The 121896-nt window shown below is 46.9% G+C and overlaps 37 protein-coding genes across 37 annotated transcripts; 19 read left to right on the top strand and 18 right to left on the bottom strand.

Moving 5' to 3' along the window:
- Positions 1-1745: 1745 nt before the first annotated feature.
- Positions 1746-2156, bottom strand: N7446_010706 (uncharacterized protein; the record flags this gene model as incomplete). Its single annotated transcript, XM_058519449.1, has 1 exon — positions 1746-2156. One exon carries the CDS (start codon positions 2154-2156, stop codon positions 1746-1748), a length of 411 nt encoding a protein of 136 aa, XP_058368287.1.
- A 5706-nt stretch (positions 2157-7862) lies between these two features.
- Positions 7863-8083, bottom strand: N7446_010705 (uncharacterized protein; the record flags this gene model as incomplete). The annotated part of the gene is made up of 2 exons (XM_058519448.1): positions 7863-7990; positions 8011-8083. The coding sequence occupies 2 exons, from the start codon at positions 8081-8083 to the stop codon at positions 7863-7865; spliced, it is 201 nt and encodes a 66-aa protein (XP_058368286.1).
- A 1754-nt stretch (positions 8084-9837) lies between these two features.
- Positions 9838-12671, top strand: N7446_010704 (uncharacterized protein; the record flags this gene model as incomplete). Its single annotated transcript, XM_058519447.1, has 2 exons — positions 9838-12409; positions 12463-12671. The coding sequence occupies 2 exons, from the start codon at positions 9838-9840 to the stop codon at positions 12669-12671; spliced, it is 2781 nt and encodes a 926-aa protein (XP_058368285.1).
- A 39-nt stretch (positions 12672-12710) lies between these two features.
- On the top strand, positions 12711-14191 carry N7446_010703 (DEAD/DEAH box helicase; the record flags this gene model as incomplete). The annotated part of the gene is made up of 2 exons (XM_058519446.1): positions 12711-13515; positions 13617-14191. The coding sequence occupies 2 exons, from the start codon at positions 12711-12713 to the stop codon at positions 14189-14191; spliced, it is 1380 nt and encodes a 459-aa protein (XP_058368284.1).
- Positions 14192-17337: 3146 nt separating this feature from the next.
- Positions 17338-18186, top strand: N7446_010702 (ankyrin repeat domain-containing protein; the record flags this gene model as incomplete). Its single annotated transcript, XM_058519445.1, has 2 exons — positions 17338-17636; positions 17694-18186. The coding sequence occupies 2 exons, from the start codon at positions 17338-17340 to the stop codon at positions 18184-18186; spliced, it is 792 nt and encodes a 263-aa protein (XP_058368283.1).
- Positions 18187-19116: 930 nt separating this feature from the next.
- N7446_010701 (NACHT nucleoside triphosphatase) lies at positions 19117-20112 on the top strand (the record flags this gene model as incomplete). Its single annotated transcript, XM_058519444.1, has 4 exons — positions 19117-19301; positions 19327-19535; positions 19575-19666; positions 19687-20112. 4 exons carry the CDS (start codon positions 19117-19119, stop codon positions 20110-20112), a joined length of 912 nt encoding a protein of 303 aa, XP_058368282.1.
- A 236-nt stretch (positions 20113-20348) lies between these two features.
- On the top strand, positions 20349-20585 carry N7446_010700 (uncharacterized protein; the record flags this gene model as incomplete). Its single annotated transcript, XM_058519443.1, has 1 exon — positions 20349-20585. The coding sequence occupies one exon, from the start codon at positions 20349-20351 to the stop codon at positions 20583-20585; it is 237 nt and encodes a 78-aa protein (XP_058368281.1).
- Positions 20586-20953: 368 nt separating this feature from the next.
- N7446_010699 (uncharacterized protein) lies at positions 20954-22038 on the bottom strand (the record flags this gene model as incomplete). The annotated part of the gene is made up of 3 exons (XM_058519442.1): positions 20954-21265; positions 21335-21674; positions 21740-22038. The coding sequence occupies 3 exons, from the start codon at positions 22036-22038 to the stop codon at positions 20954-20956; spliced, it is 951 nt and encodes a 316-aa protein (XP_058368280.1).
- Positions 22039-22576: 538 nt separating this feature from the next.
- N7446_010698 (uncharacterized protein) lies at positions 22577-23542 on the top strand (the record flags this gene model as incomplete). The annotated part of the gene is made up of 1 exon (XM_058519441.1): positions 22577-23542. One exon carries the CDS (start codon positions 22577-22579, stop codon positions 23540-23542), a length of 966 nt encoding a protein of 321 aa, XP_058368279.1.
- A 1593-nt stretch (positions 23543-25135) lies between these two features.
- N7446_010697 (GNAT family N-acetyltransferase) lies at positions 25136-25594 on the top strand (the record flags this gene model as incomplete). The annotated part of the gene is made up of 1 exon (XM_058519440.1): positions 25136-25594. The coding sequence occupies one exon, from the start codon at positions 25136-25138 to the stop codon at positions 25592-25594; it is 459 nt and encodes a 152-aa protein (XP_058368278.1).
- A 132-nt stretch (positions 25595-25726) lies between these two features.
- Positions 25727-26460, bottom strand: N7446_010696 (uncharacterized protein). The gene is made up of 2 exons (XM_058519439.1): positions 26136-26460; positions 25727-26079 (listed from the first exon to the last, which is right to left on the bottom strand). Exons 1-2 carry the CDS (start codon positions 26428-26430, stop codon positions 25733-25735), a joined length of 642 nt encoding a protein of 213 aa, XP_058368277.1. The 5' UTR covers positions 26431-26460; the 3' UTR covers positions 25727-25732.
- Positions 26461-28366: 1906 nt separating this feature from the next.
- N7446_010695 (hexokinase family protein) lies at positions 28367-28851 on the top strand (the record flags this gene model as incomplete). Its single annotated transcript, XM_058519438.1, has 2 exons — positions 28367-28732; positions 28768-28851. The coding sequence occupies 2 exons, from the start codon at positions 28367-28369 to the stop codon at positions 28849-28851; spliced, it is 450 nt and encodes a 149-aa protein (XP_058368276.1).
- A 1677-nt stretch (positions 28852-30528) lies between these two features.
- N7446_010694 (uncharacterized protein) lies at positions 30529-30720 on the top strand (the record flags this gene model as incomplete). Its single annotated transcript, XM_058519437.1, has 1 exon — positions 30529-30720. One exon carries the CDS (start codon positions 30529-30531, stop codon positions 30718-30720), a length of 192 nt encoding a protein of 63 aa, XP_058368275.1.
- Positions 30721-31441: 721 nt separating this feature from the next.
- On the bottom strand, positions 31442-31964 carry N7446_010693 (uncharacterized protein; the record flags this gene model as incomplete). Its single annotated transcript, XM_058519436.1, has 2 exons — positions 31442-31822; positions 31893-31964. 2 exons carry the CDS (start codon positions 31962-31964, stop codon positions 31442-31444), a joined length of 453 nt encoding a protein of 150 aa, XP_058368274.1.
- Positions 31965-32179: 215 nt separating this feature from the next.
- On the top strand, positions 32180-32497 carry N7446_010692 (uncharacterized protein; the record flags this gene model as incomplete). The annotated part of the gene is made up of 1 exon (XM_058519435.1): positions 32180-32497. One exon carries the CDS (start codon positions 32180-32182, stop codon positions 32495-32497), a length of 318 nt encoding a protein of 105 aa, XP_058368273.1.
- Positions 32498-36555: 4058 nt separating this feature from the next.
- Positions 36556-38383, bottom strand: N7446_010691 (DNA/RNA-binding domain; the record flags this gene model as incomplete). The annotated part of the gene is made up of 2 exons (XM_058519434.1): positions 36556-36714; positions 36776-38383. The coding sequence occupies 2 exons, from the start codon at positions 38381-38383 to the stop codon at positions 36604-36606; spliced, it is 1719 nt and encodes a 572-aa protein (XP_058368272.1). The 3' UTR covers positions 36556-36603.
- Positions 38384-42697: 4314 nt separating this feature from the next.
- On the bottom strand, positions 42698-43107 carry N7446_010690 (uncharacterized protein; the record flags this gene model as incomplete). The annotated part of the gene is made up of 3 exons (XM_058519433.1): positions 42698-42748; positions 42806-42950; positions 43010-43107. The coding sequence occupies 3 exons, from the start codon at positions 43105-43107 to the stop codon at positions 42698-42700; spliced, it is 294 nt and encodes a 97-aa protein (XP_058368271.1).
- A 1533-nt stretch (positions 43108-44640) lies between these two features.
- Positions 44641-45591, top strand: N7446_010689 (uncharacterized protein; the record flags this gene model as incomplete). The annotated part of the gene is made up of 1 exon (XM_058519432.1): positions 44641-45591. The coding sequence occupies one exon, from the start codon at positions 44641-44643 to the stop codon at positions 45589-45591; it is 951 nt and encodes a 316-aa protein (XP_058368270.1).
- Positions 45592-47883: 2292 nt separating this feature from the next.
- On the bottom strand, positions 47884-48156 carry N7446_010688 (uncharacterized protein; the record flags this gene model as incomplete). Its single annotated transcript, XM_058519431.1, has 1 exon — positions 47884-48156. One exon carries the CDS (start codon positions 48154-48156, stop codon positions 47884-47886), a length of 273 nt encoding a protein of 90 aa, XP_058368269.1.
- Positions 48157-50402: 2246 nt separating this feature from the next.
- On the bottom strand, positions 50403-51128 carry N7446_010687 (uncharacterized protein; the record flags this gene model as incomplete). Its single annotated transcript, XM_058519430.1, has 1 exon — positions 50403-51128. The coding sequence occupies one exon, from the start codon at positions 51126-51128 to the stop codon at positions 50403-50405; it is 726 nt and encodes a 241-aa protein (XP_058368268.1).
- Positions 51129-55447: 4319 nt separating this feature from the next.
- On the top strand, positions 55448-56080 carry N7446_010686 (uncharacterized protein; the record flags this gene model as incomplete). Its single annotated transcript, XM_058519429.1, has 1 exon — positions 55448-56080. One exon carries the CDS (start codon positions 55448-55450, stop codon positions 56078-56080), a length of 633 nt encoding a protein of 210 aa, XP_058368267.1.
- A 6998-nt stretch (positions 56081-63078) lies between these two features.
- N7446_010685 (uncharacterized protein) lies at positions 63079-63673 on the top strand (the record flags this gene model as incomplete). Its single annotated transcript, XM_058519428.1, has 2 exons — positions 63079-63083; positions 63145-63673. 2 exons carry the CDS (start codon positions 63079-63081, stop codon positions 63671-63673), a joined length of 534 nt encoding a protein of 177 aa, XP_058368266.1.
- A 1172-nt stretch (positions 63674-64845) lies between these two features.
- Positions 64846-65559, top strand: N7446_010684 (uncharacterized protein; the record flags this gene model as incomplete). The annotated part of the gene is made up of 1 exon (XM_058519427.1): positions 64846-65559. The coding sequence occupies one exon, from the start codon at positions 64846-64848 to the stop codon at positions 65557-65559; it is 714 nt and encodes a 237-aa protein (XP_058368265.1).
- Positions 65560-67181: 1622 nt separating this feature from the next.
- Positions 67182-67649, bottom strand: N7446_010683 (uncharacterized protein; the record flags this gene model as incomplete). Its single annotated transcript, XM_058519426.1, has 2 exons — positions 67182-67252; positions 67313-67649. The coding sequence occupies 2 exons, from the start codon at positions 67647-67649 to the stop codon at positions 67182-67184; spliced, it is 408 nt and encodes a 135-aa protein (XP_058368264.1).
- A 2087-nt stretch (positions 67650-69736) lies between these two features.
- N7446_010682 (Tetratricopeptide-like helical) lies at positions 69737-70321 on the top strand (the record flags this gene model as incomplete). Its single annotated transcript, XM_058519425.1, has 1 exon — positions 69737-70321. One exon carries the CDS (start codon positions 69737-69739, stop codon positions 70319-70321), a length of 585 nt encoding a protein of 194 aa, XP_058368263.1.
- A 2111-nt stretch (positions 70322-72432) lies between these two features.
- Positions 72433-74864, top strand: N7446_010681 (ankyrin repeat domain-containing protein; the record flags this gene model as incomplete). The annotated part of the gene is made up of 6 exons (XM_058519424.1): positions 72433-72894; positions 72983-73069; positions 73117-73160; positions 73411-73963; positions 74022-74131; positions 74189-74864. The coding sequence occupies 6 exons, from the start codon at positions 72433-72435 to the stop codon at positions 74862-74864; spliced, it is 1932 nt and encodes a 643-aa protein (XP_058368262.1).
- A 3124-nt stretch (positions 74865-77988) lies between these two features.
- Positions 77989-79124, bottom strand: N7446_010680 (uncharacterized protein; the record flags this gene model as incomplete). Its single annotated transcript, XM_058519423.1, has 3 exons — positions 77989-78446; positions 78542-78719; positions 78825-79124. The coding sequence occupies 3 exons, from the start codon at positions 79122-79124 to the stop codon at positions 77989-77991; spliced, it is 936 nt and encodes a 311-aa protein (XP_058368261.1).
- Positions 79125-79315: 191 nt separating this feature from the next.
- Positions 79316-79741, bottom strand: N7446_010679 (uncharacterized protein; the record flags this gene model as incomplete). The annotated part of the gene is made up of 1 exon (XM_058519422.1): positions 79316-79741. The coding sequence occupies one exon, from the start codon at positions 79739-79741 to the stop codon at positions 79316-79318; it is 426 nt and encodes a 141-aa protein (XP_058368260.1).
- Positions 79742-82028: 2287 nt separating this feature from the next.
- On the top strand, positions 82029-83706 carry N7446_010678 (protein kinase; the record flags this gene model as incomplete). Its single annotated transcript, XM_058519421.1, has 5 exons — positions 82029-82070; positions 82105-82762; positions 82839-83164; positions 83224-83464; positions 83528-83706. 5 exons carry the CDS (start codon positions 82029-82031, stop codon positions 83704-83706), a joined length of 1446 nt encoding a protein of 481 aa, XP_058368259.1.
- A 1986-nt stretch (positions 83707-85692) lies between these two features.
- N7446_010677 (uncharacterized protein) lies at positions 85693-85914 on the bottom strand (the record flags this gene model as incomplete). Its single annotated transcript, XM_058519420.1, has 1 exon — positions 85693-85914. One exon carries the CDS (start codon positions 85912-85914, stop codon positions 85693-85695), a length of 222 nt encoding a protein of 73 aa, XP_058368258.1.
- A 2669-nt stretch (positions 85915-88583) lies between these two features.
- On the bottom strand, positions 88584-88784 carry N7446_010676 (uncharacterized protein; the record flags this gene model as incomplete). The annotated part of the gene is made up of 1 exon (XM_058519419.1): positions 88584-88784. The coding sequence occupies one exon, from the start codon at positions 88782-88784 to the stop codon at positions 88584-88586; it is 201 nt and encodes a 66-aa protein (XP_058368257.1).
- Positions 88785-89425: 641 nt separating this feature from the next.
- N7446_010675 (uncharacterized protein) lies at positions 89426-91109 on the top strand (the record flags this gene model as incomplete). The annotated part of the gene is made up of 4 exons (XM_058519418.1): positions 89426-89486; positions 89566-90552; positions 90603-90754; positions 90810-91109. The coding sequence occupies 4 exons, from the start codon at positions 89426-89428 to the stop codon at positions 91107-91109; spliced, it is 1500 nt and encodes a 499-aa protein (XP_058368256.1).
- Positions 91110-91719: 610 nt separating this feature from the next.
- Positions 91720-93012, top strand: N7446_010674 (uncharacterized protein; the record flags this gene model as incomplete). Its single annotated transcript, XM_058519417.1, has 2 exons — positions 91720-91824; positions 91900-93012. The coding sequence occupies 2 exons, from the start codon at positions 91720-91722 to the stop codon at positions 93010-93012; spliced, it is 1218 nt and encodes a 405-aa protein (XP_058368255.1).
- A 1158-nt stretch (positions 93013-94170) lies between these two features.
- N7446_010673 (uncharacterized protein) lies at positions 94171-95296 on the bottom strand (the record flags this gene model as incomplete). Its single annotated transcript, XM_058519416.1, has 3 exons — positions 94171-94323; positions 94388-94771; positions 95123-95296. The coding sequence occupies 3 exons, from the start codon at positions 95294-95296 to the stop codon at positions 94171-94173; spliced, it is 711 nt and encodes a 236-aa protein (XP_058368254.1).
- Positions 95297-95712: 416 nt separating this feature from the next.
- N7446_010672 (uncharacterized protein) lies at positions 95713-96310 on the bottom strand (the record flags this gene model as incomplete). The annotated part of the gene is made up of 2 exons (XM_058519415.1): positions 95713-95897; positions 96034-96310. 2 exons carry the CDS (start codon positions 96308-96310, stop codon positions 95713-95715), a joined length of 462 nt encoding a protein of 153 aa, XP_058368253.1.
- Positions 96311-96477: 167 nt separating this feature from the next.
- On the bottom strand, positions 96478-97137 carry N7446_010671 (uncharacterized protein; the record flags this gene model as incomplete). Its single annotated transcript, XM_058519414.1, has 1 exon — positions 96478-97137. One exon carries the CDS (start codon positions 97135-97137, stop codon positions 96478-96480), a length of 660 nt encoding a protein of 219 aa, XP_058368252.1.
- Positions 97138-119697: 22560 nt separating this feature from the next.
- On the bottom strand, positions 119698-120371 carry N7446_010670 (uncharacterized protein; the record flags this gene model as incomplete). Its single annotated transcript, XM_058519413.1, has 2 exons — positions 119698-119801; positions 119834-120371. 2 exons carry the CDS (start codon positions 120369-120371, stop codon positions 119698-119700), a joined length of 642 nt encoding a protein of 213 aa, XP_058368251.1.
- Between the last annotated feature and the right edge of the window lie 1525 nt (positions 120372-121896).

The raw sequence follows: 121896 nt of genomic DNA, 5'->3' as shown, positions 1-121896 counted from the left end.
CGGCTGGAGCTCCACCTCGCGCTTCCTCTCATTAGCCGACCACGGGAACGGAGGTGGACATATGTCATCCATCAGAATTTGACCTCGGAATCGCCTCTCGGGGCCACGTTCCTTCTTGCCTGCTACCAGTAGATCTTCATATTCAAAACTAATGCTGTATAGCGGCAGAGTCTATGGGAAAAACCTATCAATATTCGCCCAAATACTAGTGACGCCTGGATAGTAGCAAGCGTGCTACAATAAACCCCCGGCTGAGTATATACTGTCATTCATACGGGAAAGCGAGATAGAAAAGGCAGACACAACGAGAAGTGGATATAAAGGCTGGAGCTATCGGACCCACATTCGCGCTTGAAACAGATCCTACCGTTCGCAAACGCCACCAACAATCGAGATGTCGAGACGGACACTGGCGCGCCCATTTTCACCCCACATGGGGATATACTCATTTAAGGCCGTGCCGGGTGGGAACAACTGCTTATAGAGGCTACTCACAGCAACCTGCGGAAAATAAGGGCTGGGTCACCTCGTTTTGTATTGCAGGAAATTCCACATACCTTTTTCCCAGTAGCGGGTAACAAACAGAGTTCGGCCATGTACGTATAGCATTTCACGACAAAAACCCCCCAACGGGCCAAAAGGTCAGAGCTTCTTAGATTCAGGGGCCCGAGTCACTCGGCTTTATAAGGTCGGAGACCGGTGGCGGCATGGGAAGTTCGTGACTGAGTATGTGGTAGTCGTCACTTTTAACTGCGCCATTTGACTAGATCCACTTTTTTTCGCCCTGAGATGAGGTATTGTACGCGGTATTACCTGTGGTTTAGACGCGTAGAGTGTGTGTCCTCCTCTTTCAGCGGTGAAAAAGGATACAATCTCTGTATGCGCCACGAAAAGTAAATGACTGGTTCATCACGCAAATCCTGGTAAGCTCTTGATCGGATTGGAGGCTTCTTCTCCACTTCCGCTTAAGCCGGCTATGTCCGGGGTGGCTAGAGTTGGTTGGAGCTCAGGCGGGAGATTTGCAGAAGCACAGGGCAGCGTATAGTGGTCTGAGATGTAGATGTAGTTGGTATGTTCGATCTTGAATTGCTAGATGTACAATCTGTACCCGGGATATAAGCGCTCCTTTTCTATGCAGGTCCATTAAGGGAAACAAAAGACCATCTCAGACGCGAATGCAATTGTCCTGGCCTAAAAGTTAGCCCCAGTCGGCTGTCGTGCCTAAGATTGAATTTTTGACAGTGACGGTGTGGGAAAAATTGGAATGATGTTTTTAATAGCCCATTATTTACTACTTTTTTATCCTATGAGTCGACCAATTAACGTATCCGTGAACATCATTTCTGGGTCAGTCATGTGACCATCGAGTCACCATCGAGTCTCTATTCGCATCATAATTGTTTAGGCGATCTTACTTATATACATTTATTGTCTGTGTATATGACATCATGCTCCTTCCAAGGTCCCCTTACAGCGAGGATCCACTTTCAACGATAAAGCTCGACGATTTGGAATCATGCTTATCACACAGAACATCCTTTCCAGCCCCGGGTCTATTCCACTGCAGCCAGTACACAGCATATTATGCTAGATCACTGGCGCATTGTTATGGTAACTTTCATTGGCCTGGAACTTGGAACTGACTGGCGGCTTGTGATGCACCCACTTTTGTTATAATGCCTCCAGCAATACACTCAACTTGATCCGGCCGAAGCTAGCGCGAGGAGGCATTAGTACAGGTCGTTTCAAATAGGATTATGACATATAAATACATTTTTAACGATGATCGCACCCAATTGCTGTACAAACGGTGTGCTGGGCTGCAGGGGGAACGTGGTATGAGACCCAGAGCTACCAAGCATGCTGGCCTGCGGGGGCAACGTGATATGAGACCCAGAGCTACCAAGCATGCTAGCAAACTCCTGGGATTGATGGTATCCGCCAGGCCCAGAGCCATCATAAGACTGCTGTGCAAAATTTTGATACGGAGGTGGTGGCCGGAATTCTTGGCCATGGGGGTGCTGGGGAATGCGTTGATGGCCAGGGACGGTGTAAGTTGTCGGGTTGAAAGTAGGGCTCGTGTGTGCCACATTGGGTGACGTACGGGGAGGGAGCGTGGACTCAAATGAAGCGGTGTTGAGCTCAGGCTGGGTCATAATGATGGCAACAGGAGGATGTCACGCTCAGTACTTTTAGAAGATATACGACCAATATCGACCCTGCTGGAACACCGGGCCTTTTAAACCATTGCTCGGCCGAGAATGTCTTCTGTTCGCACACGGTCTATACCCGTAGACTCAATACTAAAGTTTGTGGACGTGTGCCCGTGTGCCCGTGCGTTAGCGTCGTGGGAATGCAAATGAATACTCTACCAATCATTACGCATCTACAATTGTTGGTCGGTTTCACCCGAATAACACTTGGCGCTCAAATTTTCTTTGTTTCCACATACAGTCGATCTATCTGTACATCTGCTGTACTAAATAGGATACTACACCGAGAAAGACCGTTGCTTAGTGTTAGGTCTAGACTGCCTATAGGCGGCTTTGTGGATGCCATATCCTACCCTACCCAATAGGTCCCTATGACTGCTGTCGGTACGAGCTAATTATGTTCCAACGTTACGTGATGGGGTGATCGATCCCGTTCCCGCTCTTGTAGCCCGGGGGTAATACGAGACATACTATGCGTCCGCAACCTGGATCTCCATCAAAATCCAATCTCTAGGCCACATGGAATATCAGGAGTTGGGGCTTATGAATGATTTAGATTTTATCTTCTGTTGATTTCAGATCATATAGATTGGCATAGTGTGTATCTAACGAGACAGTCATCCAAAATGTATCTTGGTGGTACAGTATAGCATGTTCGGAAGTGCGCGGCCCGTAAAACGGGTCTTTGTGGAGATATGAGTTCCATTAAAGGCTTCTTCCTATTCGCGATTGTATCTGCCAATCCCTTTTACTATCTAGTCATGCTAAATTAAATGAAAGAGCCATGTAAGTCTCACTTTATCAGAATCATCTGCCTCCTAACTAAGTGTAATACAAATAAAACGACGAGTGGGTTCAAGAACGATGTGACTACAATTAAGGATAAAGTGAGAAAGATGCTCACATTCGCTTCAAATATCTTCTAGCTTGCAGTCAATCCGTTCTATATTATGTATGCTAGAGCCTAATGGATTTTAGGTCTCAAATATTTCGTGCGCTAGGACGCTTTTCTCCTCGGCAAATCTCCGAACCCTGATCAAGGTACTAGGAACTGACTCACTTCACAGCTCACACCTAACCAAACATTAATTGTAGATGGACGATCACAACTTTACGGAGTAATAGCCGCTTACAAACATGGTCGCGACGCTGCTGGTTAAAGAATACCCTAGGTGGTCCGTTCTGGTCGTCTCGAAACACTGCGGAGAGATCCGCGATTGGTCAATGCCCCTTCAGTGGTTGGGTTATCTACCAGGCTATTACGGTATAAGGATAATGACACGTTCTCCAGACTACGATCAACGTCGGCCCGTGCACATGAAAGAAGGAACGAATCTTGAAAAGTGGGTTAACCGGCGAGTATGTCTGAAAACAGGACTCCCGCTCTGATCAAACGTTCGCCGATCTCGCCGCCGATCGACGGTTCTCGCCCACTCGATTGCGCTGTTGGAGACGACTATTAACACATCACTGCATCAGTGATGAACTTGAGCTTTAATGTTATAATTTTTTTTTTTTTTTTTTTGCTAGCGTCAAGTGTTCCATATGGCAGTTCGCAGAACTCATGTGGCTAGATCATGTGATCGAATCGGCATGTGGGCTATATAACCGTTGCGCAGTAACCTGCATATATGCCCCACCCCACCTTCTAGAGCTGGATTTGCCGCGGCTGCTGGCACTAGACCTGTCCTCTAATTGCTCTCGTTATGGATCTGCTAGACGTCACAATGCCCTCATATAAATGTACTTCCCGTTGGCTCCGAGAATGTAAGACCTTGCTAAACAAAACTGATGTTGATTGGTACGGGCCGAACAAATTATGGCCGGATGACTAACAAAATAGGGGGTAGGAACGGGGCTCCGCGATGGGTCGGGGGAGCTGGGAGCCGGGGTTCTGGTCCCACTTCGCGCCGCAATGTATTAGCCGCCTGAGTTTGTACGGAAATTAACTAGCTATTTGGAATACAGCACATGTAGATCACCTCATTTCGTCCATGATCTTCATATGTTCTCAATATTGGCTACCGGCCCGGCACCGCCGTCAAGTCCATCGCCGTCAACTGGTGGCGCTTGATTAATATTTTGAGTGGCTGGCTTAACGTGGAATACCGAAAAAGCGTGCTAGCATCAACCCCTAGTCGAGTATTTGCTGTCACAGTCAAGTGAAACCGGAGGTAAATGCTACACCCGATGAGACAGAAGGTGACCTCCACTCTCGGTTTAAAATCCAAGTAGGCACGATCACGTTCAAATCCGATCTAACGTATGCTGTATTTTTAACGTCGAGGGGTCGCAACAGAACCTTAACCCACTCTTCTTGTGAAGTATTACAGCGTGCTATTGGAAGTGAATCGTTTTTTTGATGGGCAAGCCTGCCAAGATAATTTCATTTACAATGATGCTATACTTAGATTGTTATTCCTTATCGATAATCGTACCTTCATTCGTCAGTTGTGGATATTCCATTCGCCTACCCTACCCTTCTCTTCCCTCCGTGCGTTGTACGATTGTATCTCCGTCCCAAAGACTGGATTAATGCTTGGAAGCCGTGGGTGTGGATATGCAGAAGTATCGCTTCGTTGGCCTCGTACTTGACAAGGCGTTACTGCCTCGTTGTCATACATTGGGTTTGCAGACATGCTACCAGCAGTGCTCATTGAACCTGTTCGCACTAGATCCGAGTGCATTGCCCGCACTTGGTGCAGTGGCATACGCATTTCCATCGCTATTCCGTTCCACATTTTCTCAAGGTGTCTAATATAGAAATAGGTTAGTGGCGTATGTCCGAAACTCCGCTAGTTCTGAACGTACCGGTTATAGGATCGAGCAAGGTCTCGCAGCAGGGCCTTCTGATCCTTTGGAGAATATCTAGACCAATATGACGTGTTGTGTCTGGCTGTTTGCTGTGGAGGTTGTGTTGGATTGGGGATATGATAGGCCGCAGCCGGACGGCATGGCCAACGTGACGATGGTGGCTCGGGTCTTTTGACCGTCGGTTGTGTTTGGAATGAATGCGAGGTGGTCTCCCACGATTGGTTTAGGGAATAGCCTTCCTCGAATTGACTTTGGTTTTGGGCCATTCAGAAATTTTCTAGATAAAGAATTGGGGCATTACAAAAGATTGAGCAAGAAGGAAATCGACGGTTCTTATAATTGCGTAGCTGGCTAACATAAATGCCTCCTAGAGGCATGGTCTGGTGGAGACGAGGTTAAATGCAGATGGGAATCGCATTTTCTTACCTCTGCATCATATAGTTGGCCATCTATATGTGGATACAGGCCCTGGTAGTAAGTAAAGAGTTTACGAATTTACCTGGTCCCGATTTGCTTAAGTATACACTGGGGGTTTTTGTATATATAGTTAGGGGGGTATCACGGATTTCCAGGTAGATCACCAAAAAAAAAAAAAAAAAAAAAAAGGAATAGGGCAAAGCAAAGCAAAACAGACAAGAAAAAGAGCCAGACGGTTAATGTTCCAAACTAGTGATGGTGGTTTATGAAAAGACTGTAATGTACAGTGGGAGTATCTATGGGAAGGACGTATTGATCTCCATACTCCGTACACTCGTGGGAAATATCCTGTGGACGGGTAGGAACGTCATTGCTAACTCTGGCGAGGGTAAAGTCCAATCAATTCGGTGTTTGCATCAATATTTTTAGCAAAAATTAAAGCCAAAGACCATTAGTGATTGATGATAGCAGGTGGATCAAGCAATTTCGGTTGGTTTTTTTTTTTTTTTTTTTTTTTTTTTTTCCCCCTTTGTTCTCTCTTGCTTTTCCTTTGATTTTCTTTTGATTTTTTCCTTTTTTTACCTCCACCCCCCTACCCCCACGCAACCCAACCACCTAGACCCCCGAGTGAAATTTTACAGGATTGATCGGCATACATTGATACAGTACGATATTTCACGCTGCTCTTCCATAGATCCTCGTACCCAATTAGAGGGCGAGAAGACGGTCTGGTGGATATACATACCGCTTAATACATGTATAGTACATGTAATGTCATATATCCCCACGAAGGATACCTACCCTTGACACTGTCTAGGCTGGGCTAGGCAACAACTGAATGAGGCCACAATACTACTAATTGTTCGTGGATTTCCAAGGGCTCCTGTTTGAGTAACAGGCCCATTCCCATACCGGAGATGATCGTTAGACCACTGTAGTATTGGCATTTCAATGTGCTTAGTCCATGTACACATATCGCCGTTTGCAGATCTAGGGGCTAGAACGTCGTTCGCAGATACAGGAGGTTAGATCAAGTGATCCACATAAGGTGATCGACTCGGGATTCAGGTTACGCAGTCAACTTGCATAATAGATGTACTGCGTGCTCCACCTTCCGTTCGACCCGGCTTCGCTTGCGTCTTTAGCCTCAAAACGTACTACTGTAATCTCCCAGATCTGCCCTTCGGATGGCGGCTAACGGAATCAACTTCAAAGCGCGAAGTGGGTCAAACAGCTCGGACCCCTTCCACGAGAGTTCCGCACCGTGCGTACCCCTTTCTCACCTGCCCAATCCATGAAACCCGACGTCCAATGTACGAACCATGATTCTATGTTCCTCTGTTCCGCTTTATGTCTATAGAGTGAACGATCCTCTACTAACTATAGTTGATCCCGATTGTGAGTGATTGTGGTTAGAGTCACGTTCAGATGTACATGTAGACCTTAAGTGGAGAAAGAGCTAGGAAGTGTGCCACGATGAACCCCTGGATATCTTAGGTAATTGCCCGAAGTCTAGAATATGGTGATAGATTGAGGGATACGATAATTCATTGTTCTGCAGCTAGCCCTTCCTTCCTCCGGCGTCGTAGTACGAAGACGTGATTTTTAGGTATCATATGACTAGCAGTTGAAGAAGCGGAATGGGAAGAAAGTTTCCCATATTAACGTCGGTCTTTCATTTAGTCGTAGTCCTCGATCTAGTTGCGCTCAAGGGCTTAGGGCATATCTCAACAGGAAAGGAGCAAAGACCGATCATCTGCTTTCATTCCATGCTAAGGAAGGCGGACGCGGAGAGAGACAGGGGGCTATTTAATCCTGTGGACAGCCAACATATGTACCCCCCATAGGACAGCCTCTATCCTATCCTTCCAGTCTGGCTCGTCCCAACAATTGTGTCCATTCTATCCTTTAATCAGTGCTATAGTTCCTCAAATCCATGTTTCCTCCTTGATTTCAATGCTCAGGGTGTCCGGCTAATACCCTACAAGGCCCTCGGTTTCGACTGAGCCGGTAGTCCTTCGACGCCCACAGCATTTGCCCATAGCCGTCATTGCTTATATTCTCCGCTGAGTTGGCCGGTATTTCGGGGCTTCCTGCGAAGTGCGGCGTTCATACTCTCTTGGCGAATGCATGGCACCCATTCAAACCGTATCGGCATGCACTCGTAGGTGCCTGACCAACAGGGTGCATGCAGTGCCTAGCAGGGTTAAGCCTCGACCACAGAAGCCGCAATCACCGTCGACGTTCGCTCGTCGGCCTGACGGCATCCCTTCGCGTATTGGTGGATCTCCTTGCCTTTTGATGGCTTTCGTCGCCGTGTCTTGTATCGTCTCCTCTTCCTAATCAGGCTTGCAACTCGCTTTGTGAGTGTCTGCTTTGATCATCTTTGCAGCTCCTCGACGGCCATTGCCACACCAATCATTTCCATGGCTGGTATCTCGGCCATAGCTGGCGGGCCTTCTTGTCGGATTGAGCACTTGAGACGTTCTTATTAACGTAGTCAGCGATCTTGGCGTTCAAGGGAGGGTCTTGCGCAATTGGTCGTACTGCTCGTGAGTTATCTTACCGGGGGTCAGCTCGCCTAGCTTCTCTTCAGCATATCTGACCTTCAAAATGTCCTGACGGAGCTGGTCGATCATTGTGATAAGCGAGCTGAAAATGACGACTGTGCTTCCGTAAGATATTGCATTGACTCCGATAACGTTGAAATACGGAGGTTTAGTCCTTTGGCCCTAACATATTCTCGAGAACAATGTTCTCGGCTCGATTGTTCCCGAGTACGCTGGACATCATCGCCTGGTAGGGGGCTTCAGCTGACCGAGGAGAATGTGAATACCGTCATCAAGGCTGGTCCACAGAAAGGCACCGACCGAGATAGCCAAAGGTCCATTATTCGTAGTTCGGGTTGTCTGCGGCTAGTCAGGGGAGATCGCTCCAGGTCTTCCAGTCGATTGAGGCCAACGTTGACAGGTTCGTTTCCTGTTCCCACAGTGATCGGTTAAAGTGATAGCTTAGCGGTTCGGGAAGTTTTTTACCGTAACGGCTGGACCCAAAGTGCCTGTGTTTGTGCTCATGTTGTTTGGGACGAAGGAATCAGGGCCCACGGGTCCACGGGTCCACGGGTCCCCAGGTGTTCCTTTACCTTCACGGGTCAGGTGACCTGCGGGTCAAGCTTCCTTTCTTTCTTGTACTGTATTCATAGCTTCCGTTCTCCGTGCAGCCACCTCCCCCAACAGTTAAATCTTTGAATTCATTCCAAGGTTTACATGTGTTTCTATCCAGTACCCAGACGAGTTACTGGACCAATTTTCGGTTGTTTTAATGGATTCGTGAGATGATTGGTGATGATGGCCTGGCTCACCAGCAGCCGAGGCCGAGTCGTAGGTCCGTTAAGGATGAAGGGTCGATCAGTCAATCTGACGATTTAGCGGGATCTCGGCAGTGCGGGCCCAGTGAGTGAGCGGCAGGAAGGCGACGATAGGAACCTCCAGAAGCTGAAGGGCTCATAACCTCTCGAATTATGCTAAAGGGGGCCCGGACGGACAGAGACGGGAGGGAATTATGTAATCTTACAAAGCCAGGCGGTGAGCGGGCTCGCCAACAGCTTTGGTATATCCCGCATATATGGATGCAACTTTTTGGCCTAAGAGGATTTTGCTCGAGTTTCTACTTGTGATTAATAGAGTTATAGAACAGCGCGTACCGGGCCGGGGTTATGAGAGGTGAGTGATTGGCCCAATAATCAAAATGAATTCTACAGTATGCGATCGCTTCCTAAGTGTACACGCTTCTGTAGCAGCTCAAGGTGATGCTGACCTGAAGATAATGAGATTGGCTAGGCAGAAAAGATAGAACTGGGCATTTCTTTGTATCAGCAAATCAGCCGTAACTTGGTAGCCTGCCCAACATGCGTTTCAATTGTCGGCAGATAACAACGGCCGTCGTAAGACACATCTATAGATTGTTTCGCACCACGTGATACCGGTTTTCCGTGCTCTCACGTGCTCCGTCGTGCCTTGCACCGGTGCCCTGCGGTACATAGGGTTCCCTGCTCTGGTGTTCTCCGCCTGCTCGCCGCCTGTAGGGTTAACCCATGTAACTATGCTGCCCAATATCTCATGCGTGTGTTTGCGCGTCTGGCCCGTCGCCTTCCCTCCTCTTTCTCCAGAGTCTGTGCACCGACGTGCCGCCACGTCCCTCTCGCTGTGGTGTGGGAGATGTCCACCATGCCTCCCTTCTACCATCACTCTGGCCTTCGATGGCGTCCGTGTCGGAGGATCGCGTGTTGTGCTCTCAATGCGCCCGTCCTTGGCAGTCCAGTCGATATAGAACCTGCTCTCGCTGCCGGGTCCTGGCACGTAACCGCCTTGCCAGATCCAGATTGCTTCCTACCATGGTGCCGCCGTCCCTGCCTGCTGCCCCCGCCCGTTCTTCATCTCTGCCGTTCGCGGGCCTGTCTGGACAGCGTGTGCTCTGTTCACGCTGTGCACGAGCTTGGCAGTCGCCTCGGTACAGGGTCTGTGATGACTGCCGCCATAAGGCTCGCATGATGCGGCGGCGACGGCGTCCGGTACCTGTAGCTGCTTCTGTGGACCCGGCCGCGCAAGTGCTGCCCGTTCTTCCTTACATCCGTGGACCGTCTATTATTCCAGTGCAACCTCTATGGTGGACACGCCTTACCCAGGCCGCAGTCCGGCCCTTCTCTCAGGACTGGTCAAAGGACTGCTCCTTCTGCGGTATTCCCCTTCTTTCTACTGAGGCTGATGGCTGGTGCTGTCGGCGAGGCCGCAGACGCTTACCTCACCTACCACCATTCACGCCAGCTGTGCAGTCTCTCCTGCACCGGTATCAAGGCCGTGTATCTGCCATGAGCCGTCGGCTCAATAACCTGTTTGCCTTTTCCGCCATCGGCACCACTGGCCAATTCGTTCGATTCCAAGGTCAGGCGAACGTGGTCCTAGAAGGCCATATCTACCACCGTTTGCTGGATGTCGCGGATACGGGTCACAGCATGCACTGGTTTCTTTATGACGAGTCCGAACGAGGTCTACGGGCAAGGGATCATGACATCCCTAATGACATTCTACATGGAATTCGCGATTTTCTCAGCCTGGTTAATCCCTATGTGCGGACCTTGCGGCACGCCGTCAGTCAGGTCCCGGACCAAACAGTCGCCCTCGCTGTTGAGCTCTCTATCCCGCCTGCGGGTGGTGAGCTCGCTGCAGTTATCACTACAGAAAATCTCCGCCGCGTGGCCCCGCGACAGGTCGTCTTTTACAGAAAAGGTGGCCAGCAGCCACGGTTCGTTCCGATCCTGTCTTGCCAGTACGAGCCGCTGCAATATCCACTTCTCTTTCCACATGGCACGCGAGGTTGGGGCTTTCTCGACGAGTCCCGGAAAAACATACCCTGCACGCAGATCCAATGGTACCGCCACCTGTTCCTGGGCAAGCCACGCATGCGGATCTATGGCCGTTTGGCGTGTGAATATGCTGTGGACATGGTCTCGCGGACGGAGGAGGAGCGCTTGCACTATCTCAAACGGGGCCGACGCATGCAAGCTGCTGCCATGGATGAGGCTCCAAATCCTGACATCCCCGATCTCGTCGAGAACAGAATCCCTGCCGGTTTCATGGGGTCCCGGGCCTGGGCTTCGGACCAGGTGGCTGACTCCCTCGCGATCGCGCGACAGCTGGCCAAGCCGTCACTGTTCCTCACCATGACGACCAACCCTAACTGGCCCGAGATTCAGTCCCAGTTGCTCCCACGCCAACATTTCACAGACATCCCTGCGGTGGTGTGCCGTGCATTCCACGGACGACTCTGTGGGCTGAAGGCCTTTATGAGGGAGAAATTTGGAGGCCTCCTGTACGAGATATGCGTTACAGAGTTCCAGAAACGGGGTCTACCACACGCGCATCTGGTCGTTAAGCTCCAACATGAATTACCTTTGAGCAAACTAGATGGCTTCATCTGCGCCGAGTTACCAGATCCGGACGAGGTCCCTGCCCTACATGCAGCGATCGGCAGATTCCACATGCACTCACAGAACCACTTGGACCGGTCCACGTCACGCTGCAACCGAGACGGCCGCTGCATTTACGAGTACCCTCAACCTATTAATAACCAGACTTACATGGATGATCTTGGTCGTGCCCATTACCGCCGACGCAAGCAGGAAGATCGATGGGTGACTCCTCATGTACCCGCCCTAATGCACCTGCTCGACTGCCATATCTATGCGGACGTGTGCTCTACAGCGACGATCTTCCTTTACCTGTTTAAGTACCTCTTCAAAGGACCCGATCGGGCGCGCTTTGGTATTCGGGCCCTCCACGATGCCCGGGCAGACGGTGAGGGCGACCAAATAGATGAGTTCAGAGACTATATGAACGCCCGTTACCTCTCTTCGTCCGAGGCTGTCTACCGCATCCTCAACTTCCATACTGTCTCCAAACGTCCTGGCGTCCGCTGCCTCTCTGTCCATCTGGAAGGCAAGAACTTAGGGAGGATGCACGATCGAAACCAACCGGGTTACTCCGAGATGAGCGACCTGTTGTGGTACTTCAAACGCCCATCCACAGAAACCTTCTCAGGCTTGAAGTATACCGAGTTCTTCAGCCTTTACTACCTAGAGACGGTGCCCCTGGATGTTCCACTACACCGAGGTCAGACCCTCATTGCTACTGTCACCACCGAAAAGGGACCATGCCAAAAGGTGTTGCGCCGTCGAGTCCGCCAGCCTATTGTCACCCGACTTCAGACCGTCCCACTTCGTCTGAAGGAAACGTTTTACCTACGCGCACTGCTCCAGGTGCGGCCTGCGAACAGCTTCGAAGATGTCCGCACTATCCGGGGTCACTGCTATCCCACATACCAGGAGGCTGCCACTGAGTTAGGACTCTTCCAGGATAACCACGAGGCCGTGTACGCGATGAATGAAGCGATCACAGCCTACAGCGCCCGTCCCAGCTCCGCTTTCTCTTTGCCCAGCTTCTGTCTAACCTTCCATTTCCAGCTGTGGAACTATGGTCCCGCTTCCAGGGCGATCTCAATGCTGACTATAGACTACGTCACCCTACAGCCCACGCCACAGACCTTGCCTTGCAGGACCTGGCACGCTATTTCTCAGCACAGGGATCGTCCTTGGCACAGTGTGGCCTACCGGAGCCCGTTCAACGTTGCGCGGAGGTGGATTTGGAACTTGCCTTCTTCCAGACCCAATAGTTATCTATCCGCGGGAGGCATAAGGAGGCCTACTGTAGGATGAACTCGGATCAGAAAGGCATCTTCGATCATCTCCTAGACCAATCGGACATTGGCGGCTGCTACTTCATCGACGGGCGTGCGGGTCGCGTCAAGACTTTTTTGATGAGCGCCATGTGTGATCGCATTAGGGCAGACGAGCGCATCGTATGCGTGACTGGAACCACCGCCCTCAGTGTGATCCATTACGAGCGGGGTCGGACGGCCCACTCGGCCTTTGGCATTCCTGTTCAGGAGTCTGACATGGGCTTGGTGTCTAAGGTCAGTCCCCAGTCAGGTCGTGCAGAGCTCCTACGCCAGGCCTCGCTCCTGATCTGGGAGGAGCTGCCGATGGCGAAGAAGGCGGTCGTGGAGTGTGCAGACCAGCTCCTTCAAGATATCATGAGGAATGACCTGCCATTTGGAGGAAAACTCTTCATTGGACTAGGGGACTTTCGTCAGGTGGCACCAGTCGTCCGCGGAAGTTCTGGGCCTACAGCAACTCTCAACAGCTCTATCCGCACCTCCACTCTCTGGAACCACTTTAAGGTCCTGCGGCTGACTACCCCGGTCCGACAGGCCGGGGATCCGGTATACGCAAGATGGGTGGACCAGGTAGGAGATGGTGTACGCCCCTATGAGACAAGTGTGCCACTGCATCACTTGCAGCATCTTGACGACCTTGACGCTGCGGCAGACTTCCTCTTCCCACAAGATTCCGTCTCTACCTCCGCCGCTGCCGTCCAGCACGCATTCCTTAGCCCGTTTAACGCGCGCGTTGATCTTTTTAATAAGCTCATCTTAGAACGGTTACCGGGGCGTGCAGGTATTCCGATTTTTGCTAATGACTATTCCCTGTAACATGATTCTAATCGCTTGACGCAACTCACCCTTCACGCTCCTCTGGCTAACCTTGCACTGCGCCAGAAACCTATTACAGTCATGATACGATTAAAGAACTAGACGATTCCACCTTCAATCTCCCCACGGGTACAGAGGCGGGTCTTCTCTCGGTATTGAACGAGCCCGGAATACCCCCGCATGAGCTCTCACTCGAAATTGGCGCCGTTGCTAGCGTGATGCGGAATCTCTCCATCGAGAAAAACTTGGTCAAAAACGTGAGGGTCCAGGTGGTTAACCTGCTACCAAATGTCGTGCAGGTACGGTTACTGCAACGAGCATGCACGCCTGACACCGAGTCGCCGACGTTCTACCTGCCACGGATCACATTCGAGTTTCGGCCTCACCGCGCGAATTGGACGGTGCAACGGCGGCAATTTCCGCTGCGTCTAGCTTATGCCACCACTTTCAACAGCTGCCAGGGACTCACGCTGGACCGGGTTGTGCTAGATCTCACCCTGCCCGTCTTCGCCCATGGCCAACTTTACACTAGCTTATCCCGCGTCCGCTCTGCCGTAGACATCCGTATTCTCCGAGACCCAAATGACATAGAGCAAGACACCATTAATGTCGTTTATCACGAATTGCTACTGCCTCTGTGACAGCAGATAATGGGGCGAGATTCGACCTTTATGCAGCCACCATGCCAACGTTCGAGATTCACATATATAGAACCTACGTTGAGAATTTTTATTTGGTCCCATAACATCGATATTTCAAGAATGAAACTCCCTACCATCCTACTCGCCGCGCCCCGTAGCAGCGGCCGAAGGCCGCGGCCAACGCGACTCGTATGGTGTAGTAAATCAAATCGATGGCAACTGCCCTTGTGCAAGATCTCAATATCCCGGGATTTTCCCGTCAAGCTATGTAGAAGAAGAAGATAGGTCGAAAGAGATCTGATAGAGATCTATTTTGGCATTTTCCCTGAGACTTTGACCGTTGACCGACTTGGGTGCCAATCTATTTACTACGCAGAAATATCGACGAGTCCGAATGTGGTTTATGATCAAAATATACTTGTTCAAGGAATGGTGCGATAGATCGACGTTTAGTGATGCAATATGGACAGCTTCGCGACTATCATGGGAACCCCATATGTAAAATATCGATCGGTACTCGCAAATTTTGAGAGGTGCCAAACTGAACAGCGAGCATAGTCTTAATCTACCTTGGCATCTACAATCGCCAGCACCTCATTGGCTAAAATAGTCAGATAAATCATAACGAGCTATCCTTTATATTATCTTTCCCCGTAAGCTGCCGACATAGTCAGCGCTGCAGGCATCTATCATGATGGTGCCACTGAAGTCAAGTCTTGAGCGCCCTCTGCTCAGGCTAAGTCCAGATCATATGAACATATACCACTCCTTTGTCGAAAGACCTTCGAAGTCATCCATCCACGATAGAGCGGCACTTTGTCTTTCACCGGTTACCAAGGAATAGATGATGTATTGTTACCATTCTGTAAGGGTTTAACCACTTGCGGGAATCTTCTTTCTTGAAGGCAACCCGGTGTGCGGTGGAGATATATATTTTCAATGCGCTGTTCTCTACAATCTACTCTACTATATGGTTTATTATAGATCTAATTTTTATAGTTTATTACTAGTTGAATATCCTATAATAATGACCAATATCAAATTGTAAAATTTCACCAATTGCTGAGTTTCATGAGATAGCAGAAACAGCATACATGTATGAAAATGCTTCTGTTGATTTCGATCGCTATCGTTATGGTCGAGTGATACTGTAACGTGTTTAATCGTGTGCATGAGTTGTCATGGGTTCGAATCTGCGTATGCTCCCATTTTTTGAGCTTTACTAAATTTACTAAATGGACCTCCATTTCACAAGTCCGACCCTCTGCTGGAGCTTTTATTAGATTTTACTATACGGCGTTTACGCTGCTCCTGACTAGGAAATGCGTGTAAGTTCTGAGCAAATCTGTATTGGGCTTTAGCACTGTGACCATCTATCAAACCTCGGCGATATGGTGTACCACGATTCTTCATCGGACAACCGAAAGAACGTGAACATGATGATCTGTTTTCGATCTCGCTGTTCTGTACCCTTGATGGTGCCTGTCGGTCCTCCTTCGAATCTACCCGCTATCAGCATCTTCTCGTCTTCTCGAAGATGCCGACCTCTCTAAGAGAAGACGCCAGTGACCGCCGCAGACATCAAAACCAAGTCCAACAACAAAAAGAAATCGGGTAGTGGCATTGCTAATACACCCGCAAAAGAACTCACAAATTCATTACCGAGAGTGAGCGCTGAAGCTACTGTATCCCAGCAGATATGATTTCTTGTTAGATTTTGCGTTCTTACTGAGCTGTTCTTAAACCCTTTGACCATTAAATTTAATTTTGCAATATAGTCAGCTACGTTTGGGGAAGCGTTCATCCATTGTTCCGGCCTGGATCGGTATGCTTCTGTTATTCGCAGCGAATGGTCGAGTACAGCGGCAGCCGCAGCCAGGTAACCTTGTCAACCCGAGGCGTCCGGCCCGAGGCAGCCACTCTGGTCAAGAGCAATACTTCAACGTTGCTGGGAAGGTGGAAAAGTAAGAGTTGCGGTTGCAAATGCTGAGGGGGCTGGTAATCAAAACGTTTATTTACCAGATCGCATGGGAGGGAGGACAGTGGTGACTCATTGGGGTAGTTCGTTCCAGCGGTCAATTATCTTCTAGCCAAACAAACATTTCATCGTACTTGTTCTGTCGGTCTGGCCTGACCGTCGTGCTACCAGTGCCTCCAGAACTTGCCAAGGGTCTTGAGTAACGCAGGGGTCGGTAAGTCTTTCCGAGTTGATAATGGTTTTTGCCCTGCTTTCTAAGGACAACTGTGGTTTAACACTAGAAATTCGCTGGGTTGTAGCCAGTGTTTACGCACACTTACCCAACCGACCGGCAATCAATGCGCGAGCTAATCATTCGCACAATAATAAAGATGTCATCCAATCTTCATCCTTGGAAGCTCACGCTTCTCCACTATATGGATCCTTTCAAATACAAAATGTTTCAAGTTATTGATTGCTTGTAAGGAGCAAGGAGAAATGGAATAATATGACGACCACGACTACCACTACCGCATTTTCGCTCACGCAACATCCCTTCCAGTAAAAGATGATTTGGCCTTCTGACAAGCTGGCTCGCCTATGGCCTGTTGCTATGCACTGTGCCGAGTAGAGTACGTCTCATTCAAAACTGTCATGGCATGCGCATCCTCCAAGTTGAAGTGGTCCTTGTGGAACTCTAGGTCTCCGTTGGTATTGACAAGAGCCCAGAAATTCTGTCCAAATGCCAACTTTATAGAGCAGGACTATGACAGTCAGTAATGTCAGTACTTAATGAAGGGTGGGTAGCCTTACAATGAAGTCAAGCTCATGTCCCTGATTAGGTAGAGGTCTTGCTAACGCAAAGTTGTCACCGCGGTGATGGCCAATGAATTTAAGTTTGTTGCGTTTAGCTCCCCCGCAACATCCAACTAATGGAGGGCCTGTTACACCGCGGAGCCACCAACAGCCAAACAATCCTAGGAGCTATGCATTAGCCCCGAGTCACGTGCAACACCCGTCACCTGGCCTCCCTTTGGGGAAGAGCTCCTTCTCCGCTTATCGAAGAATCATCATCAATCTGTCTTTCTTCTCACTACTTACCACCTGAGGATTCAGCCATGTCTGCTCAAGATATCCTTGAGAAGGAACCTTCTGGCCGGAGTGAAACCCCTCCCCGGTACCAAGACAGATGCTCTCCTTGATTCACCGCTTGGAAGAACTCGACGACGACCAACAGTTGCGACAACTTCTTGATCACTCTTTCTCCGATGATTGGGACATTCGTCATCTCTCCGGGGTGATGATTGATGCTATCAGGTCAAACAAAATCTGGCTTGTTCGGGAGCTACTCCGTCGTAACTTGCCTATGTCACCAATTTATGTCCTCGAAGCAGTCAAGGCCAAGGCGAAAGACATTCTGTCAACCTTCTTCGCAAAAGCCTGGGATATCAACAAGCCAATGGGTAGAATGGACCCGCCCCTCCTTCCGTGAACAAAACTGTTCCCTTTTAGGATTACCACTTAACTGACCTTATTTACTTCTAGCAATGCGCTCGAGGACTGGGAGATGACCATATGGCTCCTTGATCGTGGAGCGGATCCAAATGTACGTTGCGATATTGATTACTCACCTCTTTCTTACGCCGTCAAATACGCCGATCTGCCAACCATTGATCTTCTCCTGCGCCGTGGCGGTGATGTCAGGAAAGGTCAGCTTGTGCATAATGCTATTTACCGAGAGACTGAAACCCTTGAAGTGGTTAAAATCCTCATAGGTAAAGGTGCTCCTTTCAATTCGCTCATGTACCAGGACCATCAAGCTTCTTGGGACATGTTCCCTTTCATGAGGGAAACTCCCTTGCACACGGCATTGGCTCTCAAAAGAGATGACGTTGTTCAATACCTTATCCGCAAAGGAGCGAACGTGAACATTGAAAATTACAAAGGGCAGACAGTTATGCAGTGTGCAGATGAGGACACCAGAAGACGAATTGTGCAAGAGATACAAATTCGCAGCGGGCTGTCCGCGTCTTTGTGACCTTCCTCTCCCCCCTGGGCGACGGGTTCATCCGTGTTGCAATAAAGTATTCATCATCAATTAACTCAAGTCGCCATATTGATAATATTTGCTTGGTCGTGTACTCTTTGCCCTTGTCTCTTGTCACCGTTTACAATGATGTAAGGGTTGGACTAGTGCCAGATATTAAAACCTACAAGCTCTGGAAGAGTCATAATACAATGGACAGCGAAGTCCGGTATTTTCTGTTCAGCAAAGGCCTTGTGTTCCCTTCCGATACATTGTCGTGGTATCAACCTACTTGATGTATTGTACCCCTGAGCTCCAGTTTTCGCCCGCATCCCATCACATATCGCTTTTCCGGGACGCATACCCCAGCGGCCCTTACGTGCGCGGAATTGACTAAACCCATTTTTTTATACATGCATATGGGTGCCAGGCATTGTTCTCCCTATATTCGCATTCGCTAGCCAATACGCTGCGGGCGGGTCATCCGCTCGACAGGTGAGCTGCAGCGCTCCTTCGCGACGACGTCTCGGCCACACCCTCATGCTTCGCCACCTGGCCAAAGCCTCGTCGAGCCTGTGACTCTTCCCTCCTCCTGTTCTGAGACAAGTACCTGCGGGCCCAAAACATGGCCTGGCATTGTGGGAGGCAGTTTCTTGGTCACTCGCAATCATGTCGCCCAGTCAGCTAGAGGCTTCCGCATGCAAGCGCCCATAGCTCATGGCCCCCATGCGTGTCTCACTGGCCAGGACCTGTTGTTGTGGCCTGACCTTGTCCTTTTCAGCTTGCCTCCGTCCTTATACAGTTGGATGCAGTAAATATGAATCTATCTGGGGGTTGTTAGGTAATAGCGCTAGTCCTGTATGGCAACTGACAAGGTTGCGCCCTTTGTCCGACAGTGATACACCCGCCTATCTGGCAGCGTAGTGCGCTTCCCTCCGCATCATGGCATCCCACACTACCCTCGACAGCCCCGACTACTCTGAACTCGCCTTGATCGCTACTCTTCCCATCGAGCGGGCCCTGCAGAAGCGATGCTCGATGAGGAACATGCAGCTCCAACGGGTTTCACTGGACCCCAAACCGACGCGAACGTTTATATGTGGGGTCACGTGGGAGAGCACAACATCGTCATTGCCTCTCTCGCTTCTGGAGTCTACGGGACCACCTCGGCTGCGACCACGGCCTGCTTGCCTCTCTGCCATCCATTCTCGTTGATTTTTTGGTCGGCATAGGCGGCGGCATCGCTCGACCGGACGACGACCACGATATCCGGCTAGGTGACGTTGTCGTGAGCCAGCCCTGTGGGACCACGGGCGGCGTCTCTCAGTACGACTTGATCAAGGCAAAGTCTGGTGACAAGCGTGAGCGCAACGGTCCTCAATGCGCTTAGCAGAATCCAGGCCTACCACGAGCGGAAAGACTCCATGGTTCCCTTCTCATTTCAAAAATTGCTGGAGAAGAACCCGAAGATGGGCAAGAGATCCAAGCAAAAGTCCTGGCTATACTCACTAGGGCTTCGACAACGACCGCCTCTTCAAAGCTCCATGCGACCACATCCCCGGCCCGGACTGTCGGGGCTGTGACACGGCTGATGAGATTCAACGCGATACTCAAGACACCATCGATCCCGATATCCACTATGGGACTATCGTATCCGGCAACATACTCGCCAAAGACGCTGCTGCTCGCGATCGGATTGTTGCTGACCTCGACGAGGATTGCATCTGCTTTGAGATGGAAGCAGCCGGGCTGATGAACCACTTTCCCTGTCTTGTGGTCCGAGGGATCTGCGACTACACCGATTCTCACAAGAACGATCGATGGCAACGCTACGCCTCGGCGACCGCCGCTGCGTATACAAAGGAGCTTCTGACGTACGTGCCGGCTGCAGAGGTCAAAGAGACCAAGAGAGCACTGGAAGTGCTTCAGCTAGGTTAGATCTTGTTTCATTCACTAGCTAGACTAGCAAGTACACGAGACCGCATTACATTGAGATTGGCATACGTCCTGACTGCGAGTAGTTAAACGACATATTAATAGCGTGCAGCAGACGGCAGTTGCAACGAAAGCTGTAACTGATTCCATCAGGTCTGACCTTCGCACCGATGAGATCGGGCGCTGGCTTTGTCAGCCGGATCCGCCTATAAATGCCAACCACGCGAGGACACTCCGCCATGAGGGGACTGGCGCGGTGGATCCTGGAAAAACCCGTCTTCAAGGCGTGGCACTCGCGGTCGCGTCGACATTTATGGCTGCACGGGCTTGCGGAATGTGGAAAGACGGTTCTCAGTTCGACTGTGCTTGATCATGTCGCGAAGGAAACCAATGGTCTAATCATCAGTTTCTTCTTTGACTTTAGCAACTCTGCAAAGCAGACATTGGATAGCATGCTGCGGTCGCTTGCTTTCTAGCTTTACCAAGGCGGGGTCGGCTCTGCTATTCATCTTGACGCATTATTTGTAGCTTATGATCATGTATCGATACGGTGTTGTTGTTCGGTTTGAAAAATTGAGGCGATCATACGCAGCAGTCAGGAAATGGCGACTGGGAATTCAGGCTCTGGATTGATCGCACGCTGGTAACAAGGTGGGTCGTGAACAAACCCCAGTTACCGAACCTGTGAGGTCTTGACGGTGGTTTTCTGGGACATCAATTTTAGTGAGGCAAGGTGGACAGTGCATTTGCGCTGTATCCCGCGGCCGTCCCCCAGCTGCTCACGCAGGCTGCGTAGACATCTCGTCTGCAATAAAATTGGTGACCTTCAATTATGACAAGCCATTCAAGAGGTTCGGGCCCGCTTGCACCCTTCGTCATCTTCATGCTCATGTGCTCGTTTAACGTTTTGGTTGATAATATTATGTCTATTTGGAACATGAGGCGGAATATTTCTAACTGACAGTTCAGCAAAAATTCGTTCCTGGAAGGTCTCGAAGGGTCTGAACGGGATTTGCCTGCGTTCGATGGTAGGGAAATTTGTTTGGATTGTGGCAGCCGCTGGGTTGTCAAGCATTCTTAGAAAGTCGGAGGTGATTTGAGCCTCGTAAAGATGAATAAATTCTCGATCCATCGGGCTTGCTATGAGAAGACGGGACTTGTGTATGTGAGCCAGGGAAACAAAACGGTGAAACCTATGACAATTTCGACGGCAAGGAGCACTAACCGAATGACTTGTTGGCCTCGATGGCTTCAGACGGTGCTCCTGAAGTTGGGCAAGAGATAGCAGGACACACACAAAGTACGGATCTTCTTTCCATTCCTTTGGGGTGACACGAGCAAGCTTCTTCTTGGAAAGTGGCGAAACGGCGTAATCAACGCCTCCGTCATGATGGCGAGGCTGAAATTTGTGCCAACGAGTACCACTGACGTTTGTGTAGTTCAAATAGCCAATCACCGGTAGTGGTTCTTGAGAGACAGATCGGTCGGGTTGGTCGCGGCGATAAAACACGGTGTAATGAGGTCGATGAACAGGATGACCCGCGAAAGTGAAGTAAGGCCCTTTGCTATTCCCGTAATTTGTTAACGATAGATAATAGAAGCTATCCGTGAGCACCAAGTCGTATCTCACCTGCGTTTGTCGAAGATGCTTCCCTTGGATAGCAGAATGTTTGTGAGAGCGTTTAATTTCCCTTGGAGCGAGAAACTCCTGGCAAGTGACCGCGCTTCGGACTCCCCTTCATTAGGTTTCCCCTGGAAGGGCTGTTGGTCGTCGCGAGTGTCCTCCCTCGAAGGGGCATTGTAAACATGTTGAAATCGACATCCCATCAATTCCAAATGGCGGGAGGTCCAGAACAAAGGTTTAACCAAAAGTTCCTGATGACGGTGCATAAGGTCAGCGAGCGATATCACACCGTCGCTGGCTGACATGTTGGAACAAGTCATGGCATGGTGAACGAAAGTAAAGGGGTGGTTTGTAACGCTGACGCCTTATGAGCGTGTCGTGACCGCCCGTCCTGACCGCCTTCCGGTTGTAAATTTGCACGGTTTGTGGGGTTTCTTTGGCACCACATGTCTCCCCATTCGACACTCGCGAACGGGCAATTCATGCTAGTTTGGTTGATTCTACTGGGTCTTTACAGTATTACAAGAGAAACAGAGCACTGTATTCTTAATGTCGGACTAAGGATTCTTTTACTACTGACTCTGCCATCCCAACCTGTCGTGATTTGCCAAACCGCTCTTCACTACCTGTTGCAATAGTGAACTTTATAATTACCGTTTCCTCCACTTCATGCGCTAATTGATCACCGGCACCGAAAAACAAACTATCCCAACTAGGATGAGGCTCTTAGGCACCTACAATAACCAACCCCACCCACTCCTCTCCCTCTCCTTCTTTCCCCCCGCCGAACTTTGTAATCTCACCACTCTTCGACCTCGGAAGAGGTACGCAGGCACCTGCAAAATGACCAGCTCGTACTTTAGCACTATCACCAACGAATCGGCCTTTAAGGCACACTTTCAACAGGATCTTGGGAAAGTTTTTTCCGACGTCAATCTCGTCGCCGCGAGTGAATGGGGGCGTGATCATCTGTTCGCATGTCGTGTAATCCGGCGAGAGACGCAGCGCTCTGTTCTTCCGATTTTGTCTGAGTATACAAGGCCATCAGATTTGAAGTCCTCATCCGAAATCATCAACTTTGTGAACGGTCCACAGGACCCGATGTACATGGCTCAAAGCGAGCACCGACTCGTACGGAAGTTTGACTACGGGATGTCTCTTGGACAGATCTGGGCGGCGTTGGCGATGTTCAAAAGTGGCCAAGGGCGTCGCGGAAAAGAAATCCTCGCCGGCTCTGATGACGAAACGGATGAAGGAGAAGAAAGAGCAAAGCGGCCCAGACGAAGCACCCTCCAAGAAGATTACATGGATTCACGCACAATTCAAGTTGGTTCCAGCAGTCCACAGGAGATAAGCTCCCAAGAGACGTCTTCTGTCGGTTATGTCGACCCCGAATCACACAGGCTCCTGGCCTCACCGGAAGACGAAACCTTACGGCTTGCATCGTGCGTAATTCGACATATCTTGTACTTTGGTGCCCCTCAGGATTCTGTGGATTTGCGAACCGTTGTCGAATTCCGAGATGCGAAAGTGAGAATGGCTGCATATACCCCCATACTGAAGCGGAAGATAGTAGCCATCGATGACGGAGGCCTCTGCTTAAGGAAGGAATTAAACGGTTGTTTTTCACTCTTCAAAAATCACCTGGCGATCTTGGAGGGCAAAAGACAATTTCAATGTCTTGAGAATGGCCGGCCGGTCATATCGGATAACTGTCTCGCCCAGATGACTTGCGAAGCTCTGGTAGTCAGCATCGTCGATCCGTTCAACGAATTGCAGCCAAATGGGTATTACTTTCTTCTCTTATAACATCTAACCCTTTTGGAATCAAGGTAATACGCATACTGACAACATGGCAAAGAGTTATAGTAATTAATGCTACGCAGCACTATATGTGCTTCGTCCACTTCGAGATCAGTGAGGAATATCTTTTGGATCTTGAGTCGCCTTCGCCCAGCGCCTTTCTTTATGTGAATTCCACACCTTGGTTTGACCTTGATTCTCCGTCTGGGAGGAGGCAGGTGGTCTCCAACCTTTGTGGTTTGATGCGCAGGGAGCTCTATGCCTGATTGTTACCTTTTTTGCTCTCTCATTGTGGTTCTCACCTCCATATATCTTTATAGCTCTAACGAAACCCGCCTTTATATATTACTGCACGATTAAACACAAGCACAATGTAGTACGGCTGCTCTGGTCAAGAGCAACAATACAACATGACTGAAAGGTGGAAAGTAAGAGTTGCGGGCAGAAAATGCTGAAGGGCTGGTAGTCAAAAATGTTTATTAAGCAAATTGCATGGGAGGGAGGACGGTGGTGATTCAATTTAGTTTATAGACAAACAAATATTTTTTTCCCTCGGTCCGGCCTGACAATTCGATGTACCTATTCATATTTGAGATGCTATCCTCTTTGGGGTTCAAATTGAGCAATTACAAATAACTGTTTATTTCAAACCCTAATTGAGCAGATTGTTCATTTCGTTCAATCTACCACTCCACTCTCCTCGCCATTACTTGATTGCCTGTTTGCTCCCATTCAATTTTGCAGCCAGTACCTTCAACCATTCGCCCCATCCCCTAGGGTGATACGTTCAAGCTGTTATCAATTTTGCACTTCGAGCGCCTGGGTACACTGAGCAATGCAGTCGATATCATTGATTTGTCGGTTGCCGCCGAAATGGGTGATTGCGTAGCCGCCGATCACGGCATATCTGATGTTGTTGTCGTCGAGAGATAGGTGCAGGAGGATGGCTGCGTCGTTAAGGCGGCCGGTTAGCATGGTGGAGTGGATGAGTGGGGATATTGTAGATTAGATCTTGTTTGCTTGGGTTATCCAATTAGAGATGATGGAGAGTTGATGTTTGAATCAATGACAGGAAACATAATGGTTTTTATACTTGAGCAGCCCACGCTGATCAACACGTCCAGACAATGGCATTGTGTGATTCTTTCAACTCGGAAATTTCTTTCTCTCTTTTAAGTACTATATTTAAACCCAATGTCCGAGAACCAACGGGCCCAATCTTCCAGAAGACGCCTATTTTAACCTGGTTCTTTGAATGATCATTCAAGCAATACCTTTGTTCCCTTTTTTCAAACAGGCCAAATATGGATTGTGGGTATAACTCATGTCCCACATCCATGAATATGTCATCGGATCAATTTAAAGAAACATACGATGTAGATCATGAGAAGAACGATTAATCAGTCTCCTTAGTTATCTCTAGTTAAACATGACATTGGTGACATACAATTCCCTACTAACGCCAAAAGCGGTATGACTCTCCCACTTGCTATCAACCTTAGTTAATCAACTTCGACACACATCATATCAGCAACAACATTATAGCTACATCTCATCCAAGAAATCACCTCAACCCAAGTCTATGCCAACATCATCATCATGCTCATAAAGCTCGACGACCTCTCCTCCCCAGAAATCCACTCCCTTCTATCCCTCCATATCACAGACCTCCAAAGCAAAACCCCCTCCGAATCTTGCTACGTCCTCGACCTCACAGCCCTCAAACACCCCTCCATCTCCATCTACTCAACCTGGGAAGGCAATGAATTACTAGGGTGCGGCGCACTCAAAGATCTCTCGCCAACTACCGGCGAAATCAAATCCATGAATACGGCCACGGCACATCTTCGCAGGGGTGTTGGGCGGGCTATCGTTCAACATATTATTGATGAGGCGAAGAGCAGGGGATATGTTTCTCTGTATTTGGAGACGGGGACTGGTGAGGAGTTTAGAAGGGCGAGGGAGCTTTATGGGGGATTTGGGTTTGGGGACTGTGAGGCTTTTGGGGGGTATGTTGCTGGTGGTGATAATTGTTTTAGGACGTTGGTCTTGGTTTGAAAGGACCAGAGGCTGATTAGAACATTGTGTATAGGTCATACGAGGATGTAGAGGTAGAGGGGAGAAGCTATCAAGAATATCGAGCTACAACCAGGTATACCTACCCGCCTACCTGCCGCCTGCATACTCATTGCGCCACTAGTTCGTCTTGTACTCGTCAGTATGGAAGCCGATGATGTCGCTACCAAGAACACCATCAAGCAACTGCTTTTGAACAGGTAGGCCTCTCCAGAAGTCATCTGCTGGGAAGGGGGTGTGAAGAGAATAGCCTATAGGACACCTTTTGTTTTGCGCGCATAGGCGACCGCGCAGTAATTGTGGTAGCAGGAGTAGGTGATAATCGTGCACCCATATTAAGTCACCATCCGCCGCCTCCTCACTTATTCGATCAGCGAAGATGCTATTAACACGCTGGTACGCGTCCCACGTCTCGTTGTCGAAGGAAACTTCCGATTGATAATGTAGCGTAGGCCATAAAACACCATCTAAATATGCTTGGTCAGCAACTTGGTCGGTAGAGCCTAGAATATAGGAGACGTACTGGAGAATCCATTGTAATGATTCTGAGCCAAACTCTCGTCTAGATATACTGCAGCGGCATTTTCTTTGGCTAAGGCTTCATCGACACTACCTCTGTCCCGCTCATTGATTTCAACCCCTGGCCAGCCTAACCACAGGTAGTCGGCATAACTTAAACCCTTTAAGGCGGTCACCAAGCCCCCGCTTGACGGAATTGCCTCGTAAGTGCCGTTCTTGGGCTTCACGGAAAGTGGAAGGCGGTTTGAGGCAATTATGAGCTTCCGCTGGTTTTGAGCATTGGGCGTCATTGTTTTCATTTTCGATCAAAATATTAGCATACCTTGAATGAAGATTTTTGTTGCCCGGACGCATATGAGGATTTGTATTCAGTGCAAATGTGCAACCCCAAGCCTGCTTTGGAGCCAGCGCTTTGTAAAGCTTGGCATATGTCATAGACAAAGAATCAAATAATTCAAGCATATCTTTTATATGCAGTGAACCAATCTGAACAACCCAGAAACGCCGCCATCGAAACCTGCTCATGCCCACTGATGGCCCTTAGCCCTCTAGATAAGAATATTAGCTGGGTATAGACAGGCCACCTTCAATCTTGGCAAGGAATTATAATTGTGTTCAGTTCCTTGATAGGTTCTTTTGACAATCCCGTTGTTTCGGAAGCCAATATGACGTATGCTATTTGCCGTACATTCCGGTGCTCCGCAGGTGTCCCGCTCCAATGCATCGATGAGTGAGATTGCTTAGAAGGTTCGTCACAACCCGCAGCAAGCCCCTCCATCGCCAAGAATCAAAACAGTGGATCGGCTCAGGTCTTAATGCAGATCAGACAAAAGAGAACCCGATCCCGAAATCCAAACGGGTACTCATATTAGGCTTGCAAGCAACAACGTCTAATGCACATTTGTAATATGATCCCGAATCTAATGTAGGTCCCCACTGCCACACAGCCGCCTACTATGTTTAGCGCAGTTGAGCTCTACAAAGTTTATTCGCTCACCTCGGATAGGCATGAGAGGCTGTCGGCCTTGCTGGCGTGGACAGACTTATCCAATAAGGTTCCGAAAGCGAGATGAGGTTGCAAGATGTTAAGTGCGCTTGTCCTGCTTCCGCCCCACCGTTGTTTTCAACCCAGGTGTCACTAATTTTCGTAAGCCGTTTCTCCTACCGTTCAACACGCCCACAGAAACATCTAGTAGTAGGCACTACATCCAAGGCAGGTGGGGCGATAGTAGCGCATGAGTTTTGAGGCGCCAGAAGTGTTATCGATCAGCTCTTAGCAACTCATCTGGGGTTTGTGATCCATCCGCTAACGGGACAGTAACTGATACCAGGCTGAGGCAGCTTGATGGATACTGACGTATTATCGACTCAGATTGCGATAAGGGTGTTTCGCTAAATAGAGACGTGAGAATCGCATGTTACCCGCGGCCAATTATAGGACACTGATGTGTGAAGCAGGTGGAAGTGGGCGGATGTCCTGACTTGCGCGCTTCAGAATGGGCGGGAGACACGTCATTGTATTGGTAGGTAAATAAAACCTTGTTTTGTAGGAGACGTAATCAGGCATTGCCAGGTTCAATGAAGTGGGACCGTCGTAGAATAAAATGTTGATAACCATATAAGTAATCCTGTCCGCAGAGGGAAGCAAGCAGAAGAAATATAGCTAGTAGGCTCTACAACGCGTCTTGGGCCATTTTCGACTCGCTTGGCTTGATTTAAAGCGCCGCTTCACATCGGAACAGTACATCGCAATTGCGGTTACAACTCTGTCCCTCTATCCGTATACTGTTCGCTTCTGCTCAGCTATGTCGACTTCGGCGACGATTATCTCTACATCTGGTAAGCAGGCTTCTACCAATGACCAAGTGGATTTTCTAATTCAATTTCCTTATTAGCTATCCAACATCCGGGACCCTCAGTCCGTCTCCGAGAAGAATATGCCCGTCTGAAGAGTTTATTTACCATAGGACCTACCATGCTCAAACAGATAACTAAAAGATTTGTTCATGAACTTCACATCGGTATGTGATGGTCACCCTGCAGATGACCGCCTCCCTCATCAAGACCAATGTTGACATAGCATAGGCCTCAGTGACAACGGAAGTGATATAGTAAGCCCGCGTCGCACCACTCTGCCTGCGCCGAGACTAACCATTTGCTGTGCCTCTATAGCCTATGAATCCCACTTGGGTAATGGCCCTTCCGACTGGAAACGAGAGAGGGGTATTCCTCACCATGGACATGGGAGGCACAAATTTTCGAGTTTGCAAGGTTGAGCTTCTAGGCAGTGGTAAATACACCACTACGCAGATGGACGCAAAGATACCCGAGACAATAAAGTCTGGAACTGCTCAACAGTTGTGGCTCTTTATTATTCAATGTTTGCGGAAATTCGTGGATTACCATGAAATTCCGACTGATGAGCTACAGAAGATCCCTCTGGCATTCACATTTTCTTACCCAGTCACACAGACATCGGTCACAAACGGGATCCTCCAAAGATGGACAAAAGGTTTCGACATTAGTGGGGTCGAAGGACATGATGTTGCTGCTGAACTTCAGCGCGCTTTGTACGAAAATGCAAGTCTACCATGCACGTCTGTACAGGACTTACTGCTTACTCAAGTCTTATCTAGGGTTTGCCTCTTGAGATAGTAGCATTGGTTAATGACACAACTGGTACTCTCATGGCATCTTCGTACGTGGATAAGGACACCTAGCTTGGAAGTATTTTTGGGACTGGAAGCAACGCAGCATATATGGAACGGTGTTCGGAGATGCCAAAGCTTGCCGAGCATTGCTTTCCTCGTGGTGCCTGCATGGCTATCAACTGCGAATATGGTGCTTTCGATAACAGTGGCACTGTGCTGCCTTTCACCGAGTATGATGAAATTATTGACTCCTGTTCACCACGACCAAGACAGCAACGCTATGAGAAATTAGTCGCCGGGTTTTACCTTGGGGAAATATTCCGTCAGGTGCTTGTCGATATGAGTACCAAACGGAGAATGATATTTCAGAATCAGGACATCTCCCGACTGAAGGGACCATATACGTTGGATTCTTCCTTTCTTGCAAGGATAGAAACTGACGATAGCGACGACCTGCACGTCTCGAAGGCCTTAATCCAGCATGTACTTTCTATTTCCCCTTCGTCAGACGAATTGTACTTTTGTCGTCTGCTCGCTGAATTGATAGGAAAGCGCGCAGCCAGACTATACGCATGCGGTATAGCTGCAATCATGAAGAAGAGATCCCTGGGGAAATGTCATGTGGCGGTTGACGGCTCGATCTTCAACAAATATCGCGGTTTCCATGAAAGGGTAATGGACGCTCTTGGGGAGCTACTTGATTGGCCATGCAATCCTCATTCCGAAAGTGTCAAAATGATTCCGGCAGTGGATGGCTCGAGCGTGGGTGCTGCTGTTATATGCGCATTAACGTCCAGCTCATCGGGAACAGGGCCCAAATGACTCTATTTCTTTTCATCCTGCTGCGAACTTTCTCATTGTTCGTCGTTTATCTTTTGCTACTTGGCAAAGTATGGCTTTTGCAAAAGACAGCCTATTTCATGTGGCGCCATAGAATGAAGGAGAGCGTTTGTACTGTAGAGTCAAGAGTCACATAGTGGGGGTACCTGTATGGCGGGAGCGGTTACGTGTATCTACCGAAAATAAGAACAAATACAAAGGAAGCTGGCAGAATATGGTAATATGCCCTATGTATCATTCGCCATGGATTTCACATGCAAAGTAGGGAAAATTGGTGCTTACAGTAATACAAAATCCCGGAAAGAGAGCAAAATCAGCAAAAGGCAAGAAATGTCTGTTCTCTGTACTGTAGAGCATTGAGCCATAAGAAATGCTACTACCTCAGGGCTGATTTGAGGTATAAGGAGTGGGCTCCAAAGCGTGATCTCTGGTTCTTCAAATTTGGCACCACAGAATGTACGAAATCGGCGTTTGCTGAGGATAAGAGAGACTAACATAGCGGAGCCCCGGCGCTCCAGACAGTTGCGCAAAACTCCTATGGCGACAGAGCCAGCTATCTCAATGGGTTTTGACGAGTTACAGGGAGGTATTTGGCATTGGGGCCATTGGAATTGACATCCAACCATACTGGAAAAGAGCCATTTCAATGGCCAAAGGAGACCAGGAACCCGCATGAGCGTAGATGTCAGAGTGGCCCCGCATGGCCTTACCGCCCATCTTGTTGGGAAGAGCTTAATGCGTGGTGAGGCCGCAGTTGATTAGCCTGTAGAGACCGCCCTGGGGAGTTCGCGCGGGCTTTACGACACCCCAATGGGGCGGTCTCGACGCACTGTTTCCGATAGCAGATGTAAACACCACTCATGATCCAGGTCGAGGAATCTCGCTGGCCCCGGCCCAGCTGCTCCAATGAAGTTGTGGGGCGAGTTGGGGCCTGCCATGGACGAGGAGCGGCGGAAGGCCATGCGCTTCGCAGGTGAGTTGATCATCCCCCACCCCCGACACCTGAGAAGGGCTGGACAGCCCACCGTAGGACAGCAGGGCTCTCTCGCTGAGATGGCCTCTCCAGCGGAGAATTCAGTCAGGCCAACAGACTCTTGATTCCTACAGCGGGCATGCAATTGATACCTCACCGAGGGAGAGAATGCCGCCTGAGAAGGGGAGATGTGGAGGAGAGAAAGAGAGTGAGAAAGCCAATTGAGCGCTTCAGTGCAATTGAATGAGATAAGAAAGGTAAGCAAGTTGGAACGCTGGCTATAGTATAATGGAGTGGCATTGGCATGGGGCTCAATTCAATAGATGACGGACCGCCGCAATGCTATGTAATGGTAGCACCTCATCAAGTTGTGAAAACATGGACCGTCAACGTCCCGAGAAATTACACCTCCAGTTTTCTCGCCGATGCCGCAACCCATAAGATTGTTCCCAAGCGCTGTGTAGGTGCTTCTGATGGCTACAGGGCCTGTAATCTCCATACCGTCGCTCCGCCTCTCTCCTCTGTGTCTCCATGATCTCGAAACCGGATGAGTCTCATGGGTGGACTGAGACGATGCCTAGGATGCGGCTGGGGCCTTTATCGAGCCTTTGGATGCCCCGGCGTACGTGGCTCTCAGATACGGAGGAGCGGATCGATGGGGGGGTGTTTCCCGAGGGCTGTCGAGATGCCACTGTTGCTGCAAATCGCGGAGAGTGAGCGGCCGACCTTCCTCAATAGCTTGCTGAATGTTATGAATGAAGTACATCAAGGAGGTTCTTAGCTTGAGCATCAAATGAGCAGGTTCGTTGCAAGATATAACTATCTCTCCGAGGTGGAACAAGCGATTCACATAGTAGCGTAAGAAGGTAGTTCTCGTCGGCAAATCGATTTCTTTTCGTTGTAGGAAAGCAGTTCACCAAAGGGAAGCTCGCTGTACGTAAGGCAAGACTGGCAGTTGGTGCGCATCCCTCCGTGCCGGAAAGGTGGGATGAGGCCAGCGAGCCATTTATGGGGATGCGCGGGCCTTGACCGCCCGAACCTAGACGCATCTTCCTGTCGAAGTGGACACCAAGCCACCGTAGAGGCTGGCTGATAGCCTGCCCTCTCTGCTGTGGTGATCGGGTGAATGGTAAGGACGTCGTGGACCACCACAGGTCCGTGGGTTTCGCCCCGTCGGGTGACGTGCATCACCTCGATCGTCTCCGGGGCCCTGTAGTAGTAGTTCGGCTATATAGAGGAGGGCAGAAGCGGGGATAGGGACGATTCCTGGGTGGTACCACAAGTGACCGGGCCGTACCGTGACCCTATGGGTGCCAAGGCCACCGCGATGGTGCAGGCCTCGGCCACCATGGAGACGGTCTGACCCCATGGTAGATGTCCAGTACCTAAGAACCGTGACAGGGGTCATACTACAATCATAGGTCGCGTTATATCTACCTGGGACCGCAGAGTGGAGGGCTTCAGCTTTCTCCATGCTTCTCTCAATAGGGATTTCGTCAACAAGCAGGGGAGGAGCCAGAGACGTGGGGCGAGCTACGCCAGGTGATAATCTTGCAAAGCTCAAGGAAATATTTCACCGCATCAATGGCCGATCTCAACGATGATTCTCCAGGACATGCGCTCGGCAGTGCGCACTTCGGTGAGGAACGACCTCCGGGCCGCCTCCGTAGAAGCCCCTCGCTTATGGCAGCGTACCTTGACGTATTCTTTGGGCGAGGTTTGGCAATGGGGCGGGGCCATCAAGGTGGTGCATTCTTTCGCTTCTGTCTGACCTTCCAGCGGCTTCAATACGCGGCGGAAAACGCTTTCGAGCTTTTCCGCGAGGCATCGATCTGCTCCCCGTCCCGCTTCAAGGCCCCAGGTGTCCGGCAGCGAGGTAATTTCGTGATGAAAGAGGGCTGAAAAATGCGGAAGGGACTCCTCGGGGACTCGGTGGTGAAACTGGTGGAGGGGTTATCGCCTCAAGTCTCCGACGCTGTCCAAATGCGAACCTTCGCGACCTAGACCGCCTGGCGAGCTGCACACCTTCGCTTATACAACCTCATTGGCTGCGTCATGCTGAGCAGTACTGGCATTTCCTGTCTAGAAACCAGCCGAGGATCTAGGGCGAATTCCTGGGGTACATCGCCCAAATTGTCTCACACGGAAAAGAGAAAAAGAAAGGAAAAGCGCATAGGTAGTAAAACAAATAAAGGGAGGAAATATCCGACCAGACGCTACTTATCCACGGGACATTAGCCCTATTTGCACAAAAGAACTTGTACCTGAAGTACGGACCGTAGACGCGGCGATTTCATCCATATAGGTAGGTAGGGAGAGAAGCGTGGCAGAACCACCGTATTTCAAATCGGCTCCACCCCGCACCCATCTCCGAGGACACGTATAGAATACATGCCTACCCGGAAAAAGAAGTCTCCCTAAGTTAGTTCTCGTCTAGCATCATATCGAAGAGCTTCGGGGACTCCGATGCCTATGCCACTTGACCATTCTAGAGGTGTCGAGTCGGCAGGAGAATTCCTCTTGCGTATTATCTCTGGAACCTTGTGCGTGGGAAAATTGAGGCGTGGCCACTGGTTAGATCGAAGTCCGACTGGCAGAACAACCACCAAAATACCAAAATATAGCTAGGTACCTGAGTCGAACCATTGGCGGAGATAAAGCAGAGAGAGGTAGGCTTTAGGAAGTGGACCCCACTACATGGAAATATATGCATGCACCATGGAGAAGCACTGCGCAGTCGCAGTTCCAATCAAGCCAGTTCATTTTGATCGCAGGCGTATTGGCTAATTTCCTAAACAATGTTATGTGCGTACGTGTCTGTGTAAGAAGCCCGTTTGGGAAACGGAGGCCACGATCGGTATCCGGTGTCACGACCTGAGATGTATTCGTCCAATTGGAGATATCATTGCAACACCCCTTTTTCCTGCTATTTAATTACATTTCCGGGTTCCGGCCCTACTGTATTTCCGATGCTTGGCGAGAAGCATCGGATCATCTATAGACCCGGTTTAATGCAGTATTCGTAAGCGCAATGCTTGACATCCAGAGTTGGTCTTAGTTAAATTCGATCTTCGCCTACATCAGTTGGCGCTACCATATCTTTCTGCACATAGATACGCCTAGCACTTCAAATGCGGTCATCTCCGGTAGCTAGATACATGCAGCAGATAAAGGCGCACTTGTAGAAAGTATTCATAGCACGTGGTTGGAGCGTGAACGACAGCTCTGATGTATTCCAAAATTGCGACCTAAGGATCTGGGGTCGCCGCTTGGACAGAAAGCGCCTATGGTAACCTGCATTGGCCCCTTCATTCCCTTTGTCCTGCTCTAGATCACAACCCCACTTTAGGACTACGCCATCACCACACTTCGCCGAACAGATAGTCATGTATTTCGCGTGGATATTTCCTTTCTATATGTCTTCAAACGGCAATTTTTTTGATGAAGTACCCGTTGGCCTTTGTTTCCACATAGGTCCCCTACTTCATCGTTGTTCCCCCGGTCGAAATTTGTTTTCTTTTCTTTCGAAAAGAAAAAAGTACTAAAATGGATGTAAGTCTAGTTATCATCGCATTTGTCTATAGATTGTGGATCTTTTATTTCATATTGAAAGACAAAAGGGGCTTCCAACATTAATGCTCTAATGGGAGGCGCTCTCAGGCTCTTCTCTTTTAGTCCCTGGGTTGCCGAAGAGCGCCGCTACAGTACCGAAGCCCTAAAAGAATTTGAAATACCAAATCCTTCTCCCGAATGCTACGCTTCACGCGTATGCGGTACATATTCACAATGAAGAAGTGCTCTTTGCAGATAAACACCGTAGAATGTCGCAGAAGCTGGACTTAACTCGTAAATATATTGCCAAAGGCTCAGGAACGCGTTATTGTAATATAGGAGGTTCATGGTACCAATACCTAAGGCATCTGATTACTTCACTTGATATACGTTCCCACTATGTTGAAATTACACGATGAATGACGCTACGGAAGCATGTATGTCAAGGCCAACGAGGTGGTTTAGGTCTGATCTCTCTCATGAGAGAGGGATCCTATTTAATGAGAAGCATTTCTCCTGAACTATACTCTACATGGTAGGTCAATGCTGATCATGAGCTTCATGCTTGGCGAAGTAGGCATTTCATGCCTGGAGATGCCTGGAGATGCCATGAATCTCAACACACTATATATAGCTGCAAAAGTACTTCCTTCTTAGGAGTAGAGACATAAATCATCTCGTTTAGAGACCCTCTGTTTACATGTTCATTTCTCTCTCTCTTAAAGTAACGAGTCGACGGACTTCGGGACCGGCTTCGTCTCTATAAGCCGGGCATAGCTTCATTTTACAACCAATTTTCATCTGTCTCACAATTAGCACCCCGACAAGATGTTATGACAGACGCATCGCTCGATACCACCGACCAAAAGCCGAAGCGAGAACCGTGGGGAGAAATCCACCGCCGGGCCCTTCATCACAATCAATGTGACAAATAAAATGAGACGCTCTGAATTCACATCTGAGCATAAGGCATACCTAGCAATCAATCAGGTATAGCTTATATATACCCAGCCATCCATTTCTTTCTTCTTCGTCACCGCTCCCTTCTCTATTCCCCCACAGAGCCTCTAGCCTCACGGAGGCGACTAGGGTGCCAATATCACCACCGTGCCTCGTTAACAGGCACCATGGTACCTCCGACTTCACCGGCAAGAAAATACACTCGGTCGAAGATCAAGCACGAGCCATTACCCTCATGTGACATTTGCATCTATGCTGTCAGGAGGAGCTACGTTTAATAGTAGAAACTACTGAATTTTTGAAGATGTTTATTCGTGGATATTTGTTAGTCTACGTGTATGCCTCCATAGACCTGTTACCACTTGAGGTAAAAAAGTAAGCCTCAATTGACATAAAACAGAGTGAAAGTCGAACCCAACGTGGTAGTACTGTACAAGCACAAGGATACGCGAAGCCATCCGAAGCTCTTGCTATATATATGGCTGATGATGCAACCATGGAGAGAAATATATCCGCCAACATGCCAGCTCGTATACTCGAAGCCTGTATGTCTATGCATAGTTATGCGGTTCAACTCTAAATTCTTTCCACGGGACAGTAGAGGGAAGAGATAACTAAAGCTACGAACAACATCCAAGAATTCCTATAAAAATCTTCCTATTCGCATGTGTTTTCCAAGATCCTTTCTTCTCTTGTGTCTTCTTACTTTTTTTGAAGCTCAATTGTAGAGCTATTTATCCTTGCAATGGCCTCCCATGTCAACGCATCTGTATATCCTCGCAAGAAGCCAAGGACTGATTTCCTTGCGAATGCTCCAGGGTTAACCATTCTGGTCGTTCCGAAAAGAAGGCCTTCCAGGCCTATCACATTCCGCAGTAATCGAACCCCGTTGTGTTATTGATGTAATCCTCGTAATTCCAAGATTACAACCTCAATGTCAGTGCAAGCGCATAGTCCAGCCCATGGGAAGATTTCCGAGGCCTCAATAATCCACAGGCAGACGCAGGTGGCAGTATACAGTAGGGAATCCTTGCATCATAGATCCAAGGCTAAAGAGGGAAAGACATTCACTCCTTGGAGGATGTAGAAGCCTCAAGTGGGGAGTCCATGGAAAAATGGTCCAGGTGATGGCCGTTGTCCAAGAGGAATCTGATATCTGATATCTGTCGTGTAGTCGTGGCCGACTCATGAAGATTCCTGCCTAGTAACGAAAAATGAACAAAACAAAAAAAGAGAAAACCAAGTAAGTCCATTCTCGGACATGTGTACGGAAGCGGCCTAAGGGAAGGATTTGCGTTCAAGGTGGTATCTTGAACACTGATCCAAACAGGGGAAAGAAAACACCAGGGTTCCACCAGCCAATCATCCCCACCAAGTGCATGTTCCATGCCACACACGCTCACACACCTAGGGGAACTCGAAAAAAAGCCGGGTGGCTACCCTGGCCACATTTCAAACTCCCTTCATCTCCTGATCGACGAGCGAGGAACAAGATGCTAAATATTTCCACCGAGGTGATCAGTAGATTGAGAAATTGGTGCAAATTCGTGTGCGAGTCTGGTAGACGTGAACCGTCGAGTCTGGTCGTATGTCATCCAGCGAGAGAACTAGATATTAAGATATGGTTAGCGAAGAGTGCACTTTAAACAATCTCAAGCCAAGACAGACAGTTGCAATCCGCACTCCAAGCCACAAGCATCTGTGTCTCCTAGGGAGCATTGTTGATGGCTCCTCAATCAATGATCTGTCATCCTCTACAGCCGTCTCATCGAAGAATTTCGCAGGGTAATAAAGCCGGCTCCAAGTTTGTCCTCTAATCAAAAAGTCCTCCGGTAGCTGTTGGGAGGTTGTGTCGTCGATTCGGGGGAACGATTCATCTTCAATCGTTGCAATATTAGTGTCGGGCCGGAGTAAAGTGTTTAGGTAGTTTGCGAGTATCGACCATGGAACTAGCGGCTCGAGTCGTTGGATAGCTGCTGGGTGGAGTGTGAGGCACCACACGAACGCCATGGAGGCATGCACGGTTGGAAGCATGTTCTGGTCGCCGGCTTGGCCAAGGATTATTATCAAGGTGTGAAAAGCGAGAGAGCTCGCGCGGAATGCAAATTGGGATGAGAAGTCGATGTATGGGTGGTTATTTGGGCCATTGGGCGCCGTAGTAGCCGCCCACTGCCTCGAGATAGCATAAGCATCTGCTGTGGTGTTTCCATCGTAAGTGAACTCCGTAGCAAAGGCTCCATTTTTATCGCCATACTGAAAGATCGCAGCGATATTACAGGATGTGATAAAGACGCCTTGCTGTCCCTCTCGGCCTAGCCGGCTAACCTCCTGGCGCAGATTGGAAAGGAAGAACTTCGACCGAGCAAGAAACTGCTCAACTGGCATATGCATAAAAAGAGCACCATGAGCAGCCACAAAAGAAGTGATCAGAGTGTGTCTATCAGCCGGTGCACTCAAAATAGGATTGAACAGCCGGACCATGCTCTCCCGCGCACCTGAAAATGGGCGCACATTGATCAATGCTTTCGTGCAGTAGAAGAGCTGCTGCAAAGTATCCGGACGAGACAACACGGCAAGATGGTGCTGAATTCGACCAGTTTCAGGACATTGACCAGTATCCTGATTGTACCAGTACTTCGAGGCCCCTGCCCAAATGTCTCGGTCCGCAACATCGGTATCTTCCACTGCCATACGATACCGCGCTAGGTCACCTAGGCACTCGATCCAGGTCCCACTAAAATGCGGGACGCTCTCTAGAAGGAGTGTCATCATCGAATACGAGAGGTATATAAAGGCTAACATGTGATCTAGCGAGGCAGGCAGTCTTTTGCGCAACAGTTCCAAGCAAGAATGAATCCCATAGCGCCACATGCGAGTAGGCATAGCATACTTCTCAGCAAGGTGCTTCACGACCGGACTGGCTGCTGGATGCTGTGAAGTGAGAAAAAAGTCATGATGTTCGTGGAGCAGCATTCGGTGTAGCGAGATGACCGTTTTCCACTGATCCTGTGACAATTCCGTTATTGGGGCCATTTGCGAGAGATTCCTGATCACTTCGATGCACTTTTTCTCCACTATGACCAGCCCGGCGTAGATTTCTCTCACTTCATGAATGAGATGTTCCTCGGCGATGGGGTTAGTCTCCAACTGTCTAATCATTTGCTGGTTGTCTTCCTGAGGAATAGCCGCAGAGTCCACCTTGCTCATGTCGTGTTCGAGTGATCTCTGGACCTGATACTGTGGGCTATCGTGAGCCCCTTGGAGATCAGCAGCCATTGTGTTGTAACCAGCAGTAGGACCTGAGTGGGATCTGCCCAACTCGGGACGCGGTGCATGGTTGCATGCTGACAATTTTTTCTGTCCGGTATTTTGATCAACCTTTGCTTGTTTCTGTATATCCTGAGGCACAAATTCTCCCGTCGGGGAAGCTGACCCTAACAAGCGCTGTTGCGTTTCCATAATGCCAATTATCAGGCTACTATGGCGGGGAGTCTTCCTTTGAGTGCCGTGGGTTTTGGCTAGTGAAATTCCCCGTGCCCTTGTTCTCCGGTCGGGAGGAATTTCCTGAAGTGCGGCTCTGATATCCGTTGACTCAATCTGGTGCGAATTGAACCTCCTGATAGATTTAAAGCAATGAGTTTGAAGGCAGTGGTAGAGAATAAGACCCCTTACCTGGTGACGTGTAAACAACTTCCAATATTGTAGCCAGTCCTTTTTACTGACAATTTCAATACAACTAAGCTCAGTTTGCGGAATCAAAGTATATAATTGGCCTCCAATAGTACAATGTAAGCTGACGCTTGATTACAGACTTTTTATATGAATAATGTGGGCTTTATAGGGGTCGGAGGCAGTCGGCCGTCTACCACCAGCCCATACACCCGGGTGTGCGATCACTTTAATTACAGTACTTTTTTTCAACTTATCCTTTGTCTCAGTCTATCTGACCCACTCTCTTTATAGGCAGCCTCATTTAACAGGGTGCCTTCGATGATTGGTGTTTCTACATCGGCTTAACAACCAACATTGACGTACACATGTCAACCACGGAAATCACCCATTATTAGCCGTAAAACTCCCGTTCACTCAAGCTACTAGAGCCAATGGCTTTTCAGGTAGCATGTATCCCATAACAGACGCCCGTAGAGATTCATTCAATGGATATTGAAGCGTACAAGCAAAGTAAGCTGAACTGACCAAATCAAGTTAATATAAAAAATACAGCACTACCCACATCACGCATTCACCCGGGTATTTGTTAAAAAGGGCAACTACTAGGCTGTCATGTAAAAAATGGCGGGATAGTGGGTGGAAACTCTCCCTATCACATTTCTAGGAGCGGTGAAGTAATATCAAAACCCGCAGGGCAGACCGGACAAGCGCAAACTTGATCGAGAAACTTGTCAACACAGGCCCCTTGTATAATATTTTTGACAAAGACTGGCTTCCACAATCCTCTAGGCACCCAGTTGTCTAGACAATATACATGAAGTGTGGAAAGCGAAGTAGGAGTTTACGTCAACCTTTGCCCGGGTGAATTTTGAATTTCTTTGTACGGCGTACGTGGGATATCCGCCTTTCCGCCAAGAATAGCCTCAGAAATGATAATCCTACATTGATTCCACATCTACCATGCGGTAGTTGCTGTCTTTTCCTGGCCTTGGGCAGGGACGATGGGAATTGTGACTTCCAGAATTATGAGCTTCGATAGGGTGCTTTAGATGGGCATACTTCTGCTGGTTATTTCCACACACGTCGGATGTGCGAGAGTCGAATGAATAACTGCCACATAAGAGCTTTCTGAAGTTCCCGTGCTCCATAACCCAAGACGCATTACACCTAGGGCTCAAGTCTCAGTACTGTTACTCTGAATTCAATTTCCATCAATGATAATTTACGTTGCTTAGTGCTTTTGCATTGTATTGATAGCTTTTTTTACACCTAAACACTCGCACTTCAGCTAGCTCCGAGGGCTATGAGTGTGAGTTCCCAGGACAACAACTGTCATGAGAGAACGATATTGACCACCGAAAGTTCAGTCACCGGTCCGTTTGCAACAATGGACGAGCAGATACCTGATGTGAATGGATATGCCAGATCTCTTATTAACGCGGTCGTTAGATATACTGGTACTCAAGACAAGCTTACGACTATCGTTTGCATGACCTGTGGGGAAAACTTCACGTCTTCTTTTGCTGATGTGAATGGAACTGTCCAATATGGAAACCTCAGAATGTGGGAGTGGGCTTGTCCTTATGGCAGTGACATTTATATTTACATGAGCTGTTATAAATACTTAAAAGACCATTCGCAGCACATCACGGATCAAAGCATGGTTTTGGAATTGACGACAGCAATGACAGAGAAGTTGTCGAACTTCAATCCTGGGCCGGCACTGAATCCTTATTTTTACAAGACAGTCATTGCAATACGGGGGGTTGACGCGAAGGCCCTTACTGTTCTACGAGACGTGCATGGCTGAACTTGATATTGAGAACATAAAACTAGAAATCCTGTGAACGTGTGGATACAAATATAGAGCCAAGCAATAATTCGAATATACCCTTTTCCTACATCAACGGGATACCGGTCTCCGCAATGGGTTATGGCCTTTCGACTGACATCGAGGATTTCGGAGGTAGCCAAATTCTGTCCCCTGATCTCTTTCGGCCAGCCAAGAAAAATGCAAATAATCCGCCTTGTTTTCCATTGCTTCCACCCATGTCTTGAGGGCAGGACGATCGTTATTGGGCGAGTCGGGGAGAGGGCTGGGACCGTGGAATTGGGGAACCGAAAAGATGCTTTCGAAAGGAGGGTTGTAGGTATTGTAGCCATGACGAAGACCGTGTGTAATGTATTCTGGGACGCTTTAATTTTCTCCCATAGAACCAATTGAAAATATCAGTCATGTTGCAGTCAATAGAAGACGAAAGGGATTGCTCACGACAAAAACAGCGCACGATAAAAATACAGGAAAAGAAACAGACCCGGAATACCAATCATCACGCATTTTAGCAACCATAGTGCTGAGTATGTTCTTTTCCCCTCTCAGTTTCAGCAGCCTAACTGTTCTTGAGGCTGTTGTGCTCGATCGAGTTCCGTTAGGTGAAAGAGGCTTCTGCTGCTGTGTGTATACTGAATGACCAGCCAGATTCAGTCGAGTGGAGGGCTTGACGCGAGGCACCTTGAAGCGTTGATGGGTTGAGCTCTTCGTTTCTTCGGAACGAAGCAATCGACAGGAAAGACAATCAGTTTGGTTGAGATGGCGACTTACCTGAATATATGAAGAGGATGGAGGGCGAAGACTCCCCAAGGTGCTGTCTCTTCTGCAGTGGCTAAAAGCAGCACAGGGCTTTGGTGGGATGGATTGAGTAATCCGAGATCGGGTGCTGAAGGGGGCAGCCTGAGTTAGCCGGAACACCTTTGTCCGTCCCGATCAAGACCTTTACCCACGCAACAAATTGATTGCAAAAATCAGGGCTGACAACCTTGACGATGGATGTGTGATGCAAGCTTTTCATCGCAACCAGTTCACAAAATGGCAAGCTCACGTGTGAGAAGGCGTGAGCAATCAATGCTGTGGACAACATGGCGGCACATGGAGCGTACCAGCTCAACTCATACTTACACTCAGACACAAAGCATTTTTCGCAGAAGTGCTTCTTTCTTTCAGCACAGCTTCCTTTTGCATACTACCCACTTGTCTCTGGCCTTGACTGTGAGATAAAACATGGGGGTCCAGACCCCTCTGGCTTAATCACGACTGCATCATATCAGTTTCAGAGTGAGCTGTGTACCTCTGGTCACTGGAGAAACGTTCACTTTTCTATCATACTGACATCCATCTATACATAGCCCGCAATATCCAACTTCGCGAAAAAGCTCTCCAGTTCGATTCGTTCCATTGATATCGAGAAGCCGTACTCCTCCAAAATAATCTCCCGCTTCAAATCAAGCCCCTTTCACGATACCAAAAGAGGCGTACTTGCCAATAATAGGTGGCCCTCAGCTTTCCTCGAAAAGCGAATTGGTGGCCTCATTGATGTACAGGTGGTTGACCGGCGCAGAATAGCCTATGAGCTTCCTCGGGGAAAGCGCAACAATCGAAAAACATACAATTCAGCAAGTCGGTTTCCGCTTTCTTCGCGATCCCTTTGATACAATGGGCATGCAAATTACCAGCCAGTGAGAACCAGAGGGGCGCATTTCAACCCGTTGATCAAACTTGCAGGGTTGCATTTACACATGATCATTGTGGGGTGAGTTACGGTTACAGTGAGGTGGAATCGTAGCTGTGGGGGAAGATCGTTAGATATAAAGAAAAAGACCACCCTTGACTCTAGTCTTTTCAGCCAAGAGATGGCATAAGGGAGGTTATAGCAACTGTGTTGATATGAAGCGTCTAATCTTTCGTCTTTGACCGAGTTCATAAAACCAACCCCCCACCCGGTCGTCCGAATAGGAGCACCAGTTTGGCAAGTAGTCCATGACACAAGCATAATTGAACGCGAAGAAGTAACATTGTAGAATTGCAAATCAAATTATTTCAGTGTTTCTGTTCCAATCCCCATTTGTCACATTGTAAGCCAGTCATAGATCATTGAAAGGTGTTTCGGACTCTAGGTTAAGATATTGTGTTCCCTGCGTTATTATTCCGAATCAGCCCTGATATTCACAGGAGTGGACGAGTGTACGTACCAATTCCTCCATTTCACGTAGGAGCAGGAGTTTTTCCACCTCAAGGATATCTTGGACCTTGATATCAGAAGACCACAGAACTTTGCGGAGCTTCAAGAACGGAAGCTTTGCGACTTGGCTTCCCTGTAATATCCAATAGAGCGCCCTGTAGGTATCTGGGGCAATCAGTCCCAAGTTCTGGAAATGTATATTGAACTCACATACCATCTCCCTCCGACTCCATTGAATTGAGGCCCGATGACGACATAGTCGGCAGTAGGGGGCCGGCCACCCCCTTCCAGAGTGACACGATATGTGCACATGTCTTTGGATCCAAGTTCCATAGAACATCACAATAAAGATACTCTCGGAATCGAGTGCCTTTCGATCTAAACCTTGTCAGTATCCTCCTCAATTCCTCACATTGTTCCGTCGAAAGTCGACCATTGACCCATGAAAAAGTTATCCCCTCTGATATGTAATTGCTGGAGCTAGGTGACGACAGTCGGTTTCTCTTAATTGGTCGCGCAAAATGAGGGTTCGGCTCGTTGGGCTGGAAGGGAACATAGCTGGTATCTTCCTCATTCCGTTTCCTCCTGTGTAAATCAGGTGTTAGCTATGTCATTATAGAAAAGAAGCAGGTCTCTAACTTATTCTGCTGCGACTGTTCCTCGGTTATCATTCGCGAGGAACTCTGCACATCGCTGGGATTTGCCCTGTAGAATGAAGCTGCAATGGAGAGGTTCGTGGGCATTATGCGGGCATGCCCATCAACCTCCTGAAACATAGAACCCGTGCAACCACAAAGAGATTTTTCAGCCGATCCGACCTGGGAGGAAAAAGGACGTGCTTCAATGCAATTATACATGTATTGTTCAACATTGTACGGAACGATGCTGTGTGGGTTCGACCCAGTGATACATAAATCGGCCTGGGCTGGACACCTGGTGAAGTTCTCGGAAACTACCCATGTAGATGGCCCAGAGACAGGGTAGACCTGATAAAAAGGCCAGTCTTCGTCGTTCGGCATGATCTCAAGGCATCCAAATCCTGAGATCATTCAGAATGGAGTTCAAATCAGGATGGGAAAGCCGGAGAGCAGGTGTGTTAATGTTTTGAAAAGCCAATATGTTCGGATAATCGGACTTGACGCGCACGCTACAAGTCCCGAGGAAGTCGAATCAGAGGTAAGACTCTCCTTTTGAATCCCTTAGCAGATGTTACAACTGCTTTGGGTCAAGGTCTGAACCCTGTGGTGGTCCTCAAAAGAGAAGAAGGGATAGTGGGAAGGCAATGGCTATCCTAGGCCTCTTCACGAATGTAGGTTATAAAATGGCTGAACAAAAATGAGTCGACTCAGGATTCTTTCCAAAGGTTTGCACGCCCGAAAGAAAGGAAGCATGCGAGGTTTGCTCCTCCGATCAGCTGGTGGGAAGAGACGGATTAATACCGCCTGTTTTTCGGTCACGGGACACCGGATACCGCTCCTTTTCCATATACGGAGGGATCTGCCTAGCCTACCATGCGCCGTTGTCACTCTCATTTCATTTGCGCGAGGCTTTTAATTTGGATCCTGCACTAGACGCAAGTGACTAGGCGCGCCATGACCCAAGCTTCAAAGTTACAAGGGCACAGGCAACCCCTGCCTGCATCGTATTACGAGATCAAATATAGTCCCACTTAGCGTCAATCCAAGGTTTTTCAAAACGTTACCGAGCTTTGGAAAGATACCGCGATACTCTGGGCGCTTTGGGGTGACATGTTCGAGGAAGTGGCTTGGTAACCGTTGATGGTGCTTCCTAATACATTACTTAAAGCCTGGCATCTATTTAACGCGAAATATTCATTGACTTCAGATGAAAAATGCCAACTGCCATATTGCCTTCTTCTGCCGCCGCCTTTACGCCACGAGCGCGGCCCATAGTTGTGCTGGGGAAAAAGTCCCCTGGTTGATAGAGACTTTCAAGCGAGTGAAGCAGCCTAGGCGATCTTTGAACAATCTCAAGCAGCAAACCAGCTACCTCATTGAGAAACTGGCATCAAAGAGCGCAACCTGGGCATTGTGCTCGGTGATGGTGGAGAACGCACCTGGGATCCAGCCATGGTGCTCTGCAATGCCAGAAAGCCGGCTCTGGATGATCCATGTCGAGGCATATGTCGTGCATGTCGACATGGTCTCACAGAGAAAAGAGGTGGCTTTTAAGTTAACTGAAGAAACGATCACTAAACTGAGGAGATCCTATGAAGAATTCCAATCACTTGATGCAGCTACATACAGGTTGAAGTGGCCACAGATGCAAACTCAACTGGACAAATTACACGACGAGTTTGTCGAAGCCGTCAACAAGTTCGTTTACCGGACCGATGTCAGAGTTCTGGAAGGACTAGAGGAAGACGGCTCCGGAGAGCTACTAGGTGGTTGCAGCATCGATGTTAAAGCAGCCATTCTCAACCTTTTCGCGCCATTGATGCCTCCCCCGCATGTGGTACATTTCTTGTACCCAGTAGTTCCATGTCTCGATGGGACTGAGCCCGGCGCACAAAGACCTATCCACCCGTTTGAGGAAGACCAGTCGTGGAGTACTCAGCCAAAAGTTCGCACGTCGAACACCGAAAACTATCCAAGCTCGGGTGCTGGTCTAGACATCAGGTATGCCGCAATTTTCCCGGTAGCTTCCGTTGGTAGCCCGCTTTACACTAGCGGACCCATCTCAGCGGTCGAGCCAATTTCTCATACGCCAATGTATAGCTCAATCGCGGCAGCAGACGCGGAGTCATTTGGTGGAAGCCCTTTTTTCTTTTTTTGAGTCTTGGGCTGAAAGTGGTCCCTGCTGCCTGCGTGCCTTGGACGGTCGCATTCGAGGCCGTTTACTATATATCTCCGAATTGAACGGGTCTCCATCGAGGCATGAGCAGGGAGCAGGCTACTGGAATCGGAGGGACCCACAAACAAAACTGTGGAATGAGACATTATTCGGAGATATCGGAGGAGATATCGGAGGAGAAAGAGGAGGAGGGTAATGGGTTCGTGCTTCGTGGTGAGACGGTATCCTGAGTGTATATTTGCAAGATCAGCAACTTCTTTGTGTACTTAGTATGCTTTGCATATATTAAAAGCTCGTGAGGTGACAACGTCTTTCAATCAAACGCAACCAGAAAGGCTGCTCTTGCGGCATGCCTTGTGGTTACTTTGCTTGCGCAGACGAGCAGATGCGAAGCATGATGCCGTTTGCTCAGTGTATGTCGGGAAGCCTATCTTGCTTAGCCTACTATTATGTCGTGGGCTTTCTGGAAGGCAAGTTAGAGGTGAACCCATAGGGTCACGGCAGTAGCAATAAAGGGATGTAGTAGGCGGAAAAGGAGGAAGTTCGATGAGCTGACGGGCAATCTTAGATGCAAGGCGTATTAGCAGTTGGACCTGGTTGATGCTGATTTTTCAAGCACTGACTCACTGTACCTAGTCCTGAATCATGTAATATCCGATAGACTTTAGGTAGGGCATGGCGGCACAACAGACGGCTTCGAGCATAGTCTTCTACACCCATGAGGTTCAATTCTGTCTTCTTCCCTTGGTATTCTCTACCAAGTTTAAAAGCGCCTTTTCAATATCAGGAGCATCTATTCCAAGAACGCAGATACACCCCAGTTACCTCCAGTTCCACTCTGTCTGGTTGCCTTGTTTTGTTCATATAAACATGCCTTTCGCCGGTCTTCGCAGGTAGGCGGCTTAGGCGGTCCTAATTGTGCAGCAGGTGTCTTCTGAGTGCCACAAACCAGGACTAATATTGGGACCGGATCCTGTGAGACGTACGATATGTGGCAGAGCAATCGATATGTCGGGATGGTGGGTTGCAATGGTGGTGGCGTCGAGTAAAGCATTGAGCCATATCGTCGGTAATGGAATACTTTCGTAGGTGGTCAGTGTCGAGACGAATGCGCAGAACTGTCATCTGGTGAAATGTTTCCGAATTTTTGGTTTCTGGTTCTTTTTGGACGACAGTCCTTTGACGAGCACATAGGGGCGTACTGAAGATTGCCAATCTAGTGAAAGATTTTAGCTAGCAGGTAAGGAGAATGTTGTACAGGAGAAGACGGGATGCGAAGCTGTCACAGCAGACAAGACACTTCCGCGAATTGCGTAAAAATCCTTTTTGCTAAGGGCAAGAGCTACTGAGATAGCTGTCCACACGCACTCTATCATAAGACTAACGTGAATTCGGTGGAAGACATTGGGATGAGGGTAGTTTGCTCTTGCCCCATATAGGATAAACCGAAAGTAATGATAAAGAATCCAGTTCCTTGGTAGAAATCCTACTTTTGTCCAAGATCAAATAATCTTGACAGACCATCAATTCGGCCGCCGATGGACATCCCAACATACTATCGTGAATAAGCCGTCTAGAGCAAAGGGGAAATCGACAAGGCATGGTTTCACAGGGGCAATGGGAATGCTACCCTGTACGAAGACTTCGTGCGGTAAACAGGAAGGGTCGATTTATCTCCGATTCTACCCGCTGCCTGATAGCACGACACTATTGAGCGTAATCTATGAGGCTACCCTTGTCTACCCTTGGTACTATTTCATTTGGAATATTTGTGGACCTGACAGAGGCTGTTTCTTCCACGTGGTCCGAGGTAGCCGACAATTTCTTGGCCCAAACCTTCGCTTTGCGTACAATCTTGGTCCCACTGGCCGATTACAGCAACCACTGACTATTACAATGCAAATATTACCTCGTAATTGCCAGGGGGTGGCATCTGCCATGTAACAGGCCGTGTCCCATACACTTCCAGTTCCCGCACCGGAGGCACATATCTTATATTCGCCGCAAGTCTGGCTTCTCAAAATGACCAGAAAAAATCATCCAAACACCTCGGGAAGACAATCGTATATCGTCCTCCACGACCCATCAGTTTTCTGGTGGGAGCACCGAACCGCGTGGGGAGTCTACGGTATATTTTTGCCTATCTCATCATTAACTTCTAACTTCAGGTATTCAGCCGGTATCCTCAATCAAGCCTTGCCCCCGGCGAAAACGAACAGGGGAACGATCGAAGTACTACCACCATTCGCGATACCTTCTGTTCACCGACACGCTTTATAGACACAGAGACTTGAGAATGGTCGAAATCAAACCGGAATATTCGAGAACTGCAATCGCGCCCATCATGGCCCCAGCAGCACACAAATCTATGGTAACTCGCAGGTACTCAGTGGTGACGTTGCCGAAAGCCACGGATCCAGTGCAGAAAAGTTGCATGTTATCAAGTGTATTTCCGTACAATTTTTGGAGCAAATTTGTCAACGGTGATTTGGATCCGGAGGCTTTCCAGGCGTTCTTCTGTAGGGACTCCTGGAATGATCTAGCCATTTCCGGATCTTTGACATGTTCATAAGCCACCACCCGGGGTTTACAACCCTTCTATATCATGAGCTTGTTCTTCTTGGTGATGGGTAATGATGCTCGCGAAAATATGGACATACTGGGAAAATTGCCCAATGGGTATATTGGAGCGTTGGGAAAGATAGACACGGATTGGGAGCCGACATCCTCTGAGGTGGAGGTGGTCCAGTAAGGATGGTGAGATGTAAACCCGGCGGAAGGTGTTAGGTGATGGTTAGTGTCCATGTTTAAGCGGAAGGCCAGCGTGAAAGATTCTCGCACTGGGAATGACGGGATGGTGGCCCGCTTTTAACACCAGTGGGAAGCAGCAGAGTGAGAATTCACTAGCCGTGAATTAGGAAATGGCTACGTGATTGATACGACTACAGGTGGTTTGACGCATATTGTGGTACTCCTGCGACGATTCGACGCCCTAAAAGCAATCGCCATTTGAGGGGGCCTGTAGGGTTGCCTTCCTTGGGCATGTCTGCTCCACTTTCGAAGCTAGGGCTGGCCTATACCCTATGGCCCAAAGCGTGGTTGCTGTTAACTACTTTGGTTATCATTAACTGTTCTTTCTGGTCTTTGTCTTTCCGCATCAAGAAGCGGCTTGCCAACTCTTACATTTCTCTCGCTTTTTAGCCCCGTCCTATGATAATAGTCTGGTCACTTTTGGAAATGCAATTCCATGACATGGGATTACGCCTTTACCAAACATGCATAAAATCAGGGACAAATAGCTCACTGGAGCTCCCAAACAAACAAACAAGCAAGCCAAAATTCGTCGCATTGTTTTTCCTTGAACCCCCAAAGTAGTAGAGAGAAGAAACCGGAACTTAGGAGAAACACAAAATACATATGAAGTAAATTCACCCTAATGCCACAGAGCATTATCTATCAATGGCGGCCTTAAGGTCGCATCCCGAACTGCATTCACAGCATTTCAAGTAAAGTAGCTTCTGCGCTATTTTCCAGCAGGCTCCACTGAAACTCGAAGGATTTTTGCAGTTGCAAAATTATCTCTTCAATCTTCCTTTTAAAAGACACTCTCCCCTCAAATCTCGCCCTTTCAAAGATTGCCGGTGTGTTCAGAAGATAGTCTAGCATTGTCGGGGGAATAGATTGGGATCTCTGGAAATTTTCGAGGAACCTGAAGAGACTGGGAGATAAAGATATCTTAAAATCCTGACCGACAATATCAGGAGGTAAACCAAATTGCGAGTCGAAGTACCATGCAATATGTGCCAGTAAGGTGACTGTTGCAGACGACTGCCGGCCAGCAAGGCTGGTGGCATACCTGGCGAGAAGTTCCCTCCGGGCTATAGCACAATTTATCTTCTCCAGTGGAGTGCTTGTTGAGGCATTGGCAGTTCTCCCAAAGTATTTGTCGTCAACTGAGCGACATTCCGCAGAGTATCCCTATTGGGACACTGGTAACTTTGTCAACCACGCAGCGAAAGCCTTCAATAATCCTTCGGCGGCGGGGAGAAACAAACGAGCTAAAACCGGCTGTGGTCACGAAGACTTGAGATGAGCAAGAGGACTTCTGGCTGAGGAAGAGTGTGATCTTACCTTCTGCGCTGGAAAGGGATCCATCCGTCTTCTTTGCGTACTCATGGTGCTAATAGTAGCAAGGGGTAACTGCGGCTGAAAGGTCGTTATATGCAATCTCGACCATGCCAAGTTACTGGAGCATCGGTTCATGCACATGCATCCATCCTACTAATCCTAGTTCTGTGGCCCGCCCGCCGATGGGCGGGGCCCAGTAGTTTGACCGACCCCTGGCGAGCACTGACGTCGCAACTAGGCGATACAGCTCCCAGGAGCTAGTGCCCGTAATTACAGACTTTTCAATACACCCTATTACAGTGAATTAAAACAACTTCCAGGGAGAGGAGAGAGGGTTTGGGCGTGAAATGTACGCCGCAGAGAAGGGTCAGCGCTTAGGAAAGGAACTTCCAAACAATATCGTTGTTTCTTGTCACATTGACTGACTAGGAAGCACCCTTACAATTGTTCTTCTGACGCTGCCCATCCTTTGCTTTCGCTGAACAGATCCTCATTTACCCTCTACGTTTATGCAGCCTTGCGAAAATCTATGTGTCCATTATTTGCAAATAGAGAAAACTAAAGGTGCCGTGCCACAGATCCCCACCAAGTACCTAATCGTGACTGACGGCACGCTACCCGAGTGAATCAGTCCCAGAGATGACCCATGGCATGGTGCCCGTAAATTAACTCGCAGGCCGCAAATGCTCATTTCCTAACGGAATCCAAATCCCCATATATGAAGCGACGAAGCGCATTTTTGTGAAAGCATTATGTTCCGCGTCTCGGACATTCTTCTCGTGTTCAAGGGCATTGGAAAGCTTGACTTTGGCATGTCGCAGTTTCTTGATATCGAGCCTTCGCTTTTCAGCAAACAGCCCGTCTTTGACTGCATGTATTAGCCGCTTAGTCGAAGAATCCACGCTTTTCTGGAATGGGGGCAGGTTCGCCATGATGATCTCGAGAATGGCGACACTTTGCTTTGTGTGGCGTTTCGCTGCGCATTCTGCGGCGCTGAATTGTGTTTCCAAGGGGCTATGCTGTGCCAGCCACAATACAGCATCTATTCGGTCGAGGTTGACGGCGTGCATGAGTGGAGTGCATCCAAATTGGGCCGAGTCGAAAGAAGGTACTCCGGAATGCTTCAAAAGCCAAGTGAACATGATGTCCGGATTTTGTTGGTGCTCGACCGCTGTGTGCCATGCCGACTCTCCGCGAGGTCCAGCGGCATCACCAATATTGATACCTCGAGCGAAAAGGCTATTGGCAAGGTCGGGCGTCGCGTCCTTCGATATGTCGTGAAGTTCTAACGGGCTCGGCTGGGTCGAAATTCCTGCTGTCCGCTCTGAATGTAGCCTTTTCCAAATGAATAGCAAAATTTCACGTAAAGTTTCGGCATCTCGGAAGAGCATTTGGCTGTTTTTCTCTCTATACAATATAGAAGAAATGCTAGGAAAATGCTTATGAGTGATAAAATGAAGGCTTCCGTGCCTCACTTTCAAGTCAAGGAAGGCACTTGGAGGCACAACTGTAACAGGGCAGGATAAATTAACAACGGGAGAGCGTGGAATGGGGACGCCTGGGATTTTATAGCCGACACCTAGTGCAAGCGCGGCGGTCAGAATTAACGAATCAGAGATGTTGGGAAGCTCATCTCCTTTCACATACACATTATTTATGTCGCCACTCGGGTGAATCACATCTAGAGCACCTTTGACAGGGATGGTTTCACCTGGAATAATTGAGCTCACCAATACCATTGGACTATCTTTGTCGAGCTGACGAGTACAAGTGGATCCTAATGGCATTTCTACTAGCAATCTTAATTGTATTCTTTCTTTTTACACGTGTATTCTCCCATAAAATTAAGAGTTAAACCTCGAGCCATACCGCCGCTGAAATCAACTAATGTGATCTAGCTTTTCCTGCCATACCACTGGCTCAATTTCGAAAGAGCTGAATGGACTTCTGGGAAATCCAGTTTTCTAGCAATGGTAGTCAGATCTTCTGGTCCTTGTCGCATCGTTGGCTAGATATTTTGTTGATATACTATTCAAGGGAGACTGACCACTTTTCCATTTTCTTCACAGCGTAGCCAGTTTTGAAGCATTCGTGGAAGGACCGTGGTCCTTTTCTGTCGAGTCCAAGGGGAGGGTCATCAAATTTACAGCCCATAGCTCTCCAATAACACGGAAGGAAGGTTGAGGTATCTGTCGATATAAGCCCTCTGTGTGTCGGGTCGCCTTTGTATCGACAGTGGGCGTTGAGCGAGCTTGGGGTATCAAAAGAATCGGGGCACAAAGGGCAGATATATTTCATCCCCGATTCCTCAGCTATTTTGATGAGTATAGCGAGCTTCTTTCCATCATCCTTGGGCGTAAGAAATGTCATGTGCTCGATGACCAAGGGCAGTTCAAAGCAGGCGGCTCGACTTGATGGCAGTCGCAAATCTTTGGCATCCATCTTCCACCCAATGGCATCTTTATAAATGCTATGAAATGTGGAAAAGTCATGCGCTGCAAGTCCTTCATGTGCTTTGTCTTTGCCTTCATGTGTTTTTTTCTTCGCTTCCTCCACTTTCGCATGGCAGTGGTTTATAATCTTATCATATCTGGAATAGGATTTGAGACAGGCAGGGCATACATAACATTTGTTCTTTCTTTCCAACATCGTATTCAAGATTTCGTATCTTTTTTGTCGCCAGACATTGTGGTTGGCGATATCTGGTCATCAAAGAAAAGCTGTCCGTAGAAATAGCACAATGAAATGTGAAGAAAACTTTAAGCAAGTATGGGAACTAGATCTCCCTAAATAGCCCGGATTTATGCTTTATGTTTTAGTTTTAAGGCCCAATTGGAGGGACATGGAGGAAATGAGAAAGCCATCTGCATCTACTATATTCCGCCACCGTTGATTTTCCACATGGTGTCCTGTTATCTTAATTGGGACACGACACCTTGCAGCACTGAGAATGAGCGGTGGAGAGGCAACGTAGCAAATCAAGCATACTGCCAGAATCCGGGCTTAGTTGCAGTGATGGGTAGTTCTGGAACTAGTAAAATCTCGATGTTCTCAGTTGTTTGGTCCTGAATACCAAATAGCCACTATTCTGCAGCTGCTATTGCTTCTTCGTATATCTATCTTCCAAGAAACTCCATTCCGCAGACGACAATCTGTATTTTGCCTGGCGGGTTATATTTCGGTCCAGCAAGCGCGTCGATCTGTCACCTTCCAAAATTTGACATGGTTCAATACGCACAGTCTTGCGAGCTCCATCGTCCATCTTAGCATAGAAAAGCAAAAAGGTTTGAGCCATGGGGTGACATTCTAACACCCCTCTGTATTCCTTTAGGATTATTATCCGGGGCGGATTCGCAGGTCTTGTGTGTGGATTGGTGGTATCCATCAATCTGTCCGCTTAGTATTAAATGATGGCGATCGTACAGGTAGAAAACTTACTTTTGTAAAGAAAGGGAAGCCATGACCACGTATTTTCCGCTGGCGGTTCCTCCGGGAGAGGTGGTGTACAGTTGTATGATATCAACTCTGTAGAATCACAAGGTGAAAGATAAGACAGGTTGGCTAGCACAGGTGCTGGAGGGTGTGTGGATCCTGCGAAAGCGTTTACCTCCGCCTCTGTCTCTTTCCCAGGTGTAACGTTCTCATCCCCCAGGAAGGACTCAATGGAAGTATTTCGATGGCAGGTCGAGAATATAGGATTGGTAGAAAAGAGACACCCAGAAAGTGTGGTGAGCAAGCCCATTGAGTCTCGACCTACAGTGTGAATTGGCTTGTTGATGGAGACAGGTAACTTCACTTCGTAGGGTCTCCTCGAAACGGCAGGGTAGCGTAGTGGATTGTCTGCGGCAACGAGGCTGCTATCAATACACCAGACTATATACCCCTGAATCGTACCAATGTCTGGTATGGTATCCCGACCGTCATCATTGGCAAGGGTTCTCCAACTTAGGGCTTGCTGCTGCATGGTTGTTGTTTCCTGCGTGAGGCCGAGGCCGATCAGATAGGTTTGCTTTTTGACGGAGGTCAAAGCGGGATTTTGATACAGACTTTAGCGACGTACTCAGAGTCCAGATTCCGGAGACTAAATCTACATCACGGCGATCCTTGCGCACTTTAGATACAGTGGTCGTCTATCAGGTACCCCGGCTTACCGACAAAGCAACACATAAGTAGCCTCGGGTATCCACTCACAGCACGGGTCATGCATCTAGATAAGTCAAAACCAATTCAAGTGATGAGTACTATAGAGGGTATCAGATAGTGCAGTACATTGAAGACTTCAATTGTGGCCCAGAAAGAGTACAGCGTTTTGATGATCAAAGAGTGCCAGGAAAGTGCCAGGAGAGTGTGCCAGGAAAGTGCCAGGAAAGTGCCAGGAAAGTGCCAGGAGAGTGCCACAGGAGAGTGCCAGGAAAGCGTCAGTATGGTGTCAGTATGGCGTCAGTAAAGCATCAGGAAAGCGTCAGGAAAGCGTCAGGGGAGTGTCAGAAAAAGCAAAGTTTGTATTCAAATATTGTAATCGGGCTTGGGGTACTTTCTACGTTGGGGCCATTTCTGGACGCCACATTCGGATTTACCGCAATCTAGTCTAATAACGGGCTCGCTTTCTGGTGACACCGGTGCTCTTGTCGCATTCGAGCATGCAATTTCACATGTATTAGTTCACAGGCTTTCTCTAGTAATCGCGAACAAGTGGTGCTTTTGTTTTCCCCGCGGGCCTGCTCAAAGCCCTAGACTAATTATACTTGTCCGCAACCATCTTGGGTGCTCTGATAAACAGTACTTACGACTGACTCGTGATAGGCCAACTTATAGTCAAAGCGGACTGTGCACGGTTTGGCAAAACATATAAGACGAACATGTTGGAAGGACCAGGGCATAGAAAAATCGCAAACAATCATCCTCCCAGTGGTACTCAATACCATACGTGTCTCCTCAGCCGAACATTTTTTAATTATCGGGAAGGTTGGACCCCTTTCTATTGACTTTAACGTCCAATAATAACGGCTCTACATGCTGCAGATGTGCAAGTGGAACGAATTGTTGTTCCGATGCGGACATCTCGATCGATATGCTTTGGTTCGAAGTCATACCCCGAATGCGACCTGTCAACCATCTACTCAAAACCCGCCGCAAGAGATCACCCCAGTCATAGGGGATAGCCTCTGCCCTGCGTGTAACTATCCATCTCCATCTAGTACCATGTCCCCTTAGGTGGGTGATATTGCAGATTCTTCCCTATTTCTTCCCGGATCCCCAGCTTACAATGTGAGTGTCTCAGTTGCGGTTATTGGTCCCCTCAGATCTGTACCGAAGTCCGCCTTTGCCGCTGAAAATTCAATTGAAGGTTGATGAAGGAACTGACGGTTCGCGGCACTATCATAACTTTGGGAAGCTTAAGTAAACAAGTTCTCTCGAAGAGGCAAGGCTGTCGGTTATATTCATCTTTCTACTCATTCTCAGTGGGAGCATTATATGCAACCGGATGTGTACCGGCTTTGCAGTCGCACACAGGGGGTTATCGCCGCTCCACGCTCGTTCAATAAACGTCGTTTTATATCTTTAGTCTACTACTGTAGAATGTAGTGTAGTGTAATTTCTTAATTTCAAACAAGGATGTCAAAATGTCGCGAATTGATACACCACACGCTCGCAGGGTAAGAATTCTAAGCTCAATCGATGCATAAATTGTTGCCTTAAAACAGCCAACATGACTAAGCTTCACCGCTTTCGTTGGTCCGTGCACAACGCCCTTGGTTATAAATGCCTTGAGATCTGGCGACACCTGGTTTCCGAGACTCTAGTCAAATATTTCTTCTATCTGCTATCTGAAAGTGAAAGGCCAACTTTATGCTTCATGGAGAAAGTAAATCAGGCTGTGTCCGATGCCCTTGCAACGCATCGTTCAATCCGAATCCTAGGTGACCTGCCTACCGAAAAGCTGAATCGCGAAGACTATCTGGCCTCGACTCGTGAATTAATCGAAAGCCTCGTCGATTTTTGGAAAGAAAAGGCGGACTTGCGGCTTTTGGCAGTGGAGGTTTGGCCGCGACACACCTACTTTGCGCTCGATTTCAACAACGACGAGTACAACTATGACAACGCCCACACTCATGTAGTAGTTATACCTGTCTACCTGTTTCGGCTGTCCAGGAAAAGCCATACCTGGACAATCTTTCGACACAAGCCCCAAGACTCATCGCTCGCCAAAAGAATTGCGGACCTACATGAATTCAATGGGCAGGATCCCATTCCCTTCCTTGAAGACCACATCGAAGGTGTGACACATTATGCCCCTCGGAATAGCAAAAACCCTGTCGTTGCATCTGAGAACCCTACGTGAAAAAAGGTCCACCTCCAAACAATGATTTAGTATTTGAGACCCTCATTATAACTCGTAATGAGATAATCAAAAGAATTGGATTTATGGAGGGTTAGGAGAAAGGTTCAACTACTGTCGCATATACGTGGACGTATTTGCTTTTGCTTCGTTGATGGTTAATTAAGAGACTCGCAAAGGAACTTGAAGGATTCATATAGACGATGTCAGTCAAATGAATATCCCGGCGCGAAATCCTGTGGAGATAAACTCAACAAGTAGCGAGACTCTATCATCGGCTGTTGCGTAATCTAATGTTGTTTTCATTCAATCAGCACAGATCATGAACTGAGCCTTGTACGTAGATGGTAACAGAGGGGAACTTCTGACAATTTCGAATCCACAATTTTTAGGCCATAATGCACGGGAAGGTTGTATTTAATTGAGGATTGATCACTTCTGAATGTGGGGTCCTGTACTACTCGAAACGCAAATACTGAATATCATTACCTTCGACCGAGGCCTTTGTCTTCTGCGTACCTTCGCGTCGAATGGAGTAGATGATTTAATTTGGATGGTGTCATGATGAAGTTGCCTATCGGTTAATTTGTTTCTTAGGTATATGGAAAGAAAGTTAACAGTTGGGACCAATTTGGGGACATCCGCGGTAAGCCCTTTGAGATTTTCAGCGGATATATATTGCTGAGATTCATGGTGCATTTGAAATTAGATACTTGATTCCTCTTAGGCATGAATGAGTAATCAGCATTGATCCTACCAAAAAGGGTGTAGTTCAGGAGAGTCTTTTAAATAGAATCACTCACTCATTGAGAGAAAAATCAGACTTAAATACCTCGCTGGCCTTGACAATATATGCTTCCCAAGTATCGTTTGTACCTATTTACATATAAATTCAACAAAGACCTGGGTTGCAGCACCTATAGCTGATACTCAGCTTACAAAAGCCATTCTTACTGGAATTGCGGTTTGAGCTTTCAACGAAGCATCCGAAACGCGATAGGTGTCCGTGACCTGCCTAATCGTGTAGCATCGAAAGAGTCCGATAAATGAGAGTAGATGGTGCATAGCATATCCACAATACGTACAAGATCGGGGGTACTTGTATTGGCACAGAGACAAAGCGACAGTGACAAGACAACTTCTCGGAATCGCCCCAAAGCTGGATAGCGCTCATGGAACATCCGCGACGCACATATAGCAAATCAATGGTATATAGTCCATGGATCATACCAAAGTCCCGTATCTTACCCAGGTCCGTATCATTGGCTACCATTGTCTGATTTCAGGGCCTGTTAGACCAGTGCTTTTGGTTTAGGTCCAGGCTGATCTCATAGTTTGCTTTTGCGAAAAACGAAGTTCGCAGACTAAAAACTTAATGTACGTAGGAAGTCTACTAGATCTCCTGCCACCACTACGGCGATCCTTGTGCAACTGTGAATTAGAGAAAGAGGAGAACATCAGAAGAGCCTCTGTAAAAGCAAATCTTAGTAAATGTTCCAATGCTGTAAACTAATCTACACAATGGCCAGAGATGACATCAACAAACGCGGACGGGTCTGCTAGACATCGGTCATGATATGTGGTAGGTAAAAATAAGTGTCTTAGTAAAGGAGTGTTAATATCTTATCAGATTGTCATTTACATTTTAGGATGATGAGCCATTTTGAGACCGGCTATTACGATGAGTCTGTCTTGATGGGCTGCATTTGGATGCCCAAAGTTTCTCATTCCGCCCTCACGTGATACAACCCCCACTTTCCCCCCTCCCCTTTGAAGGTCAAAAAATTAGTTACACAAAGCGAACCTCCTGTTCTAATAACCAAGAACGAATATTTGTGTCTTCCTCTAAAACTCATCTGGAATATACAACTTCCCAGGTCCTTTTTAATCTGTTTGTTTTCTTTATCGACTTATTGGAATGTACCTTTGCTTACAAAATGTAGTTTCCGCCCAACCCCTCCTTTCCCCCTCCCCTCTCCTTACTTCGCAAACGCACGTTTTACGAGACCATCTTTTGTCGCTTGGATATCAACGAGTATGACACAGGAAAGCCAAGTCATAAGATTTGACACTGCAGTGGTTCCCGACAAGGAGGATTTGGAAGAGGTAGCGAGTAAATTGGTTCGGTTCGTTTCGATCTTTTCCACAAGAGCCAGGCTGATCGCGGAATTAGGCGTCTGAAGGACTGGCGATCGACATAAAGCTAGAGATTGATGAAGAACCTTCCCATCCAAGATCGTTCACAACAGCTGACGCTTCGGTCCGCTGCGTCCTTGTTTATAAGACGGGAGCGATGGGGGCTGTCAGGATAACTGGTCCTGGGGCCTTTTATAACCTTGTTACTGGGCCGAATGAGACTGGGTGGGAAATTGTTGCAGTGAAGGCAGGGCAGACCTGCATGTTTATTGGCGATCCCACCGTGCGATTCTTTCGGACTTCGCATAAATAATGTTATAGTCTAGTGCTGCCTGTGCTTCATAACATATTGCACAAACGCAGCGGCTAGAGTTTGGGAAAACTCGATTTTTGCATCCGTCTCTCTAGAAAGGTAGATGGATGGCAGTGGGTCCCCCAATACCGGACAGTCCATTTGCAGGTGCTTCTCTGGCCCTTGATACTCATGCAAGAAGTTCATCAAGTCTTTTACTTGGAAATCCAAAGGAACAGATCCGGGGCTGGGCGTCAAGACAGGATGGTAGAGGTTCCCAGGGACTTGAGGTGCAAAAGAACCTGTACAGTAGTTGCTTAGCTCATCAATTTCATCCGATAATTCTGACATACGATTACTACCTGAAGCTGAAGGCCAATTTTGTTCGACTTGAGGGGGTTTTGGGGCGTCCGACTGGGAAAGACCTAGGACAGATGGTAGTTGTTAAAATGGTAAGATCTAATGGGGATCATTGATTGAAACCTTTCAAATGTTCCTCCCCGATCCTTTCTAGTACTGTGGTTGAAAATTTCTCTTTCATGTTTGCGATTGTCCGAGGTAAACTCAATCGAATCTCTTCCTTTGTAGAGCGTATTGCATACTTGCCGAAAGCGACAACACAGAGGACCACCAAAGCATTGCCTTGTTTAGGCCCGGAAAGCTTTCTCACTTTAATAAGGAATTCTTGGAGCTTGTCTGATTGCGATGGCTGAGCAGACAAGAGTGTGAATGCTTCCGACACTTTTCTAGCCTCGTCAGACTTGAGGCGTCCTCGGAGGTCGATTAGAGACGAAAATCTTTGGAGCTTTTCCAAAGCGTCGTCTTCATGCAATCCTGGATACCGAGGGCGTCGCTTCTTTGCTCGCCTCTTTGCGGCAACTCGGGGGGAAGATGGCATCAGGAAGGTGTGAGGAAAGTGTCAGCGGAGTGCCAGGAGAGCGTCAGGAGAGTGCCAGGCGAGTGTCAGGGGAGTGCCGGAGAGTGTCAGGAGAGTGCCAGGAGTGTGTCAGGAGTGTGCCAAAAAAAGTGCCAGGAGAGTGCCAGGGAAGTGCCAGGAGGGTGCCAGGAGGAGTGCCAGGAAAGTGCCAGGGAAGTGCCAAAAAGAGTGCCAGGAGAGTGCCAGGGAAGTGCCAGGAGGGTGCCACAAGAGTGCCAGGGAAGTGCCAGGAGGGTGCCAGAGAAGTGCCAAAAAAAGTGCCAGGAGGGTGCCAGGGACGTGTCAGGAGAGTACCAGGAGAGTGCCACGAAAGTGCCAGGAGGGTGTCAGGAGGGTGTCAGGAGGGTGTCAGGAGGGGTGCCAGGAGAGTGCCAGGAGAGTGCCAAGGAAGTGCCAGGAAAGTGCCAAGGCTACTTACAAATCAAGATTCGTGCGTAGTGCGATGAACCATTGGCCAATCTACCCAGTCTCTCTGGATGATACGAATGCTCCTAGGATAGATCGCAATTCACAGAAGTAGCATTTCTCAGCCTATATTTTGTTTTGATTGGCTGGGTAATGCTAGCTGCCTATTTTTTTCCGGCGTAGAGATAATACCAAAGCTCCCGGGATGCATTTTGCTCTGCCGCGTACTGGTTTGATTGGCTACGAATGACCAGGGGTTGCTGCAGCCCAATTCACAGACTCATGCGATCTCCAAACATCCCACTGCTTCTCAGCGTCTATGTTTCCGTCGATTTGTGGTACTTCTCCTAGTTAAGGAGGGGTCCGTGTTAGGCTGAGAACATCCGCATCTTCCTGATCGTCTATGCATCTGTCGTTGCCGTCACTGGTCGATACAGATATGCAGGAGAAAATCTCGGTGATAGCATGGGCGGAGGGAAGAGTAGTGAGAGCAGCAAAATGGAGGGAAAGAAGGACGCTAACTTACATAAGCTAAGCCGTCGCGCGTAGTGAGGTGCGCCATAGTCCAATCGATGCATTCTCCGAAGACAGATACATCTTCATCCACAGATAGCCGCATTCGTCATGCTGATGTGACGAAGATTTGTTTGATCGGCTATAGTAATGCAGTCAAGGCTCAGGGGCAATGCGAAAGCTCCTAGGATATTGGTCCGCGTTGGCCGCAAAAACAGCGAGGGCGCAAGAATTAGAGTGGACAGAAGAAACAGAGGGGAATGTACGTTTACTACTAGGCGTATCTGTCATTGGTCCCTTCTTGATACCAGCCGCGCATGCAGTCAATCTCAGGATGAATACAGTATCCAAGCTCCTAGGAATCACTTCAGCCCACGGAAGCCCCCATTGTTTATGTTACGAAGTGTAATCGTTTGATTGGCAACAAAAGAGATATATCGATGTAGGTGAGGGATCAAACTCATGAAAACACCTACTTTCCAACTGTTTATCAGAGCCTATGGTTTCGTCGATGTCTTTTCGTTCTACGATCCCGGGCGGTCAATGCTACGCTAGTATCCTACATAATTGGCCGTGTTGTGGGATCAAACAAAAAGCGTGCCTGTAGATACTGCTGTGTTAATTACAATTGTGTTTGCCCGCCATAACCAAGCCTGCGTTCTGGAATTATCAATTAAAATTCATAGACATGTATCATTATACGAGACATAGTTCCCTGATCGACGCCCCTGGTTTTGTTACATGATGAGTCTAGCGTTATAGCCTACCAGCAAGCTTCTGGAATATAGACCAGAGCATTGATCCTGGAAGGATCGAGAATCAGTGCGCAACAGACCGTGGTGTGGCCCGGTCATATGCAAAGTGGCATCGGAAATGAAGTGAAATCTCGAATCCACAGCCCCATCTGAAAATACTGACTTTCTGTTCAAATGTACAGTATGGGGTCTTGTGTATGACTGCAGCATCGAAAACAATTGGATATTGTCGTGAGTCATCAGAAAATGAAACAGAAGATAGGAATATCTTTTTCCCTTGAGTCACTCGCCAGTCAGTTAGGTACATAAAGAGCCCATAACATGTGGAAGTAGTGCAGGACAACCAAAAAGCTTTAAAGCATGTGGCTTAGCTGCTGGAGCAGGCTGGAAGCATCCTTCCCTTGCCATCCGATATTCGATCTCATCGCTGGGCAGTGTTATGAGGCTTACGAAATGGTAAGTTGCTTGGCATCACCAGGTAGTCGGAAACACTGAACACGATTTCTGGCCCAAGGGTAGTGGTTCTGATGCAAGTGCAATATCTAAAACATTCAATAGGCCGTCTCCGGCAGTTATGAGGTGCCCAGTAGACCGCAACATCAGACCGTCGATGTAAAGAAAGGTAAACTCGCTATCTACCCATAAGAAGGACAATTGAATCCTGCAATAAGTTGACAAGTCAGGCAGCTTGCCTTCAGCGTCATTGACGTAACTATGGCATGTAGCTTGCTTCGTATCTTTGCAGCGACAGGGATCACTGTCGCGCGATGTGATACAATATAGGCAAGCCGCTCCTGGGAGCTGAGGCGTCCATGCTGCGAAGCTGCTGCTCTTGGGTCCAAAATTCGTATGGATTTAGGGTTTCCTGATCTGTATTACGAGTCCGATTATACTAACACGCAGTAGGGTATCTATTCCTGGACATCTGAGGTGGACGTTCAGGGGCCCAAGAGCGGTGCTCACGCTATCCCCTTTATCGACTTCGACTTCAGGAATGCGATAGTCATTTATGCCTCATTCTCATTACTACACAACCTGCCCAACAGCTCCATCGGCTGACCAATCGCATTCTTAATGGCTCCACTTATTCTGCCAACAATTGCCCATTCTAGCGCCTTTTGGTGTAGAACCAGATACGGTGGATCTTCCGCGGGAGTAGGTAACCGCGATATTCATGGTTCTTCGCGCCGGAGGCAATATTGCTCATGTGCTCGGGTTTGATGCTCATCAAGATATCTGAGCTCGATTTTGCCATTGTGGAAATGGGCGTGGGTTATCCGAATCAGGGGTATCGGATGATCTCTTTGTGGAATGAGGAAAGCGTAGCAAATGAAAAGCTCAAAGGTTTGGTTTTCAAGGTGCGAAGCGGTGAGGAGTGTCCGAATATTGCAGCAGTAGTTGGTAGTTCTCTGATAGGCGCCCCTTGTTTCATTACATATTCTTTCAATCAGGGGATGTCATAATGCCTTGTGGGGCAGCTTAAGATTCTATCCAATGGCCTTGCTTTGCGCCACCGCTGGACCAATCGAGTACTAAACCCATTTCCCAAAACATAGGGTATATTCGTTTCGGGAATACGTATGAAAACGTAGCATACAATACTCGCATTTGCCTCTTGAGTGTGTGCATGCAAGCCTGAGCTTAGGCGAAGCCTCGGAGGTTTGGCCCCAAATTCCGGACTCCAGGACTATGCAAGATCCTAACATGCTTCAGGATCCAGTACAAGACCAATCAATGCGCTTAGAAAGATACGGCGGCTAGGTTAGGTTTAGGATTCAGTCTGTCCAGAAAACTGTCCATTGATTGAGGCTTTCTCTTGCCCGGTCAGCGTCAGTTACAGCCCGAGGCCGACTGCCAACCCTCAAAGACGTGGATATTGTCGTCGAGCCAGGGACAACAGTTGCACTCGTTGGAAGGACAGGCTCTGGAAAGACAACAATCCACAGGCTCCTTCTCCGACTCTATGACGTGGCCTCTGGCAGGATCGAAATCGACGGCCGAGACATTCGAGACATACTGTAACCCTTAGCTCGTTACGAGAAAGCATCGGCGTCGTCCCGCAAGACCCCGTCCTATTCAACCCTTCCATACTTGAGAATCTGCGGTACGCTCGACCACCAGCTACAGATGAGGAGATCCAAGATACATGTCGCGCTGCAGCTATCCACGAGAAGATCTTGACTTTTGTAGATGCGTACAACACTACGGTTGGAGAAAACGGTGTCAAGCTATCTGGTGGAGAATTGCAGCGAATAGCCATTGCTCGAGTCTTCTTGAAGAAGTCACCAGTTCTTCTCTTGGATGAGGCTACTAGTGCTGTGGATTCGGAGACTGAGTCTGAGATTCAGGCTGCTCTTGACCGCTTGAGAGCAAGACGAACTACCTTTGTTATTGCCCATCGGCTTTCGACTGTTGTTGGCGCGGATATGATTCTTGTTTTACAGGAGGGAGAGATTGTAGAAAGTGGTTCACACCAGGGGCTGGTCAATAAGGGTGGAAGATATCAGACTATTTGGGAAAATCAGATTGGTGGTGGCAAAATCAATAAAGCACTATAGGCAAGAGAAAAGAAATTGAGGGCAAATTCACGGAGGGTGTATCTATACTTGGCTGACAATGGCTAATTAAAATTGGCATATTCTTCAAATGGGATCCATAGATATCAAGAGAAAAGGGACGTAGCGGTATACAACTGTTTGCTTGAGAACAAGCAACGTGTGACATGGTGTTCGCTCCTTTCTGTGCAGCGCTCACCATTAGAACTTGACCTGGATTTTCTTAACCAGATAGCGGAAAGTCGGTCAATACACAAGTCTCATTTTGACCTGAGACCGAGCAAATAAAGGGGCAGAAGAATCTCGCAACATTAGTACGGGTCGGTCTGGCGCTAAGGCAGAAGTATCACTCGCAACCTGCAATTGATCTGCATCAATGAGGCGTCTGCCTGAATCCCCAAGACAAAGTCAAAATGCCTAAACCCTGTCCAGACGAGGGCAGCCGAACGCCGCCTATAGAAAGCTCCACTTGGGCATACCGTGTGACCAGGCTGTGTTTGTAGTGCGGGCCCCAATCCCGTCGTAAATAGCCCTGTAGCTACCACCATCCTGGCAGTGACAGGTCCAAGCAAGCTCAAGTTGGAAAGTAAAACCGAGTTTGCTGATATGAAATAATTGGAGAATCTTGAAAGGTTACTCGGCAATATCATAGCCAGTTGTACCGATATCTATGCAAGGGTCTGAAATTAGTACAATGTCCTCCGGAATGTCTTGTAAGTACGTTACCGATCCTTAGAGTATCCAATTGGCATGGCCACTGAAACCACCTTGTCACACGTAAGAACTAGTTAATGTAGATGGTGGGCTAGGCGAATTACCAAAACTCAATCTAATTGGGCGTTTGCAATGGGCTAGAATACGGGGCTTGAGTCCAGATGACGACTCCTAGGAAAAGCATCCCGGTCAAAGTGGAAATTCTACTCCGTTATCTCGCTTGTGGCACAAATGACTAGGGTGAACAGGTATACTCCCGCGGCGGACTCAATCGTTGCCTAGATGCATTTCTGACACCCGGGCGAAGTGGTGGCGCATCCACGGGAACTATTCACCTAGAGCAGCGGTATATAACCTGCTTCCGGTCTCAGCGAGTTCTAAATTACAGTATTTATAAAGAGTTTCGCTCAATCACTCTCCCAGTCCAACCAAATGTCAGCCAATTCGGGTGATCTCGAATCATGCCGCAGTCAAGAAACACGCTCCACTGCTACCGCCCCCTACGAGCCACCGCAAACTTCCCCCAGCAAAGCCATCTTTCTCCATCAAGCGGACCCGTTTTTGAAGCGTACAAATTCTACAGGGCAGGAAAGGAGGCACCCTGGGCATGCGCAGAGCGAACCGAGCTATACATGAAACAAGAACAGCTCTGCAAACTGACCCATTCGCGTGCAGAAGAATTTGAGGTTGAATGGCAGTACCAAAAACTGAGCCCCAACCAGCGTGCTCAAGTCGACCGGCTCGTCCAAGACCGACGAGCAGAATGTCCCGGGATGATATGGAGCTACGTCTATGCTAAAGAAAATTCTTATGCAAAAGTGACTCGAAACCCTCGTCCAGATGATTCCGAAACAACTTCCATGGTGATTATTCTCATGAGGAGACCCATGGAACCAACAAAGTACCCCATAACGCACATGGGAGTTTATGTGGACATCAGTGAGCTTCGTTACCGCCATGAGGGTTCGAGGAATCATTCTATATCTCCCAGTGTAACGCCCCAGTGGAGGCATTCAGGAATAGGCCCGGCTGGATATTATGGAGCCCAAGGGCCGCATTCTGCCCCAAGGCCAGTGGGACGGTACCCGAGCCGGGGATCGGATTCCGGTCGGGTGGTGGCATCGGTGTGCTCGGCTGGACTTGACTCGGGTCTGCTGCCGGTATATGACGAGTGAGCTGTTCCTTGTACCCTCTTCCTTCAATTGCCATATTTGCTCGCCAGGAGTGGTCGAAGGGACTACTCACAACTAGCTCAGTTCTAAATGCTAATTTTGCGGTTCCCAGTGGGCATTTTAGCAGGGACGGGGTATTGTCATCTGGCCGCCACCATGATCCACCGTTTGCTCAGCCTGGCGGTGCATTACTTGTCACTGGCAGTTTTAAAGCGCCACCACAGCTTCCTGGGCCACACCAGCAGTCGTCCACCAGCCAGAGCTCTCGCCATTCAAACTCACCGCACTATCCACCCGGCTCAAATGGACTAAGCCAGAAGAGAGCGCGGTCCGGAAATCCTGACTTTGAGTTTACTTCCGCATCGTGTGGGCGAAATGGAGAATTTAGAGCACCAATTCCGAAGAGAATGTGCCTGCTCCAAGGGATCTATCAAGACCATGGCATTCAAAGTCAGGAGACGAAGTATCGTACTTCCTGAGCAGCACGATCCTAAGTACCACCCTGGACAATTCAACTTTGGCTCTGTGAAAGCAAGCCGACTTGAATCTCACAGTGCTAGTTGGATTTCTTTTTCTTTGAAGTAGGGTAATTGGAATAGCTGGGCAATGATTGGAATAAGTATTATATTGAGGGACTATAGATAATAGGGAGCGGAAACAATTTCATGTACAGCATTCGAAAGAAAAATGCTTTCAATGGTCACGCATTGATACTATAGTTCCAGTCTTCGTACAAGCTCTCTCTTCCTGCATTGCGCGATAGCTTCATGGAATAGATGCAACTTGTAAGGCAAGTATTGAGGGTTTATCTCACATTCACACCCACAAGGTCCATCGAGAGGTGCCCAATAAACCCTCCGCATTTAGTAGGTGACTCATTTCTGGGTTGCCGAAAAATTTCTGACGACAGTAGAATGAGCCAATCCAAGGTCTTCCTGTCACTTTCCTCTATATAGTCCCTGATTAATTTCCAAAAAAGGCGTGCGTACAATGCGAACAGGGGTAAGACTTCGATTCCCGAGCTATGAGAAATTATTCTTGCCAGTGGCCCTCGACAAACACCGACCTCAATTGACACCTTTGGCCCTGTGCAATAGATTCTGTGCAAGCGAGTATGTGAACAACGAATTAGTTCAAATATCACAAGGTCTTGCCCTTTTGCGGGTTCGTTAGCTTATTGTTCGATAGATCGATCTCACGATCCGTGAGACGGATTGCTAATCACTACGATCTCTCAATTCATTCCTAGTAGTATATTCTGGCGGCTGTGCGACGTACCGTACTGAATTCTCGAGGCTTGAGCATCATAGACCCAATTCCACTGAAGAGCCACTAATAATCAATCATTCCCCCCCCCCCCTCCCCAACCCCAAGCCCACCCACCCCAGTTCCCCCTTTTAATGCGAAGATAGACCATGGATATTTAACGCCGTGTATATCGAGCCACGCCGGATATGGAGGGAGACAAGTCTACAAAGGGGCGGGACCGGGATCTAAACCGCCAAGCCAAGTGCATGCACTGTCTGCGAGTTGGAGATACTTGGAGGCTCTGTTTAAAAGGAAAGCTGCTAATACTTATGACGAAGCTAGAATCAATTCATTTAAGCTCTTCAAGATTCGTCTGTTTACATTTCCTTCTGTTTTAGAAGCGCTTTGCCTTCTCCGTGAGGGGTGTCATTCTCAAACGAGCAGCTTCCTGTTCTTATATATTAGAAAAAAGTTCAAGGACTGTCCAGTTGTTCGATATAGGACTCACCATCGCAGTTTTCAATCCAATGCCAAGACACCATTAAGGTGGTACCATGTTCGATATTCTTACCGATCATTTTCAGAGGCTGGTTAATGCGACCACCCGCTATTATGCCGCGGATTGAACCCAACTGCTCGATATTCGAGATATGAAATCGGTCGACGTTCTTGGAGGCTTCTTCTCGGGTATAGCAAAGCGCCCGCATGAGCCAGGGAAGTCGTAGATCATTGGGTGTCCTTGACAAAGCGTAAGGCCCTTTCATCTGATTCATTGGAATGGCATAGTCTCTGAAGATCAGAGATACTTCTGGAGATGAGTTCCGACGAGATGACACTATGGCCATACTGACAGAAAAGACACAAACAAGGACTGCAAAAATGAGATGCTTGGCAATTTTTTATTAGGCATTAGAGGTGACGGACGTGATTCGGAGAAAGAAGCAGGTGAAACACTTTAAGAACGAACTGTTTCCTCGTTCTTGGATCTCCAAAGACCATGTGTTTGGCCTGTCACTTAAATTTGGAGTCGGATGGCCCTTCCTGGACATGCTCGGTATCATGGGTCTGATCGGTTTGGAGCCGTTGTATTGGTCGGGAAGCAGCAAGCCAATTATAGCACTGCTCCTGAGTTACAAGCACCAAAATCCGACGTCTGGTTGACCCAGTCGGCTTCCAGGAACAGGACGCTAAAGGGCTGTGTTGAGATCCGATCACTGGACATCGACAATTTGGCCGTCTTATGCCTAGCCCCTTGTCCTGCAACGGAACTAAGCACGCTACGCGCTATGATCTGGCGAATGAGACTGAAGGCGAACCATAACAAACATATTCAATGGTCTTGTAAATGCCTACTAGTAACACATTGGCCTGGAGTATCAATTGAGGTTATGATTTGCTTACCTGTCATTGATTCCTGGGAGCGACGGGCTCAAGCAAGTTCGAGTTCGAAGCATACCGTAGAGGGTGATACGAAATAAGTGGTTATTTCAGAAAAGGTACGTCGGGCAATACCATACCTAGCAACCGATGTTATGCAAAGGTCCATGACTAGTACACTTTTTCTTCCGCCCGAATCCCTTGCTAGTCCCCTGCCGATCCTGAGAGTATCCTCTTGGCCTAGCCACTAATTCCACCTTAGGATGTAAGGACTAATTAGATTTGATGTTTGGCTACGCAAAAGTTTATCGATCCTCAATCGAATTGGGCATTTGCTATGGGCTTGAATACAGGCTCGGGTTCAGATGTTGATTTCTAGGGCATAGACCGGTCATAGAAGTTGGGCCTCGTTATCCTGCTTGTGACGCAAAAAACTAGGGTGCACAAGCATGCCTCGCGTGGCGGACTTGATCGCTGCCTAGACGCAGTGAAGCGGTGATGTTCCTGCGAACCGTATTACGCAGCTTGTCGGTGCCGGCGTGGTCAGTTGGATGCACTGGTCGAGATATCGAGCCCCATACAGCCAGGCTTTCAGCCATTTGATTGCCCTGGAGCGCCATTTTCCTCGCACTGGTCTGGAATTCTGGTCACATGCGCTGCAACAAAGTTGACTGGTCTGCCCGTGGGCCACAGAGACTCTCAGTGGCGAGTTGTCCCGCACAATTTCCGCGCGTACCTCAGCTCTAGTGCAGCCACCATGCGGTGAGAGTAGCTCGTTTTGACCAGGAAACAAATAGATCTACAGTGACTAAGAGTCGCCTTCCTACTGGTTGGAAAGCTAGTGCCTTCAGTTCACCAAATTTGGCTAGGTCCTCACGGACGAAAGCTCAACAGCCCCATTTCTTACAGTGCGGGATTAAAGACGCTCGTTCGTCTCTTGTGGAAACATAACCACCCTGAGGTGGATGGCCAGATGCCCAATAAAGGTGCTAATATTATCTTTAACCCGTGAAGTGACAAACAGGTCCGTAAATGCCCTAGCGGTCATCCACAGTGGCGCCCAGTGTCCGAGGATCAGAATCTTAGCTGTGCTGTATACCAACTCGAAGGATGCGAACGGATCCACATTGAGCCGGATCCCTCTGTTTGTCCCCAAGCCTTGGATGTGATCCACCCGCAGCAGCAGTGATAACAACGCCGCTACTAGTCACTAATATGCCGCTGCCTATTCAATCACCACGCCTAATTAAAGTGAACCGTGCACTCACACACAATCGCACAGTACTTGAAAAGATGTTTTCCTTCGGGGGAAGAATGTACTTCCCATCATTTTTTGGCTCACTTGCTGAAATTCATCTTGTTGTTTTCAAACCAGGTCGTGGTTTGCCAAACAATTTGCAGCTTGGAGTGTTCAGGGGCAGTCGAAAGCGGAACGTAAGCAAAGCATTATACTCTCTTTCATATTGCTTCCTGCTAACTGATAAGAGTCGAGGATCCATCCTACACTGAAGTGGCTATAGTGAATTATTCCCTTTTGGAATATCAAATTGAAATCATGGAGCCCGAAACTGAGAGGGACCACTGGCGGGATATGTTAAAGAAGCCGACCAAGACAACAGACAACGCGGAAGAGCACAGACTGATTGTGATATCCATCATATCCAAGTATGGTAAAGAACATTCTTCGAGTCTGCGCGCCATGGACCAGCTTGCAAAGGTGTACTGGGGCGAGGATATGCGAGATGACGCTATTGAGGTTCAACGGGAAGCTCTCGACTGGCGCGAAGAGGTAGATGGGCCTCTGGACACTTTCAATCTTTCCTCCATGGATACCTTAGCCTTCATGTACTTTGAAAAAGGCCAATACCAAGAGGCTGAGAAGGTCCTCCTTCAAAGTATGGAGTTACGAGAACAGGCTGCTCATTGTGACTCTTCTAGGAGGTTCTTGGCCAAAATTCTGCTTCAGAAGACATATGAAAAACAAGACAAGAAAAACGATGCTCTGAGGGCCTTGTGGGAAATCTTGGAGACTCTTTCGAACGCAGCGGGTATGGAAGGCAAGAGAGAGGACGCTCTGGGAAATATTTGGGTACTTTTGAAGTCGCTTTCCAGAGCAACTGGTGCGCAGTTTACACTTTGATTAGCAAAACACGTCTTGTTACTTTGTATATCCTCCGTTTCATTTCGCGATCTGGAAGGAGACCGAATAGCCATTTCAATGTCCCCATACTTCATGGTCCATGTATTGTTTCCGCACAACTCATCAAAGGTTGCTCTAGCTTTTATTTCTCTCCTATCACTATTTTGTTCAGTACTTCATTTGTCGGAACGAAAAATTTCTGTCCCTAGTGATTTTAAGCATTCATGAAGAGGTTTGCCGAGTCTTTTTTTGGGGCCGAAGAATAAACATCCAGTGAGACACTGCCGTGTTGACTGCCAGTTGCAGGTGGTAGAACGACGAAAAAGGGAAAACACAAGATGGCCATTTCATACTTGAAAGGGGACGGAAACGCTTCACCATATTTTCATCAACAAGGCGAACCTCCAAATCGGCGATGTGGACATGCAGGCCGTCAGACAAAATGTGGAAGAGATGAGTTTGATTGCGTTCCTCGGGGATACTGGATTACAAAATATAGAGGTAAAGACTGTGTCCCATATTCATATAATCAAAATTTTCGTGTCCCTTGAAAGGTGTTCGAGTAAATCCTCCGCATTTAGTAGATGACTCATTTCTGAGTTGCCGAAAAATTTCTGACGACAGTAGGAAATGAGCCAATCCAAGTTTTTCCTGTCACCTTCATCTATACGGCCTCTGATTAAATTCCAAAATAGCGTGCGTACAGTGGGAAGAGGGGGAGAAAACATTGACTCCCGAGCTATGAGAAATCATTCTTGCCAGTGGCCCTCGACAAAATGCAAACACAGACCTCCATTGATCTGGACATTTGTCACCTGGTTCCAATTTTGGGCCTTTGACAACGATTCTGTGAAAATAAGTAAGGAGCTTAGCTCATAGATGTGCGGTCTTACACTTTGGCGGGTTCGTCGTCCGGCACTATGCCGCAACTGTTCCATATCAAGTTAGAAATATAGTTGGTAATATTGGAGATCGTTCACCGTACGTACCCTGTTGTGCTAGCTACTAGTAAAATAGAGCCCGGTCTGAGACTCGTGAAGATTGTATGGGATAGAACAACGTTGTGAATTGTGAGGCATCGTTCGACCCTGTCTATGTCAGAATTGAGCGGCGTTGAAATCGCTGCTGAGCTTACGCGCTGCCACCATTTGCAAAGAACAAGTATACCACAGGGTCGGTAGTGTTCAACTTTTTGTCATCAAGGCTGATGCAAGCTCCAGCAATTGGCTGTAACAGAGGCTTTGCCCTGGACTGCAAAAAGGAAGAGTTCATCATTGGCCCATAATCATGTAAAGGTGAGCTCGAAAAGTTCTTGCCCAGAGTCCTTTATATCATTTGTTGCGTCAACCAACGGGACAAGCAAAAGCAAACAAAATCGAGAAATGACGATGATAATGGCTTTTAGCTATACAAGGTCCGAGGTCAGACCAATGGGCTTTCGCGGTGCTAAACACCCTTGTGCTTTCGATGCGCTCGATAAACTTCAACGCACACCGTTAGTAACTTGGAGATCACCGTGCTCGGAAAAACCAGATGCCGATTTCCTAAATATCATCGCTAGCCGCAGTAAGTTATTTTAGACCGTAAAAATCTTAAAAGTCTGCGGAGTGGCGCTGCGTCCTGCATGTTGCGATCCCCGTGATACCCGTATGGGTAGAAATGTACGCTAAAAGTCGCGGAATTCCACCTCCTTGCTTCCTCTTGTGGAGCTTGTAAAAGCAGGCTAACTGGGTTGGAGCATCATGCAAAAACGGTGTCCAATCGCCGTCGATCAAAACGGAGATGTCTTCGCATTACTGGTACCGTTATAAGTTTACCGGTGGTGATACCGACAAGTGACCAATCAACTTTTTTGGACGCGGAACTATTGAATGCACACTCCCTCCTATCCCTAACAATTTACTGCAAGTAAACTAGCTCCAGCTGACTCGTTTTCCACCCTGTCGACTCGCTTTCCACCCTGTCGACTCGCTTTCCACCCTGTCGACTCGCTTTCCACCCTGTCGACTCGCTTTCCACCCTGTCGACTCGCTTTCCACCCTGTCGACTCGCTTTCCACCCTGTCGACTCGCTTTCCACCCTGTCGACTCGCTGTCTGTCCGGTTCGCTCTATGGCGGCAGTGGAGGTTTTACTTACTGTACATGGAAGTCATAAACGGTGGACAAGCGGCTACGAGGGAATTGATGATCTCACCTTACGGCGACTGCTAGTGGAGATCAATTTCGCCTCAAGATCTATCGAGTTTGAACTTTCGGCGCGAGAAATTGAACTAAGCCCGGAGAAGGCCACCGAGAGCACCTCGGATGGCACACTGGTCAAGCCACCTTATCTGAAGTCCCAAAAAGCAAAAGAAACAATTAAACGTCGTGCAGGCGAACTAAAGAGGATTTATGAGAAAATCCAGAACACGGCTGCTAAGATCAAGAAGAATGGGCTGTCTGATTACACCGTTTTTCCTGGATCCCAAAGAGCGCAGCTGTTCATCACGACTCTTCGTGACATGATGGAGAATGCTGTTATCCCAAGCCATGATAACTGGGTTTCGAATACGCACAGTGCCATGCTATGGTTGGTATTAAAGTGTGCCGGACCTGCTCCTATGCTCCTGCTTCTCCATAGTATCTCTCAACGCCAATTTCGAAAGCTTAACGTTCATGCAGCTGCGAGAATTGTTCAGCACGTGGTACAAAATCGAAACAAGTTATTTTGCGCACCCCTTGAAGAGCAATTTCGCGATCTTTCGTCTGGTAAGCCTTCTAATTGTTGTCTTCGGTAGATTTGCTAAATATAGCAGAGCTTGCTCGATGCCAAAGAAAGCGAAAAAGAGCCGACTCCAACGTAGGTTGCATGTGCAAAATAGAATCACACCATGCCCACATTTGCCGGTGCTAGTCTTGTTTTACGGTCGCTAATACTGTTATTTGAGAAGCTTCACAGTGAATTCGATGGTAAGCACACAACAGTTGACTCGTGGGTAGCTTAATTCCCTTGAAGTTGACGCTAAAAACCCGTGTCAATCTCCAACAACAGTGCCATTTGTACAGCATATAAACAGCTCTCATGAAGAGAGACGAAGCTTTCCCCCTAGGTACAAAGAAAATGAAGTACATGAAAGTCCAACGGTAGAGGACGAGAATGGCTTGGAAGAAAACAATCACCTGGGTCTGACCTGCTCACAAGAGTCGAATAACATTCATGGGGCGTTCGAACCTCAGAAGGGCATGGTAGTTGCTACAACATGTGATACGACATCCGCCATGCTACGGCCCAATACCCTCCAAGTGGGCAACGACAACTACCAGCTCCACGGGTTGCACGACCAATCACAGCTAAACCCTTCATCGGTCTACGTCTCAGAATCAGCCAGATCTCCACTTTTCGCTTTCCCATGTGGTCAGTACGCCATTATCACTTCGTACCAAGCGTATTTGACAAAGCCAGATTTAGGAGCCACTTTCTCTACAGGTATCTCGATTGAGGATACTTTTAACCGAAATTCCACGTTAATTTACGAGAGGCCATATGAATCGGCAATATTTGCCGTAGTACAAGACGGAGATATACCTTCACTTATGGCTCTCCTGGGAAACGGGAACGCATCGATTCATGATGTAGACCCCTATGGTCTTGGCCTGCTCTACGTGAGACTTTTTATTCCTTGCTTTTGAGTATTTAATTTGTTGCTAACAAAATAATCAGTATGCGTCATATTACTGCTGGAAAGCCCACGGCGCTGGCAGAGCCATGCAGGTTTGCTCCTGGTTGGTTTCTATTGGGGTAAATACTCAGTGGATTGACGACATTGGAAAGTAGGTTTAATTCCTCCCGGCGATCCTAGCACGACTAATCTGACCCTGTTTTTGTAGTACTCCGATGGAATCAATGCTTGATTCTGCCTTGATATGCACCGCAATGTCAGGTGGTTCCGCGCTAGAATTTGGCAAATTTTGTGAGGATATTGGGGTTCTCTTTAATTTGACCCTTAGCGAAAGTGGGACGCAGTATTTGAATACTCGGGGGTTTACAGAACTTCACCAAGTTCTACTGCGTATAAACCAGAAAGTGTCCCTGGAGGACTATCTTCGCTCATTGAAACGAGATGATCTCGATCTCCTCATAAATCGCACTGATACTCGTGGCAGAACACCGCTCATGTGGGCAGTCGAGTTTGGCTGGTCTGCTGCAACGCAGATCCTACTGGGCTATGGTGCTGATCCCCATCGAGCCACTACCACTAAGCGAGGAAGCTCTACTTTACTGCACCTTGCAGTTGCTGGACCAAGGTCGCAGTTCTCGAGAGCGGGTTTTTTAGAGGTCATTGACCATTTGCTTCAAATGGGAGTGGATGTCAATGCTAAGGATCATGAAGGATGGACGCCACTCCACATTGCAGCGTCATGGGGAACATGCGATCTCCAAAACCTCTTCAGCCACCCTGCCTTGGACTGGAGCGTTCTTACCGATGATAACATGTCTGTGGATGCTTTGTCTCCAGTCGAGCAATTCTCCAATGTTGCACTAGCTAGAATTTACCAGAGCTAGCAGACTGAAGCTTCCCTCGGGGCAGCTATTCATATACATTTTGAGAATATTGCAGCCCTTTTCTGACAATGTGTCTTCATCATCTTCCACATTACCTCGGTATATTGGCCCGCTTCTGTCTCCGTCCAATTCGTAGAGACAACCTAAACGCCTGACCAGGCATATATAATGATGGTCGATTTCAGTCTCAGCAGCAGGAGGCTCTGAAGAGCCACTCAGAGCGGCATTGCGATAGATTGAATCCAGCTCAGGTGAATTTTGCAGATAATCGGCGCGGTCGGCTGATCTTCTCTTCATAAGACCATCAATGAAGGAGCCTAGATCTATTCACTTCAGTTGATATTATATGCCACGCGGGGTGAAGCAGAATGTCCTACCAATTTCCTTGGTGTCCAAAGTATTGCAAACGCAATGCAATATGGCATAAAGACCGCAGGCATTGTTTATAGTCTGTTTCAGCCAGATAATGCGTTCTTTGGAGATGCTATGTTCGATTCTCTGCTCTGCATATGCAGGACAGTCTGGCAGGATAAGGATTAGGGCTTCGACAGGACTTTGGGTATTAAAACGAATTTCATCCAATTGATCTGCTTCCAGAGACCAAATATCAATGAATTTGTAAAAGTTAGGAACACCCATGTTATGCATCAAACTCGTGAATATTTGAGGATCGGACTCCAGAGGAATGAAGTGTTTCTCGTACTCCATTTCAAGTCGCTGGAACTCGGTCGTGCAATATCAATCTTGATAAGACTCGTTGCAAGTCTTGCCGTTGGAATGATCGTTATTTGAATATCAGGTGGTTAGGCGGGGTAAAGGGTTGAGTTGCACCACAAGGAAACGTACACCTAACTAATAACGCGTATATCACGTGATGTATTGTTGGATAAGTTAACGTATTTCACATGCGAGCGGCCCACCCAAGCGAGCGGCCCAGCTCAAAACGCCATACTAAATGGGATAAATCACAGCTTGATATCTCAACAACGGTGGTATGTAGGTCCTTCGCATCATAGCCTAATGCTTTTCATATGATATTTAGTCTATTTTAGGGACTTTGGAGAATTTCTTGGACTTAGTGGTTAAGATATATATCTTTCTGGCTCCCAGCAACGTAAATTTCGATATAATGATATTGCAGCCTATCAATTTCCTTGAAGCTGACATATAGCATTTAAAAGTCTTATCAAGAGCTATCGACAAGCAATAAGGTAAAACGAAAACGTGGTTGTTAAGATATCAAGTTGTAATTTATCCCATTTCGTACGGTGTTTTGAGCTGGGCCGCTCGCTTGGGTGGGCCGCTCGCATGAGAATTACACACGAGAAGCTAATACTAACCCCTTTTTTAGCTAGAAGTCGATAGAATAAATATTTTTAAAGTTAGTTGCCAACATGGCTTGCCAGGCCAGCCCAAGTGGTTGCCTTACAGCTAAGGCAGCCAGCATGGCTTGGTGCCCTGCCAAGCGCCAGGGATCACATAACAGCCATGAAAAACTTAACGAGGCCATATTGAGCGGATATAGTTCTCGATTTATTACTATCCTATTGGAAAGGCTATTTAACATACTCCCTGTTTATACCGAAGCCTCTAAATAAAGAATATCGGCCCATACGAGGTTTACCTCAGATCTCGCTCGCGGGGCAATGGATCATGAGCCAGGGGCGGCTAGATATCCGCATCCACATCGGAGTGGTTTTGGCCGGAACTCCTCATGAGTAACATTGGTCGAGTAACAAGGGAAGAAAATGTTCGACAAGAAAAACCAACAAAACTTATGACGTCAAGCAACTAGCCCGTTCGTCGTGCCTTCGCTCTTAGCTGAGGAGGGGACAAGCGATTTTCGAACTGAACGTGCAAGAAGTCAATCTTTTGTTGACCTCCATCGATCCCCGCGGGCTAAAATATCCTTGGTTTATTCAGACAGCCAATTTTGCCCAGAGGAAAGTTCCTGAGGGTTGAAATTGCCACAGAATTTCGGTGTCAATTTTTGTTGGTCATTATCAGGTGCGCTTCATGGCAGCGAAAGCGGAGACCCAATGGGGCGCATTGCCTTGAAGAGGTTGAGGAGCATTTTGTAGGCATAAGAATTGAGTGTAGAAAGCTATTCAATTGATGTTGGCTTTCCAGGATGCATTCAAGTCCTACAGCCGGAAGAAGCATGGTCGAAGAAGTAAGGGCCAGAGGCAAAAGGATGCCTATAAGTCAGAGTGGAATGATACAGACTGGCAAGCGAGGCTGATTATCGTTGCATGGCCGATAGTCGTTCTCCGCACTCTTGTTGTCCAATTTGAGCGGCCCTTTATTCCAAACAAGTGTCCAGTAGCCAATGCACCGCTAGGTTGGCTCCCTTGCCTCCTTCGCGGATCGGGGACAGGCCCATTGAGGGCCAGTAAGAATTCTGATCGCAGTTTCTTCGATGGTTCGTTGTAGTCGCAGTTTCATCAAGAATTCAAATGTCAAGGGCCGCAGTGGAGATGCTCTTAAAGGCACTACTGATCAATATCACCGCACGGTTTTGTAGCTTTACGAATTCATTAACCAGCCTCGCCATTCCCATGCTGGCAATGCACGCGCTGCCGGGCGGTACCAAGCCGATATACCCAATAGAGCTTGCGGTATCACGACAGCTTGATAGATCTTACGCATGGACATCAGTGATACGCCCCGCGGCCTACTGGTCAGCTCTTCCGAGAGCTATTTCAATAAGCCAGACGTTTTCTTCATAGCTGTCTCAAAATGCAGACATCGTCCACCCATCCAAAAGCTTCGGCTTGGCGGTAGCCCGGAAGGGGGAGCAGTCCTTGACTAATGGTGCATTCAATAGCAAGAAACGGATAGGTGAAATCGGAGAACCCTGCGGAATTCCAGTTAGAGTGGGAATACATCACGTATACTCGTACTTCGGCCATAGAAAGACCCGAGTCCATGGAGCCAGTTCACCCAGCCTCATTTGCCGCATATTATTGAGGAGACGCTCACGAGAGACATTGTCGTAAGCGCCAGCTACGTCGACAAACAGCATGCTTACTTTTGACCCTGCTCCCATGCGGTGTGTACGCGATCGTGCATCAATTGGTCTGCATGGTCCACGGAGACGCCCTTCCTGCCACTGAGGTGAGTATCAGGCAGTGTCCTCAACAGCCCAGGCAATCCAAGTAGCAATGATTTTTTCTAGGATCTTCCCGAGCGTATAAGTAGCGCGACCGGTCTGTACGGCATTGGCAAGCGGTAGTCTCCTGGTCCAGCTGTCCTCAACGTTACCGTTTTTAAGATTTGAGAATGGCGGGACTTGTGGTCGATTCGTAGACATGCGTTGAATATGTCGAATACCGTGGAAATGAAGACCCGCTGGGATGTTGATCCAACCGCAAGCAACTTCCACACCATATTTGGGAATGCCGTCCGCCCCAGGGGCCTTATTCGGAGGTACGTGTCTCATTGCATTGCTCATTGCATCGGCCAATCCCTGCTCGGTAATAGGCGGGAATAGGATCTGGTTATCACGCTGAACCCCAGTGACATTTGGGAGATCAGCTGTTGGCAGGGCTAGGAAGAAGACATTTCGCAATGCTGCCACTTCTTTTCGGTCGATTCAGCAATGCCCTTTCCCGTAGTTAACGGTGGCAAGGCACTATGCGGTTCTTGACCTCGATTACTTACCCATTGAACCATACGCCAGAGACCCTGAAGTCCTTTGCTGATAGCTTCCTTGACGAATTCACGGAAGCCGGTCCATAGCGCTTTCTTGATCACTCGACCCTTCCGGTTCCTGGCAGACTTGTATTCCTCCCAGTCATCCTCGTCGTTGGTGATTGTGTATCTCCGAAACAGGCGTCTTGTTGTTTTGATAGACTGTTTGCACTCGTCCGTGAACGAGTGATTGGCCCTTTGGTTTAGCTTGACCCATGGCGTGGATTCTTGGACGGCTCAATTGATGATTTCTGTGAAATTCTCCACCGCCTCATCGGTCTGCCGGGGAGTTGAGAGCTGCCAGGTCTTGCCTTGGAGGTTGCTGGCCACGAATCTGTCGAATTTGCCGGTTTCCATGGCCTTCCAGTTGCGCCGTTTGGGTTGGTCGGTGGTAGTAGTGGTTCGAATGTCGAATATTATACGAATCGGTAGATGGTATGAGTGGGCAAGGCATTCGTGGGAAATCTCCGATGCGAGGAATCGTTCTGATAAATGGTGAGATTCAAAGAATAGGTCGATAGTAGTCTGATGGCCTGCCTCGTCTCTTGTGATAGTGCCAGGGGCCATCCAGAGATCCGGATCGACTGAATTGGTGAGCTCAATAAGAGTATCAGCATTGGAATCCTGTACAGCTTCATCTCCACCCCACGCCGGATGGTGGAGGTTGAAGTCTCCAACAATGATGCTGGACCGCGTATATTTTGGCCGAAAACATCCTCGAGCGGTGGACAGAATATTGGAGAATTTCGAGGGTCCCCTTATTCATTTGAGTCCGTATTTGTGATAGGTCCGTTGGTATTGGCATCGCTGGCGTCAGTGATGCTCCTTAGGCTGCTTAGCTCAGAGAAGCTAATATCGACCCCAAAGCTCTCTCCGCTGTTGCCAGAGGCGACTGGTCTCGTGGCTTTCTTCGCCAACGATCCGTTGCTGTCTCTCTCGGCAAGAGCTGATGATGATGATGGCGGTGGGTTCCAAAAGACCTCCGAGTCCTCCGTCGTCGTGGTCTTTCGCTTCTTCCCCATACCCGTCGTTCTATGTGCCCTGTCGGTCGGGGCTATTGCTGATGATGCGAAGCCGCCGCCCTGCTTCTCGTTCGCAGGCTCCGATCGAGGTGCTCGGAGGTTTAGAGGTGCATGTTTCGACTGGTAAATGCCAGCCTGGCTAGCTAGATTGCCGAGCACCATGTTGAGGTCGAGACCCATTAGGAAGTCGTTGGTATTCTTGGTCTGCGTGTTGTCTGGTGTTCTCGCTGAAAGGTCGGTTGGTTGGCTGGCATTGTCTCCTCCGATACCCACGAAGACTTCCTCAAATACTCGGCAACTTGAGCTAACGAGAAACCCACCAATAGCGCCTTGACTGGTCTGTGCGGCACTGCCACGGGAGGGTATATTCACCCCTTCATACGCACGTCATCACCATCGAATGCGATAATGAAAGCCATGGGACTGATCACCCCCGATGACGCTAGTTTCGACACGAAGCTTAGGCACGTTGATAATTATCACCTTCGGTTGAGACGGGAAGTGAAGGCGGGACGCGTCGCCGTACGCTGGGTTCCGACAGCAAAAATGCCGCTGATGGCCTGACGAAGCTGCTCTCTCGGCAGCAGCATGCCAGGTTCGTCAAGCTATTGAGGATGGTAGACATTGAGCACCCGGTCATGAAGGGATGACCGACCCAAATTGGAGCATATTCGTTGGTAAAAGCCACTATAAGCGGCCCAGGATGGGATACTGAGGCCGCTGAGGTGGTGTGTCGGCATTACCTTACGAATACTGCATGAAACCGGGTCTGTAGATGATCCGAATGGCTTCGGGTATGTGATATATCCGAGGACCCTTATGTTATTAGAAATTGCCCAATAAATAGCAGGAAATAAGGGGTAATGAAATACGGAGTCATTGATATATCCAATGAGCCGGTTACAGTACGGGTCGTGACAGACTAGATTCACAGTAAATTCGAGCATCATTTCCTTGCCCGTTGCGGGGGCACTAACGTATTTCACATGCGAGCCGCCCACCCAAGCGAGCCGCCCACTCCAAAACACCATAGTAAATGCAATAAATTACAGCTTTCTATCTCAACAATCATGGCCTATAGGTATTTTTCATTTTAGCATAATGCTCTGGAGGTGATATCTAGCCTCTCTAGGGAGCTTGGAGAATTTCTATGACTTCGTGATTGAGATATATATATTTGTAGCTCATGGCAGTGTAATTTTCAGTCATTTTTGAAATGATGATAATATGGCTTTTTGATTTCCTTGAAATTGAAACATAGTGCTAATCGGACTTATCAATAGCCATTGGTAAGTAATGAAATATAACTAAGACGTGGTTGTTGAGATAAAAGTGTAGAATATATCGCGTTTACTATGGTGTTTTGGAGTGGGCGGCTCGCTTGGGTGGGCGGCTCGCATATGAAATACGTTAGCAAAACTCCTATATCATAACTCTCCAGAGGCTCCGAAATAAGAATATCGCTTCGACTGGAATTCCTTCTGAATACAAGACCGACTCTCAAATTTCGGCTACATAGAACCGTCAGAACCACCGATTTGTAACCCAGCAAATTAGTATAGCATCTCCTTCAGTTCCAATCCCAACGCCGTCTACATAGGTAGGTCTCTTGTTGATCATATATCCAAATGGCAACTTTGCGATTGATACGATCCACAACAACTGCCACTGTTTTTGAAGGACAATCGATTCTGTTGAAAGTACAGGATAAATTTACTGGGAAACATATACGTCAAGGCCAACGAGGTTGTTTAGGTCTGGCCTCTCTTCGATGAAAGAGAGATCCTATTTTAATGGAGAGCATTTCTCCTGAATTATGCTATACATGGTAGGTTCAATGCTGATCACTAGATTCATGCCTGGAGAAGCCATGAATCTCAACAGATTCGATTGCCCTGTCGGGATTGTATATCGCAAGAAACGGGATGAATTGCGGAAAGGGGTCAATGAGCTCCACAAAGAAAGATGCTTTCCACAAGAGCCTATGGATTGTGCTATCTGTTACGCGTCTAATATGTCGCCGTAGAACTACCCGGCTTTCCCAGCAAGCTAACATGGATCTTCCATGAATTATGAATCATTTTAAAGATAAGCCAACATCACGTCGACTTATATCTTACTTCATAACGCACGTCGGAGAACGCTCCAAACCCTAAGTGGCAGCCTGCGCCACGCTATCTATCTACTTGCGCGGACAGTGTGACGGGCTTTCTAGGTAGCCTGGGCCGACTGGTCGAAAGTTTGCTTGCCACCTAGGAAGCTGCCTTTACAAATTAGGTCGACTGGGACGTTGAATGATCTGTTTGCTTCCCCTGATCGTAGTAGAGATGACTCATCTGATCAGCCTGTATTGTGCTGCCCCTTGGCTATTGACATTCCGCGTTCTCAGCCTCATAGGGGGTGGTTTCGTGTCGAATATTACCAAGTTCAAGTACAACAGCAATTCATCATGAATTCCTCATTTCTCTTGCGGGATATACGTCGCTTTTCCGTGATAGCAATCGACCACCCTTCTTTGACGGGAGATTTTGGCGGGAGATCGCGTCCAAAAACGCGTAAAATGCGGCGCTTACGACACATCGCATGGCGGACATTCTCCTCGCACCATAAGCAGCCATTCACCCTCCCACCCCCCAAAGCTCATTTCAACCTCCCACCTGCTTGATGAGGAACGCGTGCCATGGTACGAGGAGAACCGATTCTACCCCGCAAAACCTGGTGAGGTTCTCGCCGAGCGCTTCCAGATCCTGGTCAAAATTGGCTATGGTAGCTCCTCAACAACATGGCTTGCCCGTGATATCCGGAAGATGTATGTGACTTTCACAATCTTATCGCTGGCTTGTGTGCTAAAGATCACCAGCGACTTCAACGATGGCGAGTTCGTGGCAGCGTTGAAAATCAACAACTGCGAGGGTGCTGTATCTGAGCGCGAGCTCGAAATAGAGGAGCATATCGCAAAGTCTGGCTCGTCGCATGGCGGGCGTGCACTTCTACGAACACACTTGGAGTATTTCGAAGTGGAAGGGCCAAGGGGTAAACATCTCTGTTTGGCTTATCCACCTATGAGGGAGCCTCTCTGGCGCTTTCAGAGACGGTTTGAAGACTCGGTTATTCCATTTCCGCTTCTTAAAGTATATCTTCTTGTCCTGCTGAAAGCCTTGGACTGTCTCCACACCGCTTGTGGTGTTGTTCATTCAGGGAAGTACTTCATTTTCGAATTGAATCATTTTGTCTTTGCTTTCCGGCTAACAATGTGCAGATCTAAAACTCGAGCACATCATGATGCCCTTCGAAGATGGCGAGGTGCTGTCTGGATTTCTGAATCAGCGTTTAGAGCAGCCAGCTGAATACAAAATCGATGCTGTTGGTCGACACGTCTTTCGCCATGACAGTGATTTTGGGGATCTAAGACGCTCGTGGATGAGTATGACCCCGCATATTGTTGATTTCGGGTCGTCTTTGCAGCTCCATGGTGAGACTGGACGGGGGCTTTTTCCGATTCAACCGAATCATTACCGTGCACCAGAGGTCACGCTTGGGTTTCCTTGGAACAGGAGTGCAGATATTTGGAGTCTTGGAACTTTGGTGCGTTCACTACCTTTGAGTTTAACACATAAAAATTGCAAACGTCTAACCCAGGCTAGATTTGGGATATGGCTCAGAATACAGAGCTTTTCCAGCAAGCTCAAGATTCGAATGGAAATTACGATTCGAAAGCCCATCTCGCAGAAATGATCGCCTTGCTAGGTCCGCCTCCTCCAGGGTTTATTGAAGCATCCCACTCCACACTCTTGTTAAAGTGGCCGCAGAAGATAAAAATCTACGGGGGCGAGCTATGTGAAAATGCAATGGAGATGTTCGGAGGTCCATTTTTCGACGATGATGGTACTTGAAATCCTTGTTTCAACACTGCCCTGGCTGGCGTTTACTGATTCGTATTCCCGATAGGCAAATTTCTCCATGAACATCTAATACCCGACCGAAAGATCGAAGATACGCTACCCCTACTGGAAGAAAAAGACAGAACTGAACTCTTATCGTTCGCAAAGAAGATGCTTACCTGGGATCCAGAGAAAAGAGCAACTGCTCGCGAACTACTAGAGCATCCATTCTTGAAGCTTGAATAACGGTGAAGTGAATAGTTGCCTAAATCTCAACTCTCTGTATGATATTGTGGTGCATATTATCCAGTAATCTCAACTCAGTGTATCATATTTCAATTTGAGCATCTCATTTCGGGATTGATGTCCATGCACCAGAGACAGCCCGTTGTTGGCTCTCATCAAATTTCACTGGAAGTGGGATTCGACCGCCGACGGCTCGTATGCCGACAGTCTATCTACACTTAGAGGCAAACCGCCAAATTTCGATGTAACAACTTATATTACCGAAAGGAGTAGGTAAATGTGGGTCTAAATCAATAATCGCATAATGGAGATGGGATGATTAGTAGGGTGCTGAACACGATTCTATCCGATATAATTGTATTAATATATGACCAAGTAAATCACTAGGTAAAGGAAAAAAATACATGTATGTGCTGCCGCTTCCAGTACCCATCTGGACAAATGGTCAGTATTTTCCATCATGGAATGTTTGGAGCAGGCTCATAAGTGTATAGGGACAATGTTCTCTTTCAAACTCAACTCCAGCATCTCAAGTTGATAGCTTCGAGGTTGCAATAGGTCCATCCTGACAAATGAATTCATCAAGTTCGGATCGGGATCAACCGTAGAAAGAAAGTAAGCTGAGTCGTGTCTCACAGATAAATAGATCAAAACTCACCTCTTTCAAGATGCGAACCTGGCCTTTTAGATTAATGAACGCTTTTGGAGGGGCGCGGCGGAGGTACGCGATGCATATGAGGTCTCATCAGCTTCCGTCTTATTGCACAACGCTTCTTGCCCATCAACGAGAAGTTGAAACGTGTTCCCCATATGCATTTGCCTTGAAGGAACTATTTTAATTGGCAAAGGACATTCATCTGACCGTAGGCTTGCAGGAAATTGCAGTCGATTGCAATTCACATGCCGTGCTTCCAAATTTGTCGGATGTCGTAAAATAACTCCTACAACAACTTTTCCCTACGTTATATTTATTTCGCAATGTTGTTTACAACCAACTTACACTAGGGAGAAAATGGCTTGCTTCTGGTAGTAATAGGTAAATTCGGCTTGTGCGTAGCGCAGCTTGGCCCTGTATTGCCAATTCAGGACCAATTGTACTGTTGTGGATGTGTCGTAGGCCTGTAGGACAAGTCTACCAGACATAGACTTTGAATATGCCATAGTCACGGCTAGGGACATTCAGTTTCAGGATCTCTGCCTATGCGGTTCGAACATTGACTTCTCTTAGGGCAAGCGCATAGCACCTCACATTCGAACCTTATTGGCACGCAGTGCCTAGCAGGGTGAGGCCCACGGCCACGGAAGCTGCATCAATCGTCGACATTTTGCCCATCGACTTCATGGCATTCCTTCGCCTATAGCTAGTTACCTTGCCCTTGAGATGGCTTTCATCGCCGTGTTTGTATCGTCTCTCCTCGTCTTCATCACCGTCATTAGGCTTTGTGGGTGTCTGCTTAATCATCCTTGCGGCCATTGCCACACCATCATTTCCACGGCGGATGTCGCGGCCACGGCTGGCGGGCCTTCTTGTCGGATTGAGCACTCGAGGAAACTATAAGACCTAATCGGCGAGCTTGGAGTTCGAGAGGACCTTGCGAAAATGGTCGTGCTGCTCGTGAGTGATCTTACCGAGGGTTGGCTCGTCTCATTTACCGTCATTTAATCCGACCTCCGAAATGTCCTGACAGAGCTGATCGATCGTTGTAATAACGCGAGCTAAAGAAGGATGACGCGATACTGTGCTTCCGTAGTATAATGCATTAATCCCGATAGGCGAGCACATACTGAAATACGGCGTCATAGTCCCGGGAAGCGCCGGTCTCACACGAGACCAAAATCCCAAGACCCCACATTGTACTTGGGCCGTCGGGTTCTCGGGTTGGGTGGGTATCACGACGGATGGGTTCAAGGTTTCACAGGTGCGAAACAAGGTAGTGACCTGCATTGAAACCTGTCATCCCATTTCGACTGCATAAGCTTCTTATACTAGAGAACGACGTTCTCGGCTCGATTGCTCCGAAGTACGGTGGACATTATCCCCTGGAGAAGGCTCCAGTTGACTGAGGAGAAGTCAATACCGTCATCAACGCTAGCCCACAGAGTGGTACCGACCGAGATAAACAAAGATCCATTTTTCGTAGCTCGGATCGTCTGCGGCTGGTCGAGGGAGATCGCTCCTGGTCTCTCAGTCGATGAGGTCAAAGGCATAGTTTGACCGCTTCGTTCCCGGTTGATCAGCAAAGCGATCGCTCGGCGGTTTGGGAGGCTTACCGGGAAGCCCGGACGGAAGGGCCTGGGTTTGTGCTCAAGATCTTGTCCTCATGTGTGCGCGGAGGGAGAACTTCATACGATAAAGGTGGAATGTCGGTTTCCGCTGCCTGAGGTTGTTGCAGAAGATCCAGAGGATTCTCAGAGCGCCCCTGCGCATGGTCAACGTATGGCTTGCCACCTTCGTCGGCCTACGACTAAAGGGTAGTGTGGTTGCGAAGGGCAAGCCATCATTGACCGAACCTCCGCCGGCGACCGGGAGTGGACCCCGCATCACCTTTCCCGTCTGATCGTCTCGGCCACTTCCACCCCGGTATGGGCATCGAGTCCCCTCCTTGGGCGGGAGTGGGGATGCGGGCGCACGATTGTAGCCCGCTCTTCGATCAAAGGTCCTCCGTGAGGCGCGAAGCTCTCTGCAGAGGAAAAGAAAAAGAAGAAGAAAAAGAAGCTGAGAACTGGATATATAGTGGCTGGACCTCAGTAGAGAGCTCAACGCTCATCTCCTCATTCCACATCGCAAACAGTTTAAGAGAATCAGCTGAAGTGTCAGATTCAGCGTCGGACTAGGCTTCATAACCATTTGGAGTTCAACATCAAGTTATCTTCGCGATGAGAAGTGCCTTGATTCTCATGACTGCCATGCTCAGTTTGGACGTCATTTGATATATGAGAAAGCAGATATCGATGATCGAGGAGATCACCATTGTTACACAGATCCCCATCGGATCCTTCTTCACGACGGCATCTGGTATAAAATGCAGACTTCTGCCGGCGAGGTTGGCGCCATAGGAACGTGCTGGGAAGAGCTTGTGGATCGTAGTGAGTTCGTAAGGCGGATTGGCGGTCCATTAGTGAGATGTCTTCCATGCTATATGGTCCAGTTTCTGCCCTCATAGCCCATAAGAAAGCAGCAAGGTTCGAGTGTGCGACGAGGTATCACATTCTTCCGACGACGATGCGAATCAGCTTTTCAACTTTCCCGTGCTGCTCGTGAGCCAATAGTGTCAAACGATGCTCCGATCGGTGCAGATCCGGTGATATTGTTGAGATGAACTCGCCGCCGATAGGGAAGTGGATGGCAGAGATCCCGCTAGCTCATTCGACTGATACTAGCTATTGTATTCAAACCATGTGGTCCTTTTTATATCGGGCAAGATACTTTTGGACAGTGGCTTTGGGCTCATCTTTGGTGCGACAAAATTCCCATGTCGGCCCAGCTGTCAATCTTATCGGCCATGAGGAGCCAATACCTGGCCTCGGAGGTCAGTTCTGGTTTGATGTTGTCACCTCCACCGATGTCTATATAGACGAAGTCTGCAGCCTTGGAGAGCGGCTTAGGGCCGGCGTCCGTCGGACTGTACTGGTACCATTTTGCTACAGGCGGAGTGTGTGCGGAACCCTGCGTTCCTATCACCTCCCTTGGGATATCGGGATGCACCACGTTTGGGGTCGCCGGCGGGCACCTTTGTCTGCGAGTTTGTCCGGCACGTCGTTGTTCTCGGTTTCGGTGTGGCGAGGGACCGCTGGACGAGCACGTCACGCTACAGTAGAACAGCGTGACATGCGAGGATGTACACCGCGAGGTAGAAAATGCCTTTCCTCTCGGGTACCAGATCACCCAGCTGCTGTCAAGGGAGATGGTATGCCTCAGCCCGCACCAGGCGCTCACCGTCTCGGCATTGAAAACATGGGAACGGGTGTTGATTGCGTCTTCCCGCAGGCGATATAGCGCACGCTTTCGTATACGGCGTAACAATATCTCACACACCGAGCGCCGTCCTCTCGTTACCCTGAGCCGTCGGAGAAGACTGTGTCCGCGAAAGGGCGGCCCACCAGGCAGTGAAGACCTCCGCCGTTGGTTCTTTATCGATGCCTGAGATCGGTCGGTCCTAAGTGACCCTCCGATTTCACGAGCCCTGTAACCGATCTCAGTCCCTTACAAAAGTGAGAGGATGATATGTCGCAGTAATGACTGCCTCTTTTGGGGTTGGGGGGTTTTGGATGGGGGAAAAGCTGGCAACCAGTCCCCCGTCCTAACGACGCCCCTGATGTGTTTGGAAACAGCGGAGGCTCGGCCGCGCGGGCTTAAACGTAGCATCGCAATTTGCTTTCTTGCCAACGTGTACTCCGAGCCACCGGAGCGCGTGTTGTTTGTCCGTCTTCGCTGTGGTGATCGGATGGACCGCGAGTTCGGCATCGTGAGTGAAGGCCGCCACCGCGTACGTCGTGGAAGGTACCTATGTACCTCCCTGTTAAGGGCTGACCTCGTGCCTTGAAGTGACGACTGGGGGGTTGAGGGAGGGTGGAGATGCCGCTTTCAACCAGGCGTGCAAATTGCGGAGGCGTGTCCTCGGGAACCCGTTAATAGAACTGATTGAGGGGGCCGACGCCCCGGCTGAGGATAGAGGCGACGAGAGTCTCATGGTCCGAACGACAGCGTAGCTCCTCCCACACATTGGTCTGGGCGGAAGAGATGACCGCGAAGGTGAGGTCGAACACATGGCCGCCCTGTGAATGGGGCACACCCGGGATCATCCATCTGGCTCGCACTGGCTAAGCAATCAAGGTCGACACCCCGGTTTCTGCTTGCGGTGTCCCGGGTAGATGAGTCATGCTTGTCGTTGGAATCCTCCCAAATACGTATCTGGGACTTGTTTCGAGATTGGTAACGTAGTCAATGAACCTCGGAAGTCGTTGTTGCCTGTAGGCGATAATGATGCGGTAGCCGTTTGCTGTGATCCAGAGTAGATCTCTGCTTGAGGACTGGGGCCGTTACGCGCGGAGGCCCGCTCCTTTCCGGTCTGGGTCATTGTCCTGGGTCGGTTCCGCTTCCCTGGCTTCTAGGTATGGGGTATGCAGTCCTTGACCGGAGCGAAGCAGTCGTAAGCAGGATCTTTCAGGTATTTATGCCTTACAAGGTAAAGAGCTCTTGCATGTAATCGGCTGTTATGCAATAGGCGTTGGTTGAATTTCTCAATTGACGAAGCATCAACAGCTTCGCGTAGTGTTATTTTCAAGCTGCTACAGACTCGGAAGTTGTTCCTTTATAGACAAGAAAAAGTCGACTATAGCTAGCCAGTTGAGTGATGTCTTTAAGTTATCCTACAATGATTGCGCCCATTTTATTAACGATTCTTCTCCTTCCTTATTAAGAGGGAACATTTTGTTGAACCTCTAGTAGTTAGGAGACTGGTGCTATCATGGCGGTGAGCCACATTATTGTTGACGGGACCTTCCGAGACCCCTCGAAGCAGCTCAACTGCGGAGTCGCAGTAGGACCCCGCTTTGAAGTCCACTCGGCCAGATTTCTATAAATCTTACGTTGCTTGACGCAGCTTTCCAATCGAGTTAAAAGGACATGTCCCTGTCCGATCTCATAGTCCCTGTCTTAGCACCCTAGCAAGCAAGGACTTACGTTTACTACCAGTTTGGCTATTTACTTCTACCAACGATGGAAACAGACATCACATCGGCAAAGACGCCTTCTGTCACAGAGGTTTCACATACGGACAGTGGGAACGAACCTAACAGGCCAGATGCTCATCGCCGCGCGAGTCATAGGTTCTGGAGCCGCGAAACGTAAGTAAATAGGTCCCAGCGGGCCAATAAACCTGACGAATAACGTTTTCTACGGTTATTGGGGGTCCGTACTCTTCAATCTAGGCGCCTTTATTCTACCAGCCTTGTATAGTACTCTCAGCAAGTTATGGGTAGCCCAAATCGATTCCAACCAAGTGGTGACGACCGATGTATACACCTACATTGGAGTAATCGTCGAGGTTTTGAATGAAGGATTCCCTCGCTCTGCCTGGTTGCTGATTGGGGATAATGCAACTCGGACCATGCGCTCGCGCTTGAACCTTGCGTGCACGATGATTACAGCTACGGTCGCGCAGGGCTTCGTCGTGATGGTCATATTTCTCTCTTATCCCCAGAGCCTGGCATCCGCATTCGTTCCAGCAAAGGTTCGGCAAGCCTCCATCACATACGTGCGACTGTCTTCCGTTCAATTCCTGACCTCGGCGGTGGAGGCTGCCCTATCATCATCCACACGAGCACTGGACAACCCTGATGTACCGCTGATCATAAGCTCGAGCAAATTTGTTATCAACATATTACTGGACCTGCTTATAATCTCAAGGTTCCACGTCGGACACACCAGGCCAACTGTTGTTCAACAGGCAATTATTAGGCTTGTTTGTGATTGCTTTTCTGCTCTCGCAGGGATAATATATTTCGCCTATGTTGTCAAGTATCGCATGAGTGAGGCCGCCGAGCGACACGGTTTTGAAGTGACCATCGCGGCACTTAAGACGTTGGTTCGACCAAGCATCTACACATTTACGGAATCCGCTATCAGGAACGTCATCTATCTCTGGATGGTGCATGAGATTGTACAACTCGGTGAAACTTATGCTACTGCCTGGGGTATCTTTAATACAATCCGCTGGGGTCTCGTAATGGTCCCTGTACAAGCACTCGAAGCATCTACACTCGCGTTTGTTGGTCACAACTGGGGTCGTTTTCGAGCCTTCAAAGATGCCGAATACCCCAAAGCATCCTATCGGGAAGTTCTACGTATGGGATCGTGAAATGCCGTCTCGGAACTGGTACTAACAGACATTCAGGGATCCTGCGACCCGCTCTGTTGTCTGGTTCGATTGCACTCTTCTTTGAGACGGTGCTCTTCGCCTCGCTTTCTGCGCGGGGGATCAGTGCGTTTGCGTTCTATCTATCTCGCTCCGCAGATGTAGCGAGAACTGCGCAGACAATGTGGAAGGTAGGTTTTCTACCACGAGCGCTTGCCAAAGGGTACCAACCATTTATGCGTACAGGTCGTGGACTGGACTTATATCTTTTATGGGCTTGGCTATCAACTGGCAGCCGTCCTACTTGCTGCATCACCGCGATGGTATCTCTACCGGGCCGTGGGCTCCAATTTTCTGTGGATGCTACCGTGGGCAATCGTGGTTACCAAATGTTCATTCCCGGACTCTTCCTCATGGAGGTATTATGCCATCATCTTTGGTGGTGCAAACGTTTTCGACTTTCTGATTGTCGGCGTAACGCTCCTCCTATGGCTCTACAGACTAGGGCAGGGAAAAGTCAAAGCCGCACCAGCAAGCCCTGACTAGCAGTAGCGCATAACATTCACAAGAGCAAGGCAGACCTCGCGCACTCTGCACAGTGAACCAAGGCCATAGTAAACCAGATTGGAATATGCGTAGTTGATCCGTCACTGACCACTGATCGAGATCAGTGCGAGCAACTTGTACATCCTAGCTTGGAAGATCTGCTGCGACCGTGGAAGCCCAACCTGACACACAATCCTCATTTCGTAATTAACCCGCTGTCCTTGTAGATTGGCATCTGAAATGTACCGAAAGGTTAAGCCGATATCACTTATCGCATCCGGTGGCGGACCCCTGGATCACCCTCACCCACTCCAGGAAGTCTTCTTCTCACCCACACCCAGCCCTTCTTCTGCACGATCACGCTCAATTGAGTAACCCGATGACCCTGGATTGTGGTCGCGACACCTCACAACGATGATGACCACTCGTGGAGGCCGTCGTCTCTCGCGCCCGCGCACCGTCCAAAAACGTCGCCTTATCTAGACGTGTCTCTCGAGCAACCGTCGACGCGACCACCGCGTCTGCCATGATATAAATTATAACCTCTCTCCGCTCCACGCTCAGCCGACCTCTCGTTCGCTTCATCTCCCCTTTCCTGCCCAACGACAGCATGGCTGAAGTCGAAGTTTACCTTCCGGAAAGCCTGCGTAGCTTGGCAGCCATGATAGAGAATCAACCACGCGGTCAGGTTCACGACCTGAACGACGATGACGAGGTACGCATCCTTGCCTTGCTCTGCGGGGGACACTGTGCCGGTGCCGTGACCCTGGGATGCTGACCGACATGATAGTTTACGGCGGTGGTGGAGCAGTGCGGTCACCTGTGGCACAAGGCGCTTGGAGGCATGCAAGCCCCTTTCTACCTGAGCCATGACGAAATATCTGTGATCAATCGAACGGTGACCAATCGAAACAACCGTCTGAGCCGTGGCAACGGACCTGAGATCGACCCAAACCCAAACCGTCTTTACGAGAACCTGCGCAAGAAATGGGTCCCCTTCGAGCTTTGCCAAAAAGCGGAGGAAGAAGTCTGGAAATGGGCCGAAAAGCCCGCCTCTTTCTTTGAATACATGCCCGAAACTACGCCCGAATCTACGCCGTCGATGTTGGACTCGGTCTGCCGCCTGCTGATTCATCTGGCGGAAAAGGAGCAAGTTAATACCGTTCGCCGGCGATTGCTCCTGTGCTTTCTCGTCGAGTTTATTGACGAACGGATCGAGGACATCGGCAATGACAACATGATTTCACTCTTGGTCCAGGAGAATCTGGTCTCTCGCGGATTGATGCAGTACAAACAACTAACGGACTGGAGAAAAGCTGGGAGCAAATACCTGGCCCTGGCCAACGAACTTGGAGGCTGGGGGGCCCTGGTCTTCCTTCCTGCCCTGGCTCGAACAGATTACGAGTCGCACTACCACCCGACTAGTAAGGATATGACTAAGGAGCACCAGCGTAGGATCATCATTCAACGACTGCGAGAGAAGGTGCCGCAAGCCGCCAGCCGGGAGCGCCGCGGTGGCCGGAACGCTTATGAGGTTGTCGAGGCCCTCCGCGAGCACTGGCGCAGCAAATTCTCGACGATCATCCTCGACTGCGACCTGTACGGGCGCCAGGAAACTTCAACGACACTCAATTGCCGCCAGTATGATCCAACGACTAAACCCTATCGTTTCCGGCAGTCGCGAATTGCTAAGCAGACATCACACCCGAGGACGCCCCTTCCGGCCATGGGTGAAGATGTCCCCCTGTGGCAAGCTCCTTCGTCGATAGTTCAGTCGCCTTGGGGCGATAGCGAGCTAACACCAGATGGTGCATCTACGACCCAGCTCTCTTTCCCCACTTCGAATGACGATGATTGTCGCCGGGTGTTCCCCAGTTCCTCCTCAATGCCGCTCGTCATCTAGACAAGGCCCCTAGATGGCTGCCTGCTGTTGGTTGTGATCGTGTGCGGGCTTTTCAATCATCGAGGACTACATTATCCCTGGTGCAGCATATGCACCTGCTGGTAGAAGGATTTAGATTCATATCCACCTTCTCTTAGAGTGCGAAAATAGAGGTGGGACACAAGGAGGGCACTGTTTCTGTCTTTTGTTGTTGGCGGCGCGCGTCTATAATCTTTTTGGCGAAAGACATAGGCCACCTCGCGATGGATGTGATTTCCTGGCGTGACTGTGACAGTCATAATAGCCGTCGAAACGAGGCGGACGAGGCGGACGAGGCGTACGAGGCGTACAGCGGCGCTGGATGGTTTCCGACAGCTTTGCGTACATTTTCTACTGTCTAGACTATCTGAAGGCGCAGCAATCTATCTATTCACGTCATGACACACTAGCGCGGCTTATCAACCTTCTCTGTCGCTAGTTTCTAAAGTCGGTAAACAGTACCTCAGTAGGACCACGGGTTACTAATCATGCCTGAAGAGAAGATGAATCGGCCACAAGTCTGCACGGCGGTGGCTAAGTGACAGACTTTTACCCTTCAAAGTTATGTTAACTAGTTAGAGCCTAGCTAGAACGGTAATGTGTATGAATGATTGATCAGCGGTGTGCAAAGGATCAGGCCTCCACTGGACCTCAGAGAAAAGGGATCCCTTTGGACTGCCGTCAATGTCTTCCGCATCCTTATCGCCCTACCGACAACCTACTACCCCCAAAGTGTCCGACCACATCACCAACTTAGACCCCGGGGCTCGTCGGTAGGGACTTCGACGCCTAGCACAATAATTCTGAACCCGGAATCCAGAGCACCCGTAATGCATTGGATACAAAGGATGCGTGGGATACACCATCCATCTCTTCATGTCCTCTCCTTAGAACTCATCAGACTCTCCTCATCAATACACCACTCAATTGTTGCTGTGGCAAGATCAGACCCCGTTTCCAAGATCTGCTTCATCCTCCCTCGACGTGTTGAAACTGAGCAAGAAGACCGGTCTGGTGCATGAATTTGGCAACGTAGCGGGTTGCCAGCGAATTGTGACGTTTGTCTGAGTTCGAAGAGCCCGTATGTGGTCGTAATCAGTCCAAGTACATACTGGCCGGATGGCCTTTGTGGGTGTTGGACTACTTCAATAGCGGATGGCTGTCTGAGAAAATGGTCACTTCTCGAGCCGTGGTCCGCTTCGCGCCGATCATTGATGGATTTTCCTTGTTGTCTTCCCTGGCGCTCGCCAGTGCAATTGCAATGCCGGTGAGCTCGGCATCATAAAACGTGGACTGCTCCTCAGTCCCGAGATGCATTCTCTCACTCCGACCGTCATGGGAATTGAGGCAGCCGCACCAATGAGTCCTGAAATCCGCTGCCGTCAGTGTACGCGTACACCATAGAGGTGAGACCTTTGGCATTGCCATTGCTACTGGCCTTGCCGCTGGCATCCTCCTGGATCCTCTCATACATCGCATTGTGAGTCGCCAATACTACCTCCGCGAATCCCACAAAGCACTGAGCTCCCATGAAGCCAGCGCGTGGAATTCTTGTCTCCCAGTTTCCCCCACATTTCTTGTCCAATTTGATCGGACCCTTCTTCCATACCAGCGCTTCCAACGGTGTCCATCCTCCAGGACGCCGCTCGGTCGGCTTTCTTGCCAACCCCTCCTTCGCCGACTGAGGGCAGGCCCAATGTGGGCCAGTAAGGATGCGAATAGCTGTTTCCTCGATGATTTGCTGTAGCCGTAATTTTATTGGTGTCAAGAATAGCTCAATGTAGAGCGCAGTAGTGAAGATGCTTTTGAAAGTCTACTGATCAGAATCGCCGCACCCTTTTGGGAGCGTATCTCGTGAGAGACGTCGTAAGCGCCGGCCATGTCGAGTAAAAGCATGCTTGCTTTTTGACCATTCCCCAAGCAGTATGGACCCGATCGAGATTCGGCTGATAGCATGGTCCACAGACCCTTTCCTGCCACCTAGGTGAGTTCAGATATCAGCCAGTATTCCTCGACGGCCCAGGCAATCCTAATGGCAATAATTGCTTCAAGGATCTTCCTGAGCGTGTCGAGCAATGCGACTGGCCTGTACGCCTTCAGCAAGCAGTAGTCTCGCAGCCAAGCCTTTCTTAGCGTCACTGTGATCGAGGCCTGAAACCGCGAGGGTTGTGGCTGATTCGCCTGCCAGCAATCTCCACCCCATATTGGGAATGCCATCAGCCCCAGGGGCCTTGTTTGAAGGTACTCGGCGGATTGCCGCGGCCATTTGTTGCTCAGTAATAGGTGGGAAAGTGACGGATTCTCAGACTCTGTTGTCTGAGAGATCAGCGATAGGCGGTGCTGGGAAGAAAGCCTGCGTGCAGTCTTGATCGCCTGTCAGCACTGGTCAGTAAATGAGGGATTCGCCCATTTGCTGGGGTTGGCCCATGGTGTGGATTCCTCGACAGCTCGGTTGATCACCTCCATGAAGTGGTCCACTGCGTCGTCAATTTGTTGTGGCGTAGCGAGGTGGCGCATCAGAGGCATGCAGAGGTTGCTTGCGACGAATTTCTCGAATTTGGCGGTTTCTGTGGCCTTCCAGTTACGCCGCTATGGCTGGCTGTCGGCAGTGCTGGGTGTATCGATGTCGAGTATAGTACGTATTGGGAGATGATCAGAGTGGGCATGGCATTCGTGGGCAACCTAGCTAGCCAGGAAGCCCTCCGATGGATCGTGACAGCCAAAAACTAGGTCGATAGTAGTCTGATGGCTCGATTCATCGCGGGTAATGGTGCCAGGTGCTAAACAGAGGTTCAGGTCGGCCGAATTGGTCAGCTCAATCAGAGCATCGGCTCTGGCATCCTGGACTGCGTCGTCTCCACCCCAGGCTGGGTGATGGATAATGAAATCTCCCTGTATAATGCTGCTGGGCCCTGCTTGCCGTGGATGCCCTCAAGCTTCACGATCGTGTCGATATAGCTGATGGGTTTATATATATTATGATCCTGAGCTCGCCTTGCTCACCTAGCTTGCGCTCAATTCTTACTTCCTGGGCGTCTCCCCATGCGCGATACGACCATTGGCTGATTATTTTCGATATGAGCATGCAAACCCGCGTCCTTTCGCCGGCGCATTCATTGGTGGTTGGAAAAACGAGCTCATGTGTCTGTTTCGCTGGGCGATGGGTGGTGTCGGTGTACGGGATGTTCCATCGCTCCTGAATAGCGATAATATCGGCTTCTCCAAGACCCTGGGAATCTGAAGAAGTCCGCCATGATGACGTCCTTCGAGCAGTGCACATTATATTGAAGAACTGCGAAGCTTTTATTCATTTGAATCGGCATTGGTAGCGGGTTGGTTGGCGTTGGCATTCTCGCTGCCGTCGGTGATGCTTCTTAGACTGCTCGGCTCAGATAATTGGTGTCAATCTCGAAGCTTTCACCATGCTCTCTCTTGTTGTTGCGGGTGTTACGACCGGGCATTCAAAATAGGCCAGTTCTCCTTGCCTAAAGCTGATTTTGTCGCTTTTCTCGCGACCCATCCGTTGCTACTCTTCTCGGCTAGAGCTGATGATAACGGCGGGTTCCATGAGAGTTCGTCCTTGTGGTTGGGATCGGTGCCGATGAAGTCGACGATGCTTGGGATGACGCTGCGCTTGCTTCTTGTTTTCACCGGCTCCGATCGAGATGCCCGGAAGATGATTGGTGCGTGTATCGACTGGTGAATACCAGCCGGGTGAGGTCGTACAGGACGGCTGAGATCCTCGCTAATATCCATCAGGAAGTCGTCGGCAATTTCCAGTGTTTGCGTGTTGTTAGGGGTCATGACCGATGTCTCGGTCGGCTGGCTGCCATCGTTTCTGGTAGCAATGCTCGTGGCATTACCCCCGGTTGCGACACTTGCCGGCTTGCTTGCTGGCTTGCTCACTTTGTTAGCCTGGCTGACCGCCGGCTTCGCTGCTTTGCCATTTGCAGAGCTGGTTCGCTGATTGAAAGCTTGCTTGCTTCGAGTGTTGATGTTGGTGGTTTTCGCCGCCCCATGGCCGCTACCCATACAGACAGCTTCCCTCACTGTTGGATCCGAGCTCACTAGCCCTGAGCCTGAGCCTGAGCTACTGGACCCTGCCATCCTCGGAGCAATCCGAGACAGAGAGGTAAGCCGGGATACAATGGTACCGCTCCCTTCTCAGTGCAAGCTATTGCACCCTCTCCAGCTCCACCACAAAGTCCTTGCACCTCTTAGACCATGCAGCGTGTGCGCCCCCGCAATTGGCGCACTTGCGTTCGATAAGGGTGGCGTCTTGCTTGCCCCGGCAATCAGTGGAGAGGTGGTCGCCGGCCCCCCAGACGCATTTAGGTTGACCAGAGCAGGTCCGTCCTATGTGGCAATACTTTTGACATGTGTGGCTGGCATTGACGAAGCGAGCAGCCCGATCATATAAGACCGTGGTGACGACCGATAAGTCTCAAATTGTGTTGGCATCAATAGCTCGATTCGCGAGACGTGGCAAGGCGAATTCGACGACCATGAAGCCGGACTTTTTGGCACCAGCCATGTCGCCCTTTTTAATGCTTCTACTTAGGAAAGCACTTTCCCTGGTCGGACTTCATTGGTTGCAGTGGTCGAGATTCGCATTGTATGAAGGACTTGCTTACTATCACGGTTTTCTTGATGAATTTGTTCGAAGTGGTGTCCCAGTCCGGGTTGTCGAGCAGGTCTGGGTAAGCTCCTTGATACTTTTGACATACTGGAGTATCTCATTTGGGATCTTGGTCAACCCATCACTGCTGAACTTCATCAGCTGCTGCTGCACGTCGTGATTTGTGTTAAGGATGCGCCTGGCGTTGGATGTGGTCGTGCTTGCAGATTTTTCGTGCGGCCCCCTGAAAGGGCAGCCAGGCGCCATACTATCGGAACCAGTATGAAACCCGTATCAGACGTAGAATGTTAAGTTACGAATAACTTGCGCTTGTTGCGGAAGCCCTAGCTCCTCGCGTTGTGGTGCAATTTCAATAATTAGATTCGCGGTGGTAGATTTTTTTAACCCCCTTTATATAACTAATTTCTTGGTAAAGTATATTACGTTTTTACTCTATATCTCCCCTATAATAGTTGCATCCCCTTCCATATGTCCCTTGCCACCACTTTTTCGGGTCCCCATGCAAAATATGTCACTTTCACAAGTATATAGCACCACCATTGTATGCTCTCTCCTTGTGCTTAGTATTAGCGCATCCATCTTCGACTGATCTAATATTCTATGATTCTAACAGACATTTTTTACACTAAAGCTAGTTAGTCTTCGATCTTCCCATGCTAATAAGCTCCGGAAATAATGCAAAAGCTTCACTTTTAATAGCGCTATACCGGTTCAATTAGGTTTAAATCTGGTGAGTGCGCGGGCGTTAGACGTATACTCTGTGAGTTTTAAACCATCTCCGTCTTATATTGCTAAAATACTATTCCGTGTATATAGATTAGTAATAGACATTTTGGAGCGTTCCGGATGCGATTTTGTAGTATAGCCCCTCGCCGAAATCGATTCTTCGTCGCGTTCTATGTTTAATAATTCTGTTCGACCTCCTAGCTAGATTCCAGCCTAAACCATTTATGAAGTGGCATTAACGTAAGCTTTAGTATTCATATATCTCTTCGAAGGTCCCCCGGGGTCGTACGGAAGCACTATTATGGCCTAAAATTCGAGGTTCGCTATACCGAACACTCGTCCGAGAAGATCCACGATTGGAAGCTTTCGCATCGCTATTTTTGCGCAAACCTTAGCCTCTCTCTTGTGAGGGGAGGCTTAATTAGAATCTTCCGTTTCGATCGACGTTTTCCGAGTCCAAATCGCTTTAAAAATCAACGTATAGTAGAGTGAGGGATACTAAGCTATAGTAGCACTTGGCTGTTCATAAGTTAGGTCTAAAACGGATGCCGACGTGCCTGTAGATAAAGATGTTGGGAAGCGCGCTCACTTGGAATTGCGGGACGGCAACTTTTTTTTCGCAATTCTTCTAGCTTTTCGCCTTCTAAATAGCGCTTAAGTGTATTGTAGATTGTACGCTGAGAGCAGCCAAAGTCATTAGCTAATTGCACCTACGTAGTCGTGAGAATAGCTAATGCCTGTAGATAGCTGCGCGGTTTGCTATTTTTAGGTACTATTTTCATTATAATCGGAACAATAGGGGAGGCCAATATATCGGGGCGGAGTGGGAAGGAACATTTTGACTAGTATCTATCTGTATTATGATACGAACTTCTTACCTAATACTTCTTACTTATGAAGTCCATAGAAAAGAGTAGGCTAGCGAAGGAAACTTCCAGCTACCACTTCTATATATATATTAATCCTATACCTCATACCTCTAAATTACTTTCCTCTTATAGCAGCGGCGCTTGCGCGCCGTCCAAAATATTTGTATTTTCTATAAAAGTAATTCATGATGATTTTTAATATTATGTTATTATGAAAGACCTAATAATATTAAGATGAGGATATAATAATCACAGGAAATATAAAAATTATAATAAACTACTAAAAACCTCGCCTTATAAAAAAAAAAAATTCTAAACATCAGTGTAAAAATTATACTGTATCAAAAATAGCTCGTCTCATCTTACCTAGGGATATCCGTCTACAATTTAGAATTTAGAATATCGTAATTCTAATAGCTTACTGTCATTTATCTATGAAGCTTAGGCACTTAACATCTTAATACTTACAATAACTTTTCAAAAAAGCGCCATATCACAGTTTATCAATAAATTAAACCGTTTTATACTTAGTATTACTACAAATTATATATTATTTGGGCTAGTAACGTAGCAAAATTATTAGATAGTTGTCCCTTGCCTTATATATATTACCTTGTATTAATCATTCTTCTAAAGGGGTCTTAAAAGAGGTACAAAAACATTATAATTTGAGGTCCTTACCGAAAATTACATTGCTAAAAACTACAAAAAATATATATCCAAATCAGTGAGTATCAAAATTGCTCTAAACTCCTTAAAGAGTCCAGCTATCACCTAAACGTATTGTGCGATAACGCAAAGTCTCTATAGATCACTGTTGTTAAGATAGTAAGTTGTAATTTATCTGATTTAGTATGGTGTTTTGAGGTGGCCACTCGACCGGGATGGCCACTCGCCCGGGAATTACGTTATAAACATTCTGTTTACTAATGCCTATTGCTGTCTAGGCTACTTTACGTACGTAATTAGATGTATTTTTATGGGAATTGATAGGGACACTCCCACTTTTGTTCCGGACACTCCTAATTATGTAATATCCATGATTAGGTAATTGAAAACGTCATGTGATTGTATTGGAATTACCACAGCAACATCATTCTAAATGTCATACCATAGTATAGTATATTAAACGTATAAATCCCCAGCTCTCGCCTCCCTCTTTTCTTAGCTCCTCAAATCTCTGCCTCTCGGATTTTTCAGAAATGGAGCCCCCTACTGAGCAAATTTTTGATAGCAGAGATATATTAATTGCCTCTGTCCGTCAGCATGCTCTCTCGCAAGGTTACGCTGTCACTACTATACGATCAATCACAGATAAGTACATCTATCTTGGTTGTGACCGTGGTGGCACGTATCGTGACGAGTGAATGCTCCTGATGGAGCGAAACGAAGAACGACAACTACACGGCGGATTGGCTGTCCATTTAAGCTATACGGGAAAATGCTTTTTGATGATAAGTGGGAGCTACAGGTCCAAAACCGGAATCATAATCACACAGCTGATGATAATATGATCGGACATTCAGCTGCCCGTCGGCTCACAGAGGAGCAGCTTCAAAAGGTCCTACATCTATCGGAAATTGGATCTCCCCCTCGTGGCATCCTAGCTCTAATCAAACGAGAGCATCCTAATGCTTTAGTTACCCCTCGAGACATCTACAATGCGCGAAGTGCTTTACGAAGGCAAAAGCTCGGTAATAGTACTCCCCTTGAGTTTCTACTGAAGACTTTGAAGGAAAATCACTGGAAATATGCTATTAAGCAGGATAGCGAAGGACATGTCCTCTTTTTTATGTTTGCACACCCAGAGTCAATCAAGTATGCTAACCTATACAACAGGGTATTCGTCCTAGACTGCACCTATAAGACAAACCGATATCGTATGCCTCTATTGCATATTATTGGTGTCTCGCCATCAAATTCAACCTTTAGCGTTGCATTTTGCTTTATGCAGAATGAACAGGAAGAGAGCTATATTTGGGCTTTAAAGACTTTTTTCTCATTTCTCGACCCCCTCTCTTTCTATCCAGTTCTTTGTACAGATAGAGACCTTGCATTATTAGGTGCTGTCAAGGTCGTCTGTCCAGATTATCCCCATCTTCTTTGCATCTGGCATATTAACAAGAACGTAACGTCTAATACGAAGCAGCATTTTACGACGAACGCCGAATATCAAACATTTCAAAAATCATGGAATCAGCTAATTTATTCTACTACAGAGAACGACTACAATTCGAGGCTATCAGAGTTCGAGAAGCGATATCAGACCTCCCCTTCTCTTCGATATGTTAAGGAGACATGGCTAATTCATAAAGAAAAATTTATAGTTGCATGGACACAACAATGCCTACACCTCGGTAATTCTGCGACCTCTCGAGTTGAAGGCTCACATGCCTTTTAAAAAAGCACATCGGTGCTTCGACAGGGGATATGTTGATCGTATTTGAAAGGATTTCACAGGCTTTACAAACCCAGCATGCTACGCTTGAATATGATTTTAGACGAGATCAGATTGAGAGGCCAGTAGTAACCTTACATCAACTTTATACTAATATTGTGATCAGGACCTCCCGCTATTCGATACGACTAATTGGCGAGCAAGTTACAAAGGCTAGAAGAGCTACAAATCTTGCTCCTTTACCCCCTTGTACTAATACGTTCACAAGGACAATGGGTCTTCCTTGTGCCCATCGGATTACTAGTTTATTGGAGAGCAATAAAGCTATCCCATTGACAGATATCCACCCATTCTGGCGAACTGGGCTTTCTGAAATGGAATCAGAATACCTTCCTCTCTTAGAGCCTTTGATTCCTTTTCCAAAGCCTAAAAAGCGGAAGTGGGATCAATTGGAGCAGAAAGACAACAGCCAGACTATGAATAAACGGAAGAGGGCACCCTTTAAATGCACTGCATGTGGTAAAGTTGGGCATACACGAAGGTCATGTAAATAATACGGAGAATGAATACCAATACAATCACATGACGTTTTCAATTACCTAATCATGGATATTACATAATTAGGAGTGTCCGGAACAAAAGTGGGAGTGTCCCTATCAATTCCCTATTTTTATATATCTGGTATTTTAGTTAACTAATTCAATTTAATTACTTTACCTCGTATATAGTAATAGTATTCTTAAAGTATTTTAAGAGATCCAAAAAAACAAGGTATATTTTGAGGTACCCCCTTTTCACAAATCGAAAAGTTAACTTAGAACTAGTATCTTTAGAGAGGTCAACAATGTATAATAATAATTATTATTATATATCAGTTATTTAAAGTAGCCCCTGGATTTATAGATAATATAGTAAAATTATAGCTACTATAAATTAGATAGCTATCAATTAAGTCATAATTTACTCTGAAAAGGCAAGCGGTAAAGGATATCCTAATTAAAAATATTCCTAAAATATATTCTAATTCTTTAAAGGGCCTATTTCTTAAAATTTAGACCCCTCTGTGCCTACCTAATCCCAACTAGGCCAAGCGTATTATTAATTTTCCTAATATTTACCTAGTATCCGCGGTATACGCATAAAGTGCCTTAGAAATTCAGTTAGTCCCAAGGGTTATGGGGAAGTAAAATGTAAACCAAGGAAGGGGGTCGGTCTATAGGAGGGTAGCTAGAAGATATTTCTGTGAGTACGTGCGGGCTAAGTCGAAAGGGCACTTTATACTCCGCTAGGCTTAATTAGGGTTAAGTAAATATGGGGCGGATCCGAATAATAGGAATTAGAGCGCCATTTAAAATAGCCCTATATATTTTAATAACCATAGGACTGAGTATTAATTTAAGGATACTACAATATTATAGTTTACTAAGAAGGATATACCATTTAAATGTCTAATTAATAATAAAAGGAAATTTCGTAATTATTTAAAAGACCAATAAGACGAAGGTATGATAATTTACTTTATTATCATCAGGAGTTTATATAATAAATATGCAAATACCTTTAATATTATCTTATTCTTTTTACAATAGCGAGATATGGAATTAGAAAGGAGGTCATTTAAGCGCCAATGTAAATTTAAGCTATTGGGGCTGATATTTAATAAATACTATAGAGCGAATATCTATATAGCATCTTCACGGCTGTATTGGACATTGGACTTTTCTTACTTCCGGTGAAGCCGCGCCTACAACAGTCCATCAAAGAATACGCATTCGCATCCTCACTGGTCCTCGATGGGCCTGTCTCCGATCGGCAAAAGTGGCTAAGAAACCGGAAGAACTGGAGGATGGACACTCTTGAAAGAGTTGGTGTGAGAAGGGACCACTCAAACTGAACAAAACGGACTGTGCAGAGAGCTATGTACGTCGGTCAGCCGGACTAGTACCACAAGAAGCCTTTAACGAATCCCACAGGAATGACCGGATGGTTCTAGTGCTTTAAAGCGACCGAGTGTCTAATTGTTGAATTTGAGTTCATTCGCAATGTAGGGCGCCTCCTGAACTTGGATGTTACTTTATTTTTTGGTTCGTACCGAACTGTCACACCGATCTAGCTACTATCTAAGTCAGCCTAATAAAGATTATGATTAGATAGAGTACCAATCATATTTAACTACTACTCGTTAATATACAAATAAAACTTGATACTTTCTTATATCTTTATTTTAGAAGTTATAATCTTTCCTACCTATGTATATATCCTTGGAGCAACTTATTAGTTATATTTGAATAGCTAACCATTTGCTCTATTAAGAAAAAATGGCAAAAAACGGCAATTATTATGCTACACTTAACTTTAAACGTAATTACTTCGACAAATAAGCTATAGTTTTGTTATATTTATAAAAGGCATATTAAGAATATATTATTAATTATAAGGATATAATAAAGCGTTAAAGCTAATACGATTATGGGATCTAATGTATCTCAAAGATAGCTTTTAGATCTTCTTGTTTAGAAGCTTGCTATGAGAAATATACTTCATAAATTAGATAATTTAGAATATTTTGATAGGATTTCCTCTACTTCTGTGTTATAACTCTTATAGCTACTTATATGAATAATGCTTATATCTATTGATACTGAATTAATAATTAAGATCATATCTAGACTTAAATTAGGAACAGATATATAGTTAACTAAAAATTTAACTAGATACTCTCTTCCTTCTATATATTATGACTGGTAATCAAAGGAGTATAGTATGTATGTAACAGCTGATAGTGTTTAATCTAGGATTATATAATTAAGTTTAGCTTTAAGTATTTTAAGGACCCAAATAGAATTAGATACTATTTTAACTGGTATAGACATACAATACTAGCCTAAACTGCTATTCCGATGTTAATATCAGTTTAAATAGATATCCAGATTAAAACAATGGAGTAGATATTTGAATATTTAAAGTATTACTAAGTTAGTAGTATTTAGTTTTATATTTCCTAGTTTCTTAACAATTTACTTAAAAAGTAATAGATTAATGACTCTGATACAGAATTTAAAAAAATAGGGATAACTACTAAAATAGAACAAAACAGTCCCAATATTATTATATGCTTAAAAATGATCGTTATCACGAGCATCTGATTCTTCTCATATAAATTTAAAACACAGAGGTTTAATTTAATAATTCTAATAATCAAAATACACAAAATCCTATAAATAATAAAGAAATCAATAAATTAATCAATGAAACTTGACAAACAATTAATGAAATCGATAATAAGAAAGAAGATTCTATTTTGCGAATAACCTGAACATGATCTTCTTGGTATTATGATACGTATACGTGAAAGAATAGATACTCAAATTAGCGATAAAACTATAGCATATGATGATACTTTTGATAGTACATTAGGCATAAACCCTAATAGTCCAAATTCAGAGGTAATAGTATAGATATATTTTTCGTGATGTAGAACGTTGACTAATTTCTTGATTGATATACTCGCGAAATAATAAGGGCACTATTTAAGATTATAAATAAACCTGGCTCATCTCTTATAATATTAATGGGACAATAGCTTTATTTTTATAATATATCCCCTATAAAAGGGTTATTATAGTGATCATAGAGGCGAAATTATTTCTTAAAAAGATTTATAGCCCTTATATACCTAGTACCTAATGCCCTTGTATGGCTAGTTTGTGTTTATTTATATATATTACGCTACTAATAAAAATAAAATTTAATACAATCTCTACATTAAAAAAGGTAAAAAAAATTGTTTAATTAGTATCTAAAAAAGATTCAAATTTAACAGTCCGTATGAGTATATTAGATTTTTAAATACTTTGTAATAAAAAAAATGAGAAAAAATTCAATAACTCTTGTAGGAAATAAACAAGTCACAGGATAGTGTACAAATATGAATGCCTTTGAATAAGATGATAATGAAAGTTATAAAATGCTATAAACACCGAGTTATTATAAGAGCATAATTCTAAAAAGTTTATTTATATGGGAAAGGGTAAATGGGCTTATATAGAGGTAAATGGATCTTTTATAATATAAAATTAAGATATAAATTTATCCTTTTATTTTAAAGTAGAACTGATGTCTTTTCTTTTAGTAGAGAAAACTTCTTAGTTATTAATTCTTAAGTAACTAGATTCAAATTGGGGCAATGCTAAGGTAGCTGGCTAGCTCTATGTATATTAGTGTCTCTTTATATAGTAACTACCATAAAAAAAGCATTTAAATCCCCATTTAAAGAAAATAAAATATTAGAATTTATTTCAATTTAAGACTTATCATTCTTCTGTAGTTAATTACCACATTATTATTCCTACTAAGACTTGTCTCGATTTTTGCATTTCAAGGGATCGACCTATTACCATAATAAGTACTATATAGATAAATATTATCCCTTGTATATTCATCTTGTAGCATTTTAGAGGTAAGGCCTTTTAAAATAGGGGTTAACCTTTTTACACCTTTGGTATCCCTATTAGTATAGTTATTATCTCATCCTTTTTCTTAGCAAAGATAGTCCCTTATATTTTTATTTAAAAATAATTATAGCATTATCTTTGGTATAGAAACTATTAGACAATAGAAATAACTTTCTACTTATTTTTTTTATCTAATAAGTTCAAATAATTATGTATTAGAAATATTAGGGTTACCCCGTTGAACTTTTTAATAATGGTAGCGTATATAATTAGAATAATGTGTTAGAATGGATTTAACGTTTTTCACATGTCAGTCCCCATCTCCAGAACACAGTAAATGCGATAGATTATAGCTTTATATCTCAACCCCCACAACTCAGGTCTATATACTATCTGTACCATGCTTTTTAGACAATAAAGCCACGTTAGGGAGTTTCGAGGAAACTAATAGTTTAGTGACTGACATATATTTTCCTAGATTGTAGCAAGGTAACTTTTAATACCATTATATTGTCAGTTTTTGATTTATTTGAGTTTTGACACTGCTTAGAAATCCTTATAGCTACTATCAATTAATAGCGGAAGTTAACCCGGGTTGTGATAGTTGAGATATAAAGCTGCAATCTCGATAGATCAGCATTTACTATATGTTTTGGAGCTTGCGGCTCGCATGTGAACTACGTTAAGAGTTTACCCCTAAAAAGCGTCCATATTTTTAAGAGAGTGACCAAAAAATAGAACCATAAATAGGAACATAAAATAAATTAGTTTAACATCATAAAATACAGACAGTAATATTAAGAGTCAATTAATAAAAAGTATTCTCAATATATATTAAGGTCTTGATGTATTACATAGTAGTTCACTGGAATACTGGAATTTTCTATATTTATCGTGCGATATCATAATATATACTTAAATAAAAAATCTATAATTCTAGGTTAATGCGTATATATCATATCAACCACGAAGATAAATATTAGATATTTAAATATTTAAGATTATCTTCAAATCAAAAGGTGGATTGTCGCTATTAGGTGATATGTTTGTACAAAGAAAGAGATAAGAGAGTCTTTCTTCCTCTCTCTCTGTCCTCCACCAATAATATTCCATTATTGCTACTCCCTCTCCCTGTCTGTCAAGGAGTAGGAGGGCGATATATATAAGTCAACACAATAAAGGTCGCAACGTAAGGTCTTATATAATTACCTTATTGGTTTAAAAATTACTGATATATTCTTTATAATAAACAGACCCAGATATTTATGTAGAGAGCGGAGAGCTGCAACTTATATACAGGTATACCCATAACCTACTTTTAAAAAGGAAACCCTTAAAATATTTAAGCCATAATAGATAATTAAAGAGGATAAAGTATATTTCGGAAATATTGAAAGATAGGTAGAAACCTGGCCCTACAACAGTATAGGTTAGTTAGTTCGGCGCTCTATCTGGCGTCGATCCTCGATAAAGGCCCTCAAAGGATCTAAGCCAGTATAAGACCTGTTAGGCGACGGTACGGTTGAGAGACAGATGGTTGATGTTGGAAGCAAGGAAGCATCCAGGCAAGTATAACCCGGAAATCTAACATAGCGACGACCCGTTAGTCGTGCGTAACACCTCGCTTTATTAAGAAGAGTTTTTTTTTATAGCGTACAAGTAAGCACAAGACAGGGAGGCTATTTAAGGTATATTGATAAGAGAGCTAGAGAATAATATACTATTATAACATTACCCCAATATGTTTCCATGTCCTTATAGGGGGGGGGGGATTTATTATAAGAAACGTATATTTAATAGCGTAAGTCGACAGTTTTACTTGTATATAATAGGAGACTATATTAGAAAATACTTTAATAGTATGAAATAAAGCTTACAAGTAAAGTATAGCTAGATATTATAAGATATATAGGCTATTATGACCATTTAAACTACCTTCATGGCTAGCGGAATAGGTTAGTATTAACATTACTGCAGGTTTTCCCCCGTGGAAATAGAGGGGATAGGTATATAACGCTATACTACTTGTAGTCAATTTATATACATGTACATAAATAAAAGATATCTTTGTTCTAGAGCCTACTAGGTTAGTCTATAATAAAATAGTGCCCGATATAGGGTATATTAGTTAATTATATCTATTCTAGTCCCTTATTTCTTGTATCACCCGTAAGTCTATGCCGGTATAAAGCTTCTCCTGCTGCCTTTAAAAATACCCTACTTCTTACTTTCCTTATTTCTCTTTCCTAACTTGTTATTTTTATAATAGTTCTTCTACCCCGTAGTTTCGAAGATAGAATATCTATCTACCGTCGCCTTTTTCTATCTCTTCTATGCGTCCCCCTAATTATTAAATATATAACGTATTTGTTTTAAAGTCTACTAATTTATAAGTACACCGTTATTAAAACTATGATTTAATAAAATATACTAATTACTAACTGATACAAGCTAACTAGATGGCCTAAGGGTCGACAACAGAAAAAATTTTACTAGCTGCATTAGCTATAATATTATTATGTAAGCAGACCTCCACTGTATAGCTATCACCGTTGCCCTCCCTTTGGAGTAGTGTTAAGTCTTTATTATAAGATACCTATTACCCCAACTACTATATTTATGTCCTCCCCCTTCTAGATAGGTATTCTATATGCTAGGGTCTATAATAATTACGTTGATCTAACTCAATTCACGTCCTAAACGTAGGCGATGAAGTAGGATATCTAATTAGAGATTATATAACATAATTTACACGTATAGCTTCTAATATTATAACTTATACTTCGACTTTTGCGTTTATAAGTATTTATAGTTATAAGGAAGGCACATCTAGCTTAGTTTATATTGGTTTAATATTTTTTTTTTTTTTTTACTTTTACTTTTATACTCCCTTCTATTGCCTTTATAACTTGTTTAACGTCAGGACCCCCCCACAACAATAAGGATTACTATAGTAGATCTTTATACTTTCTATTGTAATATAGGGTCTAGAATAAAGCCCTGGTTATTTATGATAAGAAGACTATCTAGGATTCTTATCTATACAGTACCTAATGGCCGCGTTAGTTCTAAAGTACTACCTACTACTTATAATCTTTATGACAGAACCTATAACATAGAGCGGGTATATCTTAGATATCTATGGATCCTAAGGATCATCGTAGATCATAAAAACCTATTTTAGGACCACATTTGCTGTAAGGTCTATATATATTAGTATTCCCGCTACCTATAATTTATGGGTAGATTTTAATCTCTCGTTATAATACACTATGTTATTCTTACGCTATACTAGATCATAGATTCTATCGCTCTTACCTATATATTACCTTTGAACTATTATAGGGTCTTATATTCTAAATGCTTAAATATAATTAGAATTTACTCGATAGAACCGATTTAGGCTAGTAGCGACAACTCGCTATTTTAATACCTCTTGGCAGGGAAGGAAAAGGCAGCAATAATATGGGTGTATTATTGATGAACGAGGACGGAGAGAGAGGAACTAGACTCTCCAAGCTAACTATCTCACTACTATTAGGTCTATTCCGAAGCCACGTGAACCCATGGTCACGTGGCCTCGACAATAGCTTTTATCTTATGAAGTCAGTCTAGCAATAACCCTGTCGCTAGTCCTAGGCCGTTTACTAACCCTACCTAGTATTAGGCGGATATGGTCCTATGATTGGCCTATTAACTAGGCTCGCTCTTAAGAGGCCGAAGAACCGATCGAAGAGAATTCCCACGGATAGTGAGATTCTCTCCATCCTAGAGGAAATTAAAGACCTTGATCCTCTACTAACAGAGGAATAGGAAGATACTGAGGAAGATACTCTGGACGTGGATGTAGAGAGAATTAAACCGGGGGGAATATCGCATCCGGTAGGAGAATCTGGAAAATCTAGAATAGCGAATCTGATAAGTAAAGGTAAGGGTAGCTTCGTTAGCGGTCTAAGGAAACTTAGTCCTTATTATAAAGACCTTTCCTAAACTAAGATACGTCTAAAATTTTAGTTTTAATTTTTAAGAATCTAGTTAGAATTCTTATAACAAGAGGTACTGGATAAGAAATACTACTAGAAAAAAACCGACCTATACTAATTAATATAGGAACGAGAAGGCGTCGACAAATATACTTTAAACCCGACAAATATACTTTAAACACGAAGGTAGAATGGATTAAGGCAGAGAAAGGATCAGCCAAGAAAACCTACGCTAACAAATTCGATAACTGAAGGAAGGTAAGGGTGGCCTCGCTAGCGGTCTGAGAAACTTAGCTCCTACCGTAAGCTTTATCCCCGGGTCAATATATATCTAAAATAGTAGCTTTAGACCGTATGAACCTAGCTAGAGCTCTTATAGTAGGAGGTTCTAGATATCCCGACTCTTTGTTCGCTGTGTAAGAAAGAAAGACTACCGACGTCCTCAAGCTTATAATTTAGAAGCTAATTAATAAGTTTTTATATCATAAATTAATATAATATTAAGTCTTCCTAAAATCCTTTAGACCTAGTTAGTATAAAGTAACACTATTAGTAGATTAATTTTCTAGAGTGATCCTTTATTATAAGAAAAGAAGCCAAAGATTACTATAAATACTAACTTTATTATATTAAAGGAGCTATAGTCCTACTATTAGAAAGATATAAATTATAGAAACGATAGTATCTAAAGGGTAAGTAACCTTTATTCAAAACAATAAGCTAGAGGCTTTATTAATAACTAGTATAATGTCTATAGCTAAAGATTTTGACGAAGCTATCTAGAGACAGAATAAATCGATTTAGGAATATATTACATATCTTATTAAGGTGCAGATTAGATAAGTTCCAAGGAGCAATTTAGAGATACTTGGATGTAGTATCGGTTTAGAGCCTTCCTCTTATCCGCTATTAAAAGGAGTCAGAATACTACGCTAAGCCTAGACGTCAAATAACTCTAGACTGGTATAATCGAAAGTTCTACCTTATATAGCTGACTATAGACCCATAAAGGATAAGAATTCTAACGAAGTGAAATACTTTAGTCATAATAAAATAAGCTATTGCTTGTTCTTATACCTAATTAGGGATGATCTTAAGTTATAGGCAATTTATATACTAAAATTTAGTCCTAGTAAAGGTTATTTTAGTTATATTAGCTATTAAGATGTAGAAATTAGCAATCTAAACGTATCTATTTATAATACTAGCGATAATATTCATTGCTAATGTATACTATAATATAGTACTTACTACCCTTAAGGTAATACCCTTATTATCTAAAGGAATCGATACTAGTAAAGAGTTTAGTTGTAAAGAAGTAGGGTTCTAGTGTTTACAGGATAGAGCCTGTCAACTAGGTAAGGTGAAGATGCCTGGAAGCGAACAATATATTGGAGGAATACAGAGACTGATTCTTGGAGAACCGCTGGGTTCTCCGGGGCAGACTATTTAACATGGGGGATTAGCGTTACGGTGAGCCAACGCTGACGTGTCGACACCTATATGGTGTCGATCCTCTGGGAGTGCGAGAGATCTGTGCATGGCTTCTGAGGATTCCGTTACATTAGTATTATACGTTTTATATCTTATGTTAGGACTAAATATTCTTCTAGAGTAATACGTAATTAGATACTAGTAATAGTTAGTGATAAATAGCTAGCTATTACTAGTAAGTCTATATCCAGACGTTTTAGACTCTATTAGTAACTTTAGCTTAGGGTTGAAATACCTAAGATAAGTTTCTTTTATTATTTAAGTTTATTAAATACTTCCTAGGCTATTAGGGTCTATTAGAAATTTTTTATGCTTCTTATGAGTAGTCTTCTAGATTAAGCTATAGGTAGTAGCTATAATCCGATATATAAATAATCGGAATTCCCAGAATAAAGCGTCGATAAAACCAGGTATAGGCTATAAGTAACTATACTTCGGATATATTTATTAGAATAAGCTATTCGATTATAGCCCTGATCCTTTTATATTCCATTTTGCCTTCCTTTGGCGTAATTATAAAGCCTAGAAAAGTGATATTATAGATGTGGAATCCCTATTACTACTACGCTTAATATATAATCGGTAAGTCCTTAGCCTCTAAAAGACTATTTATACATACTCCTCCTTTATCCAAGTTAAAGAATATTATCTAAATAGACTGACTATACAGAATTAGTCTGATAAATCGGCCAACGCCTAATTAATATACGACTAAAATATTATAGGGGCATTAGCTAGTCTAAAACCTATTACAATATACTTGAAATAACTATAGTAGGTACCAAACGCTATTTTCTACTTAACACCTGAGCGTATTGGATCCTATAATAGCTGTCTTAAAGATCTACCTAAGTAAAATTCTTTATACCTAATAGATAATCTAATATCCCACTAATTAGGGGCAGAGAATAGCAGTTTTTGATAGCAAATTTCTTTTAATTTCTAATAGTCGACGTATAACACTAAGGAGCTGTCTTTCTTCTTGATAAAAATAATCGGTAACCTTGGAAGGCTCTAAGACCGTCCGATCTACTATTAAGCTAGTACTCACTGATATAATACTTACTAATTATATAAATAATAGTACTTCGTAAGTATAAAGGCCCTAAGTAGACGTTAGGCCTGGTAGTCTAGATACCAAATGCTATTTGAATTTTATTATCTAGTATAGAACTAGAGATAACCCTAATAATATACTAAGTATAAGAGCGGATTATACCCTAAAGGTAGCGAATTCGCGAAGCACTTAATATTAGAACCCTATAGGAGAAAATCCGGAGTAGTTATAAGGAAGAATTCCCTAATAAAGTCATAGATCTAAGCGATTAATAGCGAAAGGCGTAGGGCTATTATCTAGAGTGTATCGGGTTACGATCTATATAGATTCATTACAGTTAAAGACTATAAGCGGTAGCACTTTAGGCATACTGGGCCTACTCAGTACCCTATAGTTAAGAATCTAAGATAGACTTCTTAGTATAAATAACCGGGTTATTATTCCTAGAAACTCTATACTAAGAAAATATAAATATTTACTACAATAACCGTTACAAGGGGATATTATCGCACAAAATGAATACTTAATACCGTTAGCCGACGTTCTTTCTAGTATAAGATAAGAGAAGAGCGCCTGCTAATTAAATATAGCTAGACGCTATAAGCTATATACAGGATTTCATAACCGCTAGATCTACCTTTAAGGCTAGCGGAATAGATTAGTATTAATTTTATTATGGGATTACCGCCGTTAAAATAGAGAGGATAGGTATACGACACCGTAGTGATTATAGTCGATTGTATACGAAATATACGGTATATAAAAGATATATAAAAGACATCTCTATCCTAGAACTTAATAAAGTATTCTATAACGAATTAGTACCTAATATAGGCATATATGTACAATATAAAGTCTGCCGGGTGGGTCTGCTCAGGGTAGATCGTGTGCTCTTGCTCACTGAGCATGATCACGCTCTCTTTTCCTTGAATACCTGGGATGTCCAGAGTATAAGTGTTACGGACCAACCAGGCACCAACCGGTCAGGGGACCGCAACTTACTGATGGGCCACCGAGAGCCAACCGATTTATCTGTCAGATCACGTGATCATGCTCAGGGAGCATGAGCATGATTTACCCTGAGCGGACCCACCCGGCAGACTTTATCCCGTACATATGTGGCTATATATGATGGACAAAGTCTGCGCGACAAAAAGGCCACTTTCGGCCTTCCACTCGCCGTCTCATTGGATACCGCAATAACCAATGAAACGACCACCACGTGACTATGCAAGTAGTAGAAGGGTCGATAGTCAACAGGTAGAACAGTTCTACTGTTCTACTTTCTACTGTTCTACTTAGGAAGGACTCAGGATATATAAGGACACTCATTCATGTATCTAGTTTAGTTCTTCGTGTTCAATCATCCATTGTTACTTGTGTCTACTGTTCAGAACCTTTGGTGACTCGTACAACTTGATTATAACTTGACAACACTACGAATAGACCCGTACTCCGGTATAGGTTAGTTCGGCGCTCTACCTGGCATCGCTCCTCGATACCCTCAAAAGGACTTAGCCCGTATAAGGCCTGTTAGGCGACGGTACAGTTGAGAGACAGATCGTTGACGTTGGAAGCAAGGAAGCATTCAGGCAAGTATAACCCTAGTGAACTTCTAACATAGCGACGACCCGTTAGTCGTGCGTAACACATTGAACACCGTCTCGAATCAAGTTCGAGTCACAAGCAAAACATGTCTCAAGTCAGCAGCAGCAAGAAGCCAGTGACCAAGGTCGCTGAGCCAGAACCGGAAGATGTTGATTCCGACGCTGAGAGAGACAACAGCATCAAGGACTTGAGAGAGCAAGTGGTCTTCTTGACCGAACAGCTCAAGGCCAAACTGGAACACGATAAAAATGTCGACGACCATTTGGCACAGATGCACGCTCAAGTCGCAGCCTCCGCACCATCCAATGCAATCCAAGGGCTTCGATTGCCCAAGGCTGAGTGCTTCGAAGGGAACCGATCTAAGCTTCGAGGATTCCTCACTCAGATGGACATGCATATTGATGTGAACGCCAACCGGCTTGCCAGTGAAGCCAGCAAGGTGGTCTTCGTATCCACCTACCTGCGCGGGCAAGCATGGGACTGGTTCGAACCGCACATCAGGGATTACTATGGCAAACCTCGTGAAGCATGGTCGCTGACCACCATCGACATCTTCACCCATTACAGCAACTTCCGCCAACACCTCGAGAATACATTTGGGGACATCGACGCGGCAAGAACGGCTGAACGGAAGCTGCAACGAATCCGTCAAACCCACAGTGCCTCGGCCTACTCCTCGGAGTTTCTACAGATCATCTCGTACCTGGATCTGCCCGACCGGGCATACATCCCGTACTACGAAGCCGGACTGAAATCCGACGTCAAGGATGAACTGGCGAGGATTGACCGACCCAACACCTTGGACCAACTCATCAAAGTCGCTGTCAAAATCGACAACCGCAACAGCGAACGACGACGTGAACGCCAGGAAATGGACCAGTGGAAGAAAGGAAAGTCGCACGGATTCACCCGATACCAATCAAACCGACGGGACCACCGACGGCCCGCCCGGGACGATGATCCATATGGACCAAAGCCTATGGAACTGGACGCCACTCGTGAAGAACAAGACGAGCGGAAGAAAAAGAATCTTTGCTTCAACTGCGGGGAACCAGGACACCTCGCAAGAAAGTGCAAGAAAAAGAAGTCGTACGACAAACGACCTCAGTTACGGGCAACACGCGAAGAACTGCGTGCGAACCAAGAAGAACGGTTTCCTGAAGCCGTTGAGAACCTGCTGGCAAGATGGACCACCCTGAGCCGAGAAGAGGTTAACCGCGGTCTGCGCACTGAAGGACACGCGAAGAACGAATCCCAAAGCAACCGGGATTGGAGCGACAGACTCCACGAGCGACTCTTGTCGGTGTGGACCAACCAAGAAGCCGAACAAGGCCTCCGCCAGTACGATAGCGCGGAAGAGATCGAATTTCCAGAAATAGATTTGGACACGATCGAGAGCCAAGGATGGACACAGCATGTGTCCTGGGAACGACAAAACGAATTCCCAGGAACAGTCCACGATTCCCAGGAGTGGGGCACGGGGATTCCGGGAGCTAACGGAGCGCTCCCAGGAACCGCCCGCGACCCAGGAACCGGATCCACGCTCCTAGGAACGGATCAAGTGATCCCAGAAACACCTATCGAAAGTCCTAGGAACTACCATCGCCATGAAGAGAGCGATGAAGAAGCCGACGCGCTTATGGCTAATCTCATGGACGAGATTCGGGCCGACCAACTGGACCAGCACCTCATCGCAGCGATCGAGGAGGACGGCGACGACCCAGCAGAATGCCCTTGTGAAGACTCCATTTGCGCGTGCAAAGGATATGCACGACACCCTGGACATGGCAAGATGGCCAGCATCATGTGCTACGACGAGACATGCACAGTCCACGGGCCAGGCAAATTGGATTATGGCATTGAACCCAGACCACTACGGTGGATGAAAAGGCCAAAATGGACACCTGCGTACCAAGGAGTTTGGTACAACGGACGACAAATCTACGATCACAAGGATCGGAAGATTGAACAGCTGGCAGCAACTACTGGATTCCACATCAAGCTACACGTGATACTTCCTATGGGGAAGGCCTGGACGCTCATCGATTCAGGAGCGACCAACAATTTCATGAACCCACGGTTCGTGACAAATTACAAGGTACCTGTGGAACCATTGGCACGGCCAATACCAGTTATCGGACTCGACGGAGCAGGACTCGCTCGAGGTATCCAGCACACCAGCATCGCGTTACCCATGTCTGTCTACGGGCACCCAGAATTGATCAAGTTCAATATCTTGGAGACGGGAGACTACGACATCGTATTGGGTATTCCATGGCTACGAAAGCACAACCCGAGCATCAATTGGCAAACGGAAAGAATCACGTTCAACCGATGCATGTGCAAGAAAGAATACGAAGAGTTCGAGACTCGACGAAAGGGACCGAGCAGACAGGCAGCCGGTACCCAGAGCGCTCAGCAGATCAAGACTGAGAAGGGCCCACAACGACCTCAAGGTGTGGTCGACAGGCAAACAAAGACGATTGCCCCAGATGCTACAGAACAATCTCCGGACATGACTGATGACGAGTTGTCACAGTATGTGGTTGTTAAGCATGAGACGCTGAACGCAACCAGCGAGGAACCACGATTACCAGACGAGTATCGTGAGTTTGAGGATGTATTCACGGCACCCGCCGAAGGAGTGTTACCTGAACATGGACCTTTCGACCACGAAATCAACACGATGGAAGGAACCGAACCTAAGTTCCAACCCATCTACCAGCTATCGGAGAAAGAGTCACAAACACTCAAGGAGTACATCACGGAGAACCTAAAGAAAGGTTACATCCGAGAGTCAAAGTCATCGGCAGGATATCCGATTATCTTTGTACCAAAGAAGGATGGGAAGCTCCGGTTATGTGTGGATTATCGACAACTAAATTCGATCACCATCAAGGACCGACACCCATTACCCTTGATCCAGGAACTGCAAGATCGATTGAGAACCGCCAAATGGTTCACCAAGTACGACATGCTGAACGCATACAATCGACTCAGGATCAAAGCAGGCCACGAATGGAAAACGGCATTCAGAACCAAGTTCGGACACTTCGAATATATGGTTATGCCTTTCGGCCTCACCAACGCACCCGCGTCATTCCAACGCTTTGTCTTTTATATATTCGGGGAATATATCGAAATCTTCGTCATTGTGTACCTAGACGACGTTTTGGTATTCTCCGACACCCTCGAGGAACACATTCAGCACAACAAGTTGGTGCTACAGAAGTTCCGAGAAGCCGAAGTCACCGTGAAACTCAGCAAATGCGAATTCCACGTACAAGAAACGACCTTTCTTGGATATCGCATCAGCCCAGGTGGACTAGGAATGGAGGAAGACAAAGTCAGGAGCATTAAGGAATGGCCAACACCTAAGAACGTCAAGGAAGTACAACGATTCCTTGGACTGGCGAACTACTATCGAAAAATGATCGATGGCTACGCCGGAGTCGCGTCAGGACTATACCGACTCACGAAGAAAGAGCAAAAGTTTGAATGGGACGAAGCAGCGGAGAAATCGTTCAAAGATCTCAAGGATCTGTTTGACACCAACACGATTCTCGCTACATTCAACTACGACGCACCCATTATCCTGGAAACCGACGCATCAGACTACGCTCTAGGGGCTAGGCTGACGCAACCAGGACCAGACGAGAAATACAGACCAGTTGCATTCTGGTCTAGAAAGATGATTCCCGCAGAGCTCAACTACGATGTGCACGACAAGGAACTATTGGCTATAGTGTCAGCGTTTCAGACTTGGAGAGCATATCTGGAAGGAGCGAAATACACTGTGACGGTCAAGAGCGACCACAAGAACCTCACCTTTTTCACGACAACGAAGGTTCTCACACGACGACAAGCGCGATGGGCTGAAACCCTTGCACAATACGATTTTAAAATCGAACACTGCAAAGGAACAGAAAACAGCCAAGCAGACGCACTTAGCAGAAGACCAGACTACGAGCTTGGTACCAAAACAGCCGAACCCGCTGTGTTAAGACAAAACGACGATGGCACCATCTCGTACAACAAACAAACCCTGGCAGCTACCAGCGAACTCAAGGACGATGAGTTTACGCAGCAAATTCGGGAAGCGACAGCAAAGGATCGTCTCATACAAGAGATCCAGGAAAACCCGAAGGACAACAGGATTATCGACAATGACAACGGACTAGTGTATCTCCACGGATTGATATATATTCCTACCGCACTACGAAGCGAAGTCATTCGCCGACATCACGACATGCCAACTCATGGGCATATGGGAGTTGAGAAAACCATGGAGCAAATCACGAGAAACTTCTACTTTCCGAATATGATGAGAAAGGTTCGCCACTACATCAAGGATTGCGACACCTGTCAACGAAACAAACCAGCACGGCACGCGCCGTATGGAGAGTTACAGCTATCGGAAGTACCATCCCAACCTTGGGAATGGATTACCATGGATTTCATCACCAAACTACCAGTATCGGATAATTGCGATATGATCATGGTTGTGGTTGATAGGCTCACAAAGTACGCCTGCATGATTCCAACCACAGAGACCATCGAAGCTAGCCAGATGGCAAGCCTGATCATTCAACACGTGTTCTCGAACCACGGGACACCCAGCAAAATCACATCCGACAGAGACAAATTGTTCACATCGAACATGTGGCAATCGTTTGCGGATCAAATGGGCATTGAGTTAAGACTCTCCACTGCCTACCACCCGCAAACCAACGGACAAACAGAAAGAGTGAACCAGACCATCAAGCAGTACTTGAGATGCCATGTGAATTACCAACAGGACGACTGGGCATCACTGCTACCAATGGCACAACTGGCGTACAACAACGCAGTACACTCTACGACAGGCGAAACACCATTCTTTGCGAATTATGGTTATCACCCACGGATCCTGGGAGATCCAATCGGCAAGAAGCCAGTGGCAGAATCATCCCGGATTCTGGCCAGTGGGCTCAGACAGCTGCACCTGCAGCTATCCAGAGACATTGAATTCCTTGGACTAAGGATGAAAATGTACTACGACCGCCAACACATGGAGGGACCTGACCTAAAGAAGGGGGAGAAGGTTTATCTTTTGCGCCGCAACATCAAAACCAAGCGACCCAGCAACAAATTGGACCATCTACGACTAGGGCCATTTGAGATCAAAGAGAAATTGGGACCAGTCAGTTATCGCTTGAAGTTACCGGAAAGCATGAAAAGACTCCATTCAGTGTTTCATATCTCGTTACTTGAACCAGCACCAGAAAACGCCAAAATAGCTACCAATGTGCAAATCGAGGAAGAAAGCGAAGACGAATATGAGGTCGAGGAAATCCTGGACAGACAACGAATTAGTGGGAAACCTCACTATTTGGTGAAATGGAAAGGTTACGATACCTCGGAAAATACATGGGAACCTATCGAGAACCTGAGGGACTGTCACCAGCTGGTACAACAGTATGACCGCCAGGCGAAGACAACCTCCCAGAACCACCACCAGACATCAAGAAAGCGTCTTGACCATCCCAGAAAGCAGAGGGGACCTGGTCAAATGACGACACCATTCGCATCAGACTAGCGTCTTCGGACGTAGCGGCCAATTGACGGATCTCCTGTTGCTCCGCCAGACGATCGAACTCGCGGAACTCGTCAGCGGTAGGAGGATCATCAGCGTTCAGTCGGTCGGACACCGCCTGGTCGTGATTCAACATACGACCACCACGATCTTTGAGGAATTTTTGATGCGTTTGAAGACGAAGCACCTTGGCCATCGCTTCGTTCATTTTTTGAGAATGTTGAAGGAATAATTTTTGTGCCTCCTCCAACTCTTGCGCCAATCGCTGTTCATCACGCTGCAGGTCATCCCACTCCTTGTCCGAATGGAAGCTCCGCTCACAGGTCTGACCCCGCCGGGCGCAAGTCGAACATTTCTTGCTGTCCGAGTACGGACTCATGATGCACACCTTCCCACGAACAAAACAATAATCACAAGGGGAATCGACGGGGACACCGGAACGTTCAATACGATCAGCAAGTTTGCAATTTTCAGCGTACTTATCACGTTTCGGTTTGGACGAATTCTGAGGATCGGAATCAGCCTTGCGTTTGGGCATGACGAGGATGCATTATTTTGAGAAAGAAAAACACACCACTCACCTGGGGGAGACCGCAGATTTATGAGTCTCGAGGACGAAACTCCTAGGAGGGGGAGGTGATGTTACGGACCAACCAGGCACCAACCGGTCAGGGGACCGCAACTTACTGATGGGCCACCGAGAGCCAACCGATTTATCTGTCAGATCACGTGATCATGCTCAGGGAGCATGAGCATGATTTACCCTGAGCGGACCCACCCGGCAGACTTTATCCCGTACATATGTGGCTATATATGATGGACAAAGTCTGCGCGACAAAAAGGCCACTTTCGGCCTTCCACTCGCCGTCTCATTGGATACCGCAATAACCAATGAAACGACCACCACGTGACTATGCAAGTAGTAGAAGGGTCGATAGTCAACAGGTAGAACAGTTCTACTGTTCTACTTTCTACTGTTCTACTTAGGAAGGACTCAGGATATATAAGGACACTCATTCATGTATCTAGTTTAGTTCTTCGTGTTCAATCATCCATTGTTACTTGTGTCTACTGTTCAGAACCTTTGGTGACTCGTACAACTTGATTATAACTTGACAACACTACGAATAGACCCGTACTCCGGTATAGGTTAGTTCGGCGCTCTACCTGGCATCGCTCCTCGATACCCTCAAAAGGACTTAGCCCGTATAAGGCCTGTTAGGCGACGGTACAGTTGAGAGACAGATCGTTGACGTTGGAAGCAAGGAAGCATTCAGGCAAGTATAACCCTAGTGAACTTCTAACATAGCGACGACCCGTTAGTCGTGCGTAACAATAAGGTACTCCACGTGATCTGATGACAGATACAGATATTGGTCAAAAGTATTTACCCACTACCCCACTTCAATTTTGACCCGGCAACCAACGCACCATTTTATTTTTCTTCCTACACCACCCCTACGCATCCGATTCTAATGAAAATAGGCCCAAATCGTAGGAAAAAGGCAGAATTAAGCCCTGAGCTAAGGTCAGCTATTATCTACGCTTATAATAATGGTATTTCGCAGTCAACCTAGCTGATAATTTTAGCTGCACCCGCAAGATTATTTACAATACGCTTAAGCGCTTCGAGGAGCATGAATCGACCCAGTCCCTTTCTCGAACCGGGCGTCCTTCGAAGCTAGACTCTCGAGCTTGCTCATTTCTCTATTTACAAGCGCGCCGGCACCCATTTTGGACCTATAAACAGCTTAGTGCTAAGGACGATTTCCCGGAATACTATTTCCGTCGTAGGCGGTAGCGGGAGGGGACTATAGACTCGGAGTCGGCTCGATATAGGTTCGCTAGCGATCCACGGGTATTTTTTATTACTTTAGGAGGTATCCATAATCTTAGGTAGTTAAAAGAGAAGAATTATAATTATAAAGTCAGGGGGGTTCTAGTGTTCGTTGGATGGAGCCCATCAACTAGGTAAGATAAAGATGCCTAAGAAGTAAGTGATGTAAAAGGAATATAGAGGCAAATTATAGGTACTCCTAGAAGGGCTATTTAATACAGAGGAC

This window comes from Penicillium canescens (assembly GCF_028828765.1).
Source record: "Penicillium canescens strain IBT 15451 chromosome Unknown utg000007l_segment0_segment0, whole genome shotgun sequence".
Taxonomy (NCBI): Eukaryota; Fungi; Ascomycota; class Eurotiomycetes; order Eurotiales; family Aspergillaceae; genus Penicillium; species Penicillium canescens.
This window is presented reverse-complemented; position numbering and strand designations above follow the sequence as displayed.

Excerpts from the sequence above, each read along its gene's own strand:
- N7446_010696 (XM_058519439.1), bottom strand. The coding sequence starts at position 26,430 with ATGAAAACAATGACGCCCAATGCTCAAAACCAGCGGAAGCTCATAATT. Across the intron at positions 26,080-26,135 it reads TCATTACAATGGATTCTCCA|ATGGTGTTTTATGGCCTACG; the intron begins GTACGTCTCCTA and ends AAGCATATTTAG.